The sequence below is a fragment of the Pseudochaenichthys georgianus genome, chromosome 15 (genome assembly GCF_902827115.2).
Source record: "Pseudochaenichthys georgianus chromosome 15, fPseGeo1.2, whole genome shotgun sequence".
Taxonomy (NCBI): Eukaryota; Metazoa; Chordata; class Actinopteri; order Perciformes; family Channichthyidae; genus Pseudochaenichthys; species Pseudochaenichthys georgianus.
In genome coordinates this window covers 19871604-19984544 of record NC_047517.1, presented here as the reverse complement: position 1 = coordinate 19984544, position 112941 = coordinate 19871604, and the positions used below count along the sequence as shown (strand labels likewise).

Genomic DNA, 112941 nt, shown 5'->3' with positions numbered 1-112941 from the left:
GTATCGGTACAGAAAAGAAATCTGCAAAGAATGCCGACGCAGTAACCCCGACCAGAGGCAACACGATTGTCGGAATGACATGCCCGATTTCTTCTTCAGAAACAATTACAAAGCGTTAATGAAAAGACTTTGGCTCGCCGACTTCGTTGCAGTGATTGACCAGAGTCTTATTGAAAAAGGCATTTGCGAGGATAAACTGAGGATAGGACGCGCTTCGGAAGCCTTTCTGCACAAGCTTGTAAAATGCAGATGCCTCAAGGAGAGACTTGAAATATCCATACAGAGTTGGATGGAGAAGAAGAAGAAGACTAACAAACAGCAGTCGGATGGAGAAGAAGCCAGGGACTTGTTCAATGCAGTGACTTTTTTCTTTAAGTAAAATAAAAATGGGAAACTACTATGCAAAACGCTCTGTATATATTGATCATAATGTAGTCCTTACCCGTTTAATAAGTGTGATGATGGGGACGATTGAAAACAGAATGAGTAGTGACCCCCGTGTAAGCAGAATGGCTGAAGTTTGTAAACTAGAAGACATTTTGGATATCGTTCGTTCTGGCAGTACTATTCCGGGTCAATGGGAAATGATTGTAAACGAAACATTTAAAGTGGTCCTGGAATCTTCATTTTCCGAAACATTCTGTAACATTATCTCAGAAATGAAACAAACATCAACAGTGTATCATGTGCTCTCATTGTATGCTCTGTTTGTAGATGTAATGCATCTTTGCGTCGAAAACAGCATAGACGTGAATATTTTGACTGAAGTGAAAAAAACTCCATCACGATATCTCCAGTAATATGGGGAATTCTAAGCTGGAGACTGTCCTGGGGATGCTACAATCAGTATAACTATTGATTTTGCGTGTGAAAAAAATAAAAAAAGTGGTTTTTTACATCTAAAAACTGTTGTCATCATTTTAGCAAGGGGAGCGTGTCTGATACAAGTGTATTACAGTCCTTCTTGTTGTGTTTTTCAGTGTTTTCTGTGTGTCTGTACACACAAAGCACGCGTCATTATCTACTTTTCAGCTTTTATATACAAAGTGTATATTTCAGTAACTTTACCAGAGAATTTAAGCATAAATCTGTCAAATGTTCAAAACAGCCTTGTTTCACTGAAATACCCTCAAAATGACAAACTGCCATTATTACGAAATCTCCTCAAACAGAGTACTTTCTACAGATGAAGCCTTCCCACTCAACGCAATATGTCCCACCCACTCAGCAAATCATATAAAACTAAGGACGACCATTAAAAACTAGCCATGGATCTGAGAAAAACCAAGTCTGATGTAGCCTGCCCTTATTATCACCAGGATAATGGATATGGGCTTAATGACTGGATGTTACAAAGTAGGGGAGAGGATGTCCCCGAAGAAGAGCTCTCATCTATATCATATCCATGTAAGGTTTTTAGGACAAAAGAGGACCATGATAACATGACATATGAAGAATATCTTTCTTTAAAAGATGGTATTATAGATAACCTTTATAGAAACAGTATATCTCATACCACTCGCCAAGATCGCAAACGACAATTAGCAGAAAAGAATAGAAAAAGTAAAGAAAAACGAAGAAAAAGAAAAAGCAACATTTAAAGCAAAGTTTAAGGTTTTGCATACATAAAAAGTGTATCTTACAGTTCCTTTGTGAGAGAATTACACACAAATCTGCCAAGTGTCAGGGAAAATTGTTAAAATCACAAACTTACCTTTTAGAGAAACAGTCTTTAAGAAAAAATCTAATCAGACTGTACTTCATTTTCTAGTTTTAAGGTTTTGCATCCCTCAAAGTGTGTCTAAAAGTATCTTGGCAAGAGAAAAAAAAGCCAAGATCTGCCTTTAAAAGAATCCGAATTCCTTATAAAGTACTTTATATTCAACCAGTTTCAGTTTTCAGACACCAAACTGTATCTAAAAGTATCTTGGTAACACAAGAAAAAGAGTAAGTGTAATTTATTCGGTAATGTTACAGAATGTTTCTGAAAAATGAAGATTCCAGGACCACTTTAAATGTTTCGTTTACAATACTATTACATATAGAGGAGAGCTCTTCTTCGGGAACATCCTCTCCCCTACTTTGTACCATCCAGTCATTAAGCCCATATCCATTATCCTGGTGATAATAAGGGTAGGCTACATCAGACTTGGTTTTTCTCAGATCCATGGCTAGTTTTCAACGGTCGTCTTGATGGGGTCCTTCGTTTTAGATGATTTGCTGAGTGGGGTGGGACTTATTGCGTTGAGTGGGGGGAGTCAGTGTAGAATTGAGAGTTTTTAGAAAAAAGTTCTTTAAGCGTTGTAGCTTTTTCATCTCATCTCCAGCAATAGGTCATCATTTAAGAACAAGTAATAGTTTTGTCAAGATTCTACAGAAAAAAGTCAAAAAAAGTATAGTACGTCAGAAATATGTAAAAGTCATATAGTATGTTGAAAATCAAAAAAAGAAAACTCAATTCAATACAAATTAATGAATATTTTACCCTGTTCTAAAAGTTTTGCACCCTTAAAGAAAAACCCCTTCCTTACCAACTACTTCATATTATACCCTTTGTTAAGTGTTGCGTACATCAGGGTGTATCTCAAAGTATCTTGGTAACATAAAATAATTAAAATATGTAAGTTTATCAGAAAAGAAAAAACCTTGTTTTATCTGAACAAGTGTTGCATACACCAAAGTGTGTTTAAAAGTATCTTAGTAACACAAGAAAAAGAGAAGAAAGCGTTAATGTTAACAAACACTGGATTGTTCCACTGAAATAATAAATAAATAATTTCAAAAATTGCTCTTAAAAAGAACAAATGTATTCAGATAAAAGTATTTTGTTAGACTATTAAGTCCACGATGGTTATATTTAACCCCTAACCCATTTGTATTATATGTCTGTTGTCCTAATAAAGCCAGAGTCACCTGAATTAATTTTGTCTCCAGACCTTTTTTATTTTTTACATTTTGTAACAATCTTAAAACATTTGTGGTTTGACTCTTTTTAAAAAAGTTATTTTTCATCTATCATTTTCAACCAAGCAGCAAGAGGTCAAATGTAAGAACAAGTAATAGTTTGTCACGATTTTATGGGAAATAGTCAGAGCGCGATGTCACATCTTAAAGACAGCTTGAACTGGATAAATGGTTAGTCTTTTTCAAACATACCGTACGCATGTTAGTATATCTGGCCCATCGATTTAGACCCTACTGCCCTAGACGCATGCCCTCAATAGGGTAGTCACGCTTTGGGAATAGGTGTTTCATTTCACAGATCCACCTTGATTGTTGTTGTGATGGCTGAAGGAAGATGACACCGTGTTTATGTATGACATGCAAAATATCTTGAAGTCCTACAAAAGAAAAAAAAGGGTACAATGAGTACGACAGTTTTTCTTACAATGCATTTTATTGATATGTCACACCCATGTATAGAAAAAACATGTTACAAAAAGAAGTAAAATATAAAAACAGATCAAAAATAAAACATACTTTAACGAAAAAGTATCAAAATAAAATAAAAACTCTTCCTAATGCTGCCAGAAGGCCCAAGCTGCTCTTGTAATCTTCATTTGGGTTTCGTCGTTCTCTACCAGCTGTTCGTATAGTTTCTCGATTTTAGCCTCAAAGAGTCTGGTGTTTCTGAGGTTGTGCAGAATCGCCTCGGTAGCTCCAAAGACTCTCCTCTCTGACACATGAAGGTGGTTCTGGTGCAGAGCGTCCCGAATGGCTGGAATGAAACGAACGGTCCACAGTCTCTTTACCACTTCATCATAGTGTCGATCCAAATAGTATTCATCGGTAGGGAATAAACACTCGTGCTGCCTCTGACTGGGGTGATCGACTTGACATCCGTTACATGTTTCCTTTCTGTAAAGGTACACGACTCTATCCAACAGATGAACTACAACCGCTTTTACCGTGTTCAGGAATGCCGATGTCCTAATACGTTCTGTAGCACCACCCTTGGGAGCACAAGTAGAGCATGGCATATCAATGCCTACTGTTGTTGTTGATTCCTCTGGAGACTTGGATGGAGGTTGAGGCATATCCAGCCACCCCGTGATATCAATGTCAGCCATAGCGCTGTCCAGATCTGGTGTCCAAAATGTTGGTGAGGATGGCGGTCCTGTAGGCGTTTGATCCAGGCTGCAGATCGTGGTTTTTCTCAGATCCATGGTTGCTGCTCTCTAAAAATGTCCTTGCGGGGTCCTTACTTTTTAAATGATCTGCTGAGGTGGGTGGGACTTGTTATGTTGACTGGGGGGGCGGAGTCCTCTGCAAAAGTGAGGGTCTTTTTCACCAGTATAATGTCCATCGATGTCTGACTTTGTTTAAAAAGTTCTTTAAGCTTTGTAGCTTTTCCATCAATCATTTCCATCCATGCAGTCAGAGGCACCCTCAAGGACGTTTGAAATACCCCGCAGGTAGAATTAAAATACTCCAAAACAAAATCATCAGAGGAGTCCTTACCCAACGTCACCAAGCGGCTTGAGCGGTAATACCAACGCCCAGAGGGTCCGCTTTTAGTTTCCCAGACGGTGCCTGTCAGGACTCTTCTCCCCTCTGGTTGTGTGGGAATATCTCCTTCTTCTTCCTCCACATTGAGGGGTAAGGATGCAGGCTCTTCTTTAATCTCGCATTCTGTTTGTGTTTCTTTGTTTTTCTTTGCAAATATCTTGTACACCTCTGGTTCCACGATGGTTTCTTGATGCACTACTTCTTCCGATACAATGGTTGCTTGTAGATCTCGGGAAGACACCAGAGTTAACACAGCCCAATCTGTTGAGGTCAGTGTCGCTTTAACACTACGGGGTCCATACGTTTCTCCATTCTTCAGATTGTAGAAATGCAGTTCATTAGCCATATAGTTGAATATATAACCCCAAACATCGCCATTTTTTAGAATCCATTCTTCGTGAAGTTCTTCGGCTGTAGGCGTCTGAACCCGGCATACAAACTGCATTCGTTTCTTGATTGGAGCACCCAACGGATGGCTGTAAGTTGTCACCGGTGTCTCGCTGATTAAATTCATATCAAGACGTCTCTTGGCCATTTTCTCTCGACTTGAAAAATATTTAAGAGTGACTAAAGACGATGGCTTTTTATTTAGACAGAGGGAGAGGGTGAGGGGCGGGGAAAGTGTGTGTGTGTGTGTGTGTGTGTGTGTGTGTGTGTGTGTGTGTGTGCGTGTGTGGTGTGTGTGTGTGTGTGTGTGTGTGTGTGTGTGTGTGTGTGTGTGTGTGTGTGTGTGTGTGTGTGTGTGTGTGTGTGTGTGTGTGTGTGTGTGTGTGTGTGTGTGTGTGTGTGTGTGTGTGTGTGTGTGTGTGTGTTTAATTTATTTTTATTTTGAAAACCGGAAGCGGGGGCGGGACATCCGCCGGAAGCGGGGGCGGGACATCCGGTCGAACGAGGCGGGACTTCCGGTCGAACGAGGCGGGACTTCCGGTTTCAAAATAAAATAAAAAGGCGGGACTTCCGGTCAGATAAGGCGGGACTTCCGGTCAAAAAGGGGCGGGGCGACCTGTCACTTTTTCTGCATACTAATGAGATTGAAGTGGCATTTGTATTACTACTCATGCCGATACATTAGGCTGGTGATAAGTATGCTCTTTAGCTCTAAGGCTCTTCTTTTTGTAATCATTCAAAGCTGAGTGAACCGGTAAACAAGTGTTATGTAAGACTAAATAAAGATTGGATGCCCCCTTGTTTTCTTGCTCTGCCCCATACTGCTGATAGTAGATGCAGATGAGATCAGTGCGGACACCATGCAGTCTAAAAATAACGCTCATCTTCCTCAGTGTCAAGCCAAGAACACACATAGTTAATAAATGGTTTGAGGGCCATTGTTGGCCATTAATGTGTCACCTTAGATTTTCTTTTATATTGCATGTTAACTGCTAAACTATTGTTTGGACTTGAGGTCACTTTTGTTACAGTTGTTGTTTTCTTGTCTTTTGTAGGATTTTAAGAGACAACATGTATCTCAGTGACATTGAAGAAAATGCTTTTGAAGGAGTCACCGGTCCAAGTTATCTGTAAGTGACAAAGATTTAAGTTGGTAAAACCATTCAAATCAAGGAAAATGTCATTAACCCTTAGATTCATAAGTGGGTCTTTTTTTACCCGGTGAGGGGGTTTTCTTGAAGTATCTTTGTAATTAAAAAATGTTATCATTTCATAGTCCAGCTATTCCTCAAAAAACCTGTTTTGGATATCATGCCATTCAAATTTTTTATTTAAATGTTATACATTTTAAGAAATTGTACTACCCCAAACTTCCATAAGTGTCACATGCATTTTATATGGAATCCTTTGATTCTTATCACCTGTGGCTGTAGACCACACAGACTACATCACAAGTGACATCTCTCAGGAAGATTATTTTACACAGCAAGATCTGATACCTGTCAATATAATAATAATAATACAAATAATAATAATAATAATACATTATATTTGTATAGGGCTTTTCAAGGACTCAAAATCAAATCGCTTTACAATATAAGGGAAGGTTAGGGTGGGGGGTATAGGACTATCAAACTTGATCAACCGGAATGGGTGGGGCTATGAGTAGACACGAGGAGAAGAGATGAGTTTTGAAAAGGAACTGGAATACTGTGAGGGTCTCAGAATAGCGGAGATCTTTGCATCAATATGTTCAAAACGTTTTCTTTATAACAAATGTCAAAAAAAATTCTAAAATTATAAATAGTGAAAAATTAAATATAAAATATTTCTAGTGAGAACCAAAATATAATACTAAATATTATACAAGTGATTTCTCTTAACCAAAATGGCAAAAATGGCATAAAAACACATATTATTCTAATACGGGTCCTTTTTGACCCACTTAGAAGAGTCTTGGGTCCAGTCACTCGTGCATCTAAGGGTTAAACAATCAGTGGTGGTAGACGTGTTCTTGGGATTTGTTTGTAGTGTTTGCAGGGCCACCCCTCCCTACAGGCCAATCACGCAGGCTGCATGGGGCCCCGCCTTGCGCAGGGGGCCCCGTCCAGAGGGCCTCAGCTGCTGTGCGCAGTTCTCCACGCACCCCCGCTGACACGCGAGAGTAAGAGTGAGAGGGGACAAGGGGAGCACGTCTGTAACCCAACACCATTGCAATGAATCGACATCTGACCAATCACGGCTTTGATGCGGCCACTAGTGCAGGTGAAGAGATGTCGGTGAAAAGACAGTTTCAGTCCGGCGCAAGCAAGAGGGAAAAAAACAAAACATGAAGAAACTAGAGCATCACTCGAAGGTTGGTTATTGTATGAGTCAAATGTACAACTTGCGAATGTTGTATAAGTCAAATGGCCAATTGCCATATTAAAACATCAGCTGCAATTCACGACATGAAGAAGGCAGTCTCTGCATTAGCATATAGGCTAATGGTGATGCAGTTATTTCCAGCATTCTTTATTTAACATTCATTCAAGTATGTTATGCCTTTTATCTGCTAATGTACAGGAGGAAGAGTGATAAACTGTCTGTCTAGATGGCTTGCATAACAGTTAAAGTTTACAGCCGAAGAAAAACATTCCCCTTTTATTCATTTTTATGTCAATTTGCACATTTCATGGTGATGCTCAGCCTCTCCCCTTAACTCCTAACAGTCATCATCACGTGAACCACAACACAGAGAAATACTGATAGAAATGTGTGTGTAGTTGTTGATACATTGCTGACAGAGGGAATTACATTTGAATACAGATTTAAGAAATATCAGTTTTTGAGCATGTCATAAGCATGTTTTGTCTTGACTATATTACAACTATATTATAATAAAATAATATAGTATTTATATTATTGAATTGATTATGATTATTAGTAGAAGTAGTTTATTTGCATTAATTATATTTTAATCTTTTTGAGGCTAGTATTTGGCAGGAAATGCAGTGTTCACGTATTCACCCGTAAACGCATAATGAACGAGATACATGCACATTTACCATTTACCTCACATATAAAAAAGTAACTGTGTTGATAATAATAATAATAATAATAATAATAAACAGGAATTATATTTGCAAATTAGCCTACTTTGTTTCCAAAAAAAATGTTTCACTCCTGTCGGTTGGGGGGGGGGGCCTCATCTCACAATGTCGCTTGGGGCCCCAAGTTGGCCAGGGGCGGCCCTGAGTGTTTGTTTGCAATTGCAGCCAATAGCAGCTTTCAGTAAAAGCTTTTCAAAACCACCGTACACTTACCAAACAGACAGTCAGCAGCTAATGACATGTATTGAGATTGAACTAAAACATATAAATGACTTGCATTCAACATTTTACCAAAACTTGCTTAAAGGAGCTTAAAGGCATCATGATTTCTATTGCGCTAGAATTTGAAAGTACGCAGCCGAAAAAGATCTGCCCCTTCCTTCAGACTTCCTTACTGAGCCCCTCCTCCAACACACACGAACGTGCACATGACCAATGAGGGCACGAGATAAGTTTGTGCACAGATGGAAGGCTGACAGGCAGGTAGCCGGACCGGCTAAAATAACTGGTCGTGCTTTTTACAGTACTACGGCTTCCACAGATGAACATTTTTTATGTATTAATTGTCAAAGCATTTAATATATTCATTGCTATCGGGATGTTAAGAGCATTCCATGGAATATAACAAAAAGTGTTTCTGAAGTGAATTACCTACCCCTCCTTTAATGTGGGATTTTGATGTTGTGGCCTATTAACACAAAGCTAATATTAAGCACTTTGTATGTTTTACAGCTGGGCAGTTTAATCTATGAAAAAGCATTTCATGTTGTACACGGAATGTATGATTAAATGTGAAATAGTCCTCCAAAGTAACTACAAACTATGTCTGGTAAATGAATGTTGTGTATGAGTAAAATATATATTCTGTGAACTGTAGATCTATCCCAGTTGAAGATGTACCAGTTCCTAAAAAGTTATAGACAAGAGGTCAAAACAGAAAATCAGAAATGTATGATTGTGGCAAAGTTAAATACCAGAGAGGACAGACCTACATTCTCTATCTGTTGATGTTTGAATCAACAGCATTAAGGTTACCATATTTTAACTTGGACAGTGAAGCATGATTAATATTCATAACAATGTTTATAATTTATTGTTTAAACATTAGGGTGGTGACAGCCTGTCTGTGTAAACAACCAACAAGACGAGAAGCACTGCTGAATACTGATTATTGAACAAATATCCCGGCCTGATGCACATGCAGCTCGCAAGGTCTCTGATTGCAAGTAACCTTGTGTTGCAGATATCACATTTCCTTTTATATTAGTTATGAACAGAGTTGGGTGTAACACGTTACAAAGTAACGGTAATACTACTTTTGTCGGTAACGGAGTAGTGTTACTACGCGCTACTTTTATAATTCAGTAATCACACTACAGTTACTAACATTGCCCCGACACGCGTTACTTCGTTACTTACTAAAATCAGACATAATCAAACCTCAATAAACACCTGCAAAGAACACATGCTAAGGTGAAGCTAACGCACAGTTATTTGTTGTTTGTTTATATCACGTAGTCTGTTCTTCTTCTCTGTTTTACGGTTGTTGCCTGTTTTGAATGACGAATACACACTATCGCCGCCTGCTGGTAAGGAGAGTTATTGCCATTCACGCATGCGCAGTTCGTACGTGCTCAGCTAAAGTCTTTGCGGTGTCTGGTTCCAGTGCAACACATGGCCAACACGCAGGAGAACACGCCGACGCAACAGCGTGAGCAGAGATAGACTGCGCAAAATATACAGATAGCAGGAGACAGAGGACAGCCACGGTCAGATAGGAAACATTCAGGATCTGGATCAGTCTTATGCGATGGAAACTGAACTAAAGAAAACATTTGAAACTTTAGCAGTCTGCGTGATCTGCCTGCAGGGAGGGGCGGGCCGGCCATGCGAGTAAAGTAATGAGTAAAGTAACGAGTAAAGTAACGAGTTACTGTATGTAGAGAGTAACGAAGTAGTGTAATATATTACTTTTTTTTAAGTAATATGTAATATGTAATATATTACTTTTTTTTAGTAACGACCCCATCTCTGGTTATGAATTACAGAAGTGTGTGTGGTTATAACGGCCATGCAGGAAAAGCTAAAGGTCTTCCTTTTGCTCGTCCTGGGCCTAAAGAGCACCATCCGGGTATTTTCATGTTCAATGAATATAAGAAAAACAATTACGTGAGGGAGCGAAGTGTTGTTTTTCTAAAATGTGTTCAGCCCGTGTCAGTAATTTCAACCTTTATTCTGCGATGAAGTTTTTTTTTTGTGAATTAGCACCTCTTGTAGAAAGACCTTGATGGCTTGTTGAAAATGAAAACCTTTAATTAGCGGTTTTCTGCAACTGTCACTAGAGATTCAGCAGAAAAATGCCTGAGATAGCTTTATATAATTATAAACAAAACACTATGGGTCTTCCTGTTGGAAAGACTTTGTAACCCTCTAACAGTCAAATTATTGAAACACAGTATCTCCACTGAAATTAATGTTTATATTTTCCGTGTTTGATGCAGGGATGTTTCCTTCACACCTCTGAGGTCCCTCCCCCGAAAAGGATTGGGGCAGGTGAGGTATCTGAACGCTAGCTCTGCCTTTGCTCTGAAGACCCTCCCCCCCCCGGAGAGCCTGGCCGAGCTGCTGAACGCAGAACTCACGTACTCCAGCCACTGCTGCGCTTTCCACACATGGCGGCTGAAACAAAGGTAACCAACCACTGCTCCCGGTGATATACAAATCCATTCACATCTGCAAAAAGAACAAAAGCTCTGTCCTGTGAATACTGATCATCATTAGTTGGAACAGCAGTTGAGATTACTGGCATTTTCTGTGGTCTAACATTTTCCTCTTTTTTATTTAAAGGGAAAGTGCCTTAAAGAACTCCTCAAAGTTGTGTGATCTCAGCACAACTGAAAAGTAAGTGACTTCACTGTCCATTAAGAGACTGTACTAAAATAATTGGTGTTGGGAGGGTGGTGCATTTTAAAGTTCAAGTTTAAGATTATGAGAAAGCCTTACATTATGCATACTTTTTCCCGGGACCATACCATTAATTTTCAATGGCCTTAAAAGTGCATAGATGATTTGACATAGTTTAAACCTAATAGATTGATATTCTAACATAGCACCCACATTGAACCAATGGATATGCAAAGCAATTGTAAGTGGGAAAATACTTGGCGAAAAAAAAAAATAACGAAGCCTGTTTACTTAATAATAATCACATCTCAATATTTTAACCAATGTCACTTCATCTGACACTTTTAATTTTAACTTCTAATAATTATATTAAACACAACTAACTCTCTGGATAAAGATGAACTTTGAGTCCCCGAAAATAAACATCCACCTCTATTGTTTCTTAAAACTGACATAATTGATCTAACGTTGGCTCAACTTAAAACATTCGAGTAATCTATTTAGAAAACAATACTATAATAAAAGACAAAACTTATCTGACTCCTCTCCTCTCTTAATTGTAATACTTTCACTTACGCAGGTCATTTTCTTTTACATATCTGTATTCTTCAGAGAGCCTACCAAAGATAGCATGGATCTTATCGATGACATCACCTTTCAGTATCCTGACCTGGAATTTGAGTGTGTCAACAGCCCCTTCGTCAAGTGCACTCCAACGCCGGATGACTTTAACCCCTGCGAGGACCTGCTGGGCTTCCCCCTCCTGCGCTGTCTCACCTGTATCATCACGGTGTTCGCTGTGACCGGTAACCTGGCTGTTCTGGCTATGCTGCTCATCAGCAAACATAAGCTAACCGTCTCCAGGTTCCTCATGTGTAACCTGGCCTTCGCCGACCTGTGCATGGGGCTCTACCTGATGCTCATTGCCTTCATGGACATCATCTCCCGCCACGAGTACTACAACCATGCGACTGACTGGCAGACCGGGCCCGGGTGTGGAACAGCAGGGTTTATAACGGTGTTCTCCAGCGAGCTATCAGTATACACACTGACAGTGATTAGCCTTGAACGCTGGCACACCATCACCAATGCCATGCAAGTCAACAAGAGGCTACGGATGCACCATGTAACGGCCTTAATGGGGGCAGGCTGGGTCTTCTCTCTGCTGGTGGCCCTGCTCCCTCTTGTGGGGGTCAGCAGTTACAGCAAAGTGAGCATCTGTCTGCCCATGGACATCGACTCGCTGGCCTCTCAGATCTACGTTGTGGCCGTGCTCATTCTCAATGTAGCTGCTTTCCTGTTGGTCTGCTACTGTTACATATGCATATATCTGAGTGTTCGCAATCCGGAGCACTCTACCCGTCTTGGAGACACCAGAATTGCCAAGCGCATGGCTGTGCTCATTTTCACAGACTTTCTTTGCATGGCCCCGATTTCCTTCTTCGCCATTTCTGCTGCCCTGAAGATGCCCCTGATAACCGTGTCCCACTCAAAGATTCTGCTCATCCTGTTTTATCCCATCAACTCCCTCTGCAACCCTTTCTTGTACACCCTCTTCACACGGGCGATCAGGAAGGACGTGGGCCTGCTGCTGAGTCGCTGCGGCAGCTGCAGCTCTGACGCTGACTGGTTCAGGTCGCCGACTTTGGCTTCACATCCCCACTGCAGTCAAAAAACACCCAAAACTAAAACTAACTCACTGAGCTTCTATGCTTTTCACATCAAGATGAAGGATGGCTTTCTAAAAAAAGGGGCCACATGATCAACACTGAGAACTGTATCATGATTGCATTGTATTATGAAGGCAGCATTTAAGGTCAGGGTGAAGAGATTCTCTGTCTTGTACGTGGAAGGCATCAGATCAGATTTGATCTCTGTTCATTTACAAAGTGAGAATTTCAGGTGCTGCTGCCTCCTTTTCTGCACATGTGAGGAGGTACAAAGAAGCAGATGGAGCAAGCAGGAAATGGGGTGAAAACGGGCCAGTTTGTTTGCAAAGGTGTCCTAAATCATGGATTGTTATTGTCATAATGATCCGAAAACTGTAAAAACAGCCTTTGAGTAAGAGACAAATAGTTCTAAGGATGAGTTTTGATTGATGTTTTAATCCTTATAAAGGTCTGTGAGGGATTCATTTTGTCTTTACTTTAGATATTTGACCTTTCAGGCCTGTTGACGTTTTACGACCGAAGCCGAAGTCTGTTATCTGTCTTAAGGAATGGGAAGTTTCAGCTATTGCTGATCTTACCATAGAGTCAGATAAAGTGATTCAGTGTCTCCAGGTGTTCACAGATGCCTTCCCCAATATGTGGGTTGACTCCCTGTAAACTGGTTAAAAGGTCTGTCAAGATGAGAGGCTGATTCAGATTTGACATGGCAAACCTCCCGTGCAGTTAGAACCTTTGACTGTGTGACTTGTGATGTGAATTTCTCCGGCCGATGCTTGTAATAAACTACCAGTGTTTGACGTGTTTGCTCATCCTGTGTCTCCTTCATGAGTCGGTGACTCCCACTGCATTGCTACACAGAAGTTTCCTCCACAAATTGGCGTTGTCGACAGGATACCAACATATCTTCAGAGACTGGTAAGTGTAATTTCAAATACACATTTGGACATTGCCTTACCAGAATCTGTGATTGACGGTATCCTAAAATTATCTGTGAAGCTGAGCGGCTGTATTTCGTTTTGGTTAATGAACATTTGGGTATAAAAAAAAACAGGGAATCAGTGTCTGGGGACTCAGTCCTGGCTGATTTCCTCTGTGTGTGCTGCTCGGGACGGAAGTGCCATACAAGCACGCACAGCTCATGTTCAGAGTGACCTTAAAGAAAGGCATCAGTAAAGTGGAACTTCTGTTTAAAAGCAATGTAAAGATTTGTATTGAACAAATTGCCGAATTCTGGGGGGTTTCAGCGGCCAAACACAGCAGTTAAAAATAAGCAGCCAGAGATATTTCCCTCCATTGCCTCTGTGAGCACGGCTCCAGCAGCAGCCGGGGGTGTGTGTGTAAATACCTCCCCGCGTCTGGGTGGCTGCAGCCGTGCAGCTGAGAGGAAGAAAGTCACAGCCTTTTTGTCTATAAGCTTTAACTCACACCACCGCCATCTCTATTAAAAACGAGATGGTCTAAAAGCACCCGTTGTTTGTGACCGTCTTCTGCATTGCTGGTAAGGCTGGGGCAGCGCGAGGTGCGTGCATCACCTGATGCGCCACAGCTCTCTACTCTGCTGGAGGAACATTTCCTACGTTGCTTGGAAGCGTTCCCTACTTTGCTGGATTCAGCTGGTGGCGGTCCGGGGTGCATACATAAAAGTATAGGCTAATTGATCACAGGTGGGCAGTGGCAAGCAAGCGTAGAATCAAAACTGTGTTTCACCGTTGGGGTGAACTCAATGGCGGGTGTATAGGCTGGTCGTGTAGGACTACAGTTAACTGTGCTGTTTTTGGAGAGAAAGGGTAGCGGAAAAAAGTCTATGTTCTCCTGGTCAGGGGATCATAGCGCCACTAGAATATAGTAGTGGTTGTCGCAAGAGGATAAGCTAGTTATCGCTTTTGGACAGTCTTCAGGCACGATTTTAGCACTTGTACAAGGGTGGATGCGCGAGTAGGTGCTCCATTTCCATTATTTCCAAACCCCCTGAAAACCTCCTAATTCGGACTAAATTGAGCTGAATTAACTTTGCTGTCACGCTGGTGTTTATTGCGAGTTCATGTTTGTTTGTCTAATTGTTTCTATATTGGTTTGCCTACCCGCCGTCTTGTGTATGCTTTGTAACAACTAATAATGAATCAGTCCATAGCCAGGGTAAAATGAACTAAACTTTAGTTATCTCACCAAAAGTAAATGACTTGAGAAAAATAAATAATGTAAAGATGTAAAGCAAAATTATACATTGTAGTATAAATGTGCTGCAAAAGAAAAATAAATAGCAAAAGAATGTTTTTATGTCCTGCATCTGTCATACAACCGAGACCCTCAGAGGCATCACTGCTGGTCATAAATACCGGCCTGAGGAAATCAGGGTTGCAAAAAAAAAAATCTGTCTGCTCAAATAGGTCAATGTTGTATTATTTGTTTCATTTATTCTTAATCTATGTATTGTATGGTAATAATGAATAAAATAAAATAAAACATAATGTATTGAACACATTCCGAAACAAAGCAGATAAGACAGAACTAGACTCAGACATAATTGTGATTGAAACCTTTTGCGCTGTTGCTGCAAAATGAAAACTTTGTTGATTGTCTATTCCAACTGGCCACTGGAATTGGATAATTGATATAAGTTGAAGTTCAATTACAGTTTTAAATATAGTTTAACATTCTTTATTAAACTGTTTCAAATTATTTCTAGTACAATTGGTCTACAGACATTACTACAATTCTAATAGTTGTTAAACTACTGAGTTTATGAACAATAGAGTAAAGGTCGCTGATTAATCCAGGATCAATATATTTGTTGAGGTTTTTATTGTGTACATAATAAATGTGTTTAAATGAATTGAGCAATTTTTAAAGGAGTATAATGTTGCAATCTCTTTAAGATAAGTAATTGCAGTTCCAAGATATGTTGTTTTCCCAGGGCCTCTCCTTCACAGGCCCACACAATAAATCATGAGACTTCGAAATCCGAACAGACAGAGATCAGTATCACAAATCCATGAAGGGGTTCTACTTGGCCCAATTTAAATACCATAAAGAGAGTATTCACCCAGCTGTTTTGATTTCTTACATTTTTTTTAGTCTAGTTTCCTTCGAGTTCAGTCAAAGCTACGAATTGTTTCTCATAAACATTCGCACCGCTGGTTTTAAACCTTGAGCAGACAAGCTGCTCACCCCCCCCCCCCCACACACACACAAACACACACACACACACACACACACACACACACACACACTTTGGATGAGTATTTGCCTTATCCACTTTTGCCTTCTTTAGAGTTATTAGTAATTCAAGATTAATTATTGAATTAAATGTGCTACATAAGATAAAATACTGAAGCTTTGACTTCATCATTTCAGTCACAACATTAGACCTTGTCCTCTCATCTCTACTAAAATAAGATACGTGTGCATGTTTGGGTGTTTTAACACTCCTGTAATGTACCTAGTCTTGTCAGGGATGCAAACTCATCAGGTATGAAAGAAAAAGGTGACAAGGATCCGAGCCCACCGACCCCACGGAATATCGGTTTTAAAATGAGGAATAACAGATGATTTTAGCAGTCAGAACAACTAAAGCAGCAGTGGTAATAATAACAGAAACGCTAAAGAGTCACATCTAATAGAAATATATAAAAGCATTTATTTTAATTGTGTAGCAGTCAGTTTATAATTTTGGCAGCACTGTTGAGCATTTTGAAAATGTATTTTCATGCCTCTGCAAGGCTTAGTCTTTCTATCTGTATAGCCACTGGTGTTAAGTAACTAAGTTCATAAACTCAACAAGTACTATACTTGGGCACAATTTTGAGATACCTGTACTTTATTTAAGTATTTAAATTAAGGCTGTCAAAAAAAAAAATAACGCCACTAATTATTTTAACGCGATTAACGCATGTGTATTTTTTTTCCTCGGCCGCCCCGTAGTTTCAGAGCGCATCGAGTTTAAAATACCATCTCCAAGCTGATGCTGACAGCCCCGCTCCTGCTGCCCACTTGCAGCAGACCACACTTCCACGCTCACCGGCAGGCACCGACTGGCTATTGGGAGGACCGGGAGGGTGTGTGTATGTGTGGCCCGAGCGAGCGAGAGAGAGACCTTACGTGCATTGTTGTTGTTAGCATCTGGTGCTAGCTAGCTGCGCTAACGGATATAAGGAGCTGTTTAAATGAAAACAGAGGAGCGACATTTCGCCACAACTGCGCCGAGCACTTGACTTTATGCAGGAAGCAGACAGCGGGACATTGTACAAAAAGTCAGCACACTCAGCACGGATAGTGCGCAACATGATTGCAGCGTCCAGGCAGCTCCCGTTCGAGCATATGCCTTGAGTTGCACATAGCTCCAACGATCCATCACACACACACACACACACACACACACACACACACACACACACACACACACACACACACACACACACACACACACACACACACACCATTTGTATTGTATTATTGTATGAGAGAGGTTCCAGGTTGAATTGAGGCGAATATTTGTAATGTTCAGAGGTTGTTGTGTTTAATATTCATGAGAATATTTGTCATTGTTCAAATGATAATAAACATTAGCATAAAGCATATGTGTCCACTCATATGTTGATAAGAGTATTAAAAACTTGAAAAATATTCCTCTAAGGTACATTTAGAACAGATCAAAAATGTGCGATTAATTTGCGATTAACTATGGACAATCGCGATTAAATATTTTAATCGACTGACAGCCCTAATTTAAATGTTTTGCTACTTTGTTCTTCTACTCCACTACAGTTCAGAGGTACATGGTGTACTTCTACTCCACTACATGTATTTAATACCTTTTAGTTACTTTACAGATCTGGATGAATGATGTGAAATATAATCAAGTGTTAAATCAGACTTTAGTGCACAAGTGCTATAAGTGCTCACAGCTCCGAGGGAATTATTATGTGCAATTCATTTCTAAAAGGCTTTCACATTACTATAATTATATATTTATTTAAATGTAGGCTACATTTTACACCAAAACGGAACACAAAAGCAGGACCAACCATTATACATTGAATTCCTTGACTAACAAGAGAAAGATTCATTCATTTAAATAAATATTTAACAACAAATGGGCCGGTTCTAAGGGGTTATTCAGTTAAGCCCGATGAGAGGGGATACAGCTGTGCACATGTCATCATTAACAGACGTCGTTTAAGAGTGACGTTTGAGTGAACGAGGACATCCCAATTAATACCTGAGGACTCGTCTGTCCTCGCGTCACCTCCTCGTGTCTCTCGCTCGCATCTTACGGAAGCGGAGCTAAGACGCAAGGAAGGGAAGCGAGTGAGGGAAAGGAGGAGTCGAGGACGGGAATTGGGATGAGGCTTTGGAATTCTACCGAGCCCAGCGTACTTCGTTAGGAGAAATGTCGAGGCTGCACATGTGTAGACTCCGCAGTCTTAAAATCCCCACAATGCTTTGCGCACGGACCAATTTCCCCAAATCTGTGGCGGAAAATGTAAGGCGGAGCCTCTCATATGAAGCACACCTGCACACTTGCTAGCCTGTTCCACTCTTTGTTTTCCGAATGCCAGGAAGTATTCTTGCCTCGCTTCTGAAGCAAGATGCTCGGCAGACATGTGCTACCAAGCAAGCGTACTCGCGATTGAGGAAGGCTGCTCCAGATCCACTATTTCAAGCATACTACGTTATCGAGTGCCGTCGAAAGCCTGTTCCAATGTCCAGCATACTTGGAATTCTACCGAGGCCGGCGTACTTCGTAGCGAAAAATGTTGAGGCTGCACATGTGTAGACTCCGTGGTCTTAAAATCCCCACAATGCTTTGCGCACGGACCAATTTCCAAATCTTTGGCGGAAATCACGATCCATTTAATCAATCAATCAATGTTTATTTATATAGCCCAATATCACAAATGTTACATTTGTCTCAGTGGTCTTCACAGTGTGTACAGAATATCAGTATGACAATACGACACCCTCTGTCCTTAGACCCTCACATCGTACAAAGAAAAACTTCCAAAGAAAACCCAGTTTAAAGGGAAAAATGGGAGAAACCTCAGGGAGAGCAACAGAGGAGGGATCCCTCTCCCAGGACGGACAGACGTGCAATAGATGCCATGTGTAAATTGAAAAGATAATACATTTGCAACATAGGTAGTCCAAATGTTTGGAAATGCATGTGTGTATAATAGGAAGATGAATCCACGAGGATATCCATCGAGGACCTATGATCCAGGACCACAGCCACGACTCAAGATCCAGCGCTCGCGATCCAGGACACAGGACCGCAGGATCATCCATGACTCCGGATCCCAGCGTATATAGACACCAAAAAGAAAGACATTTGGGGAAGCTGGGTTAATCGGAACATGAGTGTACACGGGTATAGACAGAGAGAAGGAAGAAGTAAGATGTCCCCCGACAAACTAAGCCTATATCAGCAAAACTAGGGGCTGAATCTAATCAGCCCTAACTATAAGCTTTATCAAAAAGGAAGGTCTTAAGCGCACTCTTAAAAATGGATAGGGTGTCTGCCGCCCGAACACAAACTGGAAGCTGATTCCACAAATGTGGAGCTTGATAAGAAAAGGCTCTGGCTCCCATTGTACTTTTAAAGATTCTAGGAACAACCAACAACCCTGCATTCTTGGAACGCAATGCCCTAGTAGGACAGTAGGGTATAATGAGTTCTTTAAGGTAAGATGGCGCCTGCCCATTAAGGGCTTTGTAGGCGAGAAGAAGAATTTTAAATTCTATCCTGTGTTCTATAGGGAGCCAGTGTAAGGCAGCCAGAACAGGAGTAATGTGGTCCCTTTTCCTAACTCTGGTTAGTACACGAGCCGCAGCATTTTGAATCAGCTGAAGCGACTTGATTGACTTCTTAGTACTCCCTGATAATAAAGAGTTACAATAATCCAGCCTAGAAGTAACAAATGCATGGACTAGTTTCTCTGCATCGTTTTGAGGCAAGATATGCCTGATTTTTGCAATGTTACGTAGATGGAAGTAGGCGGTCCTTGAAATTGATTTTATGTGGGCGTTAAAGGATAAATCCTGATCAAATATAACACCAAGATTCCTTACAGTCTCACTGGAGGCCAAATTAATGCCATCCATAGTTAGTATGTCTTTAGATAATTTGTTTCGTAGATTCTTCGGGCCAAGTACAATAACTTCAGTTTTGGTCGTGTTTAACATCAAAAAGTTTAAGGTCATCCACGTTTTTAAGTCCTTAAGGCAGTCTTGAATTTTATTTAGATGATTAATTTCATCAGGCTTGATTGATAAATATAGTTGAGTATCATCCGCATAACAATGAAAGTTTACAGAATGATTCCTTATAATATTGCCTAACGGAAGCATATATAATGTGAACAAAATAGGTCCGAGCACTGAGCCCTGTGGCACTCCATGGCTAACTTTGGTTTGCGTGGAAGATTCATCGTTAACACGTACAAACTGAGAGCGTTCAGATAGATAGGACCTAAACCAGCCTAAAGCAGTTCCCTGTATGCCAACTAAGTGCTCTAGTCTTTGCAATAGGATATCATGGTCGATAGTATCAAATGCAGCACTAAGATCAAGCAAAACAAGAATAGAGACAAGTCCCTTGTCTGAGGCTATTAGAATATCATTTGTGACTTTAACCAGAGCTGTCTCTGTGCTATGATGTGTTCTAAAGCCAGACTGAAAATCTTCAAATAAATCATTGTTTTTTAAGTAATCACACAACTGTTTTGCGACCGCTTTCTCAAGAATTTTTGAGAGGAACGGAAGATTAGAAATAGGTCTATAGTTGGCTAAAACCTCTGGATCGAGGTTGTGCTTTTTAAGAAGCGGTTTTATCACTGCTACTTTGAATGATTGTGGAACATAGCCTGATAATAAAGACATATTCATAATATTTAATAAAGAAGTGCTAATTAATGGAAAAACTTCCTTCAACAGCTTAGTTGGAATTGGGTCTAACATGCACGTTGATGGTTTAGAAGAGAGAATCATTGAATGTAATTGTTCAAGGTTAATGGCTGAAAAGCATTCTAGTTTACTATCTAGTGTAATATTAGAACTTACGATTCCGGGAGCTGTTGATAACACTATACTGGTCGAAGGCAAGAGGTCATTAATTTTGTTTCTAAGAGTAACAATTTTATCGTTAAAAAAGCACATAAAATCATTACTACTGAGTGCTAAGGGAATAGAAGGCTCAATCGAGCTGTGGCTCTCTGTCAGCCTGGCTACAGTGCTGAAAAGAAATCTTGCATTATTCTTATTCTCATCTATTAATGAAGAGTAGTAGGCTGCTCTCGCTTTACGCAGTGCTTTCTTATATTCATTGAGAGTAATATGCCAAATTAAAACGGGATTCTTCAAGTTTAGTGGAACGCCATATCCTTTCAAGTTGTCTAGACTTTTGCTTTATTTTGCGGGTTTCGGCATTATGCCATGGAGCTAATCTATGTTGTTTTATTTTCTTCTTTTTCAAAGGAGCAACAGAGTCTAATTTTATTCGCAGCGCATCTATAGCACTATCAACAACATGATCAATTTGGGGTGGTGTACATTTTGTATAAGTTTCCTCCCCTACATGCAGACATGCTATCGAGTTAAGTATTGGTGGAATCTCTTCCTTAAATGTGGCTATAGCACTAACAGATAGGTTTCTGCTGCAAGAGCTTTTGACTAATGCTTTGTAGTCTAGTAACAGTACTTCAAAAGTTACTAAGAAATGGTCGGATAAAGCAGGATTATGCGGTTCGACTAATAGTTGCTCAATTTCAATACCATAAATCAGAACAAGGCGGGGCCTCTCGTTCAGCTGTGAGAAGCTAGTCGAGTGTTTTTCTAAAATAGTCACACATTAAATCGATTTTAGTGTCCATGCTGGCTTTTATAAATGAACTGTCGTGTTCCAGTGAATTTGCATGCAGCCCTTTGGTTAAATAGTGAAAAGAAAACAAACACACTTAGTTCATTAGATAAATAATGTAACAAGGCAACAAAGGCTTTGTTCAGGGTTGTCAGAAAGAAAAGGGTTTATTGAATGCAGCACAACAGTGCAGTTCTGTGTATTTGAAGCATGATTAAAGTCAAGGCATTACTACAAATCAAACAGCACATTAGGTACCTTCAAAGCAACATGATCATGACAGAAGAAAAGATATTCCAGGTCAAATAATGTTTTGCTCTCCTAATAAAGAAAAGTATTTTCAGGTAAATATTTAACAACAGAAATGCATGCCGTTTGTCTCAGTACACTTGATCCAGAAGCAAGGCTGAATGTAATTGGTTGTTACATTTTAAATGACTTGCGGTATTGTTCTGATAATTACATAATGAAAAACTAAAGTATCAGTGATTTCACACAGAGGTGTTTAACTGCCTTCTCTGCGAGCCAAATGACACCACCAAGAGGTCTAAATTCACTGATTATTTTTCCCTTTTGAATCAGTTTCCCGTCGCTCTACATGATCATCTGATGCGTTGAAGAGTGCTGATGCTCATCACCACTCGGCCTCTCCGACAGCTTTAGAGAACACGTAGTCCCTGCCTCCGTAACACATCACTCCGTCTTTCAAATGAAACTTCCAGCGGTTCTTGCTGCGATGGATCTGCAATAGAGAGAACACATTAAGTCAGTAATCATGCCTTGGGTTTGTTGAGAGGCAAATGATGGCCAATGTAGGGGCGAATTGTTCCTACTTTGTCATACTGGCAGACGATTACATTGTCAGTGTCAAAGAGATCTGGGATGTCCTGCTCGTGCACATCATCGCCTGAGTTCAAAGGATCCTAATCGATAGGAAATACAAACAATTTAATTTTCCAGGTAAATAGCCACAGACCATCTGTTTCTTATACAGTGGGGAAAAAGAATCAGGATAACATGTACATCCAGCTTAATCTCACTAACCTCTTCAACTGCTTCGGAGAGATCTACTCCCTCGCTGTCGCTGCTGGAGGAGACGCTGTTTCCGTCGCTGCTTCCCTCCCCCTCCTGCAGGGCCTTTATGGCCTCTGCGTTGATTAAACCCAGAAAGTCGTTCTCTTCCATGGGACCTCCCTCTTCCTCCTCCATGTCCGAGTTCCCCGCAGGACCATCCAGCTGAACGATGTCCGACAGCTCATTGTAGTTGAAGTCCAGGTCCAGCTTAGCAGGAATTGCGAGAAAAAATAAGTAAACTGTTATGCCATGAGATTGTAATTTATTTGAATAATTCAAGATTTGACACCTGAACTGGCTTGAGTTAATAGCACAGCAATCTGTTTTATAGCAGTAGAAATGTAATGCCATTAATGTTGATTCAGTCAAAACGTCTTGAAACAGTACATAAGTGCTCCCTTTATCGTTAATTGTAACATTTATTTTAGATGTATTAAAGGGCAACCTCAACTATTTAGTATTGATCTTCAATAAAGTTAGGAAACTCATTAAGTTAAAAACAGTACGTTCGAAACCAACAGAGGCCAATTGGTCATAACCTCCGTCCCTAGTATCCTCGTGTTTCGAAAATGCTGGATCCTACACTTCCTACGATGCAGTTCACTGTCATTTATTATACCCTCTATAGCAGTGATTCTCAAAGTGTGGTCTGCGGACCACTGGTGGCCCGTGAGCGCCCCCTAGTGGTCCGTGAGTATATTGGTAACATTTCACATTTTAAATAAATAAATAAAAGTTTTCCGCACTCTCGCGGGAATATCTCCACAATGGAGCGAGCTTAAGTTTCAGACCTTCATCACACATGTTGCCACTCGTTTGTACCATTTGCAGGAGATTTGTAATCTGTTCTAGAAAAACGATGTGTTTTTGGATATTTTTGGAGTTAGATGGTCCGCGAGTGTTTTTTTTATTGGTTAAGTGGTCCTTGGTATGAAAAAGTTTGAGAAACACTTCTCTATAGCCGACCTAGTAAACGTCCATATTTTTTTATTTTAAGTACAAACCTTTGTAAAAGTGGTTAAGTTTCCCTTTAAAAAAAATAGTCCAACAGAAATACATTATACATTTTGAGATCAACAGCCCTGTAGCTTAGCATCAAGCCTAGAACTCCAATCCAAGAAATACCAATACATTAATAATTATTATTAATTAGTGAGCTTTAAGAATGCTGGAGGACAAATTATGTTTCCTTTGGACAGACCTAGAGTAGCAATTTCCTCCTGAATCCAGGCTTTATGCTAAGCTAAGCTAACCAGGTGTTGGCTCCGAGTGTATATTTGTTTCAAATTACCCCAAGAACAGGATCAGACTGGTTGTCATTCTTAGCTGGCGCTAGGTTCCTCGCCCTTTCTGCCTTCTCTCTCTCCTCCTCAATCACTTCTTTCAGGATGTCATCAATGTCTCGGCTCTTAAACTGTGCCGTCTGAGTCAAAGCCTCCTCGCTGCTGATCTGCTCTAATAACTGACTGCAGGGTGAGGCATTCATACTGAGGTTCACAGGTTCGCGTTGTGGACTCTGCTCATTTTCTTCCAGGTTGATGTTTGGCTCTGGAGAGCGGACCCCTTGAAGCTGCGATGGCTCAGCAGCAGGAACTTGAGGTGGCTGGGGGACACTCTTCTCCTGACAAGGGGGGATATCAACCTGTGAATGTGGCGGCAGTTGAAGAGAAAAAGCTGGAACAGAGGGTGGATCCACCCCCTGAGGCCGAGTGGTTTTTGGTGGGACAGCATATGACTGGGGGGCAGGAGCTTGCCTCCCCACAAACACTCTCTGCATGGTTCGGGATATAAGAGGCTGACCTGCTGGAGCCTGAGTGACCACAACAGGAACGTTGACCTTGTAAAGTTGACCTCAGTGACACAAAAAGGGAGAAAAATATCTGAAATTAGTACAAAAAAATAAAACATATTTATGCCAATAACAGGTACATTTTGTTGTGTACCAGAGGCGGTTTGAAGAGTGACTCCAGCTGGTATCTGCACAGGGTACGATAACCCCGCAGGAAGAGAGAAAGTGGCAATTGTCTCGGAGTTGGTCTGAAATGAAAAAAACATAAATCAATCATATTAAAAAAGGCATGTTTTACATTAACACTGTAATAGTGTCTGATGGTGCTTAAATAAGTAAAGTAAAATAACAGTTTTCCCTTTGTCTCAGTCCATGAATGATGTTCAGGTCATTTCACAATATAATTTCAAAAGTGTTTTTAAGGTTCATAATTACAGGTAGAAAATTCAGGTTTTCAAATATGTACTCAAGTTGGTCAAATTCCATAAGTGAGTATCTGATTTTAAATGAAATCAAATCTATTATAAATTGAACAGAATTTATTTTTCAATTAAAGTTACCGGCAACCAATTCAAGCCTAAATGTTTCATTGTTTTTATTTACTTTTTAACAAGAGAGGAATCCCAGAGACCATTTTGCTGCCCTAGGCAAGATTTTAGCTGGCGCGCCCCCCCCCCCAAAATACAGACACTCACTATGACTCGCACATGCATACTGTCATATAGTATTTTATACCTGTTTTTCATTTATTCTCTTATTTTTTTATAACTATAATGATCATATAAAGGTGTGCCTTTACCTCACTGAGCTTATCAAAGCCTCTCAGTCTTTCAGGAGAGAGTTCCCTAAAGCTCCCCCCCTGCGGTAAAAGCCAATGTTAACAAAAGCACACAGAAGCTGTATACGTTTTTTGGGAGTTTGATTTTTTTAAATTAACACAAATACAAAATTAAAACCTATAATTGCACACTAAAACCATTATTTAAAAAAAAAAAGAACAAATCCACATAAAAGAATTTTACTGGGGCTGTTCAAATTGATTTTGGGAGGGAGGGGGTGCCACAGTTTATGGGCGCTGTACGCAATACAGGCGTAGTTCTGTTAGTATAAGATAATAAGATGTACTTTGTTGATCCAAAATCGGGAAAATATTTAATTAATTTAACTTTTTTTTCTCCCCAATTTCCGGCGCACCCGATGGGTTGATGCGCCCTTAGCATTCACCTATACTGCCTGTATTAAGTGATTACATTGACAAAAAAGAATATCAGTTGCTTTTTACATTTAACTAAGTATGGTTATGTTTTGCTTTTGTATGTGCCCCTGACTTCAAGAGCTACATGAGGACATGGAGGTGATGTCCTGGAAAGCTTGATGACACTTGCCTTCATTGGGAAACTGTGGATATTGTGACTCGCAGGGATCACAACTGAGGCTGAGAGAAAAGAGCAGAGAGCAGAGCAGGTGATGCAAATATCAAGCAAGCATGAAGCAGTTCATGGCAGAAGCCTGCTGTGTTACCTGTGAGTTCTTGATCTGTCCGACTGTAGCTGGCAGGGAGCTGCAGCACAAAGTTGGATGAGTTGATATTATTTTTTCTGAAGTCTTCCATTGCTTTTGACTGCATCATCTTTGCCTCCCAAAGCTGCACAGCAAGAAAAAACAGCAGTCTGACTTCCTGCTATGCTGTAAACTTCCTCGCTAGATGGACTAACTTTACTGGAACTGACAGCTTGAGTCAAGATGAGAATACTATCTATTTTTAGAGATAAATATGGTTATGAATGAAACTCACATGTCTTAAATCATCCAGGACGCGGTCTTCAAGCCCTTCATCCAAAAAGAGCTCCCGCATACTCTCAATCACATCATCAATTATGGACAAGTAGAGTTTGGCCTGCAGTTATTTTCAGAAACTGCAAGTCAGAAGCTGTGAGCTGCTTGTGATTTGTGTGTTTTGATAAGCTATATACACAATTCCAAAAACGTCAATAATTCAATTAAGAGTGTGCTACATAGAAAGCCATGTGAACTAATTGATTTTATAAAAATAGAAATGGCCTTAGTACATGATTGATTTGCCTCCACTGAGCTTTACCTTGAGGCTCTACGAAATTGCCTATATTGAATAGTAATGGTGCTGTCTGGAGCGCTTTTATTATGCTACTCAATGTACATAGGCCTACGGATACAGGCCACACACACCAGTGTTGCTAGTAGTTAGCTCATAGCAAAATTAGCTTAAAAAACGTTGCTTACCACTGGGCCTGTGTTGTTGTTCAGCATGATTCAGGGCAAAAATACCTTCTAGCCGTGGACTTTGGCAACATAATACACAAAGCTAACGGTGATACAGTCCGATTGTTTTGCTCGCACCAACTTGACGTCAAGTGAACACAGGTGGTAATAATCAAGCTCCACCGAGAGTTGTGATTGGTGCAATGACCGCCATGTTTGTTTAGTTGGTCTCAAAGCAGCCTAATAATGACTTATACAATACTTTTTTTATAGTAGGCTATAGCCTAATGTACTAATTATAACACAATTTAATTATTATTTGTAGGGGAGACCAGGGACAGTTGCAACCATAGACTGTAAAGGTTGTAACACGCGTCGGTTGTAACACCTTCAATATCTCCAATCACAAACAAGCTAGAGTGATGACACTCACTCTGCACATGCGCAGTTAGATAGTAAGATCGCTGAGAAAAAAAGGAGCCACGTTTGAATTTCTCGCGTAAGATATCAGCAAAAGTGTGTTTCTGCGTAACATATGAACTACAATTATATGATGTATTTTTTGGATACTGTCTTGAGTTCAAATGTCTAGGACTAGTATTAGTTTGTGGACTAGTAAAAACTAGTATTATTAGAATCACTGTTTTGTAATCTACAAATATAACTAGCTAAATATGGGTCAATCAGGCAGGTTCACAGGGGGTGAAAGCAAGACTGGTGGTCCTGGGACGGTTGTAACGGGACGATTGTAACATGGCACATTGACAGTGGCGGCGCCAGAATATTTTTGTTGGGTAATCTATGGTAGGGCTAACCCATACAGTGGTGGGGCTCATGTCAGTATTTGTAATGTAATTACATACACGCTATATCGCCCCCCTTGACAGTGAAACGCCAAGCGTGAGGCTTTTATTAGTCTCCTTTTATCAGCTAAATTACATCGAGAGCAACAGTTGTGAGTTAAACAATACAATAGCCTATTCTGCTAATTCCACATTGTTACAACATGCTACGCAGCGGCAGAAACAAGAAAAGTTGGCATATAGAATTGACACGGAGAGGGAGAGAGAGAGACACAGACACAGGTAAACAGAGAGAGACTGACACAGCACACAACAGGTGGCCTGTGTCTCTATTGTCATACAAAACACTTTTTCAAATGACTATTACAAAATATATTCAAAACTCACTATTCACTCTTCAGGTGGGTCGTGTGACTCTGGCACCTGTTCGACTTGTACCTCAATGCGAGGGCGTTTAAGAACACATCTATCCATCCGAAATATACAATTAATCCTAGAAATTCTGCTGTCTGTCTGCAATTTACTCGGCGCAAGTTTGGGGACTTTTCACTGAACGTGACGTATCGACGTATCAGTAATGCATGACGCAGCAGACCCAACGTTTCGTTGCTCTGATTGGCTGTAGTCAAATTGCATTCGGAGGCATTTTGATCTGACCGCGGCCGCGCTGATATTATAACGCCAGAGAATTTTCACACCTTTAGTGTATAAAACTCCCCCACTATTTAGACTATTCCTTGCACCCCTCTAGCATAAGCCCGAATGGTCTCACCCATATTGCGTCAGGAACGTGCACTTCTTGTTGCAGCAGGATCAGTGTGTGTGTTGTGGACACGACCGGTAGATTTTCGCAATCCGTGTTCTCAACATGCTTACTTTAACATACTTTTTCATGGTCGGGCTAAGCCATTTCTTGGTATGGCTGTAGACTACCCCAGCCATACCCTGGCGCCGCCACTGCACATTTTTACAATGATGGCTCATTTGCTTGAATAATCAATTGTTCATTCAAGCATAGAGTTGTATTGTTGATTGGTGTGCATTGTCCCTGTAAAAATAAACAGAATAAAATACTGTACAGTAGGCCTAAAGTGTGTGTACTGTAAACAGTATGCCAAATGTCAGAAAGAGGAAGACAGACAGGGGAGTGCCATTTGCTCTGCTGCAGAGGGCCTCAAATGAAGTTGAGAAGGGCAAATCATTCAGGGAAGTTTCAAAGTCCCTGGATATATGCCATGTCACCCTGTACCGGTTCCATAAAAAGAGGCTGAGGTTGGAGAGTCAGGGATCACAAACACCCCCACGAGTAGGCTACTGGACACCCAAGAAGGTGTTCTCAACAGAACAGGAGATGCTTTTGAGAGACTACCTGATGGAGGCAGCTGATTTATATTATGGTCTCAGCTCAAAGGAGGTAGGTCCACATAATTAAGGTAGAATAGGCTATCTATACTGAACATAAGAAAAGTAAGTGATCAAATATATTGAGGCCTATAGTGAACAGACAAGTGAAATATTTTCTCACCCATGTCCATCCGTCCACATCCAAAAGCTGGACCAAGGAAGCAGACCACAAAGGGGAGAAAAACAAGAGAAACCGCTATCCTCACAGACAATCCTATAAAAAATATACTTGAGGCTGAGAAAAAAAGAACGCAAAGAAGTCTAAAGCGAAGACAAAAATCAATTTCTGCAACAACAACAAAACCGACAAGAAGGAGAAGATGCAGGACTCATCTGATGAAGATGAGGCCCAATACTGCATTGTGTGCCTGGAGAGCTACTCCAGGTCCAAGGAGATCTGGCTGCAGTGTTGCTCCTGTAAAGCCTGGGCACACAAGGACTGCACAGATGGAAGTGACTTTTGCACCTGCCACAACTGTAAATCTGATTAATTCTGGTGTTCTGTTTTAAGTTCTGTTCATTGTTTGATGGAGGATGTGTGAAAGCCCATTACAATGTTGTTGCCTTAGAATTTGACAGCTTTCCCTATTTTTTGTCATGTAGTGTGAAAAAAGGTAACCGTTATTAACATGTTACAACCGTGCCTGGCATGTGCTACAACTGTCCCTGTACACAAGGACAGTTGTAACAGTTGCATTTTTTATTTTTTTTAAATACATTTTCCAACGTGTACTTATTTCATAAAAACATCTTAAATACATTCTTTCAGTAGCTGACATATTGCTAATGTATAATATAGCAAAATGGCTATCCTATTGTAAATGTTTTTTTACTTATTGGGGTAAGCCCAAAATGTGTTGCAACTGTCCCTGGTCTCCACTATTTGTATTACTCATTGGAAAAAAAAGTTTTTTAAATCTTTTTCAAGCTCTCCTTTAGATATGGTGGGGGAATAGTGAATAGCAGTAGGCCACTTTACATTCATCCAGAACCATCTGGGACCTCAAAAACATTCATATACCGAATATAGCTGCTGCAGTGGTTTAGTTGTCAGAAGCTCAAATGAAACATGTGGATTTCGATACTCAAACAGAACCTTTCAATATTTTAGTTTTTAAGTGTTTTTTATATGTTTCACTGTGTTGCAGGGCTGAGTGAAATGTCTGATACCAAGAACAAACAATACCAGGAGTTAAAAAAGATTTCACAAGACGCTTCATTTTGAACTCGGTGTTTGAAGCAGCATCTGTTTGGTAATGCTGCCACTCTTTTAACTCACAGGTTGACTCATCTGATGAGGAGGAGAGTGCTGGGACTGAAGGCAGCTGAGGCACTCCTTACTCTTTATTCCCACAATATTATTTATGTTATGTCCATTTTATTTGGCCATACTAACTTCATTTAAATCAGGTATTTAAAAATGTTTTTGAATACTATGGCCGATGTGCTGTTAGAAACACTGCCCCCTATTGTGAAGAACCAGAACTAACAACTAGTGGAAATTTAACATTTTTGTGTTAAGAATCCAGAAATGTTTTTTATTGTGAAGGATTTGTTCCTACATGTTTTGTTAAACCATTTAGATGTATTGAGTGCAACTGTTTAACCCATCTTTAGAGTAAATACTGTTTTTAAAGGCATCTTTCAATCAAAGGTATACATTACATAAGTAAAAAAAACAAGTATGAATACCCGAAGATCTTAAAAACATACAATCATTCAATCAACAGGATCGTGACTCATCACCACGGGTTCCCGGGGAAGTTGATCAAATAAAGTGAATCACACAGCAGCATGGAGGATTGGCATCAAAATAATTTTACTGAAAATCACATGTCATTTATTGAACAACAGCCTGCCATAACACTGCTGGGTCTCTCAGGTTCTCAACAAAGGTGAGATTAAAATACGTTAATTTGCTGTTCTGACACTCGCTAAGGTGTGTGTTTCATTTATAATTATTTAGCTCCTTTTCAAATCAATAATTGGCATATTATTGCACTTTAACCAGTAATAAACTCAAAGTTAGTTTCTGAACATCTGTCAAGAAATATCATGAGTAATTCAGCTTTAATCAAAATGTTTACTCTTGATGTATAACATCCAGCTTAAGCCAAGTACCTTGTACAGAAAAGTCATCACTGAAGGCCTGTTCGCTCACTCTGAAGCTGCACTATTCTTTTGTATCCAGCCTACTCACAACCCAGAGGCAGAAAGATCACATAATAAAGATTTGATTTGTTTAAATAAAATACATTCCTCCAGAATACAATCTTAGTATAGTCAACGATCAGCCTGAGGTAAGCAACGCAAGTAATGAGTTGTATCTTTGTCAACACATTTGTGCACAGTAAATGTAGGTTAGTTACAAACAAACCGCTGTTTCACTTTGTAAACACACTTTGTCTGTATTTTGCAAAAGCAAGACAATTACCCTTCAAATATGAAATCATTTGTTTAACTCTTAGGCGTGTGCACTTGTGAGAATAATTATATAATGCTGTGCTTGTCTAATGTAGCTTTGGAGCTTTAATTATAGTTTTACTGCCGAGCATGGCTGCCAATTGGCATTGGGCCTGAGTGAGTTCAACTAAATTGCTAATAATTGTGATTAAGTCCCTTTACACAAGTGCTGATCTGCAGGGCTCAGCATAATGTGACTCCCCTTGGAACCAATGCAATTGTCCAACTATAATTACAACACTATTGTCCTTTTTCAAATGTCAAATTTGTTCTGAATCTTAAGGCGAAGCAAGGAGTTACCTACATATTGCCTGCAAACATTTTTTTTTAAATGCCAATGACACAAATAAGGAAAATGTGGAGGATTCATACCAGAATTAATTAGTTTGAAGGTACGTGGACTTTAAGCATTGCCAAACAAAAAGGGCTGATTTTAAACACCTGCTGATTCATACCTTTTCTCAAATTCAGTGAATATTGCTCATTACTTAGTTGTTTATCTCATGCAGCCCATTGCATCTACATTTAATAAGGCTGCCAATCATTCTGGAGGGCAGTGCAGATGATGCAAATGCAAGCTTATATACAGTACTCATAAACTGTGGTCATACAGTTAATAAAACTATTACATGTAAAGTGCTATGCAAAAGGACCATCTTAAATTCATTATTAGGTCTAGACTAAGTCAGTCTCAGTTAAAGGATACATAATCGGTTAAGCTCCATCAGAAATACTAGCAGGCTATGTGTATTTATATGAATTTGACACCGGATGTAAGCAGAAAGTCCCTCATCACCGTTACTTTGGATCATTTTGTTGTCATCCCTTTTTCACCATTGGGCAAATATCTTAGAGCAAAGGGGTAACATCGTCTTCAGAGGGTTTTTGATATTCATTGTGTCATACACCCGGATTGCTTCTGTGACTCTGTTTCAATCAATTTCTTCTCGACCTCCACCTAAAAAGAGACAATGAGGTAAGTTGAACATCAATAAACAGTTTTCTATAAAAAAATTAAGGTAACATTAAGCATGATAAAATAACACCGATTACCTGACAATGATAGCGCGTCCAACTGGTCACATTTTTCCGCGGCTGGATGTCGTTGGCAGTGCCCAGCGACTTCACCCTGGTTCCAGACACAACTGCGCCCATAATTTCACATTCCATCGTGACAAAAGGGTACCAGTCACTCGGGATCTCCTGATCAGATCCCAGCTCTAGCTTGCAGGAAAATGAATGGGGATGATCCACTGCTGCAGAGGGGAAACAAAGGTCACTTGTAGTTAGAGTGTCACACCAACAAGCGGAGAACATACTGGACAAATGCACGAGGAGGCAAGGCTAACGAGCTAGTGAGAAAATATGGATGGCTCTCAGGAATGTGTTACCTGTATTCTTTGCTGGCAGTCGGTCGATCCTCCACACGACGGCTGAATATACATTCTCATACTTGACTGTGCCGATTGTCACCTGCATGACAGGCTGAGAATCTGCAGCGCCGACAGCACCCAAGCAGGCATTTCTGTTCATGCGGGACTTCAGCGACCTCTGCCGCAACAAGGCCACTGTCTGCGTGACTTTGACCCATTCGCCTGGCACCGGCACGCGGATCACTACATTCTCACACAGAGGGTTTGTGTCAGACACACTCCCCAAGGAGGGGAAGGTGGGTGTCATGTTAAGAAAGGCCTGGAGCTCCACGTAGGCGCCTTGAACTGTGACAACGGCCTTGACCGAGAAGGGAATTTCTGTGCAACCCAGGATCTCCGTCTTATACCGCATCAGCTCCACCCTGCAGGCCTCGGGAGGTGCAAACTTTACCAGCCGGGACCTTTGAAACTCTGTCTCATTCACACATTTGTGGAAATGGCTATCTGCGATCTCCATCCACACTTCGCCGTCCTCCTCTGACCCGTAGCTGGAGTCAAAGCGCAGCAGGCCGAGATCGTTCAGGGCAAGAAAACAATCCCCTAGTCCGTTGAGGAAAGAGAGACAGTGAATCTGGGTGAAGGCTGTCCGCTCGATGACTTCGCCGAACTTATCTAGTTGTACCCAGATATGATCGGTGATCTGCAGCGACAGCTCCTGCTCCTCGTAGTGCCGCCTCTGCTGGTGGTGCAAACACAACTTAAAGATTTCCTCCTCCATGGAGACGACCAGGTCCTCCATGTCTTCGTGGGCTGTGGAGCCAAACTTCAGCAGCTCTTCTGCCTCCGCCTCATGGCTAACCTCCAGCTTGGGGTGGTACCGTTTCTTTTCTGTGTACGAGTAATGTTCCACTTTGACAGAGAGGACTTTGCGGGGCTCGCCGTAGCTTTCCAGTTTAAGATCTGAGAGCCTGCATTGGGGGAGAAGCTGGAACTCCTTGAACGGCTTCTCCAGCCCTTTCTCGTAGAACATCTGCAGCACGCCTCCCGGCAACAGGCGGAGGTAGATCGGCCCCCACTGTCGCGAGGACATGCGGTTCTTTTTCTCCGGAATCCGGAGCAAGACAGACCAGCCGTCTCGCTTTTTGCTACGAAATAGCCCCCGGGGAACAAACTGAGATGAATCCTCGCTTAACACCTCACTTTTGCATCTTAGCCGTCTCCCGTCGCCATTTTCCGTCTCTGCTTCCGTTGCTTTTAGGCCTTCCAGTTTGTGGCAAACGTAGGAGAGAGAGTTTTGGAGATGGTCACGTGGAGGCTCACTGCCGTCTTTGGTCCGAATGAAGAAACGCGGTAGGCTGCTCTGGGATTCCGATTCTGAGTCTGAGGAGGAGCTGTCGACATCTGCACTGTGTCTAGATCCATCCCAGAAGGGGTTATAGTGTCCTGAGTTTCCCTGGAAAGAAGGGAAGGGGATTGGTCCGTCTGAGGTTTGGTGCAAGGCCTCTGGCGCAGGAGAGGGAGCAGAGATGGTAGATGTACTTGAGAGACTGCGAAAAAAGTCGTTCTTTTCCCACGTGTTGGAGTGAAATGGGGAAGCACCGCTAGGAACCCCACTCACGGGAGTGCAAAAAGGCGTGTTACATGGTACACAGGAACTTCCACTAAGACTTGAGTGGCTTTGAGGGGATTCGAGAGAACTATTGAAGCTCCAGGAAGTGTCTCTGATTGGAGGAAGAACTAATTTCAAACCATTGGGACGTGGTAATGCTGCTTTGATATGCTCCGGTGACTGTTGGGGCTTCTGAGGGGATGAGAGTGGTGTGGTGTCATCTTCAAATGTGACCCAGTTTGAGTGATTTGTGGAACACATGCCTGGAGAGGACTGATGACCTGTTCAAATCAACAATTCCTCCTTTGTTGTGATGAATGTCCCCCTGAGGCCTCTCCTCTGCAAGAAACAACAAATAGGAATTAAGAAATGAAAAATGTTTAGTCTTAAAAGTCATTTTTAAAATGTTAACTCTCAAAATATTCCTGGGGTAACACATCAGTCCTCATAAGAAAGCTTGAGCAAGTGAATTTATCTTGTTGGCAGAAAGAGCGAGAAAGAGCTCCTGGGGATATCAATAAAACTATTTCCTTAAGGTACTCCATTAAGAGGTAATGAGAGACCGACCTTGAAAACCTGGAACGTGTGTACATATGTTAACACCTCAATTAACCACGGCTCTTTTAATGTTAAAGCTGAAGCAAGTACTCCAATTGTGTCAGAGAGGTGGCAGGAGATGTTCTTCAATTGACACTGCAGATTACAGCTTTTGTTGATTTTTAAGCTTTTCGAGAATCTTTTAGACAAACAGTTATGAACTGAATCGTCTCGTGAGTTCACGGACACAACAGAATCAACCAAAGCATTTGTTAGAATTTCAACATAATGCCAGCTGATACACAGATAGAGCACTGTAGCCTTATTCTACACGCAATAACTTTATTTAAACGTTTTTTGAACGAAGCGAGGGGTATTCACTATTATACATTGATCCCTGGTCAGGGCAAATAAGACATTATTGACATTCTTTACTTAGTGTTATTCTAGATGGTACGTTCGGATTTTGTGTTACAGAACTAAAGTAACTTGCAATAAACTTTATTAAACAATGTTTCAGGCCTTTCACCTTCTTCAGGTAACCCTGATCTACCTGCAGGGAGTCTTGCCTATGAACATGTTAACACCTACTAAACATCAGCATGTTTATCAGAGGAAATCACTCTGTGGCTTTTATTCTTTGCAGAGTTTATACTGCTTGAAAAAGTGGAGTACTGGTATTATTATCTTGATCCATGGGTGATGCCAATACAACAGTTATATGATTCTTATTGTAATTCTAAACAACACATTGCGAAAGATACTCTCTCAATCAAACCTAGGAAAACAAGTCTTTTGTGCAGGTAATTCTTGATGTAAACCAAATATACTGAACAGGTGAAATGTATTTGCATCCTGAATTCTGAATTCTCAAAGTATTGCAGCACATAAAGGTAATGTGTTCCCTACTGGAGAAGAGAAGGAAATGTAAATGCATAGACAAGGAAATGTTCCCGCTTTCAAAATAGAAAAGTTTTTGAAAGTTCAAAAGATTTCGTATTGTTAATTGATGAGCTAAAACGTTTTTCTTTTAGAAACACCGGGCTCTAAAATGAGCTTAGTTTAAATATTTCATTGCAAGCCTTCTCTTAATGCGTGTGATAAAAGCTAGCAATGGCGACAAAGCTCCTGCCTCATTACCCAGCATGCATTCAACTGTGAGAACCATCAGCAGCATGCCGCTCTGGAAAGCTGGTTAAAAGGATAAGGCGCCATGAATGTTTTATTCTCGCTGATGCTAGATCTACAGAACATATTTCAATTTAGGTATTAAATGTTGTGGAAATATTGCTAAAGAACAAGCGTATTCAGGCTTATTAGCCAATGGGCAGAGAGTAAACATGTTGTAATCTTTATATAATCTCAATCAATCACAGTGTGTTGTTTGATGTGCTGGCAGCTCGGCTCTCACAAACATCAGGCTGCAGGCCACAGAGAGGCTGCTTTCATAATGTTGAAGCCTCATCTCCCCATAACAATAGTGGAGAGAAAAAAAAGAAAGCCTCAATTACAGCCTTCCTCCTCCCTTCAAGATCACAGCCATGAGTTGCAGAAAGGAGACATCCAGTGGCAAGTTTCCTTTCGCTATAAATAAACAGGGAAATGGGAGCTGCTCGATTCAGGGTAGAGGATTGACAAGTCTTCAGTCAAACACTTGAGGACATCTATCTAATGAGAGGTTGTTTTGCAATGCCACGCAGACATTCATTGAGTTCAACCCCGCCTCTGCGATTTAGAGAATCTGTCAGCGTTGGTTCAAGGAGGAGGATGAGTTTTCTGCAGAGGCTACTGATAGACTTTCAAACTCATTTCCAGTCTTCCTGGGTTCTACAGCAGGCGGTCCAGAAATGAAATGCTGCTAAATCTACAGAGGACAAAAGACTACATTCCACACATTCCTTGGGGACAAGAGGCTTTGCACACAGGAAATACCAGCCTGCCCTGTCCATGTGAACTGACAACAAATATTATCTTAATTTAATTGTTATCAAATTAAAAAAATGCACCATAGATATTGGTTTGTCTCTGGCTGTTCATGACTGCCAAACAAACCAGTGACAACGAAGGAGCCTGGGGATTCAGATAGGCTTATTACAGTCATTAGGTTTAATACAAATATACATAAAACCATTCTGTCAAACTATTTTTACAATTTATACCGGTTTTTATTATCACCCCAAGTCTTGGGAGATGAGGACATCTAACAATTTCACACTCCTATATAATGCAAAAACCTTTCTAATGAGGGTCTATTTTTGTCTATTTTACAAATACTGTTGAGGTTTGCTCTCCATCAAATAGCATCATTGCAATTAAGACAAAAACTACGCTAATCACATGCATTATCTCTGGTTTATAATACCTCCTGATTATTACTATACTTACATGAATTACATCATGACTTGCTGGGGTAGGCAAAAAACTGAACGCCCCATACACAACTACTTACAGTAAGTTTTAAATTATAATTATTGAGGAAAGCTGAGTCACAATATGTTACGAAAAGATGCTTTCATCAGCTTTAAAAGAGGAGCAAACCAAAACTCCAAACGGATCCAAAAACAAGTGAAACTAACAAACGCCAAAGTTATGGAATAATGTCACCACGTATCACAATCACACAGACATGTCAATCCCAAAAGGGGAACAGCAGTCATAAGCAGATACTAACCAACAGGGATGTTAGAAAAATAATGATACATCTTGGAATTCATAACTAAGATGAATTGCAGTGTTTGTAATGAGCATCTACTTCAACATTAAAGTGCATTTTCACAGGGTTTTTGTTATGTTGGTATTATCTGCTGTATTTCCTGTATTATTTGCTGTGACAGAAAAAATTCCCTCAATGACAGAAAGCAGAAACAGTCGCCTGACAAATGATGACTGAAAGGAAACTTTTGTGGTTTAAGAATAAAACTGCAGTGATCAAAAAAATTTTGAACTTTAACATGGAAGACAGATGCTTCCTGGTTGAGATGAGTTCCTGTTGGATCCCCTGGATAGTTCCTATGCGTTCACACTTTAGAGTAGATATTTTTCCTTAGAAAGGTCTGTATACAGAAAGAATAAGACACTATCCGTTTTCATTTGATGGGAGAGTACTACCCGGTGTGACCACAATGACTATGTGATCTAGTGTAAAGCTGAAATGTGATGACCTATTTACAGTGGCAACAATTGGAGCTGTCTGCAAAGTGAAACAAAGCAAAAGAGAAAGTTTGGGTGTCTCCCCACACCTAATAAGCACAATGAATACATCTATGTTATTTGAGATATATTATTTCCAGTGCAAAAAAAAGCATGAATTGAAAAAATAAATGAGACGTGTCACCTGAAACACTAAAACAGCATGTCCACTATTACACTGCAAGCAGTTTACTCATTCAGTATAGTGAATCACTTTGAAAAACATTTTTAAAGCAACACTTTGAAAGAGGTAAAATGTAATTTAAAGATAATATCTAATTAAATCAATAAAATACAAAACTGCTCGATTAAATACAGTCCACAGTCTTACTCGCCCTGACAGCTTTTAGTTGAGATGTTAGCTAATGTTAGCACACTTTGCTAGTGGCCTAGATAGATATTGCTTTAAACGTTACTTTCTCATCTCTACTTTTTTTTATTGCAACACTAACTATTAATGTCACGTAAGGCAACAAAGGCTATGGAATTACACTGTATACTACAGACATATTCAAATGAAACAACTAACCAACAAAGTTGTGTTTACCGATCATAGATAGCAAATCGAAATCTCAGCAAAGAGCCAACAATAATATCTACTTGTCACATCACATCTACTTGGGGGACATAATTGTTTCCTCATAGTTGAAACATTGTTGCACTTTTTTTTACCACCAGTGATGGATAGTAACAAAGTACATTTACTCAAGTAGGCTATGTACTAGCCTACTTGTATTTTCAGTTGTTGCTACTTTATACTTCTACTCCACTACTTTTTAGAAGCCAATATTGTACTTTTTACTCAACTACATTTATTAGACAGTTTTGGTTACTTTTTAGGTTTAGATTATAAATTAAGTTAGATCTAAATCAGTTATGAAATACACGTTGAGATATACTTATAGGTTAAGATATATGTAAAGTTATTCAAATTAGCTAGAGCTACATTGACCAGATGTGATAAAAACACATGGATAATCATAATAGTAACCCAGTAACTCAATATATAGGATTCTGAAATAGGCTTTTACGCATAAGCAGTCATGTTGGTACTTTACAGCGTTTGGTGTGCTCAGCCTATATGTTGATGGAGACACTTTTGTACTTTTACTCAAATTAGATTTTGAATGCACTACTTTTACTTAAGTAACACACCCGAGTACTTCTTCCACCTCTGTTTACCACACACTTTCTGCAGCGTGGGGTCAGTTAAATGCCAGACAGACCCACGAGTCGCCGGTAAACGACATGTTTCTAGTCGCCCATAACAACTCTGGCTAGAGAAAGAAAACAGTACCAGCATGCTGTCACCCACAACACAGGCAGGCCGCACACAGAGGCCCACTTCTGGGATCACTCCTGCACCTTTGAGTGGACGCAAAACCTGGGTAAAGTTGTCACTCACTTGTTTAGTTTGCACAGTACTTTGTGAGCACACCAAACGCTGAGCTGACAACACACAGAGCTCACGAAGAGTAAAACCAAAAGCGTTTTTTAAGTCGTTTCTAGCGGACGTGAACTATCTCAGCTCTCTCAAAAACAAACCCGAGTGCGACCAGAAGAGTGAAATACTCACATTTCACAGCGTTTCTTCTCGTATTCAGGCCATGACCTGGACGCGTCTGTTTGTCTGTACTTTTTATGTCGGCCGGTTTTCCTCAAAATGGCAGAGTGTAAATCCTGGGAGTTTTAACTGCGCTTCCCCTCCCGAGTTCACACAGACTGTCCTACAGCGGGACACTGCAGGAGTGAACATAGCGGCGCTGCGTTCAAGATAGTAGGACATTTCTGTGTCAGGAATAGGCGCGATCATCACAGCAAGTAATGAAACATTCTCCTTGAGAGTACATCATTAAGATATTATTACAGTAAGTCTACATGTGTTTTTATTAAATAAACCCATGTTTTGACATATACAAAATGTTATGATCGACAGTATATGGTTATGACGAATGTAATATATTTTAAAGTTGAGGTTTCGTAGGCTGTCAAAACCCTGTCAAATGTACTTCATGTTACTCAAAGAATATGTAAGCATGAAAAGCAAACAATTAATAAAAGACTTAAACCCATGTTTTCCATCTAATTAAAACGTTGGTCTGATGACAGTGCAATCACAGTACCTACAGGAGTTATTTCAGTAAAATGTACACAAGAAATAGAAAGGGGTGAGTCAGGATCCCACCGTGTTTTCCCTTTGTACCGTTGTATCTCTCTGTACAGCACTTTGATCTGAAGGTTTTTAAAGTGCTATATAAATAAAGTTGGATTGGATTGGATTTGTAATGATGATTTATATTATTTGTAATAAACCAAATCAAAACCAGTCCTGTCATAGTGTGGCTTACTTGCAAAGTATAAACAATGCATAATTTCAAGCAGGGGCCAACAAGCAGGATATAATGGGAGAATACTTTCCCCTCACTGCACATCTTTGGTAATTGTTCCTCCTAATTCTGCAGCCTCTACAAAAGTTAAAATAACTTTTTTGTTTGTCATTGTTGTCATTAATTAAAGCCCTTGAAAGCACAAATAAAGGGGGTTTATTATTTATTTGAACTCTGGAGTAGTGCACCAAGAACATTTGAAAGCATCATAAATTCAACTAAAGTTGTGTTTCTGCCTTCGAACACAAAGTGCATCATCAAAAAGTAATCTTCCAATCCTCATACGTCCAGTTTAATGGTGTTGCCTCATTTCCCAGGGGACAGGGTGTGTTACCAGCTGTTTTTTGTTTTTAAAATGATGGGCGATTTAATATCCGAGTCTCCTCCAACTCCCAGAAACGCAGCATGGAAAGTCAACTCAGACATGCTCATTAATAACCAGCTGGCCAATATATGAATCATTTACATGTTGAACAAGCTTTTTATTTTGTTTCACATATTTATATGTGCTTTTGTACAGGTTACATTGTGAGAAGTATATATGCTTTTATCAGTAATTGGGGGTGTTGGCAAATCTTTATGATCAAAAGGTTTGCTGGCAGGTGTAAACTGGCCATAAGAATGTTCATAACCAAGCTGGGCTTTCCTTTCATTTCCTCAAGTCACTACAAGCCATTTTACTGTAAACATTATCTGCCCTCTGCCATGACTCACGAATCAGGATGTGTAAGCACCGGTTACAGATGGGTCCACCCCTCTCAGACACTTAATCCTGCCTCACACACAAAAATAACTTGATTCATTTTTCAAAATGTTGTGGAAAATAAAATGTAAACTTTGAATAAATGCCTTTGTGTATATACATATATATTTTTGGAAATTATACAGTACAATTATATCATGATTTGAAATGAGTGTTATTCATGTCAACCCTTTTTTCGTCCATACACATTAAAACATGAATTTAGAAACAGCTGTGCCACAGCAGGTTTCTGAGTGCACATCCGTTTACTTTGGTAATGAAAAAAAGACTTTTGTTCACAGAGACAGACTGACACCGTTTTACGAGCTCCGACTTGTCCATCGTACCCTTTTCTTCAAGGTAAAGAGTTAATCAGTGCTTCAAGGCAGATATTTCTTCCTGTTTCTCCACACCCACTGGACAGAACATTTTCCAACATGAGGAATGAATTCAAGTGTCTGTTAGCCGTTTGTTTAGGTTTCAAAGCCCTTCTTTACATACGCTTGTGATATATGCATGTGTTGTAAGAGGGGTATTATGCTGTATGTGGACATACAGGCACAATTTCACAAATAATCTTTAATTTGATTAAAAAAAACAATCGTCACATGTTGTAAAGCCTGGTACACACATACAGCCACACCAACATTTACTCTGTTCACCTGCTCTGACAGATAAGCAGTGATGATGCAATTTCATTTTCTCTCAAGCTGCGTTAAAAGCAGGAGCGCACCGATTAACAGGGTTTGGTCTTCAAGGCTTGACATCAGTGAGCATAACCAACTTTAACTGTTCCATCCTGCTTTGGCCAACAGGTCAAGAAGCAGCTCCCGGAACAGTTTAAGAGAACAGTTGTCAGCAAATCATGTTAAGTGTTAACTTGTGCTGTGACAAGGAAAAGGAAGCTTCTCAGTCAAACTCTAAAAATTGTTCAAGCCTCCATAGAGGTTCATTCTTATTGCCTCTGTTTGATAGTGGAGGAATCTGAGGCGCATGTCGCCGTCCTGTGGTCTGGTGACGGTGACAGTTTGTACCAGGTCGCTGCTGCGAGGCTCCACACAACAAATCTTCTTTCAAGGTGCCCTTTGTGATGCCAAAATGGAGCCAGAGCCTAAAGAGCAGCTCTAGCGACCTTTGTTCTTTTTGGCATTTCCCTAGAAGGAACAGAAAACACAAGGAAAAAGAATGTCAGTTACAACATTGATAAAACATTTAAAGTACCGTGTTGCGTTTGAGTGCAGTAAGGTGATAGGGCTCAGATTGGTTTTGCATTCGGTTTTAAGATGTAAAAACATGCTGAGGCTGGTCTCTGGCCTTCCGAGAGAAAATCACCACCTTTAACTCCCAAACATGTTCTGTCCTGCAACTTCCCAGCACTCAGCTCTCTGTGTGCGCACAAGCAGGAACATGCACGCTTCAAAAAGGGGCCTCTCCTTTACTGCTGCTTTAACTTTAAACGACTTCTTCAGATGGTTCCAGCAGGTGCTTTTCCCATCAGGCCCGGCACAGACCAGTGACCTCGCATTTCACCCCATATCTGACGAAAACTTTACAACGTCACATTTCACTGACAACCCTGAAATAAACCTTGAACCCACTGGATTTGTGTCGCTCCATTTTAAACGATTGAGCTTTATATTTATGTACATGGGGATTGATAGCATGTGACAGCTGCAAATAATCCTGAGAGCGAAGTTACGTTTTGAAAGGGAACCATGTGGACGTTCAAAAAGCATATAAATAGGCGAATCAGTCCGAGTGCTGTACCTTGCTGCCCAGTTTGAGAGTGTCAATTTCTTCTCTCTGCTTGCTCAAAGTCTCATTCATACTGCACAGGTGGTCGCTCATCATGCTGAGCTGGTCTTCGTAGCTCCTCTTCGTCGTAGCCAGCTCATCCTGTGTGACAGACAACATAGTGACAATGTATTCTGAGCTTCTATGGGGTTAATGTAGAAAGCTCTTTTGGTAATGAGGCTGCTTTTTACCTGCAAGCGTGTGATCTTCTGAGTGGCCAGTTTGATCTCCTCTGTCAGAGTCTCCCGAGACTTTTCTGCAATGGCTAATCTCTTTGCCAAAGCTCGACACTAGAAAGGGAGGAAAAAAAGGAAAGTAAACAACTGCTGTCCCCCGATAGATGTAAAGCAAGTCTATACTTTGCAGGTTTTTTTCAAAAGCTTCAATAAAGGTGTATTTACATTGGTGTTTTTGAGGACAGCTGCCACATGTAAATGCAGAGTCTGAAATAGTGATAGATTAATTCCCGAGGCTGTGACTCAAGATCGGGTGCAGCAGTCCTGTTGCTATGATACTAAATGTTGATGACTGACGTGCCGGTTAGTCACTAATGCGACCGGATGTCACTTAGAGAAGCTATCTACATTCAGATACCTGACACCAAAAATGGAAGGTGTCAGTTTCTCAGTGAAAAAAGGCAACACTTGGAAATAAAGTGTTGCCTTTTGTCCAAAGCGAAAACAACAGAGAAAAGAAGGTTAACTTCTGATTCAGTTTCTGTGCTCTCTGTATCAAGCATATGAAAGGAGCAGGGCGAGTGATTGTTCTGCACTAAATGTATTTGGGCTTTTAGAGGAGGTTGTTAGATGAGTTTTCATATTCCTCTTCCCAAGTGACATGCAAGGAAAAGTTCAGTTCTTTGCTACGAGCAGCAGTTTGGTTAGGGCTTCACCTCGGAGTGAAAGTGCACCGCTTTGCTGTCTGAGATCTGGAGCTGTGTGGTGAGCTCTCCCACTCTGGCCATGTAGTGAGTCTTTATCAGCGTCTCCCTGGACTCCTCGTCACCCACCTGCACACACAGACACAACATCCAGCTGGAGAAGAACTTTGTTTCACGTTCAAGGAAGTATTATGATTTCAAATACCTAAAAAATGCATTTCTGTTTTTTATTTAGGTACTCTGTGTTTTATTTTGTCAGCTGGTTAAGTGTGTGGTAACTTACATGCTCGACTGAAGGTGTTGTGCACAACATGCCAACCTGAAAACAAAAAAAATGTCAGGAAGTTCATCATAAATCAGATGGTATAAAAGCTTCAGGCACAGACAGGCGTCCAACACTGTTAGGACAAGCAAGCCATGCAAGAGATAATATAAATAAAACACAAGCAGCGCAGTAACGGGTGAGTCAAACTGCCCTGGGTTGTGACTGCACTGTGAACTCTGCACTGACTTGCATAAACAACATTTCTCCTCTATTCTGCTGCATCAGCGCATTGGAAGTCTTGCTTTCATTAGGCAACAACTTGCTTAGCGTGGGGGCTACAAGAAAAGAGCCATAATACTCTCTTTGTTGAAGCAAATCAGACACGAGTGCCATGGGCGGAAAATGTCCTCTGCAAGCAAAAACTAACAAGCGCAGCAGCCAATGAGGGACAGTACCAAGCTGGTGCACAGCGTGGCCTCTCTCTCCCCAGCGCCGGGCTCCATCTCTGCTTCCTCCTGGCTCTGTACGGGCGTGCTGGCTGCAGCTGGGGGTGAGTTCAGAATTCCCCCTTGAGCTGCAGCGAGCTGAGCTTCTAGGTCGGCGATGCGCTGGTTCTCCTTTTCCAAGCGCACCTTCCCCAGCTGCGCCTCCAGCAGCCAGTGCTCCTTCTCCTGCTCCAGCCGGGCGATCTTGTCCTGGCTCTGCTGCACCTGCAGGGGGGCAGCGGGGGGAGGGGGGGGGAGAGAGGAGCGGACAGTGAGCTTGTGGGAGGAGGGCTGAGCAATGTTGGGGTTAGGTGAAAGGGCGGCAGTATTTAGGAAGAAATAGAGAAGCTAGTTTGGGAAGATACAACAATTGGGTCGATTGTTCTGAAAGTCTGTAAGAGATAAGGTCCCCGGCTCTTTCCATTGGTCCTTCCCAACCTGGATGCTCAAATGTCCAATAAGATCTTTCTTTTGTACAAATATTGCTTAACTGTAACTTGATGCTGATAAATTGAAGCAGCTCATATGACCAAAGGGCTCATTAACTTATCTGCAACACATTTGAAATATCAAGTGATTGTAATATATCATTTTAAGATGCCTGCACATTTATGACTAACTTTTTCCATATACTCGTGTAGTTATGCAAGAACTATTGGTGGTGTTGTTCTCCGGCCACAATAAACATGATTGCATGGTTATTTAAAAAAACATGTTTAAACCTATTTGGACTTTACTCCGTTATTATAGCAACCGCCCTTAAGGGCAATCAAACCTGGCCTGCACACTGACTCATACCAGGGAGTGTCTGTTTGAAAAAGGTAGGTAAATGTTTAAAAGTTATAAATTCTATACTGACAGAAATGTTTTAAGAAAAGAGTGGTTGAGCCGAGTGTCATACCTGCTGACTGAGGCCTTCTCTGCTCTCAGTGGAGCTGGTGAGTACACGGCGGTTAGACAGAGCGTCATTGTAGGGAACCGACTGCGGCCGGGCCTGAATGAAGAAACATAAAGAGAAAACATTTATCGTTGAATAAAACCCATGCAGTTCCTATGTTTAATTTGCTTTTTTGTATATCACTACTGATAAAAAAGGCCTTTCCATGGGAAAAAATAAATAAAACGGTGTCATGAAACACAGAGGAAATCAAATACGGGTATGTGCAGATGCTGCATATCAAATATTCACAAAGGCGAGATGTTTGGGGGCTGTTACCCTTTATTACGAGCTAAGACCTGGGAATATCTGGCAGATTGAATCAGACACTAACCTTTTTGACAGCACTGATATAGGCTGCTGCTTTCTTTTTGTTGGCCAGCATGCTCTCTGCTTGCAAGGGGTTCAGGGCTAGCGTGCTGCCTCTTGGACTGTAGCCCGATGATGTGAAGAAGTCCAAGTTGTTGCTGAAGAAAGTGGCAATCTGCAACAAAACAGGGACATTATGTCTCCAACCGGGGAAAGAAATGAAGATCTTTGCAGCCTCATGTGCTAAAGAAACACTAATTATGCCGACATGTCTCAATGCAGAGACACAGCATTCTGTTTGGCCTCTAATTAACCAGTGTGTTTGCAGCGGAGCGATGATTACACCACCCAGTGCCCAGGATGATACATGTCTGAGCAATTAAGCTTTTGCCTGGAGAGATGATCACTCTGGAAATGCAGCTCACTCCTCACAACATGCGCCAGAGTGTTATTGGGCGCTGCGACCCACCGGACTCTGCCTCTCATCAGCAGACTCATCTCAGCCCACGCTTCACTTGATCCACAAAGAGAAATCATGTATCCCCTTTACTTCCCTTGACTGGGGAGCAGATGGACTAACTGCGAGTTGGACAGCATCTTTGAACATTTAACTGCCGGCCCACCTGAGTTCTGTGGTGGCAAAACAACCAACGTGATCCAGTGGCTGTAAAATCACTGCTACTTACAGTTAAGCTTCTGTGAACTACAGCTACCAAATAACTGTTTGAACATGGTATACGGAATACAAATGTGGCTGCTGCCTGCCCCCTGTTGTCCGTACCTTGCCGGTGCTGCTGGTCAGAGAGCCCAGAGATCCCAGCAGGCACTCTGTGGTGGTGCACAGCTTCTGGGTGATGGTGGGCAGCTCCTGCTCTAAGCTGGCCTTCTGGTTGTAGTGCTTTGACATATCTGGACACACAGGAGAGGAACATTTATGAAGAGAATTTAAAAAGCATCTGTTGGCTTATTTATCCCAACTTCAGCTTCATTAGGCACATATATATATAGATGTAAAGATAACTATTGAGTGAAGCTCCCTTCCTGATTGGTGTGTAAATTATGAGCCTACATTTAGATTTTTTTATATTGGTGTGTGAATTTGAGTACGCTAGCTGTTCCCAAAAGAAACAAGACAAAGGTACTTCAATAGTGTTTTATTGTCAGAGTTAATCGATGTTTTATCTTCACGGTCTACCGCAGGGGTCTCCAACACGTCGATCAATAATCGAGCGGCGAGCCACTGAAAAGCTGCCCACGAGCTACCGGTAGCTTTTCAGTAGCTCGCCGCTCGATTATCGATTATCGCGTAGTAACTTTGCTTCTTGATTTTTTCGGCCACGGCTGGACAATAACGTTTTTTTTTTTTCTGTCACACGAATATCAAATCCGTCCGTGACGCAGAGATCAAGGAACAGATGCGACAGCGGCACAGCGACACCACACACAGACCAGTCTGCTTTCTCCAGCAACACCAGTCCAGAACCAACAGCAGAATGACCCGCTCTGAATTAGGCCCTGTCGCTGCGGCTCAGAGACACACAGGGAGGGATTTGTGTTTTTTGAAAAACACTCGTTATTGTCATGTCAGGTTTTTGGTGGATTTAATCAAGTCTTGGATTGCAGAGTATGAATGTCCTCTTGCTATTTTCAGTTGATAAATATGCGTGTAAAGTTTGTGAAGGCAGGAGGAAAGCTTCCGCGATACCCGTCTCCTCTGTTCCTCCAAACCCCGCCCTGAAAATAATGAGTGACAGGCTGATAGTGCTGTTGTAAATACTCCTGTTGTCTGCTGTGTTCAGACTTAAGACTTTTGAATGCTGTTTTAATTCTATTTTGAGATGTTTAAATGCTAGTATTGTTTATTTCTACTCTTTAATTTCTACTTATGTGCAATGCCTTAGTTTGTTCTGTTGCAACGCAAACATTTCCCGATTTGGGATCAATAGTCCCAAAAGTAAACATAAACATATTTCCTCTCAGTAAAATGTTTCAGCTACACAAAAAGTGACTCTTCTCTGCCAGAAAGCATTACACTATACTTTCATTCCAGAATCGCAGTCTGATAGATGCAACAATGAAGCATCTCAATATTTACACTTCAAAAACCGAGCAGGTGGGTATCGTTCTGAAAACAGAAAAAGTAGTCTGACTTTTCTGAATGGCAGCAGAGAGGCGATAACTCGTGCTGTTGAGGGGACCGGCTGTGGATCAAAGCATGTCTGACGGTGCGGCTCACCTTTAATGGCATCGTGAAGACTGTGCAGGCAGGCGGCCAGCTGCGTGAAGACGGCGGAGGTGCTGCTCTGAGGCATGGCGTCCTGCCGAACACCTGTGACACATTGCACAAATTAGTAAACAAGCATATTGTGGCAATTCACACTCATAGCACCAGTTAGTTCCATTAAAAAATCCTATTCTTTTACACTATTAACTGGGATAATGGATTGATATTTTACGCTGTGATATATCAAACTCAACGGGACCTATAGCTAAAACTTGGAGTGATGATTTCTGGAAGTGTGTGAATTTAAAAAGCTGCATTAAAGTAAATTGATTTAACTTTCTGAATTGTTTACACTGTCCTAGCTTTTCTATTATCTTATAACTTATAATACTAAAGAGATTATTATAACTTTACCAGCATATTCATTTAAATCAATGGTCAACCCAACAATATCCCCACAATTTAGAGGTATTCAGTCTAAGATATTTGACTAACTAAACACACCGGCAGTAAAACCAATGCTTTAATCCTAGTTCAAACCATTCTCCTTTTCTGCAAAACAACTAAGCTGAAGGAACTAATCTGTGACATATGGCATGTACTTTCTGTGTAAACTTACTGGGTAAGGCCAAAAGGTTGATGTAGCTCTGCATTTTCTCAAACACAGAAGTTACTCTCTTCATGTCACTCTGCAACTCCTGGTTTTTCGCTGTGAGGGCAGCGGTACAAAGAGGTGTGTCACACTCTTCTTCAAGGCTGTGGAGAGAAGAGAAGATTAATACCGCCTCCTCCACTCCATTTCTCGATCACTAACACACACAACCCGCGCTGACCTTTTCAGCTGGTAGGGAAGAATCTTTTGCAGAAAGTGGGTGTACGAGGAGAAATGATCAGCAAAGCTCTTCAGCTTGACCACGGTCTCCTTCAATTCAAGAGAAAAAGACTCAATAAGTGGTCGGTTATAGGAGAGCATCACTAACAAGCACACACAAGGTCTATGAAAAAAAAGAAAGCACTTACCAGTACTGTGACGGTGTCTTCTGTGATGCTTTGGTGTAGATGCAGGAAACTGTCCTCCAGGGGGCGCACATAGGCTGCGTTCTCATGTAGATACTGAGAGAACTAGGTGAAGAGAGACATCTTTAGTTACACTGATACTGTGTTTCGCCACTCTTCTGTTATATATTAATCACAGTCTGTGTGTCTTGTGGATGGTCGTCTCACCTTCTGGTTCAGAGGGGAAATGGGCTCAATGGACGAGTCCAGAGGATAGATGTGAACCCTCTGCTCTGTGTAGGAGTGGAAGTTCAGCAGAGCAGCCACCAGGTCCTGAATAAAGCTCAGGGCCTGACCTGCCACGTCCCGCGCTTTGAGCTGAAAGAACACACAGCCCACACTATGTTTCAGTCTGTGAGGAAATGCAGCTGGATGAACAACCCTGAGGTATATATTCTGACAAAGAATCAGGTGATTCATTCATTGATCATTTCAAAGAAAACTTCTGCAACTATTTAGAAAACTGATCATTTCTAAGCAAAAATATCAAAACATTACAAGTTTAGTTAGGCTTTGTGAGTTTGCTTTGTTGTGTCTGTCTTAAGTGGTATCATTTGAATATCTTTGGCACCACGTAAAAAGGTATCTGATGACGACTGTCACTCTTTCCCTGAAATTTGATCAGGAATGCCAGTGAACGAACAATCCCTTCAGCCCTTTTACTACCGTCACTTTAAGATTTTAAAATCCATAATGGCTGTGTATGGCGTGTGTTCTTTGATATGACAATGCCACATTTCCATATGAGTCATAAACTTATGAACGTTCAAGTGTTCAGAATCTAATAAATAAATGACGGCTTACTCGACAATCAACAGAATCCATAGATGCATCTGCATGATGATCTACAATTATTAATAAATATGCCAAATTGTTTGTGTCAATAAATAAAAGTGGAGCATTATCGTCAGAATCTAAAGTTATTGCTTAATAATCAGAAAAGGTACTTGTTATGTTGAGATTTCAAAATGATCAAATGTGCAAAGCACAGCAAACTCTGCATTATGCAAAGATACAACACTTTATAATCTGGAATGCTTAATGACAAAAGTTAAGACAAATGAAAAGCACATGCACTTATAAAGTATATATTTTCTTCTCACCTGGTGCCTTCGATTGTGTGGTGGCACGTTTAAGCTGTTATAGCCAATAAGCTCTGCAGGGTAGGAGAGAGAGAGGAAGTTAAAGAACATCCACCTGCAGTGAACTTTATTGACTCCACAAACGCAGCTTAAAAGGTTTGGCCTCCGGCCCGCTGCGTGCAGTATTACAGTTTGGGAAAACATTACCCTATTTACTCCTGGGCGCAACGGGGTTATTGCATCAGTGACAAAGACATAAATGTTCTCAAATAGATGTCTGCTCGCTGTAGCAGATCGCTCTTTGAGGCCGTGGCTCAGTGCCAGAAACTCACTGGTGTCGTTGAAGGGCACTTTCTCCTGGATAACACTGCTGCTCTGTTTCACCTGTCGGTTCAGCTCCGACTGGCTCAGCCTCAACTGCTGCTGACTGCAGAAAGAGAGCAGAAAATAACAGATTAAACTAAGCATTCCACTTAGTTTATCCAATGGAAACGTTTCGCAGATCTTTTAAATACGGATATGGTATTTTTGTGAGTCTAGTTCCACTACTGGAGTTTATCCAAAGTATACTGTAACTTCATTAAGTATGTATAAATACTTTATATATGCAAATCACCCTTTTGGTTTTCTCACACCGCAGCGGTAGGTACAATTATTCTCAAACCGTCAAATAATAAAAATGATGTACCACTCTTCTGTTCGCATCCTGCACTCTTTTGCTTCCCTCTCCAGAGTCTGTGATTTTATCTATGAGAATAAAGGAAAAACAGACACATTTGAATCAACTGTATAGAAAACATATAGTAAAAATATGTTCTTCACCTCCTCCTGTTCATCCTCACCTCCAAACGCGCCTTGTCACTCTGCAGCCGCTCGATTGTGTCCATGTACTTGGTGGTGAGTCCGCCCACTACGGCCTGGTGCTGCTCCGAGTCTTTTTCCAGCTCCTGCAGTCGTGTCTTCAGCTCGGACTCCTGCCGGCTGTGCTGCTCACCTGCTTCATAGAACTAACACGTACACAGCAGGAAACAGAGCCATTACATGCATGGCCCCACCAGTTCATTAACTGTTTATATACCGGACAATGACGGACCGACATAAACACAACACGGCTGCTTACTTGGATATGAAGTCGCTCATTTTCTTCTATCTTTTTCTGCAGGTCTTCATCAAATACACATTGGGTCTCCAGACCGTGCTGTGAGGGAGAGTCTGCTTTACTCTGCAGGAGGTAAAGATAACATGTTAGTGAGGATGTGTTGGCTCTACAAACATAAGCGTTTAATCAGAATCCTCCCTGATTTCCCCTCATGATCACCTTCCCCTTTTTGCCCTTGGCTTCACTGACAGCGAGCTCCTCCTGCAGCAGCTCCACCCGTTTGGCCAACTGTTGGTTCCTGAAGCTGAGACTGTCCATCTCCTGCTCCTGCTTCCTCAGGCTCTGGTCCCTCTGCTTCAGCTGCTCCTGGTGACCACAATGACAAACACATGTCAAGCAAAGACCTGTAGTTGTGTTGTCTACAACCAGCACTTTAGGAAATTAACTTATTTTACATCAACAAGACAACACTCCATGACTGTAGCAGACCTTGCTGTGATTTTATAATTAAGCTCCCTGGCAAATATGGCAGACCTGTCATTGTGCACATCCAGCATAATTAGTAACAACACTGCAAGAAGAAGTAATACATTTTAGTTGACCTGATGTTTTTCTGTTGCTTAGTAAACATGAACAAATAGTTGTTTACATATCTTTCCCCTTAAGCCTTATGATTACCTGTGTCAACCTGATGAATATTCATAGAAAAAGAAGATTACAATTTATGAAATAATCTAGAATCTCTAAAACATTTTAGCTGTGGTTTATTCTTATCACCTGTAACAGGGACATTGTGTATTACAGCTGTGGAGGAACATCATTTGTTCGGTTTTATATGTCACTTTACCTTAAATGAGGCAGAGTTGGCCTGTTCATCCACAACTCCCTTCTTCAGGACCTGGTTCTGGGCACGGAGCTGTGGAGACATGTACAGGATGACACATGAATGTTATCTATGGTCAGGATTCAGATGCGACGATTTTATTATCAATGCTAATGTATGTATGAGGTATCAAACATGTCTATTTTCATCAACAATATCATATCTTTGTTTGTGGTTGCGTTTTTCTCCAATTCTGCATAACGTGAAGATTCACCTCTTAGGTCCTCTTTTTTCCTGGACGCCTCCTTAACTCAGCATAACGGCAGCACACATGTGACAGTTACACAGTCAGCACTTCCTGAGCAGGATATGGTGCTTGGCTAACGAGGAGATCATTGTTTCAACAGGAAATAGCACACTTGCTGTCAGCTGACACCGACACAAAGGGCGCAAACAGCTCACAGAAAACGCAGACTCACAGGCTTTACTGTCACTAGTTAACGTATTAACCTTTAAAAATGTACCTTTACACAGCGTGATTTTAAGCTACTTAACATGTGAAAATGATGCACATGTTGTACTTAAATTACAACATTAAAACTAAAACACACCACAATAACAAACCACAAACCTATGAAATAACTGGTCTTGTGTTGACAAAATCTGTTGCCAATAAAGTATCTTTATTAGGTATACCAGGCTTATTCCACCTTCTGCAACAAATTAAAAAACTAGTTTCATGACAGATTTAATGTTCAGTTTTTGAGTTGATTCATTTGTAAGGTTATTTTCGAGTCTGTATTCTGGTTTTTGAATTATAATTAGAGGTGCTTCTAATAAAAAAAACACCATTATTCAACTGCACTACAAACTACATCTTCCAAAATGACATTAAGTTGGTGTAGAATCAATGGCTTTCATTCAGTTTACAGTAATAATTCTTAGTTAAGTTCATTTCTTTGCAGTGACAACAAAAATTCAATAAATTAGCATGTGTCATTGATTATAGATGATACAGTTATGGTGGTTTATAACTCATTGGATACTTCTGAGCATGCTACCAGCCTTGTCATTAATGTTTTAATAACGTTACCTTACTAACATTACACGGTAGGACAGTGTTTTACCTTGGAGTACTCCTGTGCCAGCTTGCTGTATTTTGTCTGCAGGTCTGTAACGTTAGCCATTGTCGCTGGAAGTCGGTTATCCCGTCGCCAAATCGTTAATGCTACTAAACGGTATCCACTTTAGCCCGGTGAGCTTATGGGTGTAGTTAGCTTCTTCTCTCCAAATGTGCCGGGGGCTTGGTGTTATAAAGCCGGACACGGTGAGCTGTGAGCCGGTTAGCTCAGGTTAGCTAGTTCACAGACGGCTTGTTCTATACCTTGGTAAAACTAACCTGGAGAACATTGTCACATAAAGCTGTCATGAGTCCCGGATATTAGACGCTACCATAATATCTAAAGCCGGATATTTTTCTGACTTGACAGCAGCGCTTTTAGCACTTTTAGCGGTGACAGGGCTTGCTAGCTAGCCGACTAGCCACCAGCTAACTAGCTATGTAGCAAAACAAATGCAGAGAAACACATGCAGGTCATATTATGTGACAGCAGCCGTGAGACCCGCTGCGTCCGCAAATCCTATTACGGATTGGGTGTAGCTGCTGCTAAACTAGCCGAGCAGCACTGACAGTCCATTCATCTGAAGGAATACTTTCATTTGTTTTACGAAAATCTTCCTCGAATGAGATCCGATCACGGACACAAGCGCCGGGGTCAGAGTTGAGAAAACAGGAAAGTAGAGAGTGACTGTGAGCAGGGCGCCGTCTAGCGTTGGAAGGGCTCTAAAAAATACGACATACATACACAATGTTGAATTAAATAATTAAAGATAAATAAATAAATGCATTGTACTGCCCAAAAAGTAATAAACAAATGAATAAAGTTGAATACAAATATTGCCAAAACAAAATTAAAATAATATATTCCAATTATGTATGATTAATATATTTGTATACTTGATAACTGTATATCATATTATATTATGCTAAATTATATTATATTATGATACTTAATGTTTGGGAATTAAAATAAAAAAGACACTTCCTGTAATTACACCAGCGATATAGGCCTACAGCACATTCAAATACTCTAGTCTGCAATATAGCGTATTCTTTTTTACATGTGTTTCTACAGGTGATTATAGGAAGGCTCTGAATGTTATATTTGTATAACATATGTTCCCCTCTTCTTACATTAGATCTTATGCCATTTGCGTTAAGTGCTGTGATGTCACTGATAAATAATGTACTGCTGATTTGAGTGTGGTATGGGTTGCATTACCAGGAACAAGGTCAGAAATCACAAATGGGTTGTAGCATGTTGAAAGATAGCCGCTTTAAAACGCACATGACCTCGTTTGGACTCAAAGTGAAATGACATGTTGCTAATGCAGCCATCACCGCTCAAATCCTCCAAGATTAATTTCACCTAATCCATAATAATCTCTTTATATATTCACCACACAGTAGCCTACTGTGTAGCCTACAAATACATTCCAATTTATTTTTATCAGCTGTTAAATTTGTAAGATGCAAAATATTTACAAGAAGGAATTACTTAAATGTTTTGAAGAAAGACATTTGCGCTGTTTGACGATTGCTGATCTTAAATGCAGGCTAAACACAAACTCACTGACACGCACACCACAGCCAGTGGCTCCAGCATTGTCTGGTTGCCTGGCAACTGTCGGCGTGGCGTGGTTGCTAGGGCCGTGTGGGAGGGGGGGAGGTGATGCTGCTCTGATTTCCAGCTGAATTGAGGCAGTCAGTAGGGAGAAGCCCCCCTCTTCCAGTCGACACACAGGACTCTATTGAACAATAGAGTGTGCCAATGGGCCTGAGGCTAGTCAGACAAGCCCCTGTTCAGGGTCACACTGTGTTCATCCCACAGTCCTCCATGACTAATTAACTTACAGCGCAGAGTGTCGTTAGGACATCTGATCATGCATCCATCACTGGCACAGCCCTGGAATTCACATTAATGTGAGATGCATTTCTGGCGGTCTGCCACGATTGAACATTTCAAAACAAAAAGAGAAAAGTGTGGAGCCGCCACACGTAGTGCTGAGCACAGCTTCTGAAGTCAAAACAGCTCTGAACGGCTGCTCTTGGTGGGAAATATTTGCCGGCTGTAACATGGTTATGTGAAAACTGAGAAACCAGCCACACTGAGAGGTAGCTATTCTAAAGAATAGACTATTATTAGCAAGCATTTTGATCTTGTGGCCTTCACAGCAGGTGGCAATGTTGATCAAACGTTTAAAACTGTAGGCTGCTAATGTAAAGTGATGGCATTCTTGTGTTGTGGAGGAGAGTTTGGAGGGTAAAAGAAATATGTCAAGTCTTATTTGAAGTGATGAAATGCTGCTCAATAAAACAATGCTCACAGTGGTAACAAGAACAGGTTTTTATTAATATTTTTGTAATACCATATATAATGCAATTGCATATCTTTGGCGAAAATAAATCTTATAAACATTTTATCAACAGAGGTTAGCATACAAAAACCAAAATGTATGTCAGTCCAATAGACATGGCAGGCAACTGACACAAACTGATACTGGGTTGGCAGCTTTGTTAACAAAATGTTCATCATACCCTCGGGAACTGCAACAGAAATTTTTAGATTCACATAATCAATATTTAATTTAATTAACAGCTCTCAAGCAATGAAGCAATTGGATTTTTAGTTGGCGGATTTAAAGCCCAAAATGTTTCCATATGTCAAATTAAGACCAACATAACGTTTCTTTTGCAAGTGCTACAGAAAGAATGAGTGAACTTTTCCTCTACAAGTCGCTCCATCATTTCTCTGCAGTTGTCACTATACTTAAACGTAAGTCTGAAACTGCAAAGCAGCAGCCTGGGGACTGAGTGAGTCTGATCCAATGATATTCTAAACATTTCAACAACCCATAACAATACCTGGAAGCATGAGTTATGAGTGGCAGTCAGATTCTAATCCGAGATGAAAACGAGAGCTAATGCATCTTCAATTTGTGACTACTTAGTCATATTATCAATATATAAACATGAGACAAATGTAGAAAGAATGCAATCATCTTCAAAGAACTTAAACAGTACATGGGGGAATGTGTCCATTTTGAATTGTATACCCCGGCTGTACATCCATTTTGGCAACAAAAGGTTTCAGGATCAATGTTAATAAACTATCCAGCCTAACAAAAAGCAAAACAAAACATCAAGAAAACCTGGCAGTCATGGTTAAATCGAAGAAAATAAAAGAAACACCCGCTCTAAAGACAATAGACATCGGCAAAATACTTAATCACTATAACATAGTGATAGAAAAAAAGTGTATTGCTGTAAAATAAAACAAGGAGAAATAAAATACTTATTAAGGAGGAAAAATAAATGTGCCTAGTCAGTTGTTTCAAACGACCAGTGTTTGATAGAGTATGCATTCAATAATTCCATAAATTAATGTCATAAATAAGGTTATGATTAATGAACAATCATTTGTTCTTTTTTCACAGCTAACAAGACCAGTGTATGCAAGTTTTACTTCTGAGAACCGTTGCTTACTCTGCAAAAGAACAGTTCCCACTCTAAAGCGACAAAAATAAACCAAAAGATTGGTCAAGTCCCTGTACTGACCAGAGTCCTCTCCCACTTCCTGTTCGGATGATTCAGAAAACTAGGGCATTGTGTTACTCCTAATCATAACTACAGCGTGGCAGCAGTGGAACATAGTGACCATGGCCCTCTGCAATTTTACATTAGTGGCACAAGAAAGTGTTTGGCACCGACCATGCATACTATATCAAGAATTCCTGTGACGATGAGATCTAGGACTGTGTGAGGAAATAATAAAATGTTAGTTTAGTTGCCCTTGTGAGCTTCCATGCTACCTTGTATTGAACGCAGCCTTTTTTTAAAGCTCTAATGAGAATGTTGGCCTTTACACTAGCAACTTCCCCTCAGTGAACTGCATGCAATCAACTGGCAATAAACACTCCATTTCACAGCTAGAGAAGAGAGCGTGCACTTCCTTATTTTGTTCTAGGAGGAAGAGCCAGGGCCAAACAGAACTGAGGGCACAACTTGAGAGCAGCACAGGTCTTCAACATCTCGCCTGCGAGCGACCGCACACACAACGTCCAGTTCTCTGTGGCTGCAACTGTCCCCTTATCCACAGAACACCCCCCCCCCCCCCCTCAAGTTGTGAATTAACTTGGCATCAAGACCAGCCAACAGATTAGCTGTATAATTGTTATTTTCAAAAGTACATGGTTCAAAAAAAGTAAGGAAAAGGCAGGGAGGTTTAATCTAAAAGCAAACCCAAATAATAAAGCTGTATTCATTTACTGTCTGCTCCAGTTACAGCCTGTTAACCAGCTCTGCATTCAAAACGGACCAGAAGCAAGCAGAGTGCCAAGCAGCCCTACAATACAGCAGTAGCAAGGAGATCTGTCTTTACAGAGATTTCTGTCGTGATCATCATCTCAGAATTAGGCTGAAGTCGACATGCACTATGATGAACACACACACAAAAATGAATCTATGGAGGATAACCTATGAACACACAGTGAACATCTGGCAACATGTGGCAGGTGTTCACTTTGCATAGGCCGTCACCAAACATGTGAGTATATGTCTGCACAAAATGTCAAAAACACACTGATGAACGAAAGTAGATTGACAGGATGAGCGGTGGATTTGTGAGGGAAAAAAACATTTGTATAGCACTGTAATGGCCGCACAAAACTGAGCGAAGTAGTATAGCTAACTTTGCAACAAAATTTGGCAGTGGCAGAGTAATACTATTTCCACATCTTGCTTATCCTGAAATAGAGCTAGAGCTCGTGTGTAATAAGTTTATCGCATAACAAGATTATAGTACTACTCCATTCATTCTCTTAATTGTAAAGTTTAACTAGCATACTCAACTCGTAAAAAATGCCACCATGAAATTAAGTCATTAAAGGTTGTGGATTAATTATTGCATCTCTCTTACAAGAGGATTCCTTTCAAAAAACAGTGGCATTTTTTTTTTCTTTAGCACAAAAAGGAGAAGCTGATAACACCAGGAGGTTAGGTTTTGTCTGTTACAAACATGCACTCATTCGCTTCATAAATAGATTCACTTGGAAGAGGATACAGGTTTGAGGAGGAAGCATGCAAACGCTTTGAGTTATAAAACCTTCAGCTTTTCTCACTTTGTCATTCCGAGACAAAGTCTTGAATCACAATCTTCTAATCCAACAGAAGCAGGCAGGACATTTTGGATAGGTTTCTTGATGGTTCTCCACAGCCCGAATACCAACCCCAGCAGTCACCCCCCGAGTTACAAAAGTCTCTATATGGCTTTGTTCTCCTGTGTGAACGATACTATTGCCATTTGTTTTGTTGGACAGGGATATTCCCGAACAAAAAGAAAGGCTCAAAATGGCCAATGAACGATCAGATAAGGAGAAGGAGGCACACTGGGGCACACGATCAGGGGTCAGAGATTAGGGTTCACAGGGTCCGGAGTCTGATGCCGGGGGTTGGGAGGGGGGGGGCAAAAATAATCTTCATTTCCTGTTAAGTTTTGTGCTCTTGACAGTGCGTTTGGATCCCTCCGCACAGCTGCGTATACCGGCGAGGTGCAGCAAGGAGCCGGCGGCCTCCTTCAGCTCCTCGTCCAGCTCCGGCTTCACCTCGCGCCGCGCCCTCTTCCCGACGGGCCACTTGATGGCCGGCGGACGTCTCGAGGTTTGGTGGACGCCCCTCTCGTCCCAGACGTCGGAGTCCTCGTCGCTGTGGAAGCCCTCGCTACCTGCGCGGTGCGACTGTCTGCGGTCGCAGCCTCCTTCGTCCAGGGAGGAGAGAGACGAGGAGGAGGAGCGAGAGGAGCAGCGCTGCAGGGCCACGCTGCTGTAGTTGTGGTCCTGCTTTGGGTCACTGCTCACCAGGACCGAGTCGGGCCGTGACAGGTCCAGGGGGCCGTCAGAATTGCCTGAGGAGAGCAGAAGATGGATCGAGTGTTATGTATGCACTCACATGCAAAAGGGATATTTGTACAGGCTTGTTACAGTGTGAGAAACGCTCTAAATATTGCATGTAAAACTAATTGCGCAGACTCTAAGCTACGTGTCTCGATTGAGTTGGCTTAGAAAGCATGCGACTGATGATCAGTACATCCTAATGTAACTTTACAGTAAACCCGTTTTTGGTTTTTTTTAAAAGAAGAAGAGTGAACCACATACTTTAACTTTAGCACACCTTGTTTACAAGTAGAAAAGCAGAAGTGAGACGTGTCTCAGCCCAAGAGGGAAAGCCTGATTTAAAAATACCACTGATGGGGAAAGTACAGATATTAGCTAAACCCAATTATACTAAAATGATCCTTATCTAATATACAATTAATCTGCGACAAATATTAATTGAATAACCAACTAATTGTTACATTTTTAATCAACCAGCCACTAATTTGATCATCAAATAATCAGCTTATTAAAAATATAATGTTTTCTGTTGATCAGTAAATCACTAGGTTAATTGCAAAAATAATTAACAGATAAATTGACAATGAAAATAATGGTTAGTCGCAGGCCTCAATGTGTTATCTGAGTGACAACAAGTAAGTTTGATAAAAAAAAAATAGAACAGAACTTATAACACAATACACATTTGACTATTTACCATATAAATATTCTGAACAAAAAAATGCTAAAACTGCCTAAAGTTAGTGCGATACTTGCATTATTTCTTCTTCTTTTGAATCAATAATTTTTTTTAAAAGGTATAGTTAATCATTTTAGCAAATACCCTCATACCCGCATTAAAGATTCTGGTAGGTGGATTTTGTCGTCTTTGGAACGAGCCGGGTCAACCATTTCCCCCAATTCCAGACTTTGTGCTAAGCTAAGCTAACCGGCTGATGGCTGAAGTTTTTCAGTATTAACCTTGAACCATTTCTTGCACATTGTCTTAAGAACATGAACATATACACATCACAAGTTAAAGCACACAACATAAAAGAAGACGTAAGCAATGACAGGGTGGTATGTCGGGGGGTAGAAGACAAAGAGTTTGAAGAGTTGGTGAAAGTATGGTAGCTTGTGGATTCTCTTACATGGGTCAACGTGGTGCCCGGGGGCAGAGTTTAAGAGCATCATGGCAGTGGCAGCATCAATGTCAGATTCTGGAAGAGGAGAGAACATGCATGATGGTCAGTCCTGAGGTGTGAAAGCATGGCAGCATGGCATCTCTGCTAGGACTGGCTGGCTGGCTCAATAGTTATAGACTAAAGTCGTAGTGACCCAATAACCTGTACTGAATGGATTGGATAAGCAGAAGGTTCAGAGGAACAAACCAGAGGATGAATTGAAGCCACTGATATCGCATCCGATCTTTTCAGACCTGACAAAGCGTCTAAAAGCCTCGTAGCTCACTTCTGGGGGTCTAAATTATTAATGATTACAGTGAGACTAAGTGCACCAACCGAACCTCTGCCTGTCGTCAAGGTTACAAATCCAAGAGGCAGAGAGGTGGGGGAGAGAGGAGACTGATACACTGACTGGGAGCTCTCAACATTAAGCTCTACATGAGGCATCAATGACTCGAAAGCACCAAATCAAACCAAGAGTTGAGGACACAAGCACAGTGATGCTGAATGTTCTGGGGCTGAAATGTGAACAGGCAACATAATCAAAATACTGCACAAACACAAGCTAAAACAAACTGAACTGGTTTGTACAAATCTGCGTTTGATGCAAATATCAACACTTAAGAATAGGTTTGTGTGCGTCCGTCTCACCTTTGAATGAGCAGCCTTGTAGAAAGAGATGGCGAGGGGGTGAGGAGGCACTGCAAATAAGAGTTTCAAAGGAAATGTTGAGAAATGTAAAGCGTAACACTGATTTCATTGAGACACAGCTGCAGTGTCATTCAAACCCATAATCCACACATTCCAGAGAGTGATGAAAGTTTACCTGGGAGGGGAGGCGGGTGGTGTGCAGAAGGCATGTGCGGCGGGGAAGTGCTGCTTCTTAAGGGCTTGGATCAGGTTGGGGCGGTACTCGGGGTCAACACACCAGAGAGAACCTTTCCCATTGGCCTGTAAAACAAAGCAGGGACAGTCAATCTTCTAACCCAGGTTACAAAGTAAGAAAAGTGTAGCGAAAAACTGCGAGGAGACGAATTTGTATTTACTGTAAATCTAGAGGTTCCTTTATGGAAAAGAGTAGTCCAGATACCTGAACAGTACACAGCTATGTGACAGAACAGCCATAGCTTTGTCTAGAATTCATGATTCGTCTCTGGTTATATTTAAACAAAAAGGCACGCTGTTGAGTTTTCTTGTAAACAAACAAAAGTTTATTTATACAGTATCTCTCACCAAAACAATGTGTATCTTTGAACAAACATGTATTTCCTTCCCCTTAACTTGCAAAACAATAACGTTTCCCCTTAAGAGAGTAATGCTCACTACTTTGCACCGTATCACTATTAACTGTTAATCCGTAGAAATGAGATTTGAGCGAATTTAGATAGTGGCAAACCTATTTGTATCCATCAACATGATGTAAAGTATGTCTTGTCTACATGCTCACATTCACAACATTCCAGAAGATTCTCAGGTGCTACTGTAGACAGTATTGAAAGCAGCATAATGAGGTGTCAGATTTCATTTCAAATGCACTGATAAACAGCTAAAAGGTTACTGAGAGGGTTCTCATAGGAGCGCTACATCATAAACAAACCAGTTGTAAAAGCCAAAGTATAACTAGGAATTCCTTAGCAGCCTGAACAAAGGGAGGAAATATCCGCTGTGTGTGAGGAATGACTGTGAGCGATGTGTGCGGGAGTGTGTTAACTGTCACTTTATCTGATGGCCCAGTCTGGGAGGAGAATAGAGCGAGGGAGGGAGGAGAATAACCTTGACTCAGATTACCAACCAGCCCTGATGCAGGAAGAAGGAAATGTCTCCATGGCAACGGAAACCACCAGCCAGTGTCATGTGAAACTGGTCTCTCAGCAGACGAATGGCTCACGCTGTGCACCTGCATGCTGAGCCGCCTGCGCCTCACCATGTTGCTGCTCGCTGAGCGCTAACCACCATTCTTAGCCAGGCACCGCGGGCTCTACCGGACACAAGTCTGAACTCATACTGGAGCTCAATATGGCCGCTGTCGTGTCGCTCCCTGTATCTGTGCAGTCACATGCAAACAAGGTTGCGTCTAAAAAAGCCTGGCTATGGTCCTGGAAACCTTCCCGTGGCTAAAACAAATGCAAACTAGAGTAAAGGTTAAGTAAAGAGCTCGAGCAACATTTGCATGAATAAGTGACGACAGCTTTGGTGTCGTTTGCTTATGTTACCAAGCCACTTCAATTCCTTCTGATCCAACTACACTCCAACAGCACTGATGAAGCAGATTAACAGACCTTGTGATTTAGCCCCTAATAAAAAATAACACCCAAAATGTACTTTACGAGCTTTCATTTCACATAAGATGTGCAACTATTAGGGACTTTAAAGTGTGTATAATGTTTTCAAAGAGCAGCTACGTCTGTCCCTCACCACATTGTTCAACCTACATGATAATCGCAACCATGAGGGAAGTAAATGTACATTTCACAGCTAATGTTTCACTCGTCTCACATGCTGTTCACTGCAGGACAGGCAGGATGTGTTTTTTATTTTGTCACAGGCATGTGAGAAGGTTCACTTTTCCCCTTTCTACACAGGAACACAAACACAAATGAGCATGAGTGACATGTTACTCTGCCAGGACCAAGCTGACGGATTCTTCTTACAAACTCATCTCTCACTGCAGGTCACGTTTGCTTCCTTGTCGCAGAGAGATATTGAGGTTTCTTACTGTGGGAAGCCTCTCTCTGGAAGATAAAGTCCTATCGTGGCATGCTGTGTTTGCATTTCCTCAAGAGGAGTACTGTATATACAACCTTGACTATATTCCAGCGCTATCGCAGAAGACTCAGAGGTGCCTTTGGCTGAGTTACAGTCCTGGACACTCGCATGCTGCAGCTTCACACTGAAATGCACTGTTTACCCACAGAACCTTGTTCAGCAAAGTGGACACATTTTGGCATTCAGACATTTAAATATGACATCATCAAACACTGTTTTGAGGGGGCTAATTTGATCAGTTTTCTAAGTGGAAATCTGTGTGAAGTGCATGAAAGTTAGCAGACAGGGCAATGACCTACCTTTCCCAAACTCCTCTCGACCTTGCGGAAGCATTTGTTCAGGGACAAGTTGTGACGAACTGAGTTCTTCCAGCCAGTGGGAGCGTTGGAGAAATAAGGGAAGTGCTCGAGAATCCATCCGTAGATTTCTTTAACTGGTAAAGATTTGCTGGGAGACTGCTCGATGGCCATGTAGATGAGGAGAGAAAACGAGAACGGGGGCTTGGACTTCAACGAGTCTCGCTCCCTGCCTCTGCCGTGTGACGAAGATGAGGAGGAAGACGAGGGCCCCTGGTTGGGCCCGTAGTCTCCCTCTATGTCAAAGAGGGGACTGCCGCTGGGCTGAGCTTCCGGCCCCCCCAGAGCGAAGTTCTGCAGCAGGTTCTCGTGCAGCCAGTTGAGGTTGGTGAGCTCCTCATCCTCTGTACCTCCAGTTCGATCGACGTTGGTGGCCAGCGGACTGGACGCACACTCCGCCTCGGGCAGTGTTCCCACACCACATACGAGCCCCGTCCGCTCCTCTTGCATACCCGGAATTTCCGTTTTCTTATCTGGTGACATCCCAATGATTGGACCCATTAAATCAAAGAGGTCTGAAAGGAAAGAAGAGGTCGTTAACGTTAAATGTAGATAGAAACCACAGTTTTTGATGGTGAACTGATTTCATAACAAAGTTGGCAGCGTGAAATAACTGGATGCGACACCATGGAATGATGTACCAAGCGTTGACCTTGTTTTCCTAAGTCTTCCCTGGGGGCACCCCCCCCCTGTGGCTGCGCCTGTCTGCCTCTATTTCACGTCCTGGCCCTCTCACTGTCCCTCTCCTCGTCCCTCTCCTCCACGCCTGGCGAGGACCGAGAGGCTCTCAGCACACCCTCCTCTTGACTCCAGCCGAGGACCTTCGAGGAGGTGCTCTCAAGCAACTCCAGCGACTTAAGGCTCCACTACTCGACGCCCACCTCGTAGCGGACAGGAGCCAGCTGCTAGTTATGTGTAAATGAGCATGAAAGCATCCAGCGACTGCAGGAATGAGTGGAAGGCCTCCATCTTACAGAGTGGATTGCTCTTATAGGCTGATCTGCATTCAGTCAGGATCAAGCCTCAATTTGTCACATGCTAGATTAAGTAGTGAAAAGAGGCTACAAGCCCGGGAGTTGATGGACATTTAACAGCACAAGGAAATTCAATATTGCCATAAGCACTGTATCATTAACCAATCCCACACAAGTACCCTTATTAATAAGACAATGGTGATTTTTTTTAACATGGGCTCAGAGAAGGAATTGTTCAGCAATGACACTATCGGAGTGTTCAGTTAAACCCAATATTGAGCTTTGATTTTTATTACAGGCAAATAAAAAGATATGTCAAAGTCTAAGACCACTTAAATAAGTGAATAAGTACTTTTTTTAAAGATAGATTATCATCCAATAAACCTCTGTTAACCCATTCAATTCAAGCTTTGCTGGTTCATGAGGCCAAGAGCACAAAGAGATCACTCTTTGGCTCATCTCACAACAGGCTTTATGTCCTTGTGTCACCATGACAACCATGCCATCCCTTCAATTAAGAGCAGACATCCCACAAACAAGATGTATGGATACAATAAGGAAATAATAACCCATGCTGGCTGGCTCTGGCACAGACCAGCCATGATCAGCCACCCTGTACAGAAAACTACCGATACACCCGATGGGTGGACACCAGATCTGGGAGGGGGGGGGGGTCTGGGACGGTGGTGAGGTAAAGGCGAACAGGTAGGAGGTAGGTAGGAATTAGGTCAAACTCGAGTGTTTGCGCAGTGGGTGAGACAGGAGCGGGAGTGTTCACACACGCGGTCAGGAGAACATGAGTGGGAGGGAGGAGGCATTTACTAAATGACCACTCAATGAGGGGGTAAACATATAGCACAGTGATCATATTTGGGTTCAGAGTTAATTCTAAGGTTGTGATTCATTCAGTCTTTAAAGTATATTGTTTACTTTTCCGTCATAATAGTACATCCTGTCTGCTCTATAGGTCACATTGTAACCTCTTTTTTGCCTGTCAATCCCCTATTGTATGTCTCTTAATGTGTCACGATTGACATTTCCTTGTGAGCCAAATGTTCTTGTGCGATCTTGATCACTAACAAAAAAGATGAAAGTCACAGAGCTTTGCAGTCCTAGGGCAAAGGGACAGGCAGAGTGAACAGAGGAAGGGGCAATCCAAGAATGAAATCATTTATACAAGACAGAAAGTGTATAATAAAGACCAAAAGACTGAGAGGAGGGAGTGAGCCAGCTGACACTCAGTGGTGTGAGGAAGGCTATGTAAGTTATCCTCCGTCTAGGATGAATCACAGCTCTCAGCAAAGTGGAGCAATCAGATATGGCAGGCAGCGAGAGAACTGCCCATTTGTGTAAAAAGACAATCTCTGCTCAAGAGACCAAAGCACAGAAAGATATCTCTTGACACGACAAGTTGCTACTCTGAAGACATTTACAAATAGAAAAAGGGGACAGTGCAGACAGACATTGGAGGGAAATATTATTTATCATTCCAAAAATAATTTCATAATTGGGCTATCGGTGTGCACAGGCCAAATACCCAGTGCTTTTGAAAAGGCAAGGTAAGAAAGATCTTACAAACTGTTTATATGTTTGTCTTGAAAAGCAAGGATGAGTGCTGATTCCATCTGAAAAGGATGGTTGTTCAAGAAAGCCCTACTATAGAGTGTTCTTTTAGAGCCTATATCCACAACTGTTACCCAATGCATGCTGACGACAAACAGTAAAGGTCACATAAAAAACAAGCCAACACAGGTGTGGCGAAGAAAAGCTTTGACTGCATCATAATTCAATTTAAGGAGTGGTTCAATCGTTTTCTGGAGTCAACTGTAAACACTTTACGCAGTTTTGCCTTTCGTCTTCAAACGGCCACGAGCCTGTGAACATCATGACGGAGAAGCCACTGCCTGGGGTGAGCGTCAGGTCGCTGATTCACCTTAAAGCACCAGAGAGCTTCACCTCCGTATATCCTCACAGCCATGACCTCTCAGCTGGGCCCTTGGGTGCCAGAGAGCGCTCATCTTCTTTTGAGTGTCTCCTCCAGAATGTCAACAGAGGCCGGGTGGCGAGTGAGAAAGCTGCCTTGCATCCAGCCGTACAGGAAGTGTTCCAGTGTGACTGCAGCTGGTCAATTTCCACCGCTGTTGCCATGATCGCAGTTATCATTGCTCTTATGAAAAAGGCATCAAAGGAAGGCGGCTGGGAATGCGCTGAATAATGGGACACTAGTGTGGAGAGGGGAGCTAATAAGCCGGGCTGGCCTGTTGACTGCAGAATCCTTGAAAATACACCAAAGCTGCAACGCTGCTGACCTGGTGGCTCATCTGCAAGTTAAAATAGCCTCATCATATTCATGTGCAAACAGGCAGGCTCCAACAGCAGGTGCCAAGGCACATTTCCCCCCCCCCCCCCCCCCCCCCTTTCAAACTGCTCTTTTATCCTGTTAAGCACTTAGCCTATTCAAAAATACACAAAGACATATGGAGATAGCTGTAAGTGGCAAATCAAGCCGCTGGTGTGTCAAATATGTACAGGGAATGTAAGGGAGATGATAGCGGCGTCCAAATGAAGAGGTACTAGTTTGAGATGTTTTCTGTGAGCGAATCTCAGGACTCAGTTGCCACGGCAGCCAATGTTGTAAGGGAAGCAATTGTGCACATGTCTGTGCATGAAGAGAGCTAATGTGGGGAGATCAATACAGGCGGAAAATGCTGAGGCCAGCAGTCTGCCGCTGCTCAACAAAAACCTGTCTGACAAAGAGCAGTGGGAAGGGCCACAGCCAACCTGGATGTCATGGCACTACTGACTATGAGCCATTAGGACATACTTTACCCCTGTTTCCATCAATCAAGAAGCCCATATTTTACAACGTATTACTTTATTGTAAATAACAAAACTACACAGCTAGTGTACTGTCGTGAGTTCATGCACCAACGTAGTCACGCCACACCCTCTTAACAAGAACAGTTGACACAAACCAGTTACACCTCTATGGTAGATACACAAAGGTGTGTCGCAACGCCCCATGGCAAGGGTTGTTATTTGAAACTGATATTTAGGTGACTACCCAGTCTGGCTGGAGCTCTGAAAATGTGAATGAGACAAAGGGGGGGGTGAGCTAGAGCTGGAGAGAGAGACACAGAGAGAGAGAAGCTGTTCGAGAGTGGTCGTCTTTTTTTAAAGGGAGGGTCAAATTATGCAATAACAAATAAAGCTTCAGTTAATGTGAAGGCTAATCAGGCTACTGCTAAAGCACGTCTAAATGATACATTCCCAAATCAAACTACTCAATGGATTAAAAAGGAACTACTCGGTGCCTGAAGGTGAAGGCTAATGAAAAAGCTTGCACAAAGCATTACATTTGGCCCCACACTCAACCCACACAAAGGAGCAGTTGTTTTTGCTCCAGTCATGATTGAGAAGTGCTCAGTATTCACCTCACAGTTTCAAAACAGCAGACCGGGAGGGAAGGAAACACCTCCTGCCTGTTGAGGAAGTTCATTTTTTAGAAAACAAATTCAGACTTCACACAGAGACAGTCAGGGCCGCTCTACACCAACACAGTGGACTGGAGCAGCGAGAGGTAGCTGAAGCAGCCGGGTTTACTTTGGCAGTCTATGAACTCCAGCAGCATGTTGCCTATAGACTGCTGACAAACACCCGAGTCCAACTTAATGTATTGACTGACGCAATCACTTAAAGGTTGGGGGGGAAACAAAGCAAAGAAAACAATTGATGGTTATGGTGGTGTTAATCAGAGACAGTGATTTCAGACTCAAACTCACAGGACTGCACTTTGACTGTCAACAGAGGTGAGGCCTTCAAAAGTACACGCCAGCCCCCCGGCCAACACTGAAACCTTATCTCTTGGGTCATGTGACTAAGTTCAGTGAACAAACACTCACCACCAGTTAGCAGGAGCTAACCTCATACCTTTGAAAGCTAAAGAAGCACTAATGGCCAGTCCATGCTTTAAATCCTTCTAATACATCATTTAAGGGTTTATTTTTTAAAGTTTGTATACATCTCTGTTGAAGTTTAGTCCTCCCAGGAATGTGCTGTGTGTGAGATTACTTTCCATTTAATTTCCAGTATTTGTTTCAAATTCAATTTTGTGTACAAGAAACCCAGAAAGCACTATGTGGCCAAAAGTACAAACATATTTGTGAATCATATCAAACTAATGGAATCCTTCAAATGTCAAATACAGTGTGGACACAGGGCTCTCACAAATACCCGTATAGGACAGTACGAGTATTGCTGGAAGCACCTTGTTCCTAAAGAAAGACAATATTTACAGAAGCTTTGGGCGTGAGTGAATCAACTAAAGCGCAAAAGACGGTATGAACGGTATGAAGCTTCACATTTATTTTTAAATGTCACTTTGGCCAAACACCTAACCAGCTTTTTACCAGGGCGTCATGGTACTGTATTCTCTTGGTTGGCATTGGTTACAATATTTTGGTAAAGCAAGAAATACATTGCTCATTCAGCTCCTCGAAGATCCTAATAAATAGCACACAAGCTGTTTGGCCTGTGTTGTTGTGATATTCCCATCAATTAAATAAATCCCATTAATTCAGCCAGGGGTGATGAGACAAAGAGCCATTGTGACACATGACACAGCCTTGCTTGCTTCTTCCTTTCTCTCAATCAAGGCAACGTCCACATTAGTGTTGCGTTCAAAGACTCTGGCCCTAATGGGTTGTGTCTTGATTCCACCCCGTCTTGTGACGGGGGGTTAGAGGGGGGTGTAGTTCACTATAGAGTCTGTTCATAACCACTGCGACCAATCAAGAGATGTAAAACAATAACTGGAGTAGACTGAGGGGCGCCACAACAGGAATACACACTCTGCCCATTCGCAACTTCTGCAAATACACACACGCAGAGGCAGGCGTATGGAGGAAAAACTGAGGGAGAAACTCAAAATACTCACACTTTGTCATTTTAGACTTGCAGAACCAGATTGCAACTGGTACTGCTTTTGTTGCTGTCATGACATTACTGACAATACGTTGACCCCAGTTTGTGAAATAGTAAGCAGTTAAACAGGAAGAATAAGGGATATAAATAGATGTAATTCAGATGTGCCCAGATCTCTTACTTTTGTGAAACATCAGAACTAATTGTACATGTGTGTTTACATTTGCATTTCAAATTCAGAGTTACCACCCATGTTTGATGAGCAGAATGTCAGACCTGAGACCACACACTTCTGGGGCTGTCCCTCCTTCAAAAACACACAGGGGGTGTGAGCAGGTGATGAAACACACATGTGAACTTTAATTATTCAAGCCAACTGCCACTAAACTGCATGAAGCTGTAAACTCCACAAGCCAGACGGGCCAACATCAGCAGTCAAGAGCTGGAGCTCTCCGATTTATGACTGAACTCAGAAAGGTAAATGGCTGTTCAATTTAACAACTGGCCCTAGGAATGGGAGGTTGAGGGAGAACACATTGTTCATAAAAACAAAAGCCTATGCAGACTTGTTGTGGCTGATATATACAAAAACATCCGATGCTTACAATAAAACAGCTAGGTTGTTTTTGTTGAATTCCTTCACAAGATATGCAGTTAATCTTTTTTAAATCATGTTTTCATTTGGAATGTGTTAAAACACAATATTCACACAACAACATAATTATAGGAATAGAGTTACTTAAAGTGAACAATGACCATCCTTTTTCTGCCAATCATCAAATTATTCAACCTCTACCATTAGAACGATTTAAAACAGTCTGTAAAATCAAAGTCACAAATGACTGTAATTACAGGGTGTTCACAGAACAGTAGGTTTTACAGCGGTGAGCTTTTCTGCTGAGCCAATCCATGAGAAACCTGCATAGACTGTGTTAAGCAATCCACTAAGTTTCAGCCACATAGGTCCGCTTTGGTAATGAATTTAAAACCACTGGTATACCTACAGAGAACATGGTGGATTTTAGAGGACGCAACCTTTCATTTACTCCTGGGTCAGAGTACACAATTCTGTGATAAGACTGATTACATGGCAACACCACCATTTTGAAGTGCAGATTAGTGCTTAGATGAGTGTCACTGATGCAAGCAACAATGCAATATAAGTCAAATTCCTTATAAGGTGTTTTGTATATCATATTTAGTATGTTGTCATCGCTAAGCAAGACAACAAAGCGCCATTGGACCTGAAATGTACTCTGTACATTAACAATTCACTTCACATAAATGTTATGATGTGGTGGTTTCTTTTGTCATACTGGTTCATTGTTATCAAACATCCTCAGAGGAACATCTTCCTGTTCTGGCATTTGTGCAGTACAATGGAGCGAATTATCAGATAAGTGACACCAATGTGTTTACCAAATTGTTAAATAAAGCATGGCATTCATGAAGAGGTTTGAGATCAATTTGATTACAATATGTCTTCTATTGTATTGGTTTATTCAACATTTGTAACATTGAAGTACCTTATGTTATTGTAAGGTTATTTTTGGAAAAAATGTACATTACCTTAAGAAAGAAAAGTCTAATTCAGGTTTAAGTTTTCATATGTAGCATATGATTTCCAAGTCTTTCAGCCATAGAAAACTGTGAGCAGACCCACTACAAATTAAAAGAATATTCAAATATTCTGGCTCCCATTTTACCTTAAAGAAAGGGACTTCGAACGTTGGAGTAATACTACACTACAGTATCTTTGGTAACTACAACGTCTTAAAGGAATATTCTAGCAATTGAAATGACCTTATGAAGGTACAATATTAAAGGTATTTAAACTCTACTGACAATACGTTAGATCCCTGTAGTAATTAAAGCCATTTCACTTCAGCAATAGCCACATCCCTGGGTTACGACAAGTCTTATTAATAGAAATGAATGTCAGTAAAGTTAGCAGACCCTCATCTATTCTGGGAGGCAACAGTCCTGACCCTCTAGAGGCGTACATACAAACGTGTACAGGAGTTGATACATGCTGAAACTACAAACAACAGCAAAGACGACAACAGATGGTTTGACCTACAACATGACCATGGAGGAGATTCTGCCAGTAAAATAATGACAGATTGACAACATCTGTTTCTTTTTTGCACGTTTGTCCCTTAAGCTCCTGTTGCCTTTGTCTTCTATGTATCACTAGGGCTTTAACAACTGTCAAGTACGAAGAAAGCTACGTCAGTCTACATTAATGTCACAACCTAACAAAGGGAAATATATTTTCCTAACACCTTTTCCAAATACACACAGAAACCTCAGAGCACAAAATGAATTTTAAATGAGGTCCAGTAAATACAACACTGACAGGCAAGAGGAAGAGGGGCCACAAGGGCAGACAACACAGGACACGTTGAATAACATAACATATTTGAAGACCTTTTCAACAACAACATCCCTCTGGATTAAACAGAGATATTTTTCCTACACTCTGACATTGTTTGTAGAGCTGTATCTGGGACAATCTTGTGATAATCCATTACATCATGTGCTTAGCTAGCCAGTGTAGCCTCGCAACCTCTGGTGCAGTCGTAATATACCATGAAATATTAAATTATCAAAATATATTAAAGAGAGGATATGAGTCTAAGATAAAAACAATACAAACGTGGTATCGCGCTTTTAACTTTCAAACCCACAACTTGAGAAAATAGGTGAAAACCAAAGATTTTAAATGACAAAGAGTCGAAGCGAGTGAAAAGTGAAGTGCTGTTAGGAAACTAATATGCTTTGTAGCTAATGCTAGGTAGACTGTGGCATTACTCACCACGGACCCAAGACTACACTAACAAGCAGCAGCCAGTAACACAATAAGGAATACAAAGTTACAGGGAATGACGTGGACTATTGCACAACACTATAAAACACACGGGACTCGTTACAAAGTGACTTATCTCTGGTTAGTTACATGTTGTTCAGCTTTACAAATAGTCGGTATACTAGCTGTAACTGTTAACAACGTTAGCTCAACCAGAACAACCGGTCCGTGAGGCAAAGTAGCGTTAGCAGTAGCTCGGTGGGTGAGTGAAGGTAAATATACGGCTAGTGTTAGCATAACATTTTAACTATCTACAATATTGTTCTAGCTTCATATACCAAACGATACACATGCTTTATCGCTATAAATGAGCCCGGATAGCAGAGAGAAGTAACGTTAACATTAGCTAGCTGGCCACATGCTGTCGCTTGTTCTGCCATGCTGGCTGCTCTAAGCAAAGTCACTTGACCACATTTACTTTTTCGCTTGTTCGAAACACAACCCGTATCCACCCAAACACAACATACCTACAGACAAATTAAAAGAAAAGCAGCAAATACTTACAATCATGCACGGCGTGCCTCGTTGCGGTATGTTTAAAGACACGTCTGTACGCAGTTTATTCAGATGTCTGTCTCACACAATGTCAGAGATCAGATCAGCAGCTGCTTCCTCCATACACGCAGCGCGCAGATCACACAGCGCACGGCAACGCTACCAAACCCCTCGCCGTCGTCAAGGCAACAAGGCCCACTTCAGCCAATCAAAACCCCTCCCCTCCTATCTCCCCTGGCAACTGCCGCAGCGCAGTAGCTCCGCGAACGCGCACGCCATCCTATTTTGCATCGTGCAATGTGCTTTCACTTTTATCACCAGCTGCTTGTAACGTAACGTAGAGGATTTAAATGTGTTTTATAGTGTTTTAAACACGTTTAATGAATGATGTGAAGGAGTGATGGGATTTATTATGAATTAAGTGTGTGAGTGATCAAGCCGGAGGGGTCCCACACACAAACACTCCCGCGTTATTTAGGCTACACAAACACCTCGGAGCGGAGAGAAAGGATGTGTCACCACACCCAGCCTCGTGACGATAGTGGACCTCAACAGGGCCCCTCCCAGAGTAAACGATGATACAAGGAGCTAACGTGACCTGTATATACCATACACAACAGACACATGCTGGGTGATGCCTGAGAATACAGACAAAGAGAAGAATTGAGAAGGAAAAGCAGAGCCTACTTTTTCCCAGTCGCGGCTGAAACTCATTTTCTGTGCTTGCTTGTGTAACAAAATGGACAGGCTTTGTCATTCACATGTTTGTACGGGCTTTTTAGCTAAAAGTGTCCTATGGGAAAACCAGTAGACCGTTTTTTTGTCTTTTCCATGCTATCTGTTGAGTGCAGCTTTACTGGCCAACTGACTTCACACCAAACTGTAACTTTCACATTATGGTGATACCGTCCTCATCTCAGCCACTCCATTTCATACGCGTATACATGAGTAGCTCTCTGTGGACTGATCTAATAGCCTCTCTGTTTGCTTTTACTGTGTTTAAACCCCAACAAGGCCATTGCAGTAATGCTGTAAATATTTCTACACTGGTGCACACCCTTGTTTTTCCCCTTCTTCAAGCTGGACAAACAGGCTTTTTCAGCAGTGCAATGGCGGCTATTTGTCAGGCTAAATACCTGAGTGTTAGTGTGTAAAGTATTTTCTTGATTTAAGGCTTGGTGCTTATCATTAACAGGCTGCTTCAGTGACTTCCTTATTCATCTTGTGTCCGTTTGTTCATAATTCTTTACAAATAGAAACACATAGAATGGTATCAAATGTGGCCATTTTCATTTGTCCAACAAAAAAAGAATGTATAAGATTATCAAACAGAAGTGGCACAGCCCTTGGAAACCACTATATTCATTTATTCATTCATGTTCCTAGCCTTTGCTCAGGTTGCTGTGGCATCATTTCCTTGCACACAGTGCTATTCTTAGGGCCAGCAAGCTGCATAGACTCTGCCCCATTTTTCCTTCCAGTATCACTAGTAGGGATGATGATGTTGCAAAGCTAGCAAATGAGAGAGGTGGGGGGGGGGGGAAGCATTGATGATCGAGAAGCATTAATCACACAGGGAAACAGTTGATTGAGGATGCCTTGAAAAGACAGAGCCATTAGTCTGTGTGCCTGCAATGGTGATAATCTGATTGTAAAAGCTGTTAGGCTAAAACAACATGCCCCACTGACCACCATCAGAGAGGTCCGTAATGGTACTGGAGCATTTCCTGTACAATATAGCATGTTGTCTGTCCAGGGATGAGGAACTTTGGTGATGATCATTTGGTGACAGAATAACAAAAAGTCTTTGTAAACTCAACAATGGGGGAGAACAATTACAGTAAACAGTTAACTTTGTATCAAAGGGAGTGAGGTGGAGAATAGTAGGATTATAGACTATGAGAGGAGTTCATGTAAGGCAGTAAAAGTGGTACTGGTGAGGGGATGAACAATGAGGAAGCCAGGCTGTGATGGAGAGTATAGTGGCCGAGCATGAATGAGGGAGCAGTGTGTCTTAGCAGCCAGCCTATGGTGGCAGGCATCGCGGTCAGGAGGCCTGCTGCTTTAATGGTCCATAAATCTGTGTGGACTGGCTGGTCTGATGCCGCCCCAGTGAGACCCTCTCATGCGGAAAATGAATCAGACCATTTTTACGGAGCGCAAGTGTGGAAGCTCTCAACCTCCCCTCGCTGCCAGCCAGCCGATAAGAGCTGCCGCACACGCACGGCACTCCATTTCAGCAGGTCTGGAGCTCATAAAACTCTCTATTAGTGACAACCCCTGTTTGTGTGCTGCTCTTCATTCATCTGTCCTCTTGCCTTTGTTGTTCTCTCTCTCTCCACTTTCTTTTTTCTCATTACACCTTGCTTTGGTTTCTGAAGTGGAAACACAGATGTTGACACCTTGGTACTAGTAAGGAGGTGAAAACTGTAAAGATAAATTACATTCCAGGAGAAACTCTCATTGTTAAAACAATGAACAGAATGGCCCGGTTATAGGTATACTTTATATTTAATACACTTTTTCTTTGTCAAACACAAATCCAAAAACATGGCAGGTATTGTATCTCTACGTCTTTTTTTCTCCTGATTGATGTCTTCTACATATTTAAACAAGGCATGCTCTTGTGTATTTTCTCTGGATTCCACCCTATCTAACTTGGAAAGGAGGAGACATTGAGTGTAGGCTATAAAGTCGCTGTCGAGGATTTACATGTTGGAACAATCACCTGAAGGTGTTATGGGACTGAGACCAACAGACAACCGGCACCCTGAGCTAATTAGTTTGAACCTCCTTTGAAATGCGAAGTGGAAGACTCATCAAGAGAATTGCGCAGTAGATTAAAAAGCACTAACATACATCCATGCACAGAAACACAGACACATGAGTGCACATAATGCACCAAGGCTTGATGGCAATTCATTTTTCCTAGATAAGTATGGTCAGTGGGGGTTACTGGTTAAACAGGTTGTATTGGCATTCTCTCCAGGACAAGGAGGCAACCCCAAATGTGTTTGAAGCCACGCCGAGTAAGGACTTGCGCAAGAAGTCAGAGTGACTTAATTGCTCTGGAAGGAGCAAACAACTGTTGTTTGAGGAAAGAGCAAGAAGCAAGCATGGCAAACCTTTTATTCATATGTTAAATTGGCAAAAGACATATCTTTGTAGTCTAACATATACAACATACCCTCTAACTGCCAGCAGAGCAACCAGGCGTGGTCAACTTGTTTAAAATGCAACACTTTCTTTGTTCTCCAGGTTTGTTTCCCTGGAGGTTCTCCCAGCTTTTGCCTGCAGTTATCCTCAACTGAAGAGTGTGTTTGCCCACAGAAGCCTTTGTTTGACAATCCATTCAGCTAACCGAGTCTTATGAATTGTGTCAGCAGTGCTGATTGTCTGTTATCTGTCAGCTGATAAGTGCCTCCTTTAATGCACAGGCAATAAAATTATCAGCATGTAGGGCAATGGAATTATCCTTTCAGCAGTCAAACAAATATCCTGTATTTCTCTATTGATTCAGTGTATTTGTTCAGGTTAAATTGGGCAAACGCTTGTATAAACAGGCCCAAGTGTCAATTTGTACCAGTGGAGGATTAAGCGTGCCAACGAGAACAAAGGACAGTAGGTTACATGTTATTAGAGCTAAATGAAAAAAAAGATTAATGAGACAGCGCTGTTGAGTAAAGAGATATTACCAGTTGACAGAAATCCTATATTGACATTTTAGGCCTCAGAGTTTAAAAAAAAAAAGAAGAAGAGGGAAACAATTATGAACCTCTAATGAAGACACGACTCCCATTCACTAACACAGACATAACCATTGAGACCCCCACCAGGCAAGATGTTACACTGTGCCCCCTAATTTATTTGCATAATTAGTGCAAAACTTATCTGAGAGGGAAGCTCTTGCTGAAAGCCTCTACCACACCCACAAAACTTGATAAACATACACAATGCATTTGCTGGACAGTTGCCTAAAATGTAGCTGCAGAAATGTTCGGCATACCTTGCCATACAAGAATGATGGTTCCCTGTCTCATAGGCGGTGAGATTAAGCCAAAATGAAGAGGACTCAAATTGTAAGATTTATGGAGGGTTGGTTGGTCACATTTTCAGTAAAATCTGTAAGTTTAAAAAGTTACCCATTACATTGCTTTACTGATTACACATTTAAGCAGACAAGCAGTCATTTGTTAGTCATTATATTGTATACAATGACAGCCTTTTCCCAAACTTGACTGCAAAAAGAGACGGAAAGACTTCTCTGTAAACCATCTCTCTGCTTAGTTGTCACCAAGCACACAGCTCTGAATTTTGGTCATTGCCTTTGGTGCCGTTCTATTCTTTCTTTATTGACCAATATCCATGCTATCTCTTTGCACTTTTAAGCACACTAAAACGGCATGACTCCCTTATAAAGGACTTCAAATGGCCTTGCTTTACAAAACACCACATGCAGAGGCAATTGAATTAACCCATTGATCCCTGGTTGCTCTATTGCCAGGCTACATTTTGTTATTCAACCTTAATGACTGCTCCTTGCAAGCAAATTAACACTTGTAGTCAATTAACTGTGAAATTGGAGGAGGATACAGGATAGACAACCCACTCCGACATGTACCTAGAGTTTAGATCAGAGTTGTGACGTCTATCATTTGAATGATGAGTGTAAACAACACAACACCAAGACCTTTGTTCTTTGACACTCCCTTATCTTTTCACAGCATCTGGTTGTCCCCGCCTCGTCTTGGTCACAAGCGTACATTATCCTGAGGGACAATAGTGGTCTTGTGCCCAGCAGTGTTGTCTGGCACTACTAGCTCCATAGTATGATAGTAGAGAGATCGCTAATGCTGTTCAAGCAGTTTGAATAAGTGTGTGTTGTTTCTCCTAAACATTACAATGATCGGGTTGCCTGCTGCTTTGCAATATTAAAGACAGATAAATAGATTTTTATCTACAGTTTGTAAATGTATAATCTAACAAGTTCAACTCTGAACATCGGTGAAACCACCATTTCTGAGTTAGCCTACAGTACATGTACCCAAAGGTAGGTTGTAGATTAGCTGAATTTATTTAATAAAAGTATTGTCTGATTTAAAAAAAAAAAAAAATCCTATATAAAATCAGCTGTAATCATATATATGAAAATCATATTGTTGGAAAAGTAAGAAATAGTAAGTCAAAAGTTAGGGACAACAAATGTTATTTGGTTAAAGTAGCGGATAAATCACCTGCTAAAAGTGTCACATTCTTTAATACATAAAATTAAAATACAAATTACAGTTGAAGAAGTAGCTAAAAGGAAGGGATAAAGAGGCTACAGTTAAAATAGAAATGTAATCAAACTGACATAAATGTTGACAGTTCATCTGTATGAAAATAATTCCACTATGAGATATTATCCCGTTTATAAATCATATCTAATGAACACATTTGGAACATGACAGGTGTGCCAATTTGACCTTGAAGTCATGTTATGGGACTGGAGAAACAAAAGGTTGGGGAAACACTGCTTAGTGTTATGATACCAGTTCAAACTTCCCTATGTTGTCTCTGCACTATGCATATAGAGTGAGTGTGACCTGAAGCCGGAGGGGCAGCTATACCCTGCCCGGGTCTACGGGGAGCCTGGCTGCACGGCTGTGAGTGGGCACACGGCTGTAGTGTGGAGAAAGTGGTGCAGTGACTCTCTGTGCCTGGCTGAGCACTGGGTAATGAAGCGTGGCAGAGGAGAGAGGAAAAGGAGTGTGTCTGCAGGGTAGGCATGGGCCTTCGTGTTCCTATGCAACCAGGGCGGAGGGCTAGGTGATGCAGGACCGCCTCTATTCTGCTTACTTGTCATGCTGCTGCCACGCTTTCTTCCGCTCGTTCTGGTTAGTTGTCCTTTTTCTCCCTCCTTTCCCATCCCTCTTCCTTGCTAGCACATGCATGTTATACTGTCAAACATCCCGCCCCAATTCCCCAAGGACAATATGCAAAATGTCCCAAACCTCAGCAGCCCACATTAATTATCATGGCAAATTATATGAATTTAACAGATTGTTGTGTGTAATCTAGATAACCATTCAATAATTACGACCTATTTATATAAATTGTTTGTTTATTTAGATTAGACTCATTTTGTCATTTGATCTCACCTCCTTTCTGTCAGTCAGACAGTTGGCTGCTCTTGCCCTTTGAACCAAAGGTCGAGTGCGAGCAGATGTGCTTTTGTTTCAGAAGTGGTGTCTTGGTACAAACATATATATAAGTAGTACTTTCCAAGTTCCTCACCTTACCTCACTCTCCCCTAATTCAGTGCACTTTTTACAATTTCCCATGGATGGATACACATAACAAACATGGTTAAAAACAAGGGCAATGACATGAATTGAGATGCAGATTAGGATAAACAAGAATGATTACAAATAATCGAGCTGTACCAGATTGATTAAAATAAAACTATTTTCATGATTCAGGATTGTTTGTGTATGTGTGTTTTGTGGATGGCTGTATCATATAAAAACTTCTGGATTGACCAAATCATTGTCATTAACTGGTTAGCAACAATAGAAAAGCGAGCGCGTCCTGTGATTAACATCAGTGATTGATTTTCACTCTAGCGAAAAGATATCACTACTACAATGACAAACTCTTAACATATTATCATCTCTTGGGCAGCCACACATTTCCTGTGGGCAACAAGTGTAGATCTATTCTTAGCTGATGGCCTGGGCTCCAGCTCTTCCTGCTCCCGCTCCTCATAGGTTGGACAGGATAAGGTGTGATTCAGTCCTGCCAGATCTGACTGTGTCAGTGTAGCCTGTGTCCAGTGGTAGAGATGGTGGGGCCCATCGACCATCTGTCCCCAACCAGCAGATTCAAAACTCGGTCCCCAGAGCAGGGAACGAGGGGGCGGGAGCGGGATGAGGTCGGATGGGGAAATCAGCTTTGTGTTGCCATAAAGCTGTCTTTCCTCTCTCCTAGCAACGGCCTCCCATTTCCTTGGTTTTGGGGCACCGTGGTCCTGTTGGTCGGTGTGTACGGCCCCCTCACTCACTCTCTCTCTCTGTCCTATTTATGGTAATGAGCCATCTGCCCTCCTGTAACAGCCGCCCAAATAGAGGAGGCTGGGAGGGGGGTGTCTCTGACAGACAGGAGTCTGAGACAAAGACGCTTATCCTGTTGTGTCTGCTGCTGCACCAGTGGATGCCTTCAGATGTGGATAGGACTCAATGATGGCAGAGAATGAATACAATACTGAAATGCGTTTTTCATTTAAGAATAGAATGTCAAGGGGAGGATGCTTTACAAAGACTTAAGCGCATAAACTGTTGTGTTTGTATACATCTGATAGAGAGACAGATAAAGTGGCAGAGACAGCGAGTGCTACCACCTGCAGGTCAGTACATTAAGTCGTTGAACACAAAGAGCATTTGTGTTCATCAGTGCTCGGATGACCCCTCCCCAACCACACATATACACAATATTGACTCCTGGGCTGAATATTACACAACCCCGCTATTATTCAGAGCGTCTATATGGATGTGCATCTGTGACTTTGTGACACAGGAGAGTGGTGGGCACAGCAGCCAATACAGATGCACCCAGCATTCAATAGACCTCTGTTGCCACTGGATACTGGATTGGTTACCAAGCCAACACATGTGCCTCACTGTCATATCTCTAACAGATTAGTGTTGAAAACAATGGATATCTTAAGAGTTAAGCTCCACATGATCTAGGTTTAGGTAAAGTAATTTTTACTGTATCTTTGTCAAAGCGGACTGGTGATTCACTATGAAAATGGAAGTAGGAAGACATAAAGGTTACGTAAGACAGGGCAAACATTTTTTTCCTTCTAGCCATGGCAACACTGAGTCCAACCATTTTATCATCAGAGGACAACACCTAGTGCCTCATGAACACAAGGACACTTAGTTTGTCATTCACTGTTACTACTGAAAAAAAATCCATTCAGAAAAAAAAGTGATAATTTCATAACTAGCCACATAACTGCCTATTTAACATTGGAAGAAACACAGCCAACACCACAATAACTCTTTCAGGTTGTAGCATAACACCTACTAATGTTGGCTAGTGGGACTAAGGGTTCTGTGTACAATTCAAAGGCTGACACAAGTATCTCAGTAGACTCCTGTCATGAGGTCATTCAGCATTAACCTCTTGGGGCAGACAGAGATACAGACACAAATCACAGACGGGTCAATGACCACAGAGCAATAACATCACAGATGGCCCTGCTGACAGGAATGGGGTTGATTGGAGGCATAAAACATACCATTATGCATAATCAGAAAATATAAATACTATTGAGGTGTATGAAACCTAAAAAAAAAGGTTGTGAGCATGCTGCCACCTAAAGGCAGTTACAGGGTAGTTTTTGAAACTCAGTTTAACTAATTTACTGTGGGTAGTTCATTAGTCAGTTATACAGTATTATATTAATACAGCCAAAAAAAGGCTAATAAATGACAATATGTTCACTGGAGGCACATATTGATTTCCATATGAGAAAAACATATTGACTACGTTTTCAGTTTATCAGAGTGAAGATCCTTTCTCACATTCAATTTGATACTGTATGACAAACAATTGAGTTGCCATGGCAGCATCCTGGGGCAAGAGGGTGGTTTAAAGACTGACAGGAGTAACTGCTCAGGATGTATTTAAAGAAAGCTCATATTTGAGCATGAAACCCTGGAAAATAGTCAGACAATAGAGGCAAAAAGTGACATGCCACTGATGCAAAGTATAATGTGATGCTCATCTTGAACACAACATGCAGTCAATTCACCAAAGTAGAGATAAGGCGACATCTAGTGGACAACTTTGCAACTTGTTTATATGTAGTGACCAATGAGAGACCATCAATAAACCCACGTTACAGAAAATACTTCACATCTTATTTTGGAAAATTGATTCTGTTAAACTGAAAAACTTGAATGACAGAAGTACAGCTAAAAGGATTAATCAACTACTCGATTAAGTGATCAACTTGGGTTTTGTACTGACATAACAAGCCATTTAAAGACATCATTTTGGACTTTGAGAAACTGGGTTTTCTAAGTGTTCAGTCATACCTCAACTCTGGCAGGTTGGCTATAATAGTTTCCTCCCTATCAATATTAGAAACATGATACAACACTATGAAATGGTGTACTAGACACTGTAAGGTTTGAAAGTTTGAATAAACCCTTGTAGAAGACATAATAAAACTTTGCTGACCGAAGGTTCCCTGTAGCAGAATCTTCGAAGACTAAAGTATCTTTTGACAACAAATTAATAAATTATCCAAACATCCATTATGTAATTGCTTGTAGCAAGTCAGAGTGATACCAAAGCAAGCAGGACATGTCAAGCTGTTCTGCCTGGGGGAGCACTTTAGCACTTTGAGCATTTTAGCAGGTGCCAAATCTCTTCAACAGACCCTTTTGAAAGTGAAGGAACGTTTGTTCAATACTAGGTGCATGTCCTCAGAACAGTAACTAAGGCAGTGGTTGCCCAGTCCGTATATGGGACTTGGCTTCGGAACTGGAAGGTTCAAGTCCTGTGACGACAAAGTACCACGAGGTGCCCCTGAGCAAGGCACAGTCCCCTGCCTGGGCGTTGTACAAAGTGGCTGCCCACTGACTGCTCCTTACACTAGGATGGGTCAAATGCAGAGACCTTTTAAAAAATGTTTATTAAAACATTTCCCATAATGATAATGGGATCAATAAAGTTTTATCTTATCTTAATTTGTTTACAAAAATAATTGCATATTGGCCACTTGTATCCAAAATGTATCGTGAGTCTCAATGCAAGATTATTCAAGGGAGAGTTTTGCTTGCTAAAATCCGCTCCTCATTACTTCAAACAAAGTCTGCAAAATCACTACACACTGTTGATGCCTGGATAATTTATCATGGTATTGACTTCCTCTTCTTTAAGCTAAAGCCATTGTCAGTAGCCTCATAAACGTTTTCAACTCACTGCCAGGGACATCTTCCCAGCGGGTTCTCATATATCCTTTATTTTAAATGTATTTTAACAGATCATGCATTGTAAACCAACTCACCTCCGGGACCCCCTTGAAAACGAGAAGCTGCATCTCAAAAGCTTCATCCTAATAAATACATTTATAACATTTGGTCAACATTAAAAAATTGGCCAACTGTATGATAGCATGACAAAATATGATATGTGTTATTGGGAATGTTGGTGTTACATACAGCATACATTTCTGGAGCTCTGGGTAAAGGAATGTTCAAACTCCTTGATTAGTGTTTTTTTTTTTACAATTAGTTAGCCTAGGAGACTGCCAATGTGCTTTTGGGCATGACCTTACCTCCACCTATAAGGATTATTATACAGATTGTATTTACCTTCAAATTATGTGAGGTTGACTGCTAATATGGGACAAACAGCACATTTTCCCATGGTGGGTGCTTGAATGGCTGAGCTCGAAAATTAAATGTAGGCTAATCACTGTTGAATTGACCGCCTTGAAAGGGGAAAGCGATGTGACCGGCGAGAGGTCCTCCCATGTGATGTTACTGAGGCCCGACCATGGACCGTGCCTGTCTGTTATGGCTCCTCCTGCTACAGTAGAACGGGGCCAGACGTAACACCAGTGCAGAGGAACGGGAATAACACACAGCGATACGTTTTTCAGGTGCCACGGCTAAAGATGGCACATCGTGCAATGCTCAAGAAAATTACATAGACGATGTGCTTAGAGTCGCCTCTTCTGCTGTGAAGGCTTTGCCATTTCAAGATTATCAACACCCCAAATGAACTCCGTCAGAGCAAGTAACGTTAGCAGAAGACCAAGGCGAGTCTCGAGGCCGCGCCCGGTACAGCCGGAGAGGAACCACCAGGAAAGAGGTAACCCTAGCTACGCTAAGCTAGCGTTAGCTTTACGGAATGGCTTGTCAAAAGGCTGGCTTCAAGGTTGAATTGTGTATTTAACTTGTAGGGGCTTGTGTATTGTTTATGTCCGCGTATAACTGTTAACATGTGCATAAGAAAAACGTCGGTTTTTGTAATTAACGTCAGGGAGCTAGCAGTAGTTTCAGCGGGTCCCAGTGCAGTCAGGAAACACCGATGCTTTTGTGTTTTTTCCTAGCAATCAGGCCGCGCTTTGTTTTGCTTAATTTTTGCCCCGACTCGGTCTTTCTTTTATCCGTCTGACCTCATATCACTGCATACTTGTGTCATTCTTAGGTAAATAATGTTAGACCAGTAGAGATACTGACAGGCAATAGACAATGGTGATGTTTATTCATGAGCGACAACCGCAAGGAAGGGTATACAAAGTGGTATCGCAAGTTGTCGTAGCATGCTAACTGCCCGTGCTAACATAGCTGTTATTATTAGCATGTTTGGCTTGCTATCTGCGTCCTGGCGTTTTTTGTAAAAGCCCCCAGCCTAATAGCCTTTTGTAGCGTCAAAATGTAAATGCATTTATATCATGCTTGTTATTAATGTCACATTTAATATATTGTTTTTTTCTACCGTACCATTGTATGTCCATGGACGTAATGTAGGCAAATATTGACAGCTATATTTCAAAGTAAACATTAGCTAGGAATGCTCGTAATGTTAATCATGGCTGAAGCCACTTCTGCTACAGAACCAGTTAACCTGGGAGACACTGATCAGTAACATTAATGGTTGCTTCCCAAATGCATTTCAACGATTTGAATGGACTAGTGACATATTATTTTTGGATCCCACATCATCAATTCAGTGGCAAATAGCAGCAAATGCTCTTATCTTCTCAAATAAAAAATAATAATTGTAAAAACACAGGCAATATCTTGATCATTTAACCAAAACAATCTTATGTAGGATGCCCTGTCAAGCTCATCTTTGTGAAGTATGTTTTTTTTTAGGCTTTCCCTTGTCTTAAATCATGTTCACAGCTTTGTAGAAATGTCATTTTAAAGTTACAGTAAAAAGAAAAACGATTGTAGTGTGGGTGATAAATAATATTGACAATGGTATCTTTCCCCATTTAACAAACTGTATATTTGCTTTGCTATGGATGTATGCCTCTTGTCCTAAATGTGTTGATTTGGTCAAACAAGGCAGTAAACCCTATACAACATGTGAGTTTACAACTACCAAAAGTTGCCTTTTGCCCAGTTTGTTACATTGATGGTGTATGTAGTGGTTACTGGCCTAGTAGCTGGGGAGAGTCATCCTTGCAACCAGAGCAACAACAAGACAGAGTTTGCATCTCCCATCTGTGGTAGCTATCAACTTATTGTGCCATGGTGAATAGCCTTATAAATAGATGTCACATTTAGACCATTTGTTTGTGGTTGTGCTGTTGATTGAAACCTCTTGATAGGATCTGTAATCAATTTGAAGCAAGCAGAGCAGGTAATGTAGAAAACCTGCTTTTGTTTGATCTGGTTGTTATCCTGTGACCTGCTGACAAATGCTGTTTAGGCAATTTCCTCTGGTAATGTGTTGTCACAATGTTTCGCTTATTGACACATTTGGGTTGGAAGCTCTGAATCTAATAGATTATGGTAAACTATTAGTTGATGGTTTTTACTCATGTTGATTGTTCAAGCAAAGATCTGACACAAGCAAATACACACTGTGTATTTAGTCATAATGCTTATTGTTGATGGCTCAGGAATATCCACTGCCTGATTCACTCTTTTAATAAGCATATTTCAACTCTACATAATGAATATGTGGTTCATCAGACATTAAACACATGGTTCTCTTTGACCTGTACCCTTTTCATATCTTAGAATATTTTTGAATTGATTTAAACGTAGTTTTTCAAATAATCTTTCCCACCATTTGCAGATGAGGACGTTCCTGCAGATATGGTCGCAGAAGAATCCGGTCCAGGAGCTCAGAACAGTCCCTACCAACTTAGAAGAAAGTCTCTACCCAAGAGAACAGTGTGTCCGACAAAGACAAACATGGAGGTAAATATGCCAGGAATTCTGAAAAGATTGTATAAATGATTAAGATTTAAGATTTAAAAAAACACAACAATTCATGTTCAAATGTCTCCAATTTGTTTTACAGGGTGCTTCCACTTCAACCACAGAAAACTTTGGACACCGACCAAAGCGCCCAAGAGTTTCAGGAAAGTGTCAAGATTTACCAGGTAAATAAAAAACACTTATGTTATCCTTGTACCGAGATGTGTACACACAGTGATACAGTTTGACACAGATCGGTATCATGGAACTTTTTTCTGAGTTCACCCTTCTCCTAGACTAACCTTGGCTTCAGAAAAGTAGATGTCTAATGGTTTCAACCTCTCAGAATTTCAGATCATCTCTTTAAAAAGCCTCGTTGGTCAAGACATGAAGAAGTAGCACCACAAGTTTCACAGAGTATAAATTATAGTCTGTTATTTGTGGTATTTGGAGTTTTTCTCATACAGTGCGGCTCTAGCCAAAGAATCCGTTATAGACATGATGGCATTTGGTTCTGGCTTTCCTCTCAAGGCCTTGTGGTGTTCTCACTGTTACCCACATGATCTGTTTTAATATCAGATTTACTGCCTAATTGCAAATATGACATTTATTTACACAATACGGCGTTTTGTTTCTTCTTCTTTTTTCTAAATTAAGATAATATATTTTAGTTTTGTTAATGTGTGATGAACAAAATGTTCCACTTCATAAATACATTTTGAAAATCCCCATAAAGGCTAAACTTGAACTGCATGGAAAAGCAGTAACCAATGTGTAAATAAACAGTTTGGTCAAACTATGTAGCATTCAGCTCTTGCAATTGGAATGGGATTGGACCTGCTGGTCTTGTATTCGTTCTGGGATCTGAATTTAGACCTCGATTAAGGCCTCACAAGAAAAGGCATCCGTTCAGTTGGTACAGCCTGCTCACATTTGTGTGAAAATAACATATTAATTCAAGTCGTCACTGTCAAATAAAGTGAACATTTAAAAAGCTTAACTGATGAAATGTATATCATCTTGGATTACTGTATTAAATGTTTTAATTCACTTTTAGGTAGCCAAGCTGTAATAGCAATGCTACTCAGATTAGGGTAAACAAAAGTACTTTTCTTAATTAAACTGTAACTCCCAGCAGCTCCAGCAGAGCAGTATCTGCAGGAGAAGCTCCCAGACGAGGTGGTGCTAAAGATCTTCTCCTACCTGTTGGAGCAGGACTTGTGCCGTGCAGCGTGTGTGTGCAAGCGCTTCAGTGAGCTGGCCAATGACCCCATCCTCTGGTGAGTCTGGTTGGGGGTCCCCTGTGTTATTTGCTGCTTTTGCTCAGGCTGTTTATTTAACATAAGACACAGCTTTAACGCTTGAAACTATTTATTTCAATTTGACCGTGGCTGTGATTTGCCTCTGACTGGGTTGTGCATTTTATTTTATGAGACTTTTTAATATAAACGTTACCAGAGCAGAAGATTATCTTACCGATTAGTTGACCGTGGTGCAAATGTCAGCTTGACGTGTAAGGGTGTGAACCTTTGACTTGTTTTGGCTTTTAAGTCAATCATCAAGTTTGTACTTGACGTAAAAACAGACCTTTTACTGAGGCTACTTTAAAAGAGCTTCGGTATTGTGTACTGAGAAATTCTGACACAAATGATAAAAAGGTGTTAATCTCATTTCAGGAAGAAGCTTTACATGGAAGTGTTTGAATACACGCGCCCCATGATGCACCCCGAGGCGGGGAAGTTCTACCAGATAAACCCAGAAGAGTACGAGCAGCCTAACCCGTGGAAGGAAAGTTTTCAGCAGTTGGTACGGACCCTCCTCCTCTTTCATCAAAGTCCCTGCTTCATGGCTTGTCTGTTGTATTTTTAGCAATCATATTTTGCCCCAGTTAAAAACTATTGATTTTATATTTCATTATCAAACAAATAACACATTGTCACTGCACTTCTCTCTATGGTCACTAGGGTCTTCATGTTGGATATATGTCGTAACGTTAACTGTGCTATAAAATAACTTTACTTCTCAAACATTCCTAAGTATTTTGAAGCCAACAGATGTTGAAGTGTATTTGTGGTTGATTAAGCATACATTTCTTCCTACACACAGCACATTTAGAAACGGAATGCTAAAATGAAGGAAAGAGAGCAAGATCCACTTTGTTTTCTTGTAATCTTTAAATCTATATTTTCGTTGTGACTTTAAATCCTCCTGTGTACAGTCAGCTAATGTCATGTGAAAGGGCAACACCACAGGCTACAATGGTGACATTCAGTATGCAGGGCATAGAGGAGGACTATGTTTTTAAAATGTATTCCTTTGTGATATGTTGACCTTTCCTTATTGTTATCTGTGGACCAAAATGTCTCTATTTTCTCCAGTGAAAGTTCCCCCATCTTGTCCAAAATGTGTGCAATGTCTTTTTGTTCTTCAGTTTGTGAATAATCATGTGAATACTTTGTTTACAGTATAAAGGAGCACACGTTAAGCCGGGCTTTGCAGAACACTTTTACAGTAATCCTGCCAGATACAAAGGAAGAGACAACATGTTTGTAAGTCAACTTGTTCTGCCTTTTCATTTTTCACATTAATGTTCCAATCATTTACCTGACTTGTGATGTTTTCGTCAGTACTACGACACCATCGAGGACGCTCTGGGTGGGGGTCAGGAGCCTCACTTTGACGGCCTGATATTCGTGCACTCTGGTATTTACACAGATGAGTGGATCTACATCGAGTCGCCCATCACGATGATCGGAGCTGGTATGCGTGTGTGAAGTCAAGGTTTCAGTTTCCTTGTGCTTTTGTTTAGTCTCTAATTGAATCTTTCTGATTATTTGTGCAGCTCCTGGAAAAGTAGCAGAGAAAGTCATCATTGAGAATACCAGAGACTCTACGTTTGTATTCATGGAAGGCTCCGAAGATGCTTACGTTGGATACATGACCATTAGGGTGAGACTTTTCTCTTTTTTGGTGGTTTGTACAGGCCGAATGTTTGTCACAGTGAAGTGTGTTTGTTTCTGCCGCAGTTCAATCCTGATGATAAATCCGCCCAGCACCACAACGCACACCACTGCCTCGAGATTACCGTCAACTGCAGCCCCATCATCGACCACTGCATCATACGCAGCACGTGCACAGGTCAGTCCGCTGCTCAGGGGTTCCCCACCTTCACAGGAGTCACAAGTAGGGTTCGGCAATATACATATACTTGGATAAACGTATCGTGGCTAGTTTTACATGGCATGTGGTAATTGACTTTATGCCAATGTCTCAGTATTATTTGAAGCTGCGGGCACGAGACTAGCGGTCGCACCGCTTCTCTCTAGAATCTCTTTCTCTCTTACAGACACACTCTCCTTGGCGTGCGTGTGCGTGCGTGTGTGTGTATCTGTATCTGAAGGGGAAAAAGTGAAACTCCAAAGCTACTTAATGTATTGAGGTTGGAAACTGTAATGGATTATGCCAGCATCCAATTTAAAAGAAGACAGGCAAAATAGACCAATGCTGATCATACACATCAAATAAATTGGGGTGTATCCAACAACTATGTTATTCTAGAAAAAATATGAATATAGCCAGACATGTATTCTATTTTGTAGGGATGTAACGATACCAAAAACTCACGGTACGATAATATCGCGATAACAAGTCCACGGTACAGTATTTATCGCGATATTGAATTAAAAAAAAAAAAATAGAAGGATTTTAGTAGGATAGCAGTATTTTAAAGTGTCAAAAACAAAGTGACAGTAACAGACTGGAACAAGAAAACCAGTGTTTTTGTACCTATAGTACTACCAAACAAAGTAGGCATTTTCTTTGTCCCACTGCATCTCACACATAAACAAGAGCCGCGTTCACACTGCGGTACTTTTCCCACAAAGGTTCATGCGAACTTAGTTCATGCGAACTCTTTAGTTCGCATGAAATCAAGTTTCGCTTTAGTTTTTCAAGTAACTCAACTCAAACTCACTAGTCACTCACTCAGCATCATCAGACAGGTTTTTAGGAATATGAGAATGTCCACATTTCCAGGTATTTATAAGCTGGGATGTTTGGTCATTTACAATATCCCCTGCTCTGGAAAAAACTCTCTTGCTTGGTACTGATGTTGCTGGGACAGCAGTGGTCGCGTTAACCGAATATTTTATTTATCAATGATGAAAAAATCTGAAAGCAGTCTGTCATTTTGACAGATTAGAACAAACTCGGAACAGCGCCAACGTTTCCCCGCAGCGAGGCTCTGGTGTTATGCATGTCCTCCAAAAGGAAATTATATAGTTTCCAAACCGTACTTTGCCGTACATGTCTGGGAGGTTTTGCTTTACGCTGTGTGCGCTCCCGCGGGGTGCATGCACACACGCCCCCCCGTTGACAGTTCACGAGTGTGCTCTCTTGTGAACTGTTCAGACCCGACGGGTAATAAGGGATTATGACGGACATTTTACGATCCTGTCTGTCAAAATGACGGACAGCGAAAAAGTCTAACGCCACCTCAGTGGGACGGAGAGATATGCTTTGGCCATGGGTGACAGCAGTGGGTCAAACTGTGCATTGTCTCTCTACCACTTCAAAAACAATACAGTTTTTGCCAAGAAGGTGAGGCTTATTGACAGGGCGAGATATAAATATACTGTTGATACTTGTCAATTTCTCTTGGTGTGTAAATGTAGCACTGTAAATACGATGTCCTTTTGTGTTCTTTTGTTTTATGTTCATGTTGTAACCTACTTGCTGCCATGTTGGACAGGTCTCTCTTGAAAAAGAGATCGATGATCTCAATGGGACCACCTGGTTAAATAAAGGTTTAAAACAAAAAAAAGTGTTTTTAAAAATTAAAAAATTGCGGTCGATTTTGTCAGTCTCACGACGGTATTGGGACGTTTCTTTACCGCGATATTCAGTATATCGTTACATCCCTACTATTTTGTGATTTAGCCTATACATGTCCAGATATTATTTATAGGCCATATCTTTGAAAACATGGTCACATGATAAATAAGAGGTGTTGTGAGATGAGGGATGGGATGGATGAAAGGGTTAGGGTTTAGTTCATTGTAAGTGATCTCACAAGACGAGAAGGTTGGGAGTCACTGTTCTATGTTGGCAGACTCTATGTTCTGACCTCTGGATACTTCTGATCTGAGGGTTTCCCAGGATTGAGCAGAGGTTGTTTCTGGTGTGTATTTTGACACGGTGCACTAATCCATCTCCGTCCCGCTTGTTTCAGTGGGGTCAGCGGTCTGTGTCAGCGGCCAGGGGGCCTGTCCCACAATAAAGCACTGCAACATTAGTGACTGTGAAAATGTTGGTCTTTACATCACTGACCATGCACAGGTAATGCACCCACCCACCCACATTTCACCCCGAAGTATAACTCAGCATAACTAAACAACAGTAGCAGAGCCCATCTTCTTAATCCTCATACTTGGCTCGATTTATTAACAGTTAGTCCCAGAACTCGCCTAGACTGTGACGATCAAACTCTTTGTTTGGAATTCACTGTGTCAAATATTTCCAGGGAATATACGAAGACAATGAGATCTCAAACAACGCTCTGGCTGGGATCTGGGTGAAGAACCATGGCAACCCGATCATCAGACGGAATCACATCCACCATGGCAGAGACGTTGGCGTCTTCACATTCGATCACGGCATGGTAGAGTACAACTTACTGGTGTTTTCTTTGTATAACGCTGTCATGTGTCTCTGTGGGCTTAAGTACTCTCATTAAAGTATGCTTATAGAATGTATAGCCTAAGTGTAAAGGGTTGGTTGCATATGACTTTTATTTGTTCTGTTAGTTGCTCCTGAAATGTATTTTGATAACAGACTAATGTTGTATTTCTCTCTCCGTTTCCAGGGTTACTTTGAGAGCTGTAACATCCATAGGAACCGTATAGCCGGCTTCGAGGTGAAGGCGTACGCCAATCCAACAGTGGTGCGGTGTGAGATCCATCATGGGCAGACGGGGGGCATCTACGTGCACGAAAAGGGCCGCGGGCAGTTCATCGAAAACAAGATCTATGCAAATAACTTTGCTGGGGTGTGGATCACCTCGAACAGCGACCCCACAATAAGGTCAGTGTGGCCGTCAGAGGTCAAATATCTACATTCAAAGTGTCACCTGAATCAATCAAATTGGCCATCTACAGTTGTATCATGTCCTCAAATTCACTTTTATTGTTCAAATGCAGGGGCAATGCCATTTTTAATGGTAACCAAGGTGGTGTTTATATTTTCGGTGATGGTCGGGGTCTTATCGAAGGAAACGACATCTACGGTAACGCTCTGGCAGGAATCCAGATCAGGACGAACAGCTGCCCTATCGTCCGACACAATAAGATCCACGATGGCCAGCATGGAGGCATATATGTGGTAAATATAAGACTCATGAAGTTACACCAGCTAGATAAATATATTCTTTAAACTTTTGACTTCTTTAGAATTCCTATCTTTCATTTATTTATTTTTTTCCTCAGCATGAAAAAGGACAAGGCGTCATCGAGGAGAACGAGGTGTACAGCAACACGCTGGCAGGAGTGTGGGTGACAACGGGAAGTACGCCAGTGCTGCGGAGGAACCGGATACACAGCGGGAAGCAGGTACCATTACAGGCTACATGTTTAATGTAGACAAATAAAGTGACCGACTCTCTATTCACCTTCATGAGACTTAGTGTTGCAATGGCACATTTAATTGTCAGACTGGCTTGCTTTGAATCTTTTGTGATCATTACATACATTTTTATGCCAGATTTAAATGGGATTATTTATATTTTCTCCGTCTTTTCCACAGGTTGGGGTCTATTTCTACGACAATGGCCATGGCGTGCTGGAAGACAATGATATCTATAATCACATGTACTCCGGGGTTCAAATAAGGTTTGTGGAAAATTACAATACTATTTTCAACTCAATGCATTTTGCATTAGTAAAGCAGTTGATCAACTGTCCCTCTTTTGTTGTTGTTGTCAGGACTGGCAGCAATCCCAAGATCAGGCGGAACAAGATCTGGGGGGGGCAGAATGGAGGCATTCTGGTTTACAACTCGGGTAAGAAGCAGAACAGTCTGTCTGATAGATTGTCTTTTAAATTGAATCAATGTACTTATCGACTCCTGACAGAGTCTGTTGTTCCCCGTTCCCATAATAATGACACATTGTGTTTTCCAGGCTTGGGCTTTATCGAGGACAATGAGATCTTTGACAATGCTATGGCCGGAGTGTGGATCAAGACCGACAGCAACCCCACTCTGCGGAGGAATAAGATCCACGATGGGAGAGACGGGGGCATCTGTATATTCAACGGAGGAAGAGGTAAGATGACGACAGGGATGCTGATTACAATGGGGGTCGTAAAGTTGTTTATTTGTGTTACATTAATTGTTTCTCACTAAAACGAATTGTGTGACAAACAAACAGAGACTCGCTTTAGAAAGACGGCTCTCTAAGAGGTCGACACTTTGTACAGAAAGCTGGGATCATTTGATAAATTGACACGATCTTTTACAAATAACTTTAGTTTTGCATATTCTTCAATCTAGTATCGCTAATACATTTATAAAATGTCATCGTCATGTCAGGGGCTTGTGTGTCTGACAATCTGTTTTCTGTCTTCAGGTTTGTTAGAGGAAAATGACATCTTCAGAAATGCCCAAGCAGGAGTCCTGATCAGCACCAACAGCCACCCCGTACTGCGGAAAAACCGGATATTTGACGGCTTCGCAGCAGGTGGGCAACACATGCACACAGGCTTCAATCTGTCTTAATTAAACAAGTGTAAACCAACAGTTTTGAATAAGTACAGTATATGGTTACAAGGAGCTCAGTAATATTAACTTAATTTTCTTTTCACTACTAGGTATTGAGATTACCAATCACGCCACAGCGACCCTGGAGGGGAACCAGATCTTCAACAATCGCTTTGGGGGATTGTTTCTTGCGTCTGGTGTCAATGTTACAATGAAAGGTACTCGCATGATCACCTAGAGCAGCAGTTTGTCTGAGAGTTAATATACCAAAATGTACCTGGAGTTTACCACGTTCTCTTTGTGCTCTTATCTCCACAGATAATAAAATAATGAACAATCAAGATGCCATTGAAAAGGCTGTGAGCAGAGGTCAGTGCCTGTACAAGATTTCAAGTTACACCAGCTACCCAATGCACGATTTTTACAGGTAATTTCTGTTTACACTCGCAACCGAGCCGACCCGCGGTAAACTGCCCGTCTGTTTTACGATTGTTAACAAACACTTTGTGTTCCTACAGGTGTCACACCTGTAACACAACAGACCGCAACGCCATCTGTGTGAACTGCATCAAGAAGTGTCACCAAGGACACGACGTGGAGTTCATCAGACACGATAGGTCAGTCTTATCCACCCATAAACAAATAATGTGGTTCAAAAATAAAAAGTGACTACATTAACCCTTGTTTTTCTTTACATTTGTGTGTGTAACTACATAGACAAGTGTATTAAAGAAGGAACAATATTAGCAGTATTTAATGTTTTTTTTCTCTGTACCTTAATGGAGTTTTACTAACATTATTCCTCCTCCCACAGATTTTTCTGCGACTGTGGTGCCGGGACGTTGTCAAATCCTTGCACACTAGCCGGAGAGCCGACTCACGACACGGACACACTGTATGACTCCGCCCCTCCTATAGAGTCCAACACGCTGCAGCACAACTGAGCTCGAGCCCCTGTTACACTTCAGCAGTAATGGACACAAGACACTTTAAAGTTGTGCAGTGGGGGAGGATGTCCAAACTAAAATACAGAGCATATACGGTGACTTAAAAAAAAAGACTTTGAAATGAATATGCTAAAAGGAGACATTAAGAAGAAAAAAAGTCTGATTATGGATGCCACACTTTTTCTTTAAATATTTGACACAAAAAAAAGATGAGGAAGAAGAGCAGCTGACTCAGGGTTTGTGGATGTGTTGGTTTGGCCAAGGGAAGCTGGTGAGAGATGGACAAAAAGCCTCACCTGCTTTCAAGAAGTGGAGGAAGGAAATACTGCAGTCACAGATGCTCAGTCAGAAATGACACAACTTTTCTCATGCGGAGGCAAAGAGCCCCGAATTCAACAATGCTTCCATCACTGGGCATCCGACGTGCTCGTATCGATATGTACGAGAAAAATGACCTAGCACTTCAGCTTTTTTTTTTTTTTTCCACAAAACTGTTGAGATTTGATTTGAATGCTTTTTGTGTAGTTTTGTATTTTCATCTTACTGTACTTGAATGTCTTTATTTTATTAAATGTGTTCATTATACCCTAGAATTGCTGTAATTATACATGTCGCCGTATCTACCTTCTTTCTGTGAAAGAGATCAGAGGAAAACACTAAGCATTTCTCCAGCAATGTTGACTCATTTGCAATACCGAACAATAGATGTTGCAATGTGCTTTCACCAGACTTGTTCTTTTTGTTTGTGGTAGCATTGGACATTTTTGTAAAGGGAGTTAATATACTTCAGTCTGTTTTACATAATCTATGCATATTTTATGTTTGTCCGGTTTGTGTTGTCCTGTCGCACAATACCCCTTTTACAGGATTGACAGGAAGGAAATATGGGGCCAAATAAAAGACTTCACTAAAGGCTGCAGTTGTTGAACAGTTGAGGGAGTGCCGTTTGTTTAGCCAGGACTTCAAATCATTCAAATACTTCCTCTTTACCAAATCAAACAATGCAGGATGGGATGAGGGCATTATATTGCTTAACTGTTTGATTTCACTACAATAGATAATATAATTGATACTTTTTAGCCTCTATTCAAAGTGTGTCTTTTTCTCTGGAACAGGCACACATCTTGATTATTGGCCTGTTTAAAACAAAATGCCCTTTTTAGATGACGCTCTGATAAGGTCATGAAAAAAAAGATGCAAGTCTTGTGAAAGCAAAGTTGACTTCGGTGTGTTTCTTCGTTGCTGGAGAATGTTATAAGCTTTTTACTCTACTGAAGCTGAGACAAGTATCTATGCAGCGCTTTATGGTCCCCCCCCCCCCCCTCTCATGTGTACTGGTGATTGTGGGTTCTCATACAGACTGAAATGTATGCATGTATCATAACATCTAGACTTAATATATTGTGAAGTATTCAATAACCGTTATGTAGGCGCTAGCGTGAATTAAAAGGGTTTAATTTCCTAGATGAAACATTGTCATTTTTAAAAAATAAACTTTATTAAATCATAACAGTAGTGTTTTTTCAGGTGACAAACAGAGGAACAAAACTTTTCTCCTTTTTTATTTACACTACAGGTTGTTGAGCATCTGAACAAGTGAAGTAAAGTGTGTGTTGCCCACAGAAACATCTTCAGCAAACTGGCAGAGCTTCCTGCAAGACAAGACAGGGGGCAGAGTTAAAACTAATCTTTTGCATTTCTTATACCAATTCAGAGTCTTGCTTTGCAGCAGCTACAGAATGTCTTAACCTCAACACTAGTACATACTTGAAGAGGCGGAGGCTGATGGTGCTCTTCTCAAACTCCTGGGCCTTCCTGTGTCCTGATTGGATGACCTCCTCGGGCAGGCTGGCCAGGCGAGCTGCGTTGAAGCCGTAACTCTTGGGACAAGCACCGGTGATGAACTTGTAGAGGAATGTGATGGTCTCTTGACTCGGGTCCTCACATTCATTCTCCACCATGCACGCCTTAGAAGGGACGGGACGTCATTGTTGAAAATAGAACAGAATAAAAATATGGCTTGATTTTATTTTTCTTGTTCAACACAACAGTGTATGATCCATCAGATCACATTAAGATGAGGTTTCTTTTCTATTGATTTCAAGGAATGATTTCTCAGTTTGAACACAAGTTATTACTGAGGGAACTCGTTTTGTATGAAAGAATGCACACAATACCTCAAAGGCTAAGATGTACATTATGGAAAGTGACTTCCCTGTCCCAGCGACTTCACCATCAGGATGTGACTGTATAGAACTCAATAGCAATATGGGACCTAACATAAGTAAGCAGGTTACTTGCACAGTAATGTATTTGGCCCCATATTTAAGATAAAATAGACAGGATGCAATAGTCTATCTATTCTGAAGATATTTGCCTAAATAACATTAAATGATTTTGCTTTTTAGCCTTAAAACTTTCTAAAACGCGCTGCTTCTGCTTTCTTGTTCACTGCAGTTTTGAGTGTGTTTTGCATTTCTGTACTAACCATGTGGCCCAGGCGCACTGCGGGGTTGGTGGCGTAGTCCTCCACCAGGGAGTGGTAATGTGTGGAGAAGAGCGTGCGACAGCAGATCTTCTCAGCAAGCTCCTTCACAACAGCACTGGCAATGGCTGTGCCATCATATGTGGCTGTGCCCCTTCCTGCAAACACAGATGAATGATTACAACCATAAAGCAGTGAAAGAACAAAGCAGTGCTGAGGAGACTGTCTGTGATTTTCACTGTTACTATAAAAAACCGTAATAGGCCATTTAGACTTGCCTAATTCATCAAGGAGCACAAGAGAGTGTTTGGTGGCATGGTGCAGGATGCTGGCTGTCTCACTGAGCTCCACAAAGAAAGTACTCTCTCCTAAAGAACACATTCAAAAATACATTATTACATCATTAGGTGAACGATTAAGATATTTCCCCATTTGCATTTCAGACGTTTTTGACATTACCAGCCATGATACGATCTGAGGCTCCCAGCCGAGTGAAGACTCTGTCGACAGGCGTGTAGCGCAGGCTCTCAGCGGGCACGTAGCAACCCAGCTGAGCGAGGATGATCACAAGTCCACACTGCGGGGGGGAAAAGCGACCCGGTATCTCAATAAAAGGCAAACAGAGACTTCAAACTGACCTGCACTGTCCATGTGGATCGAAACATTCAGATTACTTCCAGTCTAACAACTCCTGTTTAAACACAAAATAAATGCTCAGTTAGATAAAAAACCCACCTGTCTCATGAGGGTAGACTTCCCCCCCATGTTTGGCCCGGTGACGAGGACACAGGAGGCCTGCCCGTTCTCCTCACCAGCCTCACTGCTGCCAGGGCAGCCGATGAAGACGTCATTCGGGATGAAGTCGTCGCCAAAGAAGGTCTTGGTGACACAGGGGTGGCGGGATCCGGTGAGGTCGAGGAAGGGTGCTACCTGGTCATCACCCTCGGGGAGCACCACCTGTGGGCGGGTCATGGAGCCGTCTCCGCCCTGACTGTAGCGGGAGAAGGCCAGCAGCACATCTGAAAACATGATAAGTCATACAAGTTAGGAACTGGAGCAGATGTCTTTTAAAACTCTATAGATGATAATTAGCTTCCAGTTTTCTTTAGATTTTATGGGATGATTTTGCAGCTCTTAAAACTAAATAAATTAAACCAAAGTGGTTGTTTGATGGCCCAGTGGCAGGAAACACATTATAAGCACATTATTTTGGAGATGAGAACTAAACTATGTAATTATCTCTCCCTATGTCAGGAGAGACAACAGTGCACAATCTCCATTAGAGGAAAACAAACTTATTAGTGCCAACTTAGCCAAGTGGAATGGTTATAGAATGACAGCAGGAAGCACTTAGATTGCTGCAGCATTATATTGAATGCACCTTATGGAGGTGTTTCTGTAACATTTGCAGGAAATTAATTTAGAGCAGACACCTGCAATGCACACTCGTTTTCAAAAGGCCAAAAGCCGTTTCTTTCTCAAAAACTTAAAAGGAAATTTCACTCATATGAACAATTATTTGTGTGTTTCTTACTGCAGTAACACAAAGGTATGAAAGGATAAACTTCACTGATGCATGCTGTAAAAATAATCAATCGAATAAGTAATACTAATGTAATCACCGAGCACTGCCATGCACTCCACACCAGTCTTCCAGTCTTTGTAGTTCTGGTCGAAGTTGTAGAAGAGTCTCCTCATGCAGTCTTTCAGGGCAGCGTCTCTCGTCTCCTCATATCCTTGCAGCTCTGAGAAAAGCCGCTCAGATTCCCTCGTCACATAACGCTTCCAGCCTTTCTTTGTAGACTTTGCGTCGTACTCCTCGGGAATATTCCTCTCCGAGATGCTGTCGGGCACCTCCATCTGGAACCGGTTTCGCCCGGTCCCCCAGTAGGACATGTTTTTACAGCCAACCCTCTTCTTCTGTTGGTCCAGGTAATCCTGCAGCTCCCGCTCACAGTCCTTGATGGAGGACAGAGCCTCGTCGAACTCTGGGTCAAAGCCGGCTTTGGGGGTGATGACGCCGGTGGTGCGGGCTTTGTTATGGTCGAAGGCTTTGTCCCAGCGTTTGAGTTCAGCAGAGAGATTGGGAAAGAGGCCGTCCTTGTCACCTTTCAGACTGACAACTTGATGGAGCAACTTGGATCGAGAGTTGCCTGCGACTGGAGTGAGGACAGTGATGATCTCTTGCATCGTTTTGAAACCTTCCAGTACTGAGAGGAAGTCTGCGATCTTGCGCTTGCTGTATGTGACCTCCTCATAGAGAACGGCTCTGCTGTCAGGGTGATCCTGGCCCTTCAGAGGAGTGCCGATGCTGTGGATTTTACTCAGAAGACGCTCCAAATCTGGGAGTTTCTTCAGCAGGTCTGAAACCTCAGTGGCCTGGGCCTGAGCTGCCATCAGCTCCTCCACAGCGTCCAGTCTGTCCTTGATGGATGACGGGTTACATAGCGGAGCACAGAGCCACTGCTTCAACAGCCTCTTGCCAAATGGGGTAGAGCAGGTGTCCAAGCGCTCCAGCAGCGTCCCTTCAGTTCCTCCTAAGCCGTTCTGAAAGATTTCCAAGTTTGCTAGAGTAACTCCGTCAAGGACCATCCGCTGACGAGTCCGGGAAAAGAAATTGTCACGTCCTGCAGCTTTCTCCAGCTCAACGTCAACAGGGACATATTCTTCAAAGTTGGCCAAAGAGAGCAGCTCGTGGTCAACCAGGCATTTCTTCAGATAGAAAATACATCCTCCCAGTGCGGACAGTCCCAGCTCATGGCCCTCTTTAGGAGTAAGGCCCAGTGAATCCGTCTTGGAGGTCATCTTTTTTAGAAGAGAAGGAAGAGCGTTTTTCCCTTTCCCCTGATCCTTGCCAGCGGCCTCTCTAAAGTAATCTTCTTCAGAGAGGTTTTTCAGAGTCTTTTGAGCATCCCAGAACTGTGTGCCAGCATTAAGCCCTTCCTGCAGAGCAGAGGACAGAGAGGCTTTAAATATTTTGCGTGTTTCAACAGATGGGTTCCCCTTTTCAAAGAGCACTTCAGCAGGGGCAAAGTGTGCTATCAGGGTGCGCAGACGTGAGCAGTGTCGGTCGTCTGGGAACTGACCGACATGGAAATAACCCACAGAGGTATCTACAAAGCAGACTCCGTAAGTACGGCAGCGCCCCGAGCTTTCCTCTTCAGCCTTTTCCTTTAAACTCAGCAGGAACTTGCTCTGACTCTCGGACGGAGCCCCGTCCAACACGCTGTAGGTTTGGGTGCCACGTGTGATAATGCGGCACACTTCTCTATTCACCACACGGTCAAACTTGGTGGGTCTAGCCATTTTCTTACAGCGTGCTTCCATCATGTCTGGGGTCTCCGTCTGCTCCACACGAGCCACCTTGTAGCCTTTCTGAACCAGCACATCTGAGAAACGGGCAAAGCCGATCTCTGGGAAGCCCGAGTGTGCCCAGGTCCCCTTCATGAACGTTAGCGCCATCTCGTTGACTCCGATCACAGCATCCATGTGGTAGAGCTCATAAAACTTCCCCACCTTAAAGAAAAGGACTGTATCAAACATTCCAGATTTGAGCTGCCACCACCGACGCATACCAGGAGTGGTTCTGTTGAGAAAGTCTTCTGGCACATACAAGGAGGAGGAATCATAGTCGTCCTCCGACTGTCGCCGCCTTCGGCTGTCTTTCCTCTTGCCATCCTGCAACCACTCCAGCTTCTCGTGGTCCCAAATGGTGGCGCTAACACCGGTGCCTGATCCGTTTGCTTGGCTATCAATGTTGTCAGGGGCAGAGAAGGCTGACAGGCGAGACTTTGTGTCGTCTGCGACAGCTGCTGGAAAGCGTTTTGGTGCGTTAGACGGAGTAGTTGGTATCTTAGATTTTGTTGAAGCAGACTTTTCTTCAGGACGTTTGCGCTTTGCAGGCTTGATGGGGCTTTCTGCTTCGGAATCATTTGTGATCTTGCTGCCTCCGTCGTCTTCACTGGCCACCGTTGCTTCTTCCCCCTCGTCCTCACTGCTGGACGCAGCCAGTTCTGGTTTGAATTCCTCGTCTGATCCACCACTATCTAAAGCTACAACTATGCGGCGGCGCTTGGCTTTATTTCCACTTCCTGTTGAAGCCCGGGATGACCGTAGACTGACTTTGGCCGACTTCCCTTTCTCATTGTTCGGTTCGTCCTCATCAGTGAGCTCTTCATCAGTCAGCATAGACTGAAAATATAATAAAAATAGGACAGGTAAATAAATAAAAAAAGTAACCACCATTACTGAGCGTATCAGATATCACAAACACACAATGTGCATCTTTTACTAGTGATGAAAAACATGTTGACTAAAGTTATTCATTAAAAATGTTTAATCTCATTTTATTTAATATTATCAACATTGTAGTTAATTATAATCATGTTACCTCAATTTCTTCCTCTTCATCATCCTCCTCCTCTTCATCATCATCATCAGAGGGATCCATACAGAGAGGGATCTTTAGTCTTTTATCTGGACTGTCGAACAAACCTTGATCAGCGAGCTCCATTGCACGGCGGACCACAGGTTTGCCGCTGAAGAACACCCCGCCTATTTTAGCATCCCTGCTGTCCGAGCCTGCAAAACAGTACAAAAGATAACTCCGGCAACTACAACAAATAATAACTCGTGAGATAATAGTCACAGCTTTAACCTTAACATTATTGGATATATGTGACCTGCTCCATCGAAATCAGTCGCATTGACCCGAAGACACATTTTGAGTTGTATACACGGTTGGAAAGAGGAGATTCCTAGCTTTCTAATGATATCAGGATTGTTGTTGTACTCCAAATATTAAGCGAAATATGTCACATTATATAATGACTGTCACCGAGTCCTCATTTTGAGAAAAAGGCCTTTAAAGTTTCCTCTTCTCTGGAATCCATCGATCTGATTGATTAGTGGAGCAAATGATCAAAATACTACGGAGGGAAGATATTTTAGTTTGGAGGGGAAGCTCGCGAGTGTGTGTGTATACGTGTGTGTGCGTGTGTATTTTTGCGTTTGTGTGTATTGTGTTTGTTTCCCGGGGAAAACCCTCACGAGAAACACCGGCTGTTGTTGCGCCTGCTGTGGCGTTAAATTACTCCGTTCTCCGCTTGTAATTATGCCGTTACAAGCTTCAAAGTTATATTTATCATCTGAATTTGCCGAAACAAGTTTAATATTCTGAAAGCCAAGACTCTGTTTAATTTAAATCAGATGAAAACAAACTGTAAAGGATCCTGCCGTGTTATCTATGATTACTTTACTCTTACGTTCATAATGTCATTCGGAGGGAGGGGGGCTGCTGGAAGAGCAGAGTGCGAGTGAGAGGTGCCTGTCTTCGTCCCTTCACAAGCTTCAAAAATGTACTTATCGTGTGATTTTGGAAATAAAAGTTTCATATTCTGAAAGCCAAGACTTGGTTTGTTTAAAATCAAACAAAACACCCGAACCCTGAAAAAATGGTTTTTTACGTAAATCCACGTTTATTCTGAAATGAGCCGTTGCGACTTCCGACTGATTTCGATAGAGCGGGTCACATATACTGATTGCAATTCTCATGGCCAATTCCAATTATCTTCCTCTCTAAAAACTGAAATAACTGTTCAAATACACAAACAATTGGGAAAACGTTTTTGAATGGAAAATGTTATTGTATGTTTAATGATATCAGAGAAGAATAAGAGAAACAAATATTCTATACTGAGTTTTTAGGTATATTATAGTCAACACTTAAACTAGGGACTTATAAACAAAAAAATTATCGATTTACAAGAATGTAAAGTGTGTGTAATATATTATGTTAACTTCCGCTCGTCCAATGGGCCTGCTCCACGACCGTGACCGGCCCATTGGTGCATCTCTAACAACTCATTAAATAGGGCACTGGTGTGAGCTAACCTTGGTAATCTCGGACATATTTGGTGCTGACCCATCCTCTAGTAGCGGGTTCATCAAAGAAATGGACATGTATGCGTTGGTCCCGACCCTTGCCCCTCATCTGCTGTCCGGACAGTGGTTGGGGTACCACCATGCATGGCCACCAGGGGTGTCCCTCCAGTTTTGCCCACACAAGGGCGCCAGCACTGGATGTGCATGTGTTGTCACTGTAGGAAGAGAAAAGAAAAAGCTTTTTGAGAACAACATGTGCATCATTATTACAGCTGTTTTAATGTTTCGAACTACTGCTGCTAGCTATTGGCATCTAAGCTTAGATTGTGTCAAATGCACATAATGTGCATTCACTTTTCAACTTTCTATGAAACTGGAACACATCTACAATTAAAGTTAAATACTTGGACTAAAATAAGATTAATATATCCATATAATGCATATGCCAAATTGCTTTTTACCAGGTGCATATTTCTCTATGAGACACAACATTGCACACATTTTTTTCCTGTTTCAAGCTGTCAAATGCCTATATTTAAATAAGGTAAAATGCTGGCAAATGGGAAATGTGTTATATTGTTGACATTTCCTAAAAACTACACACACACAATCGAATGTATTCAGAGGAGGGGAGATGCCATGAGTTCACCTAGCTAACACAAAAATTACCTCTGCATCAGCTCGGTTGCGGTTTTCACTCCAAACTGTCGACTTTGCCGTGTCTATGACAAGTGACATTCATTTGTACTGTATACTTCTCATTTATTCGTTGTATACTAGTTTGTTAAAAAATAGACATTAGTTTTATTCGATTAAGGAACGAAGGAATGTTCACGTTTCAAGAGACCATATTCGTTATGTGAACACGAAAAGTAGTTGTAGGAAAGTAACGTATAGGTTCTTATTGGTCTGAGCAACTAAATAAACTGCTTATTTTGTTATCAACCAAACGCATTTTTCGGGGACTTACAGCAATCGTCGGTAGAGAGGGAAACAGTGCAAAACGTGTCTCCAGCAATTACACCGCTCCCAACATAATCCCGGCTAACTCACCTCTGTTTGGCTGTTGCGGCCTTGTCGCCAAACAGTTTGCTGAACCCTCCTTTAGTGGACTTGTCCTTACTCTTCACTTTTACTTTGTTGGTCTTGGCAGGTTGTTGTGGTGTTTGTTTAGCTTGCTCCTTTGGAGAGGAGCTGGATTTCAAAACGGAGGAAGGCAGGTCCGCCTCGGTGGGAGAGGGACTCGGCTTCGACTTGGAGACTGGCGGCGGAGACTTGGCAAAAAAATTGAAAAGGGAGCTTTGCTTCGCCATGTTTGCGAGTTTAAACTCTGTTTTCAGTGTGTTTTTAAGATAATCCTACCGACAGCCACGAACACCCAGCTTCAGCGTCACAGGCAGCGCGAGCTCAACCCGTTCGCGGGATCACATGCGGATGTGATGGGAGTGGGCTCGAGCCTCCTCCAATGATAACATAATATAGAAGTCACGTGGTGTCAATACCACTTCCTTTGGCGCGATGGGAACCTTTTTTTTCCCTCCCCTTACTTTTCTAAACGGTACACATCCAACACAGAGGAACGATGCTGAAGTTGGCTTCCGATTCAGAGCATCCGATTCGGCAGTTAAGGGGAAAGTTAAGGGACATTTAATTTACAGCCCTGAGCGAACAATCCTCCGTGTTTGAACCTCTTAAATCGCTGCATAGCCGATGTATTTGGACTGGATTATCCCAGAGGGTCTAAAGATTCTTTATAACACAGTTTGAGATTTGTACATTGGTAAGTGTAAATATTACAGTAATAGTGTGGGGAATACCGCGAAAAGTAACAATAGGTTTATTGATATATTTTGAATCGATAGTTATGAACTTTTTCTTGGGACAAAATAGACTCTCCATTAGCAAACGTTTACTCTGTGTTAACGTTATTTTGGTGTGTAAAAGTGAGATTACATGTGTAGATGATTCAATTAATCATGTATTCGTCCTACAACGGAGACATTTACAGTGGCTATAGACATGTTTTTGCCATCAATTATTGTATCATACTGTTCTGTACAGATGAGGCTGTCATAGATTTATTATGTGTGCCTGTGATTATTTGATCATACTGTTCTGTACAGATGAGACTTTGTCATAGATTTATTTATATGTGTGCCTGTGATTATTTTACCGTCCTGTACAGATGAGACTTTGTAATCAGATGTAGGTTATGTGTGTGTCTGTGATTTTATGCTGAATGTAAAGTAACTGGAAATACCTGTGTGTGTGTGTGTGTGTGTGTGTGTGTGTGTGTGTGTGTGTGTGTGTGTGTGTGTGTGTGTGTGTGTGTGTGTGTGTGTGTGTGTGTGTGTGTGTGTGTGTGTGTGTGTGTGTGTGTGTGTGTGTGTGTGTGTGTGTGTGTGTGTGTGTGTGTGTGTGTGTGTGTGTGTGAGAGAGAGAGAGAGAGAGACTCCTGTCCAACCTCCCAACATTTCTTTTTATGTGTGCATTGTTATTTGTGCTTGAGCAACATTTTACTTGAACTTTATTTCAATGCAGTAATTATTGTCCCACAGGCGGCGTTTATCCAGGAGCCAGAACATCCATCTGTGCCGGCCCCCTGTCAAGATCTACCGTGGCTCAAGGGCCTTCACCAGAGCCATCACCACCAAGGACCAGCAGACCAGCATCACTACAGCTGCCTCCACCTCCATCTGCGGCTGCCACCAGGTCAAGATACACCTCAGCACAAAGGCTCCACCACAGCCATCACCTTCAACCCAGCCAGCAAGGAGGTCTCGTGGAGGTCTCGTATAGCACTTGTACACCCCACCTACACAGCAGCCCATGCACCATCACCCCCACCTACACAGCAGCCAGACCCACTGTCTTGGAAGACAGACAAAGACCTTGACACTGTCTTGACATTTATAATGAAGAGTTGGTTGAAAGTTCTGATGTTCAATATTGTAAATAGTGATATTCTCCAATTTCTTATATTTATATAAATAGTTGGTTGAAAAAAACATATTTATAATAAATTGTTGGTTGAAAAAATAGGTTGAATGCTCAATTTGTATTTGTACACATCACATGAACCTTGGTATGTAATATGAAGTCATTATTCAGTCCTAATGTATCTCAGTCCCTGCTGTGGTGAAAGTAGAGTGATAAACACTTGTTTTACTCAAAATTCGAATTAATTTATTTTCATTTTAGACATGAATTACACATTTATATACAGTGTAATTCAAATATTTCACTACTTCTGTGATCCTAAGACTTTGGTAACCAAATCTAAAACACCAAAACAATTCGATCACATTGATTCTCCGAAAATCGGATGTCAAATTTTAAGCATTTGAGCTACTTATCTCATCACACAGTACTCTAAGGTGAGTAATTTGCATATATAGCAATACCAGAGATTGTCCTGAACATTTTGATATGTAACACATGGGGTGCCATGTTAGAAGAAATACATTTAAAAGGTGATTTAAGAAAACATCTAAAAATCGAGAAAATATCCTTAGACTCCAGAGGGTTAATGGATCTTGCTTTGTAGGGCACAGTCATGCTGGAATAGAAAAGGGCCTTCCCCAAACTGTTTCCAAAACATTCGAAGCATAGAGTTGTCCAAAATGAGTTGGCAAGATGAAGCATTAAGAATCCTCTTCACTGGAACTAATGGCGCATTTCCACTACAGCGCGGTTTAAGCGTGCCGTGCCCGGCCCGTTTTTGGTTGCGTTTCCACTAGGCGTAGTTCCGGCTAGCGGGTACTTTTTCGCAGTTTTCTGGGTCTCCAAAATCGAGGTTCTTTCCAGGCCAACAACCGGGCTGAGTATGCTAAACTATTGAGAGAATCGCTGGCAACTACAACAAAATGAACATATTTGACCATGATTTAATTGTAATACATGTTTCAAAATGATGCCGAAGTAACAACATACTGATACCGGTTAGTAAAAACCATGAATTAATGCTTTGACAAGTCTGCAGACAAGACGGCAGGCGAAAAACCTTTTAAAATGAGTGTTCTCTGAATGGAGATCGGCTAAGGCTTATATGTGTTTACATAATTTATGTAAACACATATTTCCAAGGCACTTAGCCGATCTCCTAACGCAGCTAAGCTAACGCAGTATATGCTCCGACCGTCCACACTCACAACAACGGCCTATACAGACATAAATAAAGCAGCGACTGTATTCGCCATGACACAGACAGTCTGTGGTTTGCACTTGTTTAACTTTTGTCTAGTTTCTGAACAGATATGAGGAGCTGTGAGCTCTGAGGGCTAACAGCTAACGGCTGATGTTGGTTTTGTGTTTCGCATGGAAGATTACGTCACGGCTCCGCCTACACTGCGTTACTATAGTTACTACCCCAGTTCCTAAACACAGCATAAAGTGAGCCTGGCCTACCAGGCAAGGCCTAACTATACCGTACTAAGCCGTGTGAGGCCCTGCAGTGGAAATGCGCCATAAGGGGCCAAGGCCAAACCCAGACTCGTCCACCAGACTGCCAGATAGAGAAGCGTGATTGGTAGCTCCACATAACACGTTTCCACTGGCGTTATAGATGTTCGCCTAGGGCGCCAGATCTGGGGAGGCGCTGCGCTGGTAGAACCATTTTTTTGACCGTTGGTGCTCATCCTAAGTTTCGGCCTTGATGTAACAATATTCATAATTAAGTAAATGTAGAGGCTGATAACTACAGCTCAGTGAGGTAAAGGACTCTGAGTTTTTAGATAGTTAACTTTAGTCTAAGTTATCTCAGTGGGTCTGAAACGTTTTGATCACAATTTATGTAAACACATATTTCCAAGGCACTCCTTTATAATTATTGGGATGAACAGGTTTGAAATCATTTCAATGTATACTAGGACAGTAAACCAAAAATATCATTTAAAACTGGAGAGATAGAAAAATATGCATGAATAAATAAATGTTAATAGGTCAAATAAGATATGATAAAAAAATTATCATAAAAATTAAATAAGTTACATGTATTTGTTATTGGCTATGGTAGGTTGTTGGTTATGTTCACATACTTATTTGATTATTAAAATGTAAACCGATCTTTTTCATATGGGTGTTTTAGAGTTCTACCCCAGCCTAGATCTAGTAGTAATTCTGCTCAAAGTGCACCAGATTGAAGCATTTTACTTTAAAATATTCAAAAAAACTTCTCATGGGGGCATACCCCCGGACCCCCCTAGAGGATGTGACGTAAATCCCCCATTCTATTGTGTATTCCTTGGATATTGATCTTTATCTTTTCTACTGTACGATTCTCTGGCTAAAATCTCGCCTAGGGCAGCAAATTGTCTAGAGCCGGCCCTGGCTCCCATAGTTGTGGTGCTGATACTAATGCTAGAGCTGGTTTTTGAACTCAGCAGTTATTGAGTCAGCAGAGCTTTGGCCACTTTTACGCACTCAGCACTCGGAGAACCGCTCTGTAACTCTACGTGGTCTTCCACTTCGTGGCTGAGATGCTTTGATTCCTAAACACCTGAATTCAATGATTAAGAAGAGTGTCCCATTATGTTTGTCTATAGTGTATGTGGCATGACAAGCTCTTTGCCCAGCTCCTTGCTGAAAAGCCGCTGTGCATTGGTCACACCACATGTAATCAGGGTGTTGTGCAGTAAAGTAGGCATTGAGGGTGGCAACATCGAGTACATTGTGCCAGAGCACCATGGGCCTCCTCTGTGTTCTCCGCTTGCATGTGTAGGTGCGAACCATCTGATCCATTGTGTCCACTCCTGATTTAGTTTTGTTATTGTACTGGATCACTTCTAGTTCCTTGTTTTTCCCCTTTTTTCGGCACATAGCTCACCATGGCCACTGAATCCAGATTCTGAGCTATGCTTCTCCCTCGATTTGGATGGCTTCATGACAGGCGGTATGTCCGGCTTCTTCTGGCGAAGAGTCCCCACAATGGTCAGGTTCTTCTCAAGGAGCTTTTCAGCCAGAGGGATACTGGTGAAGAAGTTTTCCATTGTGATGATGCGATATATAATATCGTACACTAGCAGCATTTGGCCAGTTCCTTCTGCGTAAGTTGACATAGACATGAACTCTCTTCCTCACTAGTAATAGATGACAAGGTCAGGTAATGTTAAAATATTATTTACTGTTATCTTTCACAAGATATCAAATATCTCCTTAGGTAAAAGAAGTGTAAAATAAGACTTACATGAATCAGTCGTGCAAAAGCATCCTGTTGAGTGAAAAGTTGTCCACGGTTAACATGTTCTTAACGGCAATCGTTTACAAATAAAAGCTTCCTATCAAATTCCTTAGTGAATACATGTTTGGTCCAATCACTGCTAAAATTATTATTTATAAAGAAATTATTATTATAGTATGTATTTTTTATAGTAGGTCCTTTTTGACCCATGTATGCAAACTTGATGTAGAAATACAAAAACTGTTTTAGTTCCTAAATTAAGAAAGGGAGAATGAAAATAATGATGTGTGGTGATCAAAAACAATATGTTAAATGAATACTTGGAGTATTAAATGATTAAATAAATTGATTTCCAAAAATATAGCTAAGAAACACTCATGAATGAAAATAACATTGTAAGTCAATACGGGTAATTTTTTTCCCATGTTGTCCCTTAGAAGGCTAGTGATACAAAAATGTTTTATATTCAGAAATGAAAAATGAAAGTAAGACTTTGTGATGATCATAAACAAGTTAATTGAGGAATACCTGGAATTTTGAATTGTTAAAGTAATTTGTTGCAATGATATTTACAATTAAAACTCACCCGGGTCACTTTTGACCCATGTTGTGTATCAAAGGGACTGTTCTAGTCGAGATTTTCAGTTCATTGTTAAAGAAAAGATTGTTTTTGTCCATCAAATTTGGGTGACTCTAGAGTACATTCATCTGTATGACAGAATACACTTAAAGGCTGAGAAAATGTAATTTCTGGGTCAATAGTATTCTTCTCTATCAGCTTTGTCTTGTAATACATGTATGTATTCAACTAAGTACAAATTAAACCTTAAAGATAAAAGAGCAACCCAGATGAAAAAGCTTCTTTCAGTGTCATATTTAAAAAATAAAAAATAAACTTGAAAGATGTAAACAACAAGGTAATTATTCTTGAATTTAATTAGAATATATTGAATAGACAAATGTGCTCAAACCATAGGCTCAAACACATCAAATATAATTGACATGTGCTGTCAGCAGATCTCATTGCAGTGTAAAACAAATGGACAGAAATATTAAAAAAAAAACACAAGGGAATGTATAGTGTACAGTGATTAGTCCATATGGCTGCAGGGTTTCTTAATATGTTCTGACCACGTTTCTGGCCACATGTTTTGGAGGAATAAAAAAATGTACCAATGTTTGAAACGCTACTTTATGGAAATTGAAAAGTTTATTCCACACCACTTTGTTATGTTATTTGTTTCGTTTTCTAGAAAGCTATTTATATATGTATAAAGCCTATAGATTATATACTGTATATCTATTTACAGGGAGTAACATACAATTGACAGGACATAGCACTGTCTTTCCTGAACTTGTGAATATAAAGGAAAAGGATATGACTTTTATTATGCAGAAATTACCTTCTGTAAGTGAGCAGATATAAATTGACTGTCATGTACAAAGCATCAGACATCAAGCTCTGTAAGCTGTACTACACATTCACCACCAGCAGAGTGCAGCAGAATACTTACCTCTTTAGCTAAAGCCTCTTTCTTAAAATACAATTCTTACAATACAATACTTACATGGCATTAAATAACAATTTATTTGCAACATATCTCAGTCTAGTATTTGACACAATCTGAGCTACATCACATGCTGTCTTTATTGTTATCTTAGTGTCAATAATTAACAATAGGAATATTGAATACTTATTGACGTAGGCATTTAGTTAAGCATGTCCAACTGGTACATCATTTGATCCCTAGGAACAACGTGAAGAAGTATGCAATGACTCAGCATTACATAAGACGATACAGTGCCCTTGTTTCAACAAAAAATCTTCAGCTGAAATATTACAGTGTACCAAGTAAGGCTTCCCTGTGCTGCATACAAATGAATATGACTAACTGTATATATTTATGTTAATTTAAAACTATGGAGTAAAAAAATACTGCTTTAAACATTAGAAAAAGTTGTCTTATACTCAAAACAACCAAACATCCACCCACAAACCTTTTGGCATATGGTGTGTGGGTGATCGAAAGCATAATTACAACAACATCATTATGAAACTTTACACAGCAGTTGTTTTGAAGAGCTGTTTTAATTCAGAATAGGGAATAGATTTGCCGAGACTAAACAATGAGTAAACATGAACTAAGTTATCACAACATCATTAATATCTATTGGGGACAAATATATATAGTGACAAGTATACATACTGTGTATCATATATGCTTAGATATATAAACATAGCTTTTAACTGAGTATCTTTTTAGGAGAATAAATGCCATTTGTACTTTAATATCTTTTACACTGGGGGAAACATGGATAGTCACATTCTTTTCCTTGTTTACTTTCATCCGCTTCTGACACCCATGGCCACAAACCAGCATCCCGCTGTACGAAGCAAAAACATAGAAACCACAAAAACAAAAAACCCACCTCAATTTAAGCAACTCCCAAATGATTTGAAATAAGGATTTTAGGTGTATCTGAGGTGGAAAACACTTGTTAACAGTATTTCTTCACAGCTGATGTCACAGTAGTAAAATAAAAGGTAATGTCTCTCTTGACATTAACAGCTCTATTCATTTGCAATTACCCAGTAAGCCATATTTGGACAGTTAGTCACCTTGCACTGAGCATTCAGCCATCTTTAATTATTTTCTTAAATAAGCAGTGTAACAAAGCAGAGGAAAACACCAAGCCCATTTTCAGAAAATACTCTTTCCTCTTTGTGGAGCGTTTCTTTCATTCTTCATCCTTGTCTCCTTGTACAGCAATTTTCTTTTCTGGCTTTCCATGTGAATCCTCCCTTTATGTAGAACATGCAGCCTACAGTGCAGCTCAACAGGCACACTAATAAGGCTGATGCAACAGTGTAGAGCAGGCAGGGTTGACATGGTGTCCAAAGTCAGTGTGGAACTGTGTTTAATAATGTCAAGACAAAAAACAATATACACCAGACTGGAAGATTCATATTCGAAGCACAGAAGCATTACTGCTGAGTGAAAGAACTGTTGTTAAGCGCATTATGAAATCAATTGAAAGACAACATAAACTGTTACATCTTGCTCGGTCCTTACTGATATGATCATCACCTATTCTCAGAGCTGCTCCAGACAAGATTAATGTGTAATGCACCCACCTCATAAAGTAATCATGATTAGGGGCTGCGATAGAGAAGGTCCTCCCATCCTACCTCATTGAGAATTCAGATTATAAACCATGCTCGCTTGGGGAGGTTGTTTTTTTTGTCCACAGCAACACATTTTCTCCAAAACAACAGCATGTGAGCAGGACTGTGCGATTGGAGATAAACCTGCCTGAAAGAACTGATAATTTCCATGCCTATCAGTGGACAAAGAGAGGTATATATATATGTATATAAGTAGTATGATGTCTGGATGCTGAAATACATCAACTTTTTTCACTGTTCTTTATAAAACATACATTATCTGCTGATGTCTACAGGGGTCAACAAATTGCAACGTTGTACTGCCGCTTTGAAAGATTTTTTTTCTGCTGAAATACTTCATAATTCCTTGGCTATTTTCAAAGTGCAAGAAATAACAGTAGCTTTCTTGCCAAGAGTTAGAGAAGAAGTGTAAAAGAAGTGTATTTCCTCAAATGTTGAACTATTCTTTCAAGATGTGTTGATTTTATGAAACCTATTATTACCAATACTACCACTGGGAATTTGAAATACATATATTCCCATTAGACTCACTACCAGGGTGTCAGTGGCAGAGCTCAATGGGAACACACTTCCTGGTGCAGGTAAGGATGAGGATAACTGTCAAAACAATACAGATGCTGAGAGGGTTTGAGCGCTATCCTGTTAGCCGCTCGTTTATAATGTGCCACAGCCATCAGGGCAGGAAAGCTTTGGAAACATTTATCAGAAACATGTATCTCTATGGGGAACAGAGCAACACGCAATAAAGCTTATGATAGACTCTCTTTGCATCTTTTTGGGTCTTATTCCCTTTGATGGGCTGTACCACCATCAGCATACCTGTTGTCTTTCCTAAGCTTCTTTCCCTCCTGGGTGTCTTTCCTCCCCTCCAACATCTCCTAAAACATGTAGTGCTATTCGAAAGCCAGCATGGGACTCCTCTTAGCATAATGAGGAGTGCACACAGGCTCATGTACAGAGTGATTCCCTAAGCACTGCAGGGACTGTAAAGAGACGACATGAAATAACAGCTCAGCCCTTCTTCTCAAGTTCT

General features: G+C 41.3%; 7 protein-coding genes across 11 annotated transcripts; 2 read left to right on the top strand and 5 right to left on the bottom strand.

Annotated features, from left to right (window-relative positions):
- The first annotated feature begins 5957 nt into the window (after positions 1 to 5957).
- LOC117459350 (lutropin-choriogonadotropic hormone receptor-like) lies at positions 5958 to 13363 on the top strand. The gene is made up of 4 exons (XM_034100124.1): positions 5958 to 6026; positions 10490 to 10678; positions 10836 to 10889; positions 11505 to 13363. Exons 1-4 carry the CDS (start codon positions 5968 to 5970, stop codon positions 12652 to 12654), a joined length of 1452 nt encoding a protein of 483 aa, XP_033956015.1. The 5' UTR covers positions 5958 to 5967; the 3' UTR covers positions 12655 to 13363.
- Positions 13364 to 21552: 8189 nt separating this feature from the next.
- Positions 21553 to 26801, bottom strand: gtf2a1l (general transcription factor IIA, 1-like). Of its 2 annotated transcripts, none has more exons than XM_071205632.1 (9): positions 26539 to 26801; positions 26075 to 26195; positions 25801 to 25924; positions 25665 to 25714; positions 24434 to 24527; positions 23782 to 24341; positions 22461 to 22697; positions 22250 to 22339; positions 21553 to 22158 (listed from the first exon to the last, which is right to left on the bottom strand). In XM_071205632.1, the coding sequence occupies exons 2-9, from the start codon at positions 26132 to 26134 to the stop codon at positions 22051 to 22053; spliced, it is 1323 nt and encodes a 440-aa protein (XP_071061733.1). In that variant the 5' UTR covers positions 26135 to 26195; positions 26539 to 26801; the 3' UTR covers positions 21553 to 22050. The 2 variants fall into 2 exon arrangements, with proteins under 2 accessions (XP_071061733.1, XP_071061732.1); XM_071205631.1 differs by having other exon boundaries at positions 26075 to 26176.
- A 3718-nt stretch (positions 26802 to 30519) lies between these two features.
- ston1 (stonin 1) lies at positions 30520 to 39635 on the bottom strand. The gene is made up of 4 exons (XM_071205630.1): positions 39472 to 39635; positions 32579 to 34508; positions 32241 to 32443; positions 30520 to 32145 (listed from the first exon to the last, which is right to left on the bottom strand). Exons 2-4 carry the CDS (start codon positions 34428 to 34430, stop codon positions 32080 to 32082), a joined length of 2121 nt encoding a protein of 706 aa, XP_071061731.1. The 5' UTR covers positions 34431 to 34508; positions 39472 to 39635; the 3' UTR covers positions 30520 to 32079.
- A 1114-nt stretch (positions 39636 to 40749) lies between these two features.
- ppp1r21 (protein phosphatase 1, regulatory subunit 21) lies at positions 40750 to 53773 on the bottom strand. Its single transcript, XM_034100791.1, has 22 exons — positions 53106 to 53773; positions 52003 to 52071; positions 51375 to 51521; positions 51177 to 51278; positions 50899 to 51063; positions 50745 to 50803; positions 50389 to 50483; positions 50078 to 50130; positions 49143 to 49292; positions 48939 to 49040; positions 48752 to 48840; positions 48538 to 48674; positions 47931 to 48023; positions 46476 to 46603; positions 45720 to 45869; positions 45350 to 45442; positions 44419 to 44673; positions 43982 to 44017; positions 43711 to 43827; positions 43010 to 43108; positions 42792 to 42920; positions 40750 to 42178 (listed from the first exon to the last, which is right to left on the bottom strand). Exons 1-22 carry the CDS (start codon positions 53163 to 53165, stop codon positions 42149 to 42151), a joined length of 2358 nt encoding a protein of 785 aa, XP_033956682.1. The 5' UTR covers positions 53166 to 53773; the 3' UTR covers positions 40750 to 42148.
- A 1657-nt stretch (positions 53774 to 55430) lies between these two features.
- On the bottom strand, positions 55431 to 72721 carry foxn2a (forkhead box N2a). Of its 2 annotated transcripts, XM_034100634.2 has the most exons (6): positions 72545 to 72719; positions 63218 to 63789; positions 60979 to 61103; positions 60804 to 60853; positions 60120 to 60188; positions 55431 to 59000 (listed from the first exon to the last, which is right to left on the bottom strand). In XM_034100634.2, the coding sequence occupies exons 2-6, from the start codon at positions 63773 to 63775 to the stop codon at positions 58576 to 58578; spliced, it is 1227 nt and encodes a 408-aa protein (XP_033956525.1). In that variant the 5' UTR covers positions 63776 to 63789; positions 72545 to 72719; the 3' UTR covers positions 55431 to 58575. The 2 variants fall into 2 exon arrangements, with proteins under 2 accessions (XP_033956525.1, XP_033956527.1); XM_034100636.2 differs by lacking the exon at positions 60120 to 60188 and having other exon boundaries at positions 72545 to 72721.
- Positions 72722 to 83065: 10344 nt separating this feature from the next.
- On the top strand, positions 83066 to 95088 carry fbxo11a (F-box protein 11a). Of its 3 annotated transcripts, none has more exons than XR_004553597.2 (22): positions 83066 to 83407; positions 85352 to 85476; positions 85580 to 85661; positions 86612 to 86756; positions 87153 to 87282; positions 87942 to 88025; positions 88104 to 88236; positions 88319 to 88425; positions 88503 to 88614; positions 90707 to 90813; positions 90998 to 91135; positions 91340 to 91557; positions 91674 to 91854; positions 91959 to 92081; positions 92275 to 92360; positions 92454 to 92530; positions 92651 to 92794; positions 93098 to 93208; positions 93339 to 93446; positions 93547 to 93597; positions 93747 to 93845; positions 94043 to 94132. XR_004553597.2 is itself a non-coding variant. In XM_034101331.2 (22 exons), exons 1-22 carry the CDS (start codon positions 83314 to 83316, stop codon positions 94170 to 94172), a joined length of 2640 nt encoding a protein of 879 aa, XP_033957222.1. In that variant the 5' UTR covers positions 83067 to 83313; the 3' UTR covers positions 94173 to 95088. The 3 variants fall into 3 exon arrangements, 2 of the variants coding, with proteins under 2 accessions (XP_033957222.1, XP_033957221.1); XM_034101331.2 differs by having other exon boundaries at positions 83067 to 83407; positions 86615 to 86756; positions 93547 to 93655; positions 94043 to 95088; XM_034101330.2 differs by having other exon boundaries at positions 83067 to 83407; positions 93547 to 93655; positions 94043 to 95088.
- Positions 95089 to 95614: 526 nt separating this feature from the next.
- On the bottom strand, positions 95615 to 103978 carry msh6 (mutS homolog 6 (E. coli)). The gene is made up of 10 exons (XM_071205685.1): positions 103597 to 103978; positions 102553 to 102758; positions 101051 to 101241; positions 98283 to 100851; positions 97396 to 97679; positions 97120 to 97237; positions 96935 to 97028; positions 96664 to 96814; positions 95943 to 96142; positions 95615 to 95827 (listed from the first exon to the last, which is right to left on the bottom strand). Exons 1-10 carry the CDS (start codon positions 103854 to 103856, stop codon positions 95746 to 95748), a joined length of 4155 nt encoding a protein of 1384 aa, XP_071061786.1. The 5' UTR covers positions 103857 to 103978; the 3' UTR covers positions 95615 to 95745.
- Positions 103979 to 112941: the final 8963 nt, after the last annotated feature.

Excerpts from the sequence above, each read along its gene's own strand:
- foxn2a (XM_034100634.2), bottom strand. The coding sequence starts at position 63,775 with ATGGGTCCAATCATTGGGATGTCACCAGATAAGAAAACGGAAATTCCG. Across the intron at positions 61,104-63,217 it reads TCGAGAGGAGTTTGGGAAAG|GCCAATGGGAAAGGTTCTCT; the intron begins GTAGGTCATTGC and ends TTTGTTTTACAG. Across the intron at positions 60,854-60,978 it reads CCACCCGCCTCCCCTCCCAG|TGCCTCCTCACCCCCTCGCC; the intron begins GTAAACTTTCAT and ends TCTTATTTGCAG.
- ppp1r21 (XM_034100791.1), bottom strand. The coding sequence starts at position 53,165 with ATGGCTAACGTTACAGACCTGCAGACAAAATACAGCAAGCTGGCACAG. Across the intron at positions 50,484-50,744 it reads AGGATGCGAACAGAAGAGTG|TCAGCAGCAGTTGAGGCTGA; the intron begins GTACATCATTTT and ends CTCTTTCTGCAG. Across the intron at positions 45,443-45,719 it reads ATATCAGTGCTGTCAAAAAG|GCCCGGCCGCAGTCGGTTCC; the intron begins GTTAGTGTCTGA and ends TTCTTCATTCAG.
- fbxo11a (XM_034101330.2), top strand. The coding sequence starts at position 83,314 with ATGAACTCCGTCAGAGCAAGTAACGTTAGCAGAAGACCAAGGCGAGTC. Across the intron at positions 91,855-91,958 it reads AGCATGGAGGCATATATGTG|CATGAAAAAGGACAAGGCGT; the intron begins GTAAATATAAGA and ends TTTTTTCCTCAG. Across the intron at positions 92,082-92,274 it reads GGATACACAGCGGGAAGCAG|GTTGGGGTCTATTTCTACGA; the intron begins GTACCATTACAG and ends TCTTTTCCACAG.
- LOC117459350 (XM_034100124.1), top strand. The coding sequence starts at position 5,968 with ATGTATCTCAGTGACATTGAAGAAAATGCTTTTGAAGGAGTCACCGGT. Across the intron at positions 6,027-10,489 it reads GTCACCGGTCCAAGTTATCT|GGATGTTTCCTTCACACCTC; the intron begins GTAAGTGACAAA and ends TGTTTGATGCAG. Across the intron at positions 10,679-10,835 it reads ACATGGCGGCTGAAACAAAG|GGAAAGTGCCTTAAAGAACT; the intron begins GTAACCAACCAC and ends TTTTATTTAAAG.
- msh6 (XM_071205685.1), bottom strand. The coding sequence starts at position 103,856 with ATGGCGAAGCAAAGCTCCCTTTTCAATTTTTTTGCCAAGTCTCCGCCG. Across the intron at positions 96,815-96,934 it reads CTCCTTGATGAATTAGGCAA|GGGCACAGCCACATATGATG; the intron begins GTCTAAATGGCC and ends GTTTGCAGGAAG. Across the intron at positions 96,143-96,663 it reads CAGTGCGCCTGGGCCACATG|GCGTGCATGGTGGAGAATGA; the intron begins GTTAGTACAGAA and ends GTCCCTTCTAAG.
- gtf2a1l (XM_071205631.1), bottom strand. The coding sequence starts at position 26,565 with ATGCTGAACAACAACACAGGCCCAGTG. Across the intron at positions 25,925-26,074 it reads TCCTGGATGATTTAAGACAT|CTTTGGGAGGCAAAGATGAT; the intron begins GTGAGTTTCATT and ends CTTGCTGTGCAG. Across the intron at positions 22,159-22,249 it reads TCGTCTGCCAGTATGACAAA|ATCCATCGCAGCAAGAACCG; the intron begins GTAGGAACAATT and ends TCTCTATTGCAG.
- ston1 (XM_071205630.1), bottom strand. The coding sequence starts at position 34,430 with ATGTGTTCCACAAATCACTCAAACTGGGTCACATTTGAAGATGACACC. Across the intron at positions 32,444-32,578 it reads ACTGCCAGCAAAGAATACAG|CAGTGGATCATCCCCATTCA; the intron begins GTAACACATTCC and ends TCCCCTCTGCAG. Across the intron at positions 32,146-32,240 it reads GGACGCGCTATCATTGTCAG|GTGGAGGTCGAGAAGAAATT; the intron begins GTAATCGGTGTT and ends GTCTCTTTTTAG.